Source organism: Chiloscyllium plagiosum, chromosome 25 (genome assembly GCF_004010195.1).
Source record: "Chiloscyllium plagiosum isolate BGI_BamShark_2017 chromosome 25, ASM401019v2, whole genome shotgun sequence".
Lineage (NCBI taxonomy): Eukaryota > Metazoa > Chordata > Chondrichthyes > Orectolobiformes > Hemiscylliidae > Chiloscyllium > Chiloscyllium plagiosum.
Window position 1 is genome coordinate 44753001 of NC_057734.1, and position 136110 is coordinate 44889110.

At 41.5% G+C, this 136110-nt stretch overlaps 3 protein-coding genes across 6 annotated transcripts; 2 read left to right on the forward strand and 1 right to left on the reverse strand.

Moving 5' to 3' along the window:
• The first annotated feature begins 1710 nt into the window (after window positions 1-1710).
• Window positions 1711-2663, forward strand: cldn5a (claudin 5a). Its single transcript, XM_043716055.1, has one exon. It carries the CDS (start codon window positions 1848-1850, stop codon window positions 2496-2498), a length of 651 nt encoding a protein of 216 aa, XP_043571990.1. The 5' UTR covers window positions 1711-1847; the 3' UTR covers window positions 2499-2663.
• A 29998-nt stretch (window positions 2664-32661) lies between these two features.
• On the reverse strand, window positions 32662-79429 carry cdc45 (CDC45 cell division cycle 45 homolog (S. cerevisiae)). 4 transcript variants are annotated; one of them, XM_043716057.1, is made up of 20 exons: window positions 79299-79429; window positions 75235-75294; window positions 72554-72646; window positions 68744-68881; window positions 65130-65276; window positions 64377-64435; window positions 62796-62844; window positions 59072-59133; window positions 58867-58917; window positions 55430-55549; window positions 51977-52108; window positions 48415-48513; window positions 46933-47091; window positions 41391-41529; window positions 39100-39183; window positions 38386-38505; window positions 36820-36938; window positions 35025-35101; window positions 34216-34282; window positions 32662-32889 (listed from the first exon to the last, which is right to left on the reverse strand). In XM_043716057.1, the coding sequence occupies exons 1-19, from the start codon at window positions 79347-79349 to the stop codon at window positions 34218-34220; spliced, it is 1824 nt and encodes a 607-aa protein (XP_043571992.1). In that variant the 5' UTR covers window positions 79350-79429; the 3' UTR covers window positions 32662-32889; window positions 34216-34217. The 4 variants fall into 4 exon arrangements, with proteins under 4 accessions (XP_043571992.1, XP_043571991.1, XP_043571993.1 ...); XM_043716056.1 differs by having other exon boundaries at window positions 32662-34282; XM_043716058.1 differs by lacking the exon at window positions 38386-38505 and having other exon boundaries at window positions 32662-34282.
• A 9203-nt stretch (window positions 79430-88632) lies between these two features.
• Window positions 88633-121695, forward strand: ufd1l (ubiquitin recognition factor in ER associated degradation 1). Its single transcript, XM_043716060.1, has 12 exons — window positions 88633-88755; window positions 96370-96499; window positions 99816-99848; window positions 100415-100536; window positions 103308-103438; window positions 107570-107642; window positions 108240-108308; window positions 110578-110643; window positions 112396-112446; window positions 115613-115701; window positions 118392-118473; window positions 121311-121695. The coding sequence occupies exons 1-12, from the start codon at window positions 88753-88755 to the stop codon at window positions 121383-121385; spliced, it is 924 nt and encodes a 307-aa protein (XP_043571995.1). The 5' UTR covers window positions 88633-88752; the 3' UTR covers window positions 121386-121695.
• Window positions 121696-136110: the final 14415 nt, after the last annotated feature.

The following is a 136110-nucleotide window of genomic DNA, read 5'->3' on the forward strand; positions in this document are numbered from 1 at the left end:
CCGCGTGAAGTAATTACCGCTCCCTGGGCCCTGAAAGTATTGGCATGGCCTCGAAATAGCCCGAGCAAGAATTTGTCTAATCCTCTTAGATCCAGTGCTGAAGACAGCGCACACCAATGTCTGGACCTTGACTGTAAGGCTTCTGGTATTTGTGATAAATTTATAGTGAACATTTCCAAAGGCTTCTTTTCCTTCAGTTCTCTACATAACGACATACCCTCGTCGCCCCTTTCCCGATATCCATATTCTCATCATTGATTCTTCTTAGAAGTTGCACAGTCTCAACTCTCAAACCCGCGGCGTCAGTACACGTTCTACTTTGTCACCCCGTCTCAGTAAAGTGTGAATTCACATCATTGACCCCTTTGTGTGAGTGTGTGTGAATGAATGGGTGTGATTGTGTGTGTGAGTGAATGAACGTGATCGAGTGTGTGTGCCAATGACTGGGCAGGATGAGTGTGTGAGGTAGCGAGCGTAAAGGATTGTGTGCGTGTCTCTGGGTGTGTAATAATGAATGAGTGCTTGGGTGTGCGTGAGGAATAGTGGGTGAATGTGTGTATATGAAGGAGTTTGTGTAAAGGACTGTGTGTAATCGAGTGTATGAATGAAGGAGCGTGTATGTGAGAATGTGGATGTATGTGATTGTGTGTTCAATCTCACCGTTAATCCACTTCGATAGACACTTATTTCCTTCTGTGACTACTTTCTGACTGATCTGAACTTGCTCCCCTATTGATCCGCTTCTCGTCATTCCACCCCGCTTTATCATTGTGCGTTAGTAAGTAAACACACGAGATTGTATGAGTATTGAAAAATTAAAGCAAAACTACATCCTGGAAATGATGAGCGGATCAGGCAACGTTCGCGCCTTCTTTCCCTCTCCTCCTTTAAGACGCATCTTGTAACCCAACACTTTGATCATTAGCCGCCCCTCCAGTGGCTCGGTCAGCACTACTCCTCTGTGAAGAGCCGTGAAACTTTTATCCGAGCGTTCTCTCCGTGTTAGATACATGTTGGCAGTTCCGCCTTCGGATCCTCTCCCACTCTATGTTCACACTCAAACGAGACAGCTATACTTTATATAACCGAGAATGGGGTTAACCCACTGCCCATATGGGGCTGTAGATAACCGAGAACGGGGTTTAAGTGCTCATTTGGAGCTGTAGATAACCGAGAATAGAGTTTTAGTGCCCATACGGGACTGTCGATAACCGAAAATGGGGTTTAGGTGCCCATTTGGGGTTGTATATAACCGAGAATGGGGTTTAATCCAATTCCCAATGGGGCCGTATATAACCGAGAATGGAGTTTAACCCAATTCCCATTGGAGTTGTGCATAACCGAGAATGGGATTTATCCCAGTGCCCACTGGGGCAAAATCATCACTCTCATGACACCATCTCATTGTCCTGTCTGAGTGTTACATAGTCATATATTCTTCCTACATGCCTTTGAAGATTTTTTTTTAAATTTCACTCGGAGTTTGGGTTGGGTGGGGTGAGAGGAGTGTGAATTCTGACTTCTCTCCGGGTTTTGGTGCTGCACTAGCGCCTTTTCTAACCGCCCGCGTGCAGTGGTCAGCAGCGCTCCGTGTCTTCTGGTCATGGATTGGTTACTCGGGCTCAGGGCTTGGCTGCGATTGGTGGGCTGAGTCCGCCCTCTTGGCTTTTCTTGTCCAGTTGCCGAGGCCCGCGGGGTCTCAGTGTGAAGCCGAGAGAGACAGAGGGAGGGGAGGTTGCTGAGGAGCGCGGGAGCGATGCCCATCATTCGCCAGGAGCGGAGGGGAGGCGCGGAGAGCCGCCGACACTGAGCAGCCTTCGCCTGGAATCTGTCAGTCGCCCGCGGGGATGCCATCGGCCGGATTGGAGATTGTGGGCCTGGGACTGTGCGTCCTGGGCTGGCTCGGGGTGATGCTGGCGTGCGGGCTGCCCATGTGGAAAGTCACAGCGTTCATCGAGAGCAATATCGTAGTCGCTCAGACCGTCTGGGAAGGGCTGTGGATGAACTGCGTGGTGCAGAGCACCGGCCAGATGCAGTGCAAAGTCTACAACTCGCTGCTCGCCCTGGGGCGGGACCAACAGGCCGCCCGGGCGCTGACCGTCATCGCCTCCATCCTGGGGCTCATTGGCTTACTGGTCACCATCCTGGGCGCCCAGTGCACCAACTGCACCGAGGGGGTCACCACCAAAGCCCGGATTGTCATCAGTGGCGGGGCTATCTTCATCGTGGCCGGCTTGCTCGCTCTCATCCCGGTCTGCTGGATGGCCAACACCATCGTCCGAGATTTCTACGATCCGGTGGTGCCGGTCTCCAAGAAGCGGGAGATGGGGGCCGCCCTGTATGTCGGCTGGACGGCCAGCGCTCTCCTCTTCATCGGGGGCTCGCTGCTCTGTTGCTCCTGTCCCCCGAAGCAAGACCAGTCATCGTTCGCCGTCAAGTACACGGCCCCGAGGAGAGCATCGGCGAACGGGGACTATGACAAGAGGAATTATGTGTGAAACCGCAGAGAGCCTGGGGAGACCAGCATTGGACAACCAGGGGAAACCCGTGCTCCCAACCTGATTCCTTTACTCCTGCTGATTTCAGGCAGTTTTTTTTTTATTTAATGAATTTGTATTGTAAACGAGAGAGAGAACAAAACACAACTGGTGTCCTTTATCCATCTACAGCTTTGGTTTAACTTTTGGAGACGCGCGCCCCCGAGAGACTTTGCAACAAGCTAGATGTTCGTGAAAACAAAATAACTCTTGGAGCAGTCGTTCGGACTTTGTGCGGTTTGATTTGCAAATGGAGCTTTCCGTCAGCAGGTCATGAGTGAAACGTGCGAGCGAGCCTCAGCCTTCCCTGGGTTCCAGACCGGTTTCTGGAGGGGTTGGGGATCAGGGTGCGGGGTTTCGGTGAGATTCACCCGCACGTTTCGATGTGGAAGGGGGTAGAGTGTGTCTCCGTCACCGCCTTTAGCTATCGGTCATCACAGCTTCAACCCAAACCTGGCATCAGTTCATAGATGTAGGTCTCCCATTTGACACTTTAACCAAACTGTGTGTCGAGTTCTGTCTCTTAACGGTAGAGCTAACTGCAGTCAGTTTTTCGTGTCCGCTCGGTGCTGAGTGCAGTTAGGCTTATCATTTCGAGACAAATCTCGGCGGAGAGTGAGCTCGCCGTCTGGTTTATGCGGCTGCCTGTTGTCCCAGTTCGACTTCGCAATCCAATCTGCAGGCGATCGATCCCACAACCGCTTCCCTTTGCCGTCTTGGAGCAAGCGGTTGGCCGCTGTTTATTTTCACAGATTTACCTCCCACCCCAAGTGTGATTCCTTTATTCAGACACCCATCTGTCGGCTGGTCAATCCGGCAGTGAGCAGCTCTCTGCAGATGGCGAGCTCAATATTAACGAAAGACGCAGAGAGAATGGGAGACAGAACTTGAGATGTAGCCTGTAAGTAGTGCCTGTGATCAGTATTAATGTAGACAGTATTATTCAGTGAGCGCGCTGTGCACATGCAGTAAATGTTGGGATGTGAGAAATTCACTCGACAGTGAATGTGATGGAGACAGTCATTTCGCTGGCGGCGTGCATATTGGGACTGTATCATCACTGAGTGAGAGATGACAAGAAATGCATGTTGATGGTTGGAAGAGTATGAATGTCGCGATTAATATTTTTTTCCCTAATCAACCTGTTCAAAGATGTTATTACCCGCTTCTGGAGCAGATGAGACTTGTAAATGGACCTCGCGGTACAGGGGAAGGGACACTACCACTGCGCCACGTCCAGTTTTTTTAAAATTTAATCTCAATTTTCTGAAGGTTTCTGCCACTTGATCTACGCAATTTCTGTGAGCTGGAGGCAGAGAATCAGCCACCATCTCCCCCCCCGCCTCACTCTGCTCCATAGCCTCCCTACATCTACACTCCCCAGCCCCCGGCAGCTTCTGTCTTTGATTCAGAATCAGACAATGGCCAGCAGAAATACCCATGTGAGTGGCTGGCGAGCGGCTTCTCACCATGGTTACCGGCAATGCCACTTCTCACTAGGAAACCGAATCCCCCCCCCCCCCCCCCTCCCCCCAGAACCGGCTCAGTCCAGCCCAACCCAACAAAGCAGCTTCACAATCAAACCCCGAGCTCCAGCAGCACTTGAGTAAACCGCCTGGGATGCTGCCTGACCGGCTGTGCTTTTCCAGCACCACTCTAATCTAGACTTCGTTTCAACGTCGGGGCCGAACGGGACATGCAGAACCGGCAACCTAATACAGGCAGAGTCCAATTGTTGACACTGAATAGGAAGGAAAGTACGCAAGAGGAGCCAATTCCTTTTCGCCCGTTGGTACACCGCCACTCCAAAATTAAAGACAGCCAATTAAATGGTTTAGCATTCTGGACGACATAAGACATCCCGACGTGTCCCGGCAAAACCACTTTCCCAAGTGCAGTTGCAATCTGCCTGCCCCCCAATTCGATTAAATTATACTAACAAAAGCCGAAAGAACTGCGGATGCTGGAAGTCAGAAACCAAAACAGAAATTGCTGGAAAAGCTCAACAGGTCTGATAGCATTTATGGAGAGAGATCAGAGTTAACGTTTCGGCTCCAGTGACCTTTCCTCAGCACATTGTTGGAATCAATTATTCCAATCAAGTCCTACGTTGTCCACCATTGAAGACGTTAACAAAAGCCATCCAACAAGGTTTTTTTTAAAAAAATCAAATCTGTCTTACATTACCCCACACTCCCAACTCAGCTGCCCTTATTTCAGTCATAGGATGAGGGGCTCAAGGAGCCATTAAATTATTGATGTCTCTCCACCGTAAGGCGTGTCCAGCCGAGTGATGCAATCTCCCTCAGGGAAACCGGAGGCGAAAAACTCAACGAAAAATTAAGTGAATCCACGCCGTCCTGACCCATGAGATCTTGTGGCGCCTTGATACTCTTCCTACCTCTGCGCCCTCAAGTCCCACCTGCCCCGCAACTTTATCACCCCACGGTCGGTTCAAAATAATGTTCCTACCCGCTAAGATTCTATTGCACAACGTGTTTCTGGATTGCGCTCCTAGGCTGGTTGTAGATTCCATCCCAAAAACCAAAATGCTGTTGCTGCAGGTCGTCTGTCCCGTGTGGGCGTGTTCCCCGGACTGGAAAGAACCAAGCCTAACGGGTTGGTTCCTTTGATTTATTTTATATATATAAATCAAATAAACCTTTGATTTATTTTATACATAGATGGAGTATTTGCGCTTCTACATTCTTCATCATCAGCATGTGGGATAGGGGATTATTAAACATATATTCGCCCTCCAGGTTTTCTTTCCTAATTCAGTGACAGAATTGATCCTGGGCCAACGAGACAAGGTTCCAACATTGAGCAGGACTTGTCATACTGAGCCGTCAACGGTTAAAAAGACCTGCGTGCACCTGGATGTTGTCCGGTCAGATTGATCTCGAAACCCATCGATAACAACTTTTAGCAACATGGCTAATAATTAATTGCAACCCTCTGCCTTCACCGTTTGCACTTTTGCTAATGGACGCTGACCGACTAATGTACAGGTTCGATGATTTCTATGCCATTGTATACCATTTCACAATATACACATTAAAACAAATCATTGTTATTCCTTCGCCTGTCTGCTGAGTTTGTTGAGAAACCGCTGAACGCCTTTCATCTCCCCGCCCCCGGACCCGTCAACTTCTCCCTGCTAATAGCTCTGAAATGTGGAAAGGTTGAGACTGAAGCAATTTTGATAATAACGTTCAGAGACAGGAGATTGTTGCACTTTCTGTTTAGTGACATAAGAGTCTTGCAGCACGGAAACAGACTCTTCCGTCCAAATAGACCATGTCCACCATGTTCCCAAACTAAACTAGTCCTATTTGCCTGCGTTTGCCCCATATCCCTACAAACCTTTCCGATTCATGTATTTCTCCAACTGTCTTTTAAATGTTGTAACTATATCGATATCCTTCACTTCCTCTGGCAGTTCATTCCACACATGAACGATTCTCTGTGTAAAAAAAAACCCTCGTGTCCTTTTTAAAACTTTCTCATCTTAACTTAAAAATATGCTCCTTAATTTTGAACTCCGCTACCGCAGGGAAACGACTCGTGCGATTCACTTTATCTATGCCCCTCGGGATTTTATAAACCTCTGTAAGCTCTACCCCTCTCAACCTCGTAGGCTCCAGAGAAAAAAGAACTCCTAGCCCACCTTTTATAACTCAAACCTTCCATTCCCGGCATCATCCTGGTTAAGTCTTTTCTGAACCCTTCCCAGTTTACTAATTCCCTTCCTAGGGGGAGAAAGTGAGGTCTGCAGATGCTGGAGATCAAAGTTGAAACTTTATTGCTGGAACAGCACAGCAGGTCAGGCAGCATCCAGGGAACAGGAGATTCGACGTTTTGGGCACAGGCCCTTCTTCAGGAATGCTGTGCTGTTCCAGCAATAAAGTTTCAACTAATTCTCTTCCTATAACAGGGCGAACAGAACTGCACACAGTCCTCCACAAGAGACCTCACCAGCGTCCTGTGTAACTTCAGCAGGACTTCCCAACTCCGAAACTCAATGGTCCGACCAATGAAGGCAAGGGTGCCCAACCCCTTCTTAACCGTCCCCCAACCCCCGGCTACCTGTGACGCAATTTCCAAAGACTTATGTATCTGAACGCCTAAGATTCTCTGTTGGATAACACCAACCAGGACCCTACCATTAATTGTGTAAGTCCTGCCCTTGTTTGTTTTACCTCACATTTATCCGAACTAAACTCCATCTGCCCCACCTCAGCCCATTGACCCAATTGTTCAGCATCTCCTTGTAATCTTAGATAACCTTCTGCACTGCCCACTATACCACCAATTTTGGTGGCATCTGCAAACTTCCGGCCTTTCCCCCGTACTCTCATCCGAATCGTTTACATAAACGACAAACACAAGTGGACCCAGCACAGCGATCCTTCCTGTGATGTGAAAACAGGAAGGACATCAATATGGTTAGCTTTCTGGCGTACTTGGTTATTACTGTGCGGAAGGGAGCTTGCCAAATGGGTTAATATGTTTCATTCAGTTAATTGTTTTGGCGGAGATGAATAATTTCTATTTCTCCTAAACTTGCAGATTATTTCTGCCTTAGTTCACATCAGCGCATTAAAGGAATTGGGGAAATTCTGCTGGTTGGATAAAATAAGATTGATCAATTTCTAATTCTCACATTCAAAAGCGTCCTACATTCTAACGAATTAGTCTTCTCCAGCTACATACCCATCATTTTGCTAAGATTAATGCTTGCTTCCCTTTCTCTCAATTGCCGATATGGCCCAGTGGTTGCAACATGATGTCCTTAAAACGCACCCAATGAGTGCGAACACATACTCTAACACGAACCTTCAATGGATTACTGACCTGGTGAATGCAATTTTGTGAAGGGAATGTCTGATGAAACAGCAAGTTGAGGTCCCTCGTTTTGTCAGCTCTGTGGATCTATTCATCCATTACAGCATTGGAAGAACTGAAATTGATTTAACTTTCAACCACCACCGCCAAAAAACAGATCAAGTTGTAATTCCTCTCATCTCTGTAGGGCCTTTCTGTGGGCAAGCTGGCTGCACCTTACCCACTATAACAACGATGACAACGTGATTACTTAATTTTGACTGGTATGTATGCAGTAGGTTATTGATCTAAGTGTTAAAATACCCTCTAGCCGTACCACAGCCAATGGAGAAGTTACAAACTGATTACATTAGTCTGTCTGAAATGTTAAAAACCACACAACGCCAGGGTATAGTTCAACGGGTATATTTGGAAGTACATCAGGTAGCTAGTGGGGCAGGACGAAGGAGCAGCGCGTCCAACGCTTGAACCTCCAAATAAACCTGTTGGACTATAACCTGAAGTTGTGTGATTTTTAACTTTGTCCACCCCAGTCCAACACCGGCACCTCCTTACCATGTTTGAAAGGTAACTCCGTAAGTCTTGATTGCAACTAATGGTTTTCCAAATGTGGTTTAGTCGTAGTTGGTTGTAAGTTGGCTTTAAGTGCGAAAGCACTAAACAGAATTAACGATAAGTGTAAGATTCAGTTCCTTCCCTGTGATCACAAGCTGCAGGATAATGTTTTTAAAGAGTCTACTTTTAGAGGAGAAAACATCAGTGTGAGAATATTGTAAGGACTCAGTTTGTGTTTTCTATTAGTTATACTCCTGATGAAAGAAAGGAGCAAAACAAAGAACACAAAGAAAATTGCCATCGATTGCCAGAGTTTTTATAAGGATGTGCTACTTTGATCGGTTCATCTGTGTCTAGTTATTAAAAATGCTTTTAATTAATTTGGAAATATTGTGGTTAACTAACCCATTAAATTGTGATAAGCCACCTTTCATTGTGTCCACAATGAAATTCTAATGACTGGAAACCATGTCTCTAATTGCAGACACACAATTTTACACCTGAGAATGGAGCACCACGGTGGCCCCGGTTTGCTTCCACAGTCCAACGATGTGTAGGTGAGGTGGACTGTCCGTGCTATACTATATAGTGTGCTATAGCGTGCAGGTCAGATGGACTGGCCGTGCTATACTGTAGTGTGCTATAGCGTGCAGGTCAGATAGACTGGCCGTGCTTAACTGTAGTGTGCTATAGTGTGCAGATCAGGTGTACCGGCCGTGCTATAGTGTGCAGGATAGGTGGACTGGCCGTGCTATAGTGTGCAGGTTAGGTGGACTGGCCGTGCTATAGGGTGCAGGTTAGGTGGACTGGCCGTGCTATAGGGTGCAGGTCAGGTGGACTGGCCGTGCTGTAGGGTGCAGGTCAGGTGGACTGGCCGTGCTATAGTGTGCAGGTCAGGTGGACCGGCCGTGCTATAGGGTGCAGGTCAGGTGGACTGGCCGTGCTATAGTGTGCAGGTTAGGTGGACTGGCCGTGCTATAGGGTGCAGGTTAGGTGGACTGGCCGTGCTATAGGGTGCAGGTCAGGTGGACTGGCCGTGCTATAGTGTGCAGGTTAGGTGGACTGGCCGTGCTATAGGGTGCAGGTCAGGTGGACTGGCCGTGCTATAGTGTGCAGGTTAGGTGGACTGGCCGTGCTATAGGGTGCAGGTCAGGTGGACTGGCCGTGCTATAGTGTGCAGGTTAGGTGGACTGGCCGTGCTATAGGGTGCAGGTCAGGTGGACTGGCCGTGCTATAGTGTGCAGGTTAGGTGGACTGGCCGTGCTATAGGGTGCAGGTCAGGTGGACTGGCCGTGCTATAGTGTGCAGGTTAGGTGGACTGGCCGAGTGTGCAGATCAGGTGGACCGGCCGTGCTATAGTGTGCAGGTCAGGTGGACTGGCTGTACTATAGTGTGCAGGTCAGGCGGACTGGCCGTGCTGTAGTGTGCAGGTCAGGTGGACTGGCCGTATTGTAGTGTGCAGGTCAGGTGGAATGGCCGTACTATAGTGTGCAGGTTAGTTGGACTGGCCGTACTATAGTGTGCAGGTCAGGTGGACTGGCCGTGCTATAGTGTGTAGGTTAGTTGGACTGGCCGTGCTATTGTGTGCAGATCAGGTGGACTGGCCCAACTATGGTGTGCAGGTCAGGAGGACTGTCCTTGCTATAGTGTGCAGGTTAGGTGGACTGGCCGTGCTATAGTGTGCACGTCAGGTGGACTGGCCGTGCTATAGTGTGCAGGTTAGGTGGACTGGCCGTACTATAGTGTGCAGGTCAGGTGGACTGGCCGTGCTATAGTGTGCAGGTTAGGTGGACTGGCCGTACTATGGTGTGCAGGATAGGTTGACTGGCCGTGCAATAGTGTGCAGGATAGGTGGATTAGCTATAGAAAATGTAGGGTTACAGCGATGGGGTGGGTCTGCTTGGGATGGTCTTTGGCGAGTCGGTGTGGACACGGTGACTGAATGGCCTACTTCCATACTTCGGGATTCCATGAATTTGCAGTTTTCAATTTCTTAGATTTAGAATAAAAATTGCGCTCATTTTATTCGATCACAGTCCACACTCTATATACAGTTAACAACTCCACCTCTTGGTGGTAGATGTCCTGGTTAATAGTAAGCATCACCCACCAAGCCCTTGGAACTGTCCTGAGTGATGCTATCCGACGTTTCAACTCTCCAGGGATAATCAGGGCAAGTTTCAACCATTTCACAACAGACCAGAGAAGAAATGACCACGTGCTGCATGAGTGGAACACGAGGAACTATCCAAATTGTGCCCACAGTTAGACCATCACCCACATCCTAAGCATTGGGTCGGGAGTTCCATTCTCGTCGTATCACAACCGGTTACTCAGCATCAGCGGAAGCAATTGAGAAGGTTATTACCTTCACCATCAAACTATAACGCATAATGGAATCAAAACTAATTCTTTGATACAAAAGAATGCTTCACCGAATTACAAAATTATCTTTTAAAAATGCTGGTGAACATGAGTCGAGAAGCTTTACAAATTCAAAGAAATGTCTAAAACATCAACAAGAAGGCAATGATTTGGATTTGAGATGTTGTCTTTTAAAGATTTTGTAAATCCGTTAAGGAATATTTGTTAATCTTCAAGACAAAATACACAATTAGAGCTACTGTACACCTAAGAATGGCCTCCTAATTAATTATAAACACTTTTATCCCAGATATCAAACTCCGTGAGCCTATCCTCTGGCAAGGGGAAATTGGGAATGGTAAGATACATTGGGAAAAGTTACTGTCTCGGGGATAATTTACCTTAAGATTCCAAGAAAATAAGTTTTTCTTGGAATCTTGGTTCACGTGTGGAATGAATTTCCTGAGTAAGTGGTGTAGGTGGGTACAATTACAATGTTTAAAACTCATTTGGATAGCTACAAGACTAGGAAAGTTTGGAAGGATATGGGCCGGGAGCAGGTAGGTGGGACTAGTTTATGTTCGGCAGGGGCCAGTTGGACCGAAGGGTCTGTGTCCGTGCTATGAATAAAAGTCATTTTATGTGGTTCCTAACCAAGGTTGTGTATCAAGGGGAAAAGGTATATTTGAGAGTATAAATAAACCTTGAGAAGCCCCATAAGTCCATCACTGTTTTTTTCCGGAGTTGGGATAACGTTGAAGAAATGATGTGAACTCAGACGCAGTACAATATATTTTGGAAGAAAGTACAAATTCCAAGAGTTTCCGTTCGACGAAATGAGTTGACAACTTAAGGAAAATTTGGAAGATCAACATATTTTGTAAGTGTTAGTCATAACATTTTGTTTGACAGTATTAGTAAAGATTCCCCCTTCGACTTCAAACGTCAACTGTTTTCTCTCTCCACGATTGTGTCAAATCTGTTGGACATTTCCAGCATTTTCTGTTTTTACTTCACATTTCCGCATCTGCCATATCTTGCTCTTCTGTTGAGCTGTTCTTGTGAATCACCAGAAAACCGAAATTTTGTGAAACGATAGGGGTGCATATCGACAGCGTAACGTTCACATTCAAAATCACACATTTTATTTGGTAAACCCTATAGTGGGAAAAGGAATGCAATCCCGGATAGCAAAACGAGTCATTTTGGACTCGAAGCGTTAACTCTGTTTCTTTGTCGAACAGTCCTGCCAAACATACTGAGTTTCCCCAACACTTTTTTTTATAATTCAGGATCCCTATGATACCGCATGCTAATAGAGTTACTGACCATCACCCAGGCAATGACATTATGAGTCTTGGTCGCCTTGGACTGTCTACTCAGGCGTATGATGCCTGACTGTGTTTGAGGTGACAGCGTTACTCCAGAGTTGAGGTATTTACTCTCTCAAGGTGACACTTACATAATTGCCCTTATTAACCTCATTATAAAGTTACAGAATTCGACAGCAAAGATAAACAAAAAAAAAATTTTATGTTATAGTTCTAATTTCTATTGCTTGCAGTCGTATTTTCCTCCTTACAAGTAACGAAAAATAAATTGAAACTCGGGCTCTTACAGTTCGAATGGTTATTATTCCCATGGTCTAGCTGATGAGTCAGTATCTTCAGTAACGTTTAGGAGCTGGACTGGGGTTTGAGGCGGTGAAAGAGAAATAAAGACATCACCAGCACGGAATGTGGTGCAGTGAGTTGGGGAGACTGGGGTTTCAGCCCCACCTGTCCCAGTGGTGTGTAGTAACATGTCTGAATAGATTGATTAGTAAGTAAATACGGGGAAAGTCCGATATATTTCGATTTCGAGATGCCAATGTTGGACTGGGCTGAACAAAGTTAAAAATCACACAACACCAGGTTATAGACCAACAGGTTTATTTGGAAGCACTAGCTTTCAAAGCCCTGCTCCTTCATCAGGTGGTTGTGGGATATAAGATCACAAGACACAGAATGTATACCAAAGGTTTACAGTGAGATGTAACTGAAATCGTATATTGAAAAAAACCTGGATTGTTTAAGTCTCTCATCTTTTAGAATGACCATGTTGGTTTCAGTTCTTTCATGTATAAGTCACAGAACTTTTCTAAAGTTACATTCTCAAGTGAACTTTAACAATTGGTGTCATGTCGGCCCAGATAATGCACTGAAGGTGTGGGGTGCCCTGTGTGAGACTGTGCAATAATGTTCAAGACTGATTCTAATCTTAAAAAAAAACAGATTAACAGAATCTTGCATGGATTTATGCAGTTTTTGAGCAAAATAAAATGTAATTCTGCAAGTACAAATTCACCCCACAAGCTTGTGTGCATGCGCGCATGTGGGTGTGTGGTGGTGAGGGGAGGTGGGTGGGGGAGGGTGCAGATGATGAGTGTCTGTGAGAGAGTGTGTATATGTGTGTGAGTGTAAAGGGGTATAAGTCTGTGAGAGGGTGTGTGTGCGTGAGAGTGTGGGAGTGCATGTGTGAGCATATGAGAGAGAGCTTGTGTATGAGAGGGTCTGCATGAGTGTATGGGTCTGTAGGAGTGTGTGTGTGTCTGTAGGTGCGTATGTCTGTAAGTGTGTGTGTGTGTAGGAGTGTCTCTGTGTCGGTGACTGAGTATATGTGTCTATGAGTGTCTATGAGTGTGCGTCTCTCTGTGTGCGTCTGTCTGTGTGTGTGTGTAGTGCAGTGGGGTTACCTGTAGTGAGACATGAACCCAATGTCCCAGTTGAGGCCATCCCCGTGGGTACCGAACTTGGCTATCAGCCTCTGCTCGGCCACTTTGAATGTCCCAGGACATTCAACCTCGGACCTTCGGCTGATCATCCTCCGAGGCGCACTTCGGGACAGGCAAGAATATAAACTGGCCAAGCAGAGGTTGATGGCCAAGTTCGGTACCCATTGGGATGGCCTCAATCGGGACCTTGGGTTTATGTCACACTACAGCTGACCCCACTGTACTACACACACACAGACACACACACACACAGATGCACACTCACAGATAGGCACACACACAGACACAGACACTCCTACACACACACACTCCTACAGACCCATATACCCATGCAGACCTTCTCTGATACACAAGCTCTCTCTCATACACACACACATGCACTCCCACATTCACGCATGCACACGCACCCTCTCACACACTTATACGCCTTTACACTCACACTCACACACATACACACGTAAGCTTGTGGGCTGAATTTGTACTTGCAGAATTTTATTTTGCTCAAAAACTGCATAAATCCATGTAAGATTCTGTAAATCCGTTTTTTAGATTAGAATCAGCCTGAACATTATTGCACAGACAGTCTCACACAGGGCACCCCACACCTTCAGTGCATTAGCTGGGCCGACATGACACCAATTGTTAAAGTTCACTTGAGAATGTAACTTTAAAAGAGTTCTGCGATTTACAAATGAAAGAACTGAAACCAAACCGGTCATTCTAAAAGATGAGAGACTTAACAAACAATATATGATTTCAGTTACATCGCACTTAAACCTTTGCTATAAATTCTGTCTTACAATCTTATACCCCACAATCACCTGATGAAGGAGCAGCGCTCCGAAAGCTAGTGCTTCCAAATAAACCTGTTGGTCTATAAAGAAGGAGACAGAGGGTGGTGGTAGAGGGTTTTTTTGGATTGGAGGTCTATGGCCAGCGGTGTTCCACAGGGGTCAGTACTGGGTCCACTTTCATTTGTCATTTATAGAAATTATTTAACTATAAGACATAGGAGCAGAAATTAGGCCATTCGGCCCATTGAGTCTGCTCTGCCGTGGTTGATAAGTTTCTCAACCTCATTCTCCCGCTTTCTCTGCATAACCCTTATCCCCTTGATACTCAAGAAACTATCTGGATGAGAACATAGGAGGCGTGGTTGTAGGTTTGTGGATAACAGCAAAACTGGTGGTGAAGTGACAGTGAAGGAGGTTATCTAAGAATACAAAAGGATCTTGATCAATTGGGTCAAAGAAGGGCAGGATCTATACAGGGGGTCTGGGTAGCGTTGTAGAACAGAGAGACCGAAGTGTTCAGGTACATAATTCTTTGAAATTTGCGTCACAGGTAGACAGGGTGGTTAAGAAGGAGTTTAGCATGCTTGCCTTCATTGCTCAGATCATCGCGTATAGGAGTTCGGAAGTCATGTTGAGGCTTTACAAGATATTGGTGAGGCCTCTTCTGCACTATCATATGCAGTTCTGGTCACCCTGTAATAAGACGGATATTATTAATTTGGAGAGGGTTCAGACTAAGATTGACCAGAATGTTGCCGGATAGGCTGGGACATGTTTCACTAGAGGGTAGGAGATTGAAAGGCGACCTTATAGAGGTTTATAAAATCATGAGGGGCACGGATAGGGTGAATAGCAAAGGTCCTTTCCCTAAGGAGAAAGAGTTCAGAACAAGGCAGCTTTTTTTTTATGGTGAGAGGAGAAAGATTTAAAAAGGACACAAGGGGTAACATTTTTACACAGAGTGTAGGTGGTGTGTGGAATGAAAATCCAGAGGAAGTGGTGGATGCAGGTAAAGTGACAACATTTAAATGATATTTAGATAAGGGCATTACTAGGAAAGGTTTGGAGGAGTAGGGGCCAAACGCAGGCAAGTGGGACTAGTTTCAGTTTGGGGACATGGTTGGAGTGGAGTACTTGGACCAGAGAATATGTTTCCATGCTGTATTTCCTTGTATATCTCCCAGTTCTGTTAAAAGATCACAGAACCGGAAGGTTAACTCTGTTACTTGCTCCACAGATGCTCCAGATGTGCTGTTTAATTTCAGGCACTGTCTTTTGTTTTTGCAATAGGATTTTTTAAAAACTGCAACTTGTTAATTACCGAGTCGATATTTGCATGCTCCAGTCGCCTGGTGACTTCTGAAATTGAATTGGTGTGAGTTCTAACCGACTGGACAAAGGAATTGACGAAATTGGGCTGGGGGTGGGACGGATAGCGCTGGGGGTTGAATGGGGGTTGGGAGTTGCTCTAAAGCGGAGGAGGCTTTAGAAAGAGAGGGATTATCCCAGGGAAAGGAGCATTGGCACTGCATCAGGTTCAGTCCAGATTCGCTGAAAGCTGCAATTTCTAAAAAAGCTTTTCAGACTCCAGCGAGATAAAGAAACACTTCATTCCAAAACGTCATTGAAATGGAGAGATGCCATGACAACCGTAGAGACTTGCCCCGTTGCCTGGAGACAGGCAGCGCTTTATAGTTTGGTCACAGATGCATTTTCCAAGTGTCAGTTCCTACATGACCTGGCGGATTGTACTCTCAAGAAAATGGGTCAGGGTTGCATGAGCCAGATTCAGAGCCTGGATTCCCAACCACCTTCCTGAAGCATTTAGATTTTAAAACATATATATGTATCGGTTAATAAGGTTTAAAGGAAGGGGGAGCTCAGTTGCAATGGTGTGAAATACCAGTTGCAGGTGACAGCTTTGTGGCAAGTGAGAAAGCCCAGAGCAAAGTTAAAAGTGGCTTCATCCGAACAAAGAGTTCACGGGTTAGTTAGTGGGCCCCGTTCGCCAATTATTTCTCTTTTAAAAAAAGTGTCAAGGGACGTGATAGAGAAAAGGAGGAAATTAAAGGACAAAACTCTGGAGGACAATAGATTCCAGGAAAGAGACAAAGGAGGAAGAAGTAAAGGCATTAAAACAATGGCAGAGGTAAAAACAATGACTGCAGATGCTGGAAACCAGATTCTGGATCAGTGGCGCTGGAAGAGCACAGCAATTCAGTCAGCATCCGCGGTGCAGCTCATTGGATGCCCCCTGAACTGCTGTGCTCTTCCAGCGCCACTAATCCAGAATTAAAACAATGGCAGACAGGAGAGAAAGGGATGCAAGGATATATATATATATAAAGGGAATGTGGGAGAACTGATGGGGAAAAAAACTCATTCGAAATCTCCCCTTGTCACCAGTCACATGGTCTTCGGGAGCACAAGGTCTTTAGGTGCGGTTTCACAAGTCGGTTCAAACACAGCCTCGCAAGTTTCCGATTGTTTTCCTGTGTCTATCCAGTCAATGATAAATCACCATTGCGAATTGCACTGCGTCAGTCAGTCATCTGCAACGGATACTTCCGCGGGAAGGGAGCGGGAAATGCGGGGGCCGCTTAATGACAGAGAAATGGCTTTATTGGAAGACACCGAGCGGGTTAACGCTCAAACACAGGCTTTCAAAGTCAAGACGTTGAGTTTGCAGAAGCATAAAGGACACCGCTAAATTGCAAATAAAAAAGATAAAAATCACACAACACTAGGTTAAAGTCTAACAGGTTTATTTGCAAGTACCAGCTTTGGAGTGCTGCTCCTTCATCAGGGAGCGTTGGAGCAGGATTATAAAACAACGAGTTTATAGCAAGAGATCACAGTGCCCACGCATGCAACTGATGCGACATGTTGAACAAACCTATATTGCTGTTGTGTGTTGTGACCATTTCACAATCTTCCATTGCATGTCTGTCTCGTGTATAGCCGTAGTCAAGGCTCACTGAGGGAGGGGATTATCTGGAACAATCCCGAATTTCAAAAGGAATCCACGGACTATTGAGGCTGAGAGAGAGTGAACTCCCTGTAGGGTTGGGGTGAGTGGGTGTAAATCTGCCACTCGCAGTGGCAGAGTGGATCACAAGTTAATGAGAAAAAAAATCCTGAACACTGCAAATAACAAAGCGACAAGGTGGTTTGAAGGTCACAACACCATTCAAATAATCCCTGTGCACATTATAACGGGAGCCAGGAGTCTGGCACAAAATCCCCCAACCTCTCCCCAGATACATTCTGTTGTGGCGAATACAAAAGCTGGCTCCCAAGGTGATTCCGTACTTCCCATGAACTGGCGAGAATTGTGTGCACAGTGAAACACCGCGGAGAAACAATAGCATTTTGTTTATGGTTAGACCGGGCATTCACGCCATACCCAGGGCATGTTAACTGCTGATTAACATAACTTGAGTTTCTAACGGACCAAAAAGCCAAGCAGGTTTATTCATGGACTGAGCCGTTTTCAGAGGAAAACGGTGGCGGTGAGGAACTGACTGTATTCCAAACAAGAAGAAGGTACCGGTGGTTGTCTGTAACGCTGTCACCTCTGGGACCGAGCGGTGGTCAGACTGCCCTAAAACGGAAGCTGACCTTTTCACTGCAGCGTTGAGGCTGCTCCTCATCTTCTTCGAACGCTGTACCAAACCATGCCTTTCCTCTCTCAGCTGTACCGAAAACATCCAGTGGTGGAGATTGCTCAACATCAACATCACCAATAATATCACAACCAAAGTAAGATGCTCTGCTCATTTTTCCACAATTTTTTGAGGGGGGAGCTTGCTGCTCATAAATTAGCAGCAGTTTCTGGAGATTACAATGGTTGTTGTTCAGGACGACTTTGGTGGCTGTGTCTGGTTTCTTCCTTAAACAGAGCAGCTTTAAACCAACTCATTGCAGAATAACTCTCAGAATGATACACTCGTGAAGCGCAACGCACAGGAACATTGAGCGTAAGGAGCAGGAGTAGGCCATCTGCCCCCCCCCAGCCTGCTCTGCCATTCAATAACATCACGATGTGGAGGTGGCAGTGATTGATGGTCACGTGTACCGATCGTCACCTAAGTATAATGAAAAGCTTTGATTACGAGCAATACAGACAGATTATAGCAAGCAAGGATGTACAGATCAAAGAGACTTGGACAGAGGCATACAGGTTACATTGCTTAGAGTGTCCATTCATCAGCCTAATAACCTGCAAACCAATCTGTTGTGATTCATGCAGGACACCCAGCTCCCTCTGTGCATCAGCATGCTGACATTTTTCACCATTTAAATAATAGTCCATTTTGCTGTTATTCCAAACAAAATGGATGACCTCACATTTTACCAACATTGTATTCCAATCGCTAGACACATGCACACACATAATCTATCTATGTCCCTCTGCAGATTTTCAGTGTCCTCTGCACACTTTGCTCTACCACTCACGTTAGTGTCATCTTTGAATTTTGACACACTACACTTGGTCACCAACATTAAATCATCGATGTATATTGTGAACAATTGAGGTCCTAATATTGATCCTTGAGGCCCACCACGAGCCACTGATCGCCAAGCAAAACAAAAAAATCTGTTTATCCCCACTCTCTGCTTTCTGTTGGTTAACCAATTTAGGATTCATGCTAATACATTACGCGTAATGCCATGCACCTTTATCTCAGGAAAAGGAGCCATGACAAACACATACTCATTTTAGAGTCAAGCACATTCTTCAGCCCTATGCCAACTTGGTTTGGGGAATTCAATTCACATCATCACGTGAAACTTTCAGGTTGCACATTCAACTGGTTTCATGGAACTCCGGTTCAGAAAGAGGCCATTTGGCCCATCCTGTTCATTTTGCATTTGCCACTCTCCCAGTCACCTGCCCTTTCCCCATAACTCTAAATTTCTTTTCTTTTGATGTTTGATCCAATCCTCTTTAGAGGGCTCTGTTGAGTTGGTCTTTACCACTTTCTTACTACATTCCAGATCCTAACCACTCACTGTATGAAGAAATCTCCTTCCATTAGCTGTTATTTCTTTTGCAAATCACCTTAAATTGGAGTGCACTGGTTACATAGGAAGGCAGGATCTAAGAGCAGCAAGCCATTAGCTCTTGAAGGTTGCTCTGCTGTTCAATTATTATCTTGGCTGATCTGAGAGTGGTCTCAGCTCCACCTAACTGTCTATCCCTGACCAAAAAAAATCCTTCTAGGTCAGGTTTGAATTAATTCAATGGTTCAGCTTTCACTATTTTCTGGGGATCAAAGATGCACAAATTTACGATCCTGTAAGAGAAAATAAAGAAATTATCACCTCTTGTTTAGGAGAAGACCTTTTCATCTTAAACTGAACCTCCTAGTTCTGGTTTCTTCTACAAGGTGAAACATCCTCTCAGAACCCATCAAGTTCCCTCAGGTTTCAGTAAGATCACCTCTCATTCTTCTCCAGTCCAATGGCCCAGCCTTTTACAATTTTCTTCATCCCAAGAGTGAGTTTTTCACACAATTATATCTGTTTTCAAATCAGGAGACCAAAATTGCACACAGTACTCCAGACACAGTCTCACCAAACCCTGTACAACTGCTAAAGGAATTACCGACTATTTTATATTGCATCACACCTTGCAATAAAAAACAAGATTACATTTGTCTTCATTATCACTTGCTGTATGTGTAAACGAACGTTTTGACCTTCATATATCAGTAAACTCAGATTTCTATGTGCCTCTGAGTTCTGCAAATCTCTCTCCATTTAAATAGCGTTCTGCTTTTCCTGTCAAAGCAGAAATGTCTACATTTTTTCACACTACACTAAAAACGCAAATTTGTGTCCTCTCACCTAATCCTTCTTAATCCCTTTCCAGATGAAAAGGTCTTCTCCTAAACAAGGGGTGATAATTTCTTTATTTTCTTCCCCATCTTGATATCAGCAAGTCATTGATGTAGATTATAAGTGGTTGATTGACCCAGCAATGATCCCTATGGCCCTCCACTGATTACAGATGCAATCTGGAAAAAGACCTATTTGTCCCTGCTTATGTTTCCTGTTGGTGAACCAATCCTTTGTCTATCCTAATGTGTTATCCCACACGAAAAGCATTCATTTAGTATTGTCATAGCTGATGTGGCAGTTTACAAAACAAGTTTTGGAAATCTCAGTACAGCAAACCCACAGGTAACATTTTTATCTGCTCTGCTTATCAGTTTCTCAAGAAAAAAAACTCATACTTTACTTAAACACAATTTCCCTTTCACAAAACCACATTGACTCTGTTCGATCACATTTTGATTTTAGAAATATCCTGTTATAACTTCCCTAATAATAGAGGTTAACAATTTCCCTATAACAGATGTTGGGCCAAAAGGCCTACAGTTTCCCATGTTCTGCCTTCTTGAATAATCCTGTTAAATTAGCTATTTTGTTATCAACTGAGTCATTTTGAGGATCTCAGGAACTTGGGAAAATTATAATCAAGCCCCCACTATCTTTGCATCTGCTTCTTAATAATCATAGCATGCATGCTCTTTAATCCTGGGATTTGTAAGATTTTAGGGTTAATGGTTTTCCTAGCACATTTTCTCCAGTGATAATGATTGTTTTAAGTGCCTCCTTTTCCTTCATTTCTTGATGTTCAATTGTCTTTAGAAGGGGTTCTATGTCTTCTATAGAGAAAACAGACAGAAAATACTTGTTAATGGTTCTGCATTTTCCTGATTTTCTATTCACAATTCCCCAGACTTCACACACTGGAAGCCTAACATTTAGTTACTCTTTCCCTTTTTAAATATTCAATACCTATTTTCATATTATTTGTTATCTGTCTCTCAAACTCATTTTTTAAAAGTTATTCTTTGCTGGTCATAAACATCTGTCCAATCCATTTCTACCCCTCACAAAATTGTACAGATTGATGCTATCCTTAATTTCATTATTTAGCCATAGTTGATGCATCCCTCTCAAAGATTCATTTATTTCTCACTGGGATAAATCTTTGCAGAAAGTTAAATATGTCCTTAAACGCCTGCTACTGCATATTTACTATCCTGTCTTTTAGCCGAGATACCCTTTTCATTTTAACCAGTTTTGCTTTCCTGCCATTATAATTGCATTTAAAATGCTAGTCTTAAATCAAATTTCTGTCCTTTGAACTCAGTGTGGGTTTCTAACATATTATGATTATTGTTACCTGTGGGCTTCATTACCATGAAGTTATTAATCCTGTCTCATTGCTTGTTATCATGTCTAAAATAGTCTATTCTCTGGTTGCCTCGACAATGCTCTAAAAAATTCTCTCAAACACATTCTATGAACTTATTTTCTAGACTATATTCACTGGTCTGGTTTACCTCATCTACATATAGATCAAAGTTGTGTATGATTATTACAGTGTCCTTCTTATATGGCCCATTTATTTCTTCCTGTAAATGTCTCCTGCCCTGTAAATACTGTTTAAGCCCCTATAACTATTCCTACACATGGCCTCTTAACTTTCCTATTCCTTATTTCTACCAAACTGATTCTACTCCTCGCTCCTTTGAACAAAATTTATCACTCACTGCTGTACTAATAGCATAATTAATTAACAGGGCTATCTCATCGACTTTTCCTAGCTTTCTGTAATTTCGTAATGTCAGACACCCCTCATCCTATCCCTGGTCACCTTGCAACCATATCTCCTGTAATGGCTATCATTCACATTTAATTGTATCTGTTCTAACAAATCACCTATTTTGTCATAAATGTTTCATTCTATATTCTGTACCTCGATTTCTTCCTAAATATTCTATCCAAATCTTACAATGATTTTGATAATTCCGCTTAGTCAATTGACAAAGCCTCTTGACAACCATATCTCAAGACCACCATTGTCAAACTTAATAAGACCATGCACAACTATGTATTTTAAAGTCAATACATCAGGTGAGAATAGATATTTTTTCAGTTACCCAGTCACTTGGTTCATGGAAACATAGGTCTCAGGAAAATCATTCTGCCTTTAATGACCATTGCAATTGAATCCTTATGCTTGAGGTGACCAGGGCTCACAGTACTTATTTTGAATGCTTTACCAACATCCTGTGCACTGACCATGTACATATTCATAATCATATATAAAGGTGTACATATATTTAGCATTGATGTGTCTGAAGTGTAATTAAACAAAAAGAACTATTCAGTCCAGCCTCAGCCTGCTACTATACAATGCTACTGTTGCTCCAATGAAATAAAACTCTGGAAAGCTGTATAACAGGCAGCTGACCCTCTTGCACTAGTTTTAATTATTCCTATTATCTCCCATGCAACTAAGATGATATGCCTTGCACCTTCCAAACCTGTGGGTCTGTTATGGAAAAGTTAAATGCCAAAGACACTTGGGAACAAAGCCACCTACAGATTTTCCACCAAGGTACACACCATCTTAATTTGGAAATTTATTCCCATTTCTTCATCATCATTCTATCAAACACGTGAAACTCTCCCTGAATGGCAACGTGGGTGTTCATAGCTGCACTCCTAGCCAAACTGTTGCAGTGTAGCTATAGCATTGGTGTCAACCCAGTGGGCAATTGTCCAGCTACGTCCTGTCTGGAGACAGGAAGATAAACCAATTACCACCCCTTCAGTCTCTTCCTAATCATTAGCAAAATGGTGGCAAATGTCAATAGGAATGCTATCAAGTAGCACCGACTCCGAAAAAAAATTCTGTTCACTGGTGGTGTTTTGATTCTAGAAGGGACACTTAGCTTTTGATCTCATTACAGCCTAGAACCAAATGTGAACAAACTAGCTGAATTCAAGAAGTGAGGGGCAGTGACTGCTTTAGGTATTAAAACAGCATATGAATGAGTGTGGCACCAAAACGTCATTGCAAAATTGAAATCAATGAGAATCAGAGGAAAACGCTCCATTGGTTAGAGTCACACCAAGCATAAAGGAAGATAATTGGTCATCAGTCATCTCAATTCCAGGACATTTCTTCAGGAGGTCATCACAGTGGTGTCTTATGTTGAACTATCTTCAGTTGCTTCATCAAAGACCTTCGCTCCCTCATAAGGTCAGAAGTGGGGAAAGTTCGCTGGTGATTGCACAATGTTCAGCACCATTCATAATTCCTCGGACACTGAAATAATCTGCATCTACATGCAATAAATTCTGGATGACAGTCAATCTTGGGCCGATGGTTGCAAGTAAAATTCATATCACACAAATGACCATCTCCAATGACAGAGAATGAAGCCACCTACCTTTAATGTTCAACATCATTGTCATCAATGAATTCTTCTATGGGTGACATCTCGAAGGTAACCATTGAGCAGAAGTGCAACTGGAGTAGTTATATAACCAGAGCGGCTACACGATTAGATCAGAAGCTTAGAATTCTCCAGCATGTAACTTCCCTCCTGACTCACAAAAGCATATCCACCACCTACAAGGCAAGAAGGGGATGCAATACTCTCCCCTTGACTGGATTAGTGCAGCAACGATGACACTCAAAAAGCTCAACACCAGGAAAGACATGCTAACCTGTTTGATTGACATTCCACTCAGGACATTAAATATTCACTTCCTCTCCTGCTACCACACTGTGTCTACTATCCTCAAGGTGCACTGTAGCAACTTACTCAGGCTTCCTTGACTGCATATTTCAAATCAGTGACCTCTGTCCCCACCCAAGAAAAACAAAGGCAGCAGCACAGGAACATTTACCACAGAGCTACAAACCATACTGCCTTGGAACTGTTTGCATGTTCCTTTGGTATTACTAAACCAGAAATCTGGAACTTCAGCAATTCCTAACAGCAACCTAGGTGTCTACATAACACAGCACTGGAACAGCAATGGTATTATACAGAAAGCAGTTAATGTTCTGGGACCTGCGTTCAAATCCTCCATGCCAGATGGTGAACTTTGAATTCAATAATGAATCTGGAAGTCAGGGTTTAACGATGGCCATGAAACCATTGTCAGAGGAGGAACCTATGTGGTTCACTAATGTCCTTTAGGGAAGGAAATTGCCATCCTTACCTGATCTAGTGCCTACATGTGACTCCACAGCCACAACAATGTGGTTGACTCTTAAGTGCCCTCTGGGAAATTAGGGGTGAGCAATAAATGGGAAAGCCAGAGACACTGACATCCTGCAAGTGAATTAACAAAAGGCTACTTACCACCACCTTCTCAAAGGTAATTATGATGGGCAATAAATGTTGAACTTGCCAGTGATGCTTACATTCCCATGAATGAATAAATTTAAAAAGAATATAGGTTTAGCTGGGTAGTCTTGTGGATGGAACTTCTTGCAATATATTTTGCAGGATATCTGTGTAGAAGTCAGTCTATAGGACCCAGTGTGAACCTTTGCTGATGGGAAGAATCTTCATTTTCCACACCAGAGTACTTCAATCTCCTCCTCCCCCCCACCCCCAACCCCAGAGTGTTGAATTCCAGCCCATGGCAGAATTTCTTAGATTTCTTTCTTTTCTGCTGACCTGCTGTAAATGTTTTAATAAACAAGAGGGGAATTCCAAAGATTCAGAGAGTGGAAAGTAAAGTTTAACAGGGGCCCTGAAAGGAAACGTGGGTTACTGAGCAGGCAAAAAATAATCGAAGAGAATTTGGTAAAGCAAACAAGATGGAATAAAAGCACAACACAATAATCTGCCTCAAACCAGCCTGTAGCCACACAAATACTGATGCAAAACGCCAAAGAACTGGCAGTAAATATAATGATTGCTTCACCTTTTCTTTATCTCTGTGACAGTGAAGTGACATGTTTTCAATAAAAACAGAAATTGCTGCAGAAACGCAGCAGATCTGGCAACATCTGTGGAGAGAAAGCAGAGTTAATATTTCAGATCTGCTCACCCTTCTTTAGAACGGGATACAAAACATTAACTTTGCTTTCTCTTCACAGATGATGCCAGACCTGTTGAGTTTTTCCAGCAATTTCTGATTTTGTTTGAGATCTTTTCCATCCACAGTTTCATTACACCTTTTCCAAGTTACCATTGGATTTGAGATATCATGTCCCAAAATATACATTGAACTGTAACCCAGGAATTCATACCCAATGACATCTCCAATACAAACAATTCTAAAAGGTCTCTGTTCTAAAAGGTCGTCCCTTCACTCTGAGGCTAAGCCCTAAGGTCCTTCTCTCTCTTACTAGAAAAGCATCTTCTCCATGTCTACTCTATCCAGGCATCCCAGTTTCAATCAGATCCCCCTTCATCCTTCTAAACTCCATTGAGTACACACTCAACTCTTAATTGCTCCTCATATGACAAGTCCTTCATCTCCTGGAGCCAACTTGCAAATCTCTTCTGAACCCCTTCTAATGCGAGCACATTCTTCCTTAGATATGGAACACAAAATTGCTCACAATATTCCAAACGTGGTCTAACCAGAGGCTTTTACAGCATCAGCAGTCATATCTGCTCTTGTAATTGCATTCTGAACTGACCACTGAACCTACATGTTAACCGTAGTAACCTGAAGTAAAATTCCCAAGTCCCTTTGTGCATCAGATTTCCAGAAGCTTTCCCCACTTCAAAAATAATCTACGTCTCCGTTCTTCCTACCAAAGTGCATAACCTCCCACTTTCTCACATTGTGTTCCATCTTTCACTCTTTGCTCACTCTCTTGGCCTTTCTAAGTCTTTCCGCTCAATATTTTGTCCCTCCACCTATCTTTGTGTCATCCACAATCTTAGCAACAATGTCTTCAGTTCCTTAGTCCAGATCATTAATGTATAACATGAATAGTGCTGGTCCCAATACTGATCCCTGTGGAACTCCCCTAGTCACCAGCTGCCATCCTGGAAAAGACTTCTTTATCCCCACTCTTTGCCTTCTGCTCGTCAGCTAATCCTCTATCCATGCCAGTACATTTCCCCTAACATTGTAGGCTCTTACCTTATTTAGCAGCTTCCCACGTGGTACCTTGTCAAAGGCCTCTGGAAATCCAATAGATCACACCCACTGGCTCTCCTTGGTCCACCTTGCTCATTACTTCCTCAAAGAATTCAAACAGGTTTGCCAGGTATGACCTCCTCTTGATGAAGCAGTGCTGACTCAGCCCTATTTTTCCATGCATTTCCAAGTACACGCAATCTCATTCTTTATAATGGACTCTAAAATCTTACCATTAATCAAGGTCAGGCTAACCAGCCTATAGTTTCCTCTCTACTGTCTCCCTTCCTCTCTTCTTAAATAGGGGTGTTACATTTTCCATTTTCCAGTCTTCTGGGACCCTCCCTGACTCCAGTGATTCCTGACAGATCCACCACCAATGCCTGTACAATCTCCTCAGCTCCTTCAGAAGTGCGGTCCATCTAGTCCAGGTGATTTTTTAACCTGCAGACCTTTCAGCTTCCCCAGCACCTTCTCCTCAAGTGATGTCTACACTGACCTCCGCCCACAACTCCCTTGAAGATTTGGTATGTTACTGTTGTCTTCCACTGTGAAAACTGATGCAAAGTACCTATTCAGTTCCTCCACCATTTCTTTGATGTCCCTTACTACTTCTCCAACCTCATTTTCCTGTGATCCAATATCCACTCTTGTCTCTTACCGTTTACATGTCTAAAAAAACTCTTGCTATCTTTTTGATTAGAGTAGATCCCCTACAGTGTGGAAACAGGCCCTTCGGCCCACACCGACCCTCCGAAGAGTAACCCACGCAGACCCAATTCCCTCTGACTAATGCACCTAACATTATGAGCAATTTAGCATTGCCAATTCACCTGACCTGCACATCTTTGTGACTGTGGGAGGAAACCAGAGCACCCGGAGGAAACCCACGCAGACACGGGGAGAATGTGCAAACTCCATACAGACAGACGCCCGAGGCTGGAATTGAACCTGGGACCCTGATGCTGTGGGGCAGCAGGGCTAACTACTGGGCCACATGCCACCCCACTGAGCCACCTTCTTTGACATTACTACCTAGCTTCCCCTCATGTTTCATCTTCACCCCCATATGGCTTTAATAGTTGTCATCTGTTGGTTTTTAAAGTGTTCCCAATCTTTTGACTTCCCACTGATTGTATGCTTTTTCTTTTGCTTGTATGCTGTCCCTGACTTCCCTTGGCAGCGACAGTGACCTTGTCTTCCGCTTCATATAGTGTTGCTTCCTTGGGTGCATTTCTATGGTGCCTCCTGACATTTCTGGCCATGCTCACATTACACAAACAATTTATGTTTTTAAAAAGTAAAACTGTTCAAATATGGCAGGTTCCATTAGCAAACTCATCATTGTCCTCACTCACCATTTACTGGTGTCTTTTCTAACAGAATTTACTGGAAAATAGTAGCAGACAATCTTGCTCAGTTCCCATCATATTGACTTCTAAGCCATATTGTAGTTATGAGATATTGTAGTCTCTATTATAGTCCTAGTAAATTCACCAGATTTTTAGTGATTATATTCTGTGTTCTGCTGGACTACAAATCTACCAATACAGTTTAACAAAAATATGTTGATTAATATTAAACACTATTACAAAAAACTAAGATTACCCTGAATTGTATAAAATCTGCTGTGGTCAACCTCCTTTATTGAAGCATTTGGAATTACGCTGGATCTCAATGGTGGGCAGTAATATTTATTTTTTACACCCTTGAGTCTGAACATTCTAACATCCTGACCTAAGTTTGCAATAGTCTGCATCTTAAGCTCATGTAAAATGATGACTGGTTCAGCTTCATATCTTCCATTCTCCCTCAACTAGAAAAAACAAAATAATTCATAAAAATGATGCTCGCTGCAGAAACCATTATTCTGATTCCCTATTGTTGAGCTTCATCTTGTTTGGCTATTACCCTGAACTATGTTCTTTCCAGGTGCCATCCACCCATTAGCTTCTCATTCGTGTTGGAAATAACACACTCCTTATCGAAGCATTGGACAGGTTAAGTCATATGCCTTCACAGCACCATTAAGACAATTTTTCTCAGTGCAGCATGTTCTATTATTGTTATTTTGTTATTATATCTAAGGGGCTCACAACACGGCCCCTTGAAGTTAATGAGACTTTGCCTGCTTTATCCATGACCATTCACATGGCATCTACAAATGCACAGTGATGGCAGTGTGTATGATCCACATAAAGTTCCTTCAATAGCACATTTCAAGCCCATGGCCTCACCAAACGAGAAGAACAAGGTCAGCAGATCTATAAAATACATTACCACCTCTCTGAGCCTTCTCATTTGGAATTATATCATAATGCCTTCGCCGAATCAAAAACCTAGGACTCTCTTCCTAACAACACTGTGGAAATTCCAAATGCACGGACTACATTAGCAAAACGTGGCTTAACCATCACCTTCTTAATGGCAATTTGTGATGGGCAACCTAGACAGCAACACATATATCCACCAACTGAATTAAAAAGAACTCATTCAGCAAATAGGAAAGGTGAAGGACCACAGCCAGATGACTCACGTCAGAAGCTCTAAATCATGAAGAATCTCCCAGTGATTTCTTGCTGAATATTGTGGGTTCAGAGTCCCAATATAAAGTCATGGTGGTCAATGTTCCTACTTCAAGCAATATGGGGTATATCACAGCACGAGTAAGGAGACTGGAATTTGGGAAGCTAAATGCAGGCAAATGGGACTAGTTTATTTTGGGAAACTTGGTCAGCATGGATGAGTTGGACCGAAGGGTCAGTTTCTGTTCAGTAGACTACTTCACATCAGATCCAGGTAAGAAATTTCAGTGAATCACCAGAGTGGCATTTTCAATAAAATAATTGGGAAGAGGGAAACAGAATGGAATGACAAGCTTATACCTCATACATGTTGGTATCTGCTGAAATAAATTTGCAATTGGTCTAACTATTAATGTTGCACATATGTCAATAATTGTGTTAAGGAGAAAGTGAGGACAGCTCACAGTGATCTTCCAGCTCCAGGAACTCATCAAAACTCTGAGTCAACACAGTTTGGAAGCATTGCTTCATTAGTGGTGTTGCCATGTTTCAGATGAGAATCTAAATCAAAACCCTGTGTTCCCTCTCAGGTGGATGCAGAAGATCCCACAACACTGTTTCAAAGAGAAGTTGGGGAGCTTGGCAAGGTAATGATTCCTCAATCATCACCAAAACAAATTACTATCACATTGCTGTTTGTCTTTGGACGGTCAGTGTGGAATTGTTGGGCCGAAGGGCCTGTTTCCACACTAGGGATTCTATTTAAAAAAAAAATTGGCTCCTAAAATTGTGATTACATTTCAAGAATATGTCATTGACTGCAAAAAGGTTTTGGGCCATCCTGGTATTGTCAAAAATGCAAGTCATTTTTGTTATCTGCACTAATATTTCTTTTGACAAAAGTGTTTATGAAGCACATTTCAACAGTTTATTGCATAAAAGTAATTATATAAACATATTGTCTTGATCTTTTGTGGCTCAATGTCAAATTTTGTTCCATCGTTGTCCTCAGATGTACTTTGGGAGGTTTGATTATATTAAAGCTCCTGTATAAATACACATTACTGTTGTCGTATTGAGAATGGCAACAGAGATGAAGATAATGTATAAGACTAATGTATTAATGTGCTGAGCAGCAACATTGTGTATTTGCACGTGGTCCTTGAAAGGTAAAGGTTTGGCAAAGGGTCGGGATGGGGTGAATGACCCTTTTTGTCACATGTTCCTTCTGTTCCTGGACCAATAGTAACAAATGCCATAAGAAATGATTTCCCTCCTCTTCCTTGCTGAAGGTGTTGACTTTGGCTGGACTATAATTCTTTGAGTGCTGATCACACTCCAGGTCGGCCATTCTTGTGAAAAATCTCTCTGTGAGCCTTTAACACTGACGCTTCACAACCAAGTCTGACCCTGGTCTTGACTCATCCAAGACAGCCATTAGATCACATTTTTCCAAAGGGTGCTGAGGCCAATTGGCATGTCAAACACCACACATGCCAACAACAACTAACTCAACACAGATCAGAAATCCACTGAGTAGAATTCAAACTTGTACATCAATAAAAACAAGTTTACAAAACCATATTTCTATCACCACAGTAAAATATTAAGAAAGAGTCTAATTTGATGTGGATTCAAACTGCCTGAAGAGGTCAGACTATAATCTCTTAAGTTTTCTGTAGAAAGAGTTAAGTTTCTTCTGTTGAACAGTGGAGACTTTTCTGGGCACCAAGTCAAGTGACTGTGCGGAGGCCTAATGCAATTGAAATATCTTTTCTCAACATTCAATTAACACTGAATGTGGATTGTAAGGCACAAATGAATATTAGTTTGCCATACTGCCAGTTATCAGGAAGTCAGGAAACAGCTGCACAACTTGATGTAGTTTGAAGTCATTAAATGTCCTCCCACCTCTTTGAAGTTCTTAAGAAAATGTTGGCACATTTAGATTGCATCAAACAAGGAAGACTGCTTCCCTTCTGGATAAATAGGTGAAGAATTAAATGTTTTGAGAAAAATTACTTTGTTATATAAAATAATTTATTTATATTAATCCATGGGTATGGAAGCACCGCTGGCAAGAGGTAGCATTTATTGTTGAATACAAAACAGGGATATTGGTCAAACAGGCTATTTTATCCCAGATGGCGTGGAGCTTGAGTCCTGTTGGAGCTACCCTCATTCAGGCAAGTAAGAGTATGATGACATGCTGCCCTTATAGTCAGTGGGCAGGCTTTGGGGAATCAAGGGGAAGAGTTATTCTTCACCATACACTCTGCCTTTGTCACCTGCTCCTGTATACCCAAACACTTCATCTGCTGTGTCAGTTGATCTCAAACGTGGTTTCCTCTACACTGGAGAGACAGGACGCCAACTTGCTGAACATTTCAGAGAACATCTTTGGGGGGGACACACTAAACAACCCCACCATCCTGGACGAAGAATGCCTCATCTTCTACCTTGGGACCCTCCAACCACGTGGCATCAGCGTCGACTTCACCAGTTCCCTCATTGCCCCTCCCCTCACCTCATCCCAGATGCAACCTTTAACTCAGCACCACACTCTTGAACTGTCACACCAGTCTATCTCCTTCCCATCTATCTGCTCCACCTTCCGCTCCAACCTATCACATCAACCCCAACCTGCATCTACTTATTGCCTTCCAAGCTACCTTTCCTCCAGCCCCAATTCCTCCCTCCTACTCAACTCTCAACCCACTTCCCCTCCACATTCCTGATGAAGGGCTTATGCCCGACATGTCGACTCTCCTGCTCCTCAGATGCTGCCTGACCTGCTGTGCTTTTCCAGCACCACACTTTTCATTTCTGATCTCCACCATCTGCAGTCCTCACTTTCACCATAGTGACAGTATTACCTATAAAAAGGGTTTACAGGATATGGAAGAATCATGCCCTAAAATCTGCCTAAATTGGATATTAGAATTCCTTTCAGATTCTAGAAAATTACACCATGTCTAAACAAATAAATGGAAAACGGTTCCACTGGTGAAGAACAGCTCGATGGTTTTAAAAAGAAAACATGAAAGGTCAAGCTCCATTATACAGTGGATAAACCGCTTTGAAAAGAATGGGGCAGAGAATTAAATGTCTGGAATTTTCTACTTCTGCACTCAGCAACCAGTGATATTTTGCACAATTACTTTACGTGCCAGAAACATGCAGGACTACAAGCTTAGAAGTGGAAAGCCTGGGTGGATAGATGAAGTGGGATCAAGCAGTGCCAAAATTCTCTTTGGAAAGAAAAACCTTTCCTCACTAAAGACAAGTCTTCTGAACAGGTTGGGGTTGGGGGGGGGTATGATTGGTGCACAGACAGATATAATTGACACTGCTTTTTTGTTGTGGAGCCTCTTGCTGTGTTAAAAAATGGCACTGTTTGTTGTCATAGGAACAGGAGCATGCCTTTCTCACAGTCACCAGGTTCCTTAATAGTGTTTCAAAATTCCCAGCGATATTCACTACCAGTGATGCAAAAGGAATTGCAGCTTTGTTCTTGTTCTTTAAATCAGATATTGAGAATTTATATCAAACTGTTGAAAGACTATACTGGCATATTCAGGGAAACTATTCTTGTAAAGAACTGGTGGAGACTTGATGGGCTTAACTGTACTGTAAACACTCGACAATTTGAAATAGCAATCAGTTAAAGTGCAGGGATCAAGATGTAGGAGAGAGTGATCAGTAATTATAAATCAAGCCACAAGTTGCTCCGAGCTGCCACATTTGCTCATAGTTTTCACTTTTTATTGTCTTTTGGTTTTGGATTTTTTTAAAAAGTGTAGGAGCTTCAGAAATAGATGCAAAAGGTGATACTGTGTGCTTTGGGACCCCAACACGGAGTCCAAGTAGAGGTCCTGAGCCTGCACTTGCCAGTAACAGAGTGCTTCAGCAATTTGACTGGATGTAGCCTCCTAATGAATACATTGATGACAACTCTGTGGAGTGAGAGCTCAATCCCAATTTTGTTTTGTACTCTAAGTGTTACATTTATTGAAATGGATCCTGCTAGGCTGCACTGTTACTAGCAAGAAGCCAGCTACTCTGGTTCATGGCCCCATCTGAGCTTTCATTAAGTAATTAGCTGCCCACTTCTGTGGAATGAGTAGTCAGTCTACACACTGGTCTGCCTCCTGTGAGATTCCCAGGCAATGGGACAATGGTGTGGAGTCGTTTGGCTGTGCCCCCGGCCCTACTTTGCCCACAGCTTCTTCACTTCCGCCTCTAAAATTTAGTGTTCTAAAGAATTAGGCAAAAATTAGGCACTTCCACATCAGATGAAAGTGTACAAGGTAAAATTATGCAACAATTCAATCATGTAAAATTAGTACTGATTTTATTTAAAATATACGGCAGTAAAATTTGGGTAAATAGCATGCCTACAATAATACACAATTTACAATAAAATACTCAATATAAAAACCAGTAAATGACAACATGGCAACATGACAGGGAGGTAATTTACACACCTTTTACACAATACAGAACCAAGTACGTAAGAACAATCTTGCATCTTTCTACAAAGTGAAAAATCACGAGGCATGTTTCTGAAGAACGAGAAACAAAATATTAGTTGAACATCATAAGATTAAAGGAATTAATGTACAGTAAAAATTACAAGATACTTGTTTGGGCAATGAGAATTCAGAATGACATACCAGTTTAAAGAAATATCAAGCCTCTCAAACACATTGTCTTAAAGTTCATTGCTTTTACAAAACAGCATGCCTCTCCAGGAATGGGGGGGGGGGGCAAGAAAATCAGTTTTAGGTGCAACTTTGTTTGACTTTCCATTCCATTACCAGGATATTAAACCAAACCATTGATGGGAATGGTTCCCAAACAGAATCATAAAAATGCTCATGGATAAACAAGTAGCTGCAAGTGATAAGCATAAAAAACTCTCAATCTTTCAGTATGGGTTTGAAATAAAGAGCACTGTAAAAAGATCTATTAAAAACTGCAATAAAAATGTCAGAACACTAGCAGTCATTTCAACCTCACATTGCTTGCCTGTGCAGTGTCGGGGCAAGACAAAATACTGCAAAAACATTCTGAAGCTCCTCCTTGAAGTGGAGCAACATTGCTTTAAATGACTAAGAGGAGTTTGTTACCAATCATTCAAATGGTGACAAATGTGTCCATCAAAATTGCATCATGCTAATGTGTGTCCAACTCATGTTCAAGCACCATAACGATGAGGCAGAGCAGCAACAAAGGAAGAAAGGAAAGGAAACAAATTGTGCACTCAGGATCCCACTTTCCCAGGGATATCCTGCCGCAGGTGGCCAAAGATTTATCAGAGGGTTGAGAATCAGCCTGCTCAGTCACATGAAGACCGTAGTAGACGCCACTCTCAAATCAAGGGATGGCTTCCAACAATTATTTAACTGACTAATTAATTAATCAGTATTAGGGAAGCATCTACATTATAACCATCAGCTTGTTGTCTATTCACAATCACTTGATCATGCTTACAGCATACAATAGGTACAGCACAATTTTTCACTGTTTGCTTTCCCATACCCCTCTAAATTCTGCATTGTTCCTAAACAATAAAACTTACAAGTGCATATGATTTAATCTGTCATAAATTTACTGGATCTGTTTAAAATTAGCCTTGATTTCAGCTGCCATTTATGTGGTGCCGTCGCGATAGGGAGACAGGATGGTTGACAGGTCTACAACCAGTAACTTGTCCCCAGTTTCACAAGATGTTCCACTTCAAAAATGTATTGGTAAGTTCATTGGGCACAGTATGAACACCTGAGTCATAAAATGGAGTCAGACTTTCCAAGTATGGTTTTCAGAGGTGTCATTGCCACGCAAGACCAGAAACACTGGGTACTCCTGCTTCGGCAAGTTGCACTCACATTTATGTCAGCAGAGAGATCAGTGCATCCAGAAATTTACTACGATCCTCAGTTTTCAGTTCAATTACTGTAATGAAAAGATTAATTAGTTAATTGAAATCTAGTCACTCAGCATGTATACAGAGCTGGCCAACACCTTAAACTATACCTTTACCAATGTGACTGGAAATCAGTCTCTGTGCTCAAACCAGCACCAAACAGATATTTAGCGGAAGGGATGCTCTGAATGTGGGAGGATGGAATATGTCTATATACACAAGATGCAAGTGGGTAAAGATATTACCACTGATACATAGCTGTTGTGAAATGTTTTTTCAGCGAATGCTGTTCTGAAGGTCATAAACATTATATCCAATGGATAGTGATGTTATTTCAAAAGGACACAACATCAGGCATAAAGTTAGACACTATGAGATCAAAAACTCATCAGGATGTGTTCTTTATTTATTGCACAACACCAGCTACCGAGAATATTCTTTATATACTAGTTTTGACCTTTCTAAAATTACTTCAGCTCTTTTCCCCCCGAGTTAGCCCACAAACTCCATCCTGTAATACTTGTGAATGGAATGATTTCCCGTACTGTATTATAAGGAAGTCCTAAAACAATCGGCTGAAGCTATGCACAAAATCTTTGACACGTATTCCTCACATACACACTTCAAAGGGCTACCTCCCTGCAATCAATCACAATTATACAGAGAAATGAAGAAAGATTCTTCCTCAAACTGGCCCTGAGGGAGAGTCACTAGCAGCATTATTGCTGAACTTAAACTCACAGCACCATAATTATCTTAAAGGTTACTTACTGGAAGTATCAAAGTGGTCATGCAGAGTCCGTGAGCTTGTACTTTCTGCTGCCTTCTCAAATGCTTTACCAAAGAAACTGAAAGAGAGTAATTATTGTTTACAGAACTTCAAGCAATTTTATATACTCCTTCTGAATGTGAACTAATAGCACTCTATTTGGAGTTACAGAAATGATCAAGACAAGCTTGCAAACCAGCTGCTTCTGGTTATACAGTAGCTGCACTGGAACCACACTTAAACATTTCTTTTGTATGAATTCTGTGCTTATTTAAAGGATAATGTGTTAATACTAAACTCTTGCCATTTTGTCACTCAGTAGCAGCAATGAACATTCAGATGATATTGCAACTAGATGAATAATGTATATTCAATTCTGTACTAACTTCAGAGTTACACAACTATTTTCACAATTAGTTTAATTTTGGCTTCCTACAGCTTATTGGTATAAGATTGAATATTGTCACTGGCTGCTCAATATTTACATTCATATCATGTATAAGACATACAGTGAGGAAAAGCTCTCATTTCATGAATCTTGGGTGAAGTTGAATTCACATTTCAAAGGTCAATGTGTAATTACTCGCTGTACATTATTTACATTGTATGTACAAAAAGATTAAATTTTACAAAGGAATCAAGCCAAATTCTTTTTAGTTTATGTTTCATTTTTTATGGAGCTCTTCAATTAATAAAAATGGAGCAACACAGAAGGCAGTCACTCAGTCCTAGTTCTCATACTGGTTCTTCGCGATCTTCCAAGTCTACATTCCTGGAAATCTCTCTCATTCCAGTATTTGTCTTTTTTGAACATTAATTAATCTGCTTCATTCACCAAATATGTATAGTTCTATAGATCATAAATTATTGGATAAAAACAAAATTACTTCATAATTATTTTAAAACTGTGTCCTCTGATTAACGACATTTAAGATCTTGGAAAAAGATTCCCCAATTTACTATATTTTGAAAACCTCTAAAATTTTCTCAAATCTTGTTCTGCTGCAAAGACAGGAACTCAAACTTCTATATGTAAATTTTAAAACAATTAGTCTTTCATGGGACTGTATTTGTTGGCCATTCTTAAAGGCTCTTAAATTAAGTTGCATTTCAGAGGACAGTTAAGAGCCAACCATATTACTGGAATTACATGTAGTTTAGATCAGATTTCCTTTCCTAAAGGGGAATACAGAAACAAATTGTTTTTCTGACAATTAATATTGGTATAGTCACTGTAAATGAGCATTCAATTCCAGATTTTATTTATCAAATTAAAATTCTAATGATTGCCCAGGTGAGATTTGAACCAGTGCCCCACAGCATGAACCTGGGCCTCAGGATTACTAAACTAGTGATAGTTCAAAAGTACCACCGCCTTCCTCATGAAATGCTTTGTTCCTGGTACCACTACAAAATCTCCTTTGCACTTTCTTCTAGCTAAATGCAATGATAAGTTTTAAAAAAATATATGAAGATGGAAACATTAATTCAGTTTTCTATTTGACATTTCAAAAAAAAACCTCATTCATTGGAAACACTGCTCCATCAGCAAATTTAGCACAACTGAAGATCAGACTTGGAACTTGCTGACTGAAGAAGGGTTTATGCCCGAAACATCAATTCCTTGTTCCTTGGATGCTACCTGACCTGCTGTGCCGTGCTTTTCCAGCGCCACTCTTTTCAGATCTGCTGACCCTGCCTGGCTGAGAACAACAGCAGTGGTTGCTTTCATCATGGAGGGAAACAATAGAGCTTTCATTTTTTCACCATAAACATGGAGCTTAGCTATGGACTCACTTTTTTTTGTCTGAGCTTTCAGTTTCTGGTGGGATTCCAATAACGATCACTGTTCCTTTCTCCAGGTCCATTGGTGCTGCTATGACCAGTGGGAGCACCTTACATCGTTTGTTTTTGGTCTGTAGAGAAGAACAGATGTAATTTGAAGACACTGCTTATTACTCTCCGACAACACCATTTCCAGCAACATGTCCAAAATGGCAAGTCAATGACCTGTGGCACTGCATGCAGGATGTCAATATCAAGGACAGTGCTTAGATCAAATTTGCTAGAGAGGATTTTGGAAAGGCAGGATGAGAATGAGCAGTGAGAGGTAGAGCGAGAGAGAGCAAGAGAGTGAGCAAGAAAGCAAAAGGAGGGGGAAGTGTGTTTAAGAGAGTGCCGAGAAGAGGAAAGAGAAAGAACACAGAAAAAGAAGAGGCCTGAGGCAGGAGGAAGAGGAGGAAGGGATGGGCTGGGAAAAGGAGAGTAGGACAAGATGAAAGCATAAAACTTATCGGGGCAGGCAATAGCCGACATTAGTGTTTGACTATTAATCCAGAAACTCAGGTATCGTTCTAGGTAGCTGGATTCAAATTTGGGTTTGAATTCAATAACAAAATCTGGAAATAAGAGTCAACTGATGACCATGAAACCATTGCCAAGAAAAAATTCATGAATGAGGCTTTAGGGAAGGAAACTGTCATCCTTACCTAGTCTGGCCAAGACATGTGACTCCAGACCCACAGCAATGTGGCTGACTATTAACTGTCCTCTGGCAATTAGGAATGGGCAATAAATGCTAGTCCAGCTTATGACGCCCTTATCCCATGAATGAATTTTTTAAAAATGCAAATAAAACAGTAATTAATTAATCCACATTAACAGTGGGCAGAATTTTACAGTCCCTACAGGCACATTGAAGATGCTATGGAATGCAGTGCATGGCTTCATCTGCCTGTCCCAACCTGCACCCCAGACAGCCCAATCATCTTTGAGCCTATTGAATTCCTTAAATGGCTAATAAATAGTCACTTAAGTACCTTATCCAGCTCCTATTTTGGGCATGTTGCAATAGGCCATTTGGCCTATCAAGTCTGTATTGCCAAAAATATACTACACTGGTCTCAGTTTCCTGCACTAGACGCACAGCTTTGAATGTTAGACACTTCAAGCCCTCATCCAAGTACTTCCAGTCAGTGCATTCCAGGCACCCACTATATGGGTGAGAAAGGTTTTCCTCAAATCCCTTTTAAACCTCCTGCTTTTCACTCTAAAATTATGGTCCCTTTTATTGACACTTCAACTTAGGGAACAACTGCTTTCTATTCACGCTGTTGCTTGTCTATGTCATTACACACCACTGGACATGTGGGATTTGAACCTGGGCATCTCGGCTCAGAGTAGGGACATTCCAACTACCTGCCTGGAGAGGTAGAGCTTTAGCTGTACAGATGAACCTCGATTATCCGAATATCAGATTATCTGAAGAAGATCGAGGTCCCAATAGAAACATTACATCAAAGAAGAGTTTCCAACACCGATCGCGTCTTTTGTTTACAGTGATTAAAAGTGAACTCGGCTTACTGAAATGCTGCCGAGAACAGTCCTGGACATTGGTGGGAGCCCAGGCACCATCTCCAGATGAATGACCTCCCGCCCACACTCTCTCAGGATTTCTACACAGGTACAGGGCAAAGGTGGAACCTGTCAAACAGTTGCAGTAAAAAGTTGTGTGTGTGGCTGTGTGCGCGCTATTTGGAGACTCCCCCCCCGCCAAAAGGTGGCAGCAGTCTCGTTGTTGGCGTCCAGTCTGGCTGCCCTGGAGAAGGGGTGGGGAGCGAACGGGGGCACACAGGGGACTGGGACTGGACAGCTGACTGGAGGTGGAGGTGGGGATGGGGGGTTTGCTCACACGCGTTGTGCTGCTGCATAGTCTCCTCAACAGGGAGCAGACTTAACAGAAAATTCCCAACCCCAGAGGAAAGGCATTGAATGAATTAACCAAATAATCAATTATCCAAACGAAAGAGTGCCCGCCCATCTCGTTCGGATAATTGAGGTTCCTCTGTATTGGTTAGTGTTGGGTAAGAGGGAGAGAGATAGCTCCTTTGAGGGTATCGTGCACCCATCAGAGCCCACCCTTAACACGATCATATTCTACTTTAACTCTGCCCCGGTCCTCTCAAACCCATCACCCATCCTAGGTGGGCCCGGACGTGTGTGTGTGTGTGTGTGTGTGCGTGCGTGCGTGCGTGCGTGCGTGTGTGTGTTCCCCCTTTAACGAGGATACATACATACCGAACGGACAAAGCACTTCAGCAAGTGTTTACACAGAAGTTTCAAACAAATGGGCTTTGAATAGATCTTTACATCGGGGGTCCCCTGTAAATGAAAAAAAATGAATTACTTAAAAGAACACAATTACCGAATCGTATAAGTCAGCTAAATCACAATCTTGGTTAAGTGTGTTTTAAAGTGAAGGAAATTAAACAGGTGCAACTTTGTGTGCCAAATCTATATGTTCTGGAAAAGGGGTCACAGCTGGAAGCAAAATGTTTCTTTCCTCCACGGATACTGCTTGACCTTGTTGAGTACTTACAACCTCTTCAATTTCTGTTTTATGTAATATTTGGTTAGGATACATTGTGAAATCGGATATCTGTTTTGCTCTTAGCTTTTAAAATATTATTCTTCAGAGTGACCATGACAAGATTTGCACTTTTTGTCCATCTTTCGTTGCCCTAAAGTCGTGGTAGATCTTTCCCTTGAATTGCTGAACTACCTGTAGCCTAGTGTTTCCATAGCCATGCAAAATTGTGAAATCCAATCAGTAGGGATTGCCAGAGTAGACCCTTGTTTTGTGAGCTGTACGTACTTGGACTCTGGGTATTAGTCATCAACCAGCCTTTTCCTACCTACTGTTCTCAGCATCAATTAATGGACATACATCTGCGACAGTGGGGTTTTCAGAAAGATGTAAAAAATCCAAGATGTTGCACTTTTGGCTGAGGGCAGTTACTTCAGCCTTAGCTCTTGCATTCGCATGTCAATTACAATCACACCATAGTTGAAGACGGAAATGTATATAGAGATAGCACTTCCTATTACTTTTGCACTAGCATTCCTGACTAGATGTAACTTGCTTGGATTCATTTATTGTGAGACTAGTTAGCACCATCTGTAGCCTGCTGCATTTAGTGTTTGGTCTCACTATAGCAGTTATGTGACTACATTTATAGTTTATTCTAAGGCATCCCTGTTGCTGCTCCTAGCAAAGCCTTGTGATTGAAGCAGTTTTGATCTGCTAATTTGATACTGATCAAGGTGTAAGCAATATGTAAACTGACACTAATCCTTTGGTTTTAAAATGGTGGCAACAAATTGCTGAGTAATTCTTCTATAACTTGTGCCGTGTAACTTTGACAATTAAAAGTGTCAGATGTCATTTTCCCAGGCTTGTAGTCAGTGTCAAAATTCCACAAATCATCTTGATCTTTTTGCATATTAAGCCGAGGAGAAATAATTCACTTTTAAAAAGGCTGTGCTACTGTCACAGAACTAAATAGCAGCACAATCTCCTATTTTCCATTTGTTTGTTTAAGTGATTGTCTCAACTTGCAAGGGAAACAGGGGAAACAAAGCCATTTGATAAACCAGATTTTATCTTTTGATCTTTAGACTGATCCTTTTGAAGGTGGCGTGTGCAAAAGGATGTCTGGGGGAAATTATTGTATAAATCTGAATAAAGCATATTATAGCAATATTTGAAAAAGGCAAAGCTAATATTTCTACCAGAAAAATGTAACTCTCTTTTAATTATTTGATATAGTTGCATATATTTTTATAAATATACAGTCTTGTAATTACAGGGGAATTCAGCTTAGTTACTGAGTTTTTGTTCATTCTTTCCACATAAATCATCGATTTATAATTCACTATTGGAGTGATGAAAGATATTGCGGGATCTGACACAAATTGCACGTATAATAACTTATTTGTATATATTTTTATATGCATTTAAATTGTGGAACTATTTCAATGTTCTGCAAATGGATCTTTGGAATCTCAGGTGATTGTTACTGTGGTACATGGGACAAGAAACTACAGCAAAGCAAAGTACTAACTAGATGAGAAAGCAATAAGATCCAGTGGTTGGGAATAAACACAAGGAAATACAGAAAATGAATTAACATTAGGGAAAGAAATGTACTGAGACAGACACTCACAGCATCTGGCGATGGGCAATAAATATAGTCTTGTCGGTGCTGCCTTTTATTCCTGAATAAATAAGGTTAAAAACCCTTCAAATTTAACAGGCTTTAATTTATTGTCTGGTCTGTTTATGGGTGTTCATTTCACAGGAAGTGCCCTCGATATATTATGTTATGGTCTGTGGGAAACCCTGGCTTCTCATGATACCTTTCATGTAGAAATAGCATAATCCTGTTTCAGACGCTGTACTCATTCTAAGATATGTTTATCCAAGTCTGATTTTACTTCCCTGGTGATTTAGCTCACATTCCAGTCAGTCTGCATTACAAGATCAAATTCCCTAAAAATGTATAAGTTTGTCCCGGGTTGATCCTTACCTCTTGTAAATAACAGTAGAGGAAGGGTCCTTGTGAGATGATGAGGTTAGTGCAAATGCAGCTAGCAACTGTTTGGTGAATGGCTCGGAGCTGCTGCTTGGCCAGTTCCAAACCTTGTTGTAGCTTCTCTGGGTTACTCCTAAACAGCCAGAAGAGGCAACACAAAGTTAACACTTTCATTATAAATTATTTTCAAGGTATAGACACTCATTTTTGTGTCGACTGGGATGGAGAGTTGGGGGAGGTTCTCTCACTCAACACCTCTACCAACAATTTACAGTTATATAGTCCTGTACTGGAGTAAAAACACTTCACAAGTGGAATATTAGATAAACAAAGCTTTAGGGCAGACAGAGACACAAGTTCTCAGACAACAACTCACCAAAACGAAGGACCCGATACCCAACATGAGCAAAACTAATGTAGTGTACAAAGTCCCATGCAAGGACTGCACAAAACACTATATAGGACAAACAGGAAGACAGCTAACGATCCGCATCCACGAACATCAACAGGGACAGGCCACTATAAATGCCAGAGGAAACACCACAGAAGCGCTTCACAGGAGGCTCACAAGCACTGAGGATGTCACCTAGACAGGGGACGAAATGTTTGCAACAAAAACTTCCAGCTCGGCGAACAGAACCACAGCAACGAGCACCCGAGCTACAAATCTTCTCACAAACTTTGAACACAAGTTCAAAACAGTGTCTGAAAGGGCAGAGTGGTAAAGAAGCAGAGTTTTCAGGAAGGAATTTCAGAGCTTACGCACCAGACAGTTGAAGGCATGACAAGCAATTGTGCAGCAGTTTTAAAATGAAGGATGTGCAAGAGCACACAGTCGTGTGGAGCAGAGATCTCAAAGATGGTAGGGCTGGAGGGAGTTCAAGAGAAAGTGAGTGATACACTCACGGATATGAAAACAAGTTTGAGAATGTTAAAAATCTAGATGTAATTGGAAATCCAGGGCTCTTTCACTCAAGTTACAGCAGATGACTGGAAAAACCATTTCGCAATATCACCCGATTACTCTTTATAAAGGCAGTCTGAAATGTTAATTTAATTTACAGCCCTACTGTCAATTTGTGACAACAAGTGAAATCAGAGAGATTTACATAAATCTATAGGCAGTGAAACCCTGCACAGTTTTCGGTCAAGTCCTGTATTATAACCTCAGGTTAAGGCCAGCAGAACATCTAGACAAACGACCAAATGATTATTTCCTAACAGTATCCCATCAAGATGAGAAATTGGAGAGAATTGCACAGAATTTCCAAGTCAATATCTGAGCAGATGAGATGGAGGTTTGGACTCGATCCATGATTTCATTATTTATAGAATCCATTCATGTTTGCACAATTAAAATGTTGCTTGAAGTACATGTAGACTCCATGCTTTTTTGGATTACAATTCTTTTTATAAGGAGAATTTGGCAGATGGACAGTCCTTCAACATAATATCACAACATCCTGCAACATGAAACCTCTCAGCTATCAGAGTAGCATGGTCACTTAGTGGTTCACACTGCTGCCTCACAGTGCTAGGGAACTGCATTAGATTCCATTCTTGGGTGACTGTGTGGAGTTTGCACTTTCTGCCCATATCTGCATGGATTTCCTCCAGGTGCTCTGGCTTCCTCCCACAGTCCAAAGATGTGCAGGTTAGGTGGAATGATCATGGGAAATGCTGGGTCACAGGGATAGGGTAGGGATCTGGGTGAGATTGTTCTTTGGAGGATCGGTATGGACTCGGTGTGCTGAATGGCCTGATTCCACACTGTAGGGATTCGATCAATGGGAATATGGGTTCACACTGTGTATCTCAATGTCTTGAGTACTGGTGAGATTGACACACATTGAGTCAGTACAGATTTCAGAACAGAATGTTTTGTGAAGAAAGCCTAAGCACAAAGATGCATAGCTGACAGAATATGTGATGGCCATGCATCTATTCTGGAGATGCTATGATGACCCCTTGCTTTATATTGATAAAGTAACTGAAAGGTTTAAGTAGACCATACAGTTAAGGTAACAGGGAGAGATTGAGATATCTCATGTTGATATAATTTGTCACATTGTGTCTTTTGATGCTGCCTGACTTAGCAGCGATATGTATGAAATGAAGAGATCAAAGGTAGAATTAGTATAATATTTTGAGCAAACCACTATTCTAATCACACTGGGTTATGAAATATGATATTGCAGATTTCTTATAGTGAATTACCTCAATAACAAAGAACTACGTAATAATAATGAATAAAATTTGCATGATTTGCCCATGTATTCACATTGGTTTATGCAATATTAGATGTCTGTATTGACCGGTGTTTAAAGCAACAAAAAACAAAATAATGGAGTAAAGGAGGTCCTCTACTGTCAATCCCTCATGTCTTGTACTGCCATTTGTAATAAATAGATAGTAAGCAAATTATACACAAATTCTGTTTTCAAGAAGTTTTTTTTTCAACCAAACCAGCTCTACATGGCAGGCAGAAGTAACAACAGACTCGAAACCAAGCAGACTCATGATCTGATCTGGAGAAACTAGAAGGCTTATTTTTGAAAGCACAAAAGATTATGGGATACAGCATCACACAACAACCTGGCTTGAGACTGATAACCTGAAAGATCACTGCACCATCTTTTAAAAAAAGGGTTCAAGTAAATGGATAGTGCTGTGTTTCTATGGTATCACTTTCATTTTAAAGGATGTTGTAGTGTGGTGGTAATATCCCTACCACAGGATCAGAAGGTCTGGGTTTAAGTTCCTCCTGCCGGGAAGGTGTACCAAAAAATGTCTCAACAGGCTGATTTTTAAAAATAATTTGCAAGTACGCGGACAGCATCTGGTGGCCAAACATGGCATTACAACACTGAACCATGTTCTCCCATTGCTAGATTTCCCATTAGACTGGATCATCCTGAGCCAAAGTACAGTGTTAAACTTTCTTGCTCATCTATGATGGAGGTGCATAAGGTATCATAAAATGGTTGTCACATCCATGAACTTATTCTGCCATCTCAAAGAATAGGTTTGCCAGAGAAAAGGTGAAATTGTTGCTGAAATACACCGCCATAGATGGGATAGTGAGTAGAGTTTGCGGCTAAAGAAAAAACCTATTTTCTATTGCTTACTGACTTGAGAGCATAACACAGATATATTTTAATTGCAGATTATACAGTTATAGGATTGAGAAACTGAGGGAGAGGTTAGGAGATTGGGGTAGCTTTGACAGACTAGTCTTTTCCAGCCCTTCAATGTTATTTTCGTTTGAGTTTTTCTGTGGAAAATGAGGAATGAGGACTTTGGAAGAAATGTTCATTAATATATTTAGAGGGGGATGTTATACAGTCGTAACGTCATAGGACAGTAATACACAGACCCCAGGCTAGTGCACTGGGGACACGGGTTCAAATCCCATCATGCCAGTTGGTGAAATTTAAATTCAATTAATAAATCTGAAATATAAAGTTGGTCACAGCAATGATGACCATGACAAATATCATCTATTGTTGTAAAAACTCACTTGGTTCAACAATGCCCTTTTAGGAAGGATGTCTGACTTTGGCACCCTAATCCAGTTTGATCTACACGTGACTTCAGACAGACAGCAAATTAGTTGACTTTGAAATGGCCTAGCAATTCAAATCAGTTTAAGGGCAATCAGGAAACGGGCAAGAAATGTTAGCATTGCCAGCGATGTCCACGTCCATGAAAGAATAAGAAAAATAATCTCACTTGCAGTCAGTTCCCACAATAAATACCACTCAAAGCCCACTTCAAATAAAACATTATTTTATTTTGTGCCTATCTCACTGTCAGACTTGCTCATGTAAATAGACGACAGAATAGTTCATAACCATTGACATCAATTGAAAAACCTGAACTCCCAAACAATCTCCACTTCTATGCTTCAGGCAGTTATATACAACTTAAGTATAAGAAAAATTACCAGAAAATAACTTTGAAAAGCATCGCAGAGTTACTGACAGTATGCTTTTAATTTCAGATTTCTCCGAGAAAGCAGTTTTCTCAAATGCCTTCAATTTAAAATAATGACATTTGTGTGGAGCTTCCCAAACATTTTCTCACTGGTACAGCATTTCAAGCCTTGCAATTCTGTGGCCCCACAGTGCGGGCTGTGCGAGACTGAGCGGAGGGGACACAGAGCTGTAAAATTAGGAGAGGCTGGGGAATGGGGGTGTTTAATCTTCAGGACCTCGCAGCTTAAAATCTCTCAACTTGAGAAGCCCGGTCTACATAGTGCAATTGCCTCAAGGCATTTAATCTCCTTCAACCTTTGAACTCCTGGAACTCTACATTTCATTAACTCTAGCTTCTTGTGCACGATTCTCTCCTTGCACGTCACCATTTGCAGCCAGATCTACAACTGTGTTGGATTCACACCCTGTAATTTTCTCTCTAACATTCTCCATCTATCCTCCTTTCAGAAACTTCTTAATACCCTATTCTTTGACCAACTACCTGGTTGCCCCTCAAACTCCCCTTAATCAGCTAAAAATGCAACTTTTGTTTGATTCATTGGAAAAGTTTCCTAGGACATGCTAGGAAAAGACATTATAGTCTCATTTTGTTTTGGGATGGACCTAAACCAGAGTAATTTCACCTCAGAATATTTTTCCTGATGCTAAACATGTTCTGGTTGGCTCAGCTATACAACAGTATGAATTCAATTTCTGCAACGGCTAAGGTTACCTGAAGGATTGTCAGCTTTTCCTTTGCCTGATGCATAGTGTCCAGCAAGTTAAGCCATCACCAGTCTAATGAGAGAGCAGCCTAATGGTTTGGCAATTTATTTTTATTTTGCTCCAGACTATATGGTATTAAAAAACTATCATCGTAACCACAGGTGAGTGTAATGTTTACTTGCTAAGACCAAACTTTTCTACCTTTACTGGAAGCACTAGACACCAAGTCTTCGTCTGCTAGTTGCAAGTGGAATCAGTGCTGTTTCTAAATTTATCAGATGTCTGCTACAATAGAACTTGATTCACACTGGGGGTGGGGGGAAGAGACGCAGGTAAAACCAATTTTACCTGTTTCTGTGCCTGGATCCATTGGATTTTCTGAGCACAGCAAAGGCAGGAAACAATCAGGCTGGAAGAACTGCATAACCCAAAGAGAACTTATTCGATATTCAGTCCATCAATTCAAATACAACCAATGTCAGGTGAGTCCCTTTATTGTTGTGAACTCTACTTCAGCAAAATTTCCCCATTTTCTCAGTGCTCAGACAAAATAATAGCTGCTGGAAGAGAACAGAAAAATCTGCCATAGAAACAATGGTGCTGGAAATACTCAGCAGATCTGTAAAGAGATAAAAAGAATTAATGCTTCAAGTTCAACATGACTCTACTTCAGAACAGAAAACTTTGCTCATGTATTCTAGACAAGCAATTACATTGAAGACAAAATGCTGAAAATGATTTCATGTGTGTTTTGACCATAAATCAATCTACTCCAGTACAATGATACCTGCAGTGTACTTCAAATCCTGCCCATAAATAAAGAGAATCAATACCTGGAAAGACTGTCTAAGGCTTCGATGAAGTTTTCATTCCCTTTGTCTTTCTCTAAATTCTCGAGTAGAGAAGCTGCTGAATAAACAACATCACTGGCAAGGAACTTGTTTTTAAACCCAAAATGCACACTGAAAGTCTGCATTCGAATATCCTTCATACTGAAAATAAAAACAATGTCTGCATCAACAGTGTTACAATTACAAGTTGCTCTTATCAACAGCTAATGACGAGGACAGAGAACAGTTACTCCAAACCATTGAATGTTGCTTTCGCTATCAATTCTAACATGATCTCTACTGGACAAACCAGGGAAAATTAGTTTACAGTCATGGCAGGAGTCTGTCTGAAAGGGAAGCACTCTTTACATGGTTACAATAACTTGTGCTGGTGCAGAAAGAGTTTACTTGTGTTGCACCATCCCATCGACAGCACTTTTAACAATTTAGCACCTATCACTCCCAACTCTGTACTCAAGTCTGTTGTGAGGCTACAGTCTACAATCTTTTATATTAGTAAGGTGAATAGCAACGGTCTTTTTCCTAGGGTGGGATGAGGAGGCTCCAAGCTAGAGGGCATAATTTTAAGGTGAGAGGAGAAATATTTAAAAGGGACCGGAGGGGCAACCTTTCACACAGACGGTAGTTTGTATGTGGAGCGTACTGCCAGAGGAAGTGGTAAATGCAAGTACAGTTACAACATTTGAAAGATATTTGGACAGGTAAATGAATAGGAAAGACTTAGGGTCATATGGATGAAACACAGGCAACTGGAACTAGCTTAGTCTGGGAAACCTGGTCGGCATGGTTGTCCAGGAGGGTCTGTTTTCATGCTGAATGATTCTATGACTAAGCGCTGTGAATTAAACCAAGTTGACAATTAAGTAACCGACCCTTCGAAAGGCACCTCACAAAAATTTCAAACACATCATTCTAAAAAGGTAGAAATCAACGACAGCAACTGCATGGCAACACTGTCAATTCTATGCAATACACCATTCCCACTTAAAATATATATTAATTCCTTCATTGTCATAGGGACTCCAATAATTTAAGAAAAAAGGCCACCCACCTTCTTATTAGCATTGGGGATAGGTGATAAATACTGCCCTTGCTAATGATCCATATGCCAAAAAAAAATTAAAAAGCAGTAATATACTACACGAGGAACAATGAGGATAAGATCAAGAACAGTAGCTGCGACAATAATTCTACAATTATCAACTCAAAGTTTTTGATTGTCTAATTATTTTCACCCTTCTCCCAAAAGGTACTCTTCAAACTGGTCATCAAAATCTTAATCCTCCTTGACTTTTATTCCAAATATACCGCAGATACACACTTATGCTTTCTGAAACTACCTGCCCGTAGCAAGCCATGGAGATAATTCCTGTTCTTCTGAGCAATTTGCTGTCACTTTGATTTCTGTAAAATTGGGCGAGGGGAATCTGATAACTATAAATTTAAGATTGTTCTGGTTCATACCCAAACTTAGTAGCTGATTCTTCAATCATTTCCTGCAAATTCTCCTTCAGCGAAATGTCCATGGAGTTAAACTTCTGCCTGACTTCTTTCAGAGGCAGTCTGAAACATAAATGAGAAAACAAAGTCAGAATTAATTAGATAAGCCCAGCATCTAATATAATGTGGTCTTTACAGCATAAACAGGGTAATGACCACAAAAGCACCGGCTCTCTTAGCAAAGGCAGACCCAAGAATAATCTGAGAATTCAACCAATCAAAACTGTAACCTTTGCAATAGCTCAATCAACCACAGAAAAACCCCCAAAGAACTACAGATGCTGGAAATCAGAAACAAGAATCAGGAAAAATCTCAGTAGCTCTGGCAGCATCTGTAGAGAGAAAGTGGAGTTGAAGTTTCGGGTCCAATCAGCCTTCTTCAGAACCCGGGGACTTACAAAGTGCTGTAAGTTTGCAATCAATTTCCTTGAAATTGGTTAATCAGGAATTACGCAGTTTTCAAAGCAAGTTATACAAGCACTTTTATATTCCAATATCATGAGTAATAACAATTGTAATTATGAAGCGAGATCTTTCTTGGCTCAATGTTCTATTGTAGTAACATTGTAACCAAGAAATTGAGAAGTAGCAGTTCATTTAGTTTTGAATAGGTTAATATCATAATATCCTATATAGCAGGAACAGGTCATTTGGCCTCTTGACCTTGCTCCACCATTCAATAAGAACATGGTTGACCTCACTGTGACCATAATTCCACTTTCCTGCCCTCCCTACATAATCTGGCTGCCTCAAGGCCAAAAGACATAGGAACAGAAAGTAGCACATTAGTACATCAAGTCTTCTCTGCCATTCAACAAGATCATGGCTGATCTGATATTCCTCAATTCCACTATTCCCCCATAATACTTTATTCCTCTACGACTTAAAAATCTGTATCTCAGTCTTGAACATAATTAACAATCCAGTCTTTTGCTGTAAAGAATTCCACAATTTTTAGGCAGCACGGTTGCACAGTGGTTAGCACTGCTGCCTCACAGTGCCAGAGACCCGGGTTCAATTCCCGCCTCAGGCGACTGACTGTGTGGAGTTTGCACGGTCTCCCTGTGTCTGCGTGGGTTTCCTCCGGGTGCTCTGATTTCCTCCCACAGTCCAAAAATGTGCAGGTTAGGTGAATTGGCCATGCTAAATTGCCGTAGTGTTAGTTGAAGGGGTAAATGTAAGGGAATGGATCTAGGTGGGTTGCGCTTTGGCGGGTCGGTGTTGACTTGTTGGGCCGAAGGGCCTGTTTCCACACTAAAGTAATCTAATCTAAATTCACTGCTTTTGAGGAAGAAATTCCTCCTCATCTGTGTCTTAAACGGACCACTCCTAGTCTATTCGACAAGGGGAAACAACTTTTCTATATCTAGTCTATCAAGCCCTCCAAGAATCTTATGTTTCAATAAGGTCACCTCTTATTCCTCTGAACACCAATGAGTACAAGCCCAATCTACCTAACCTCTCCTCATAATAAAATCCCTCCAAACCTGGTGAACCTTCTCTGGACTGCCTCTAATGTTAGTATCTTTGTAAATCAAAAATCTGTCCAATTCAGTCTTAAATATATTCAATGAGCCAATCTCCACTGCATGCTGGAGAAGAGAATTCTATAGGCTAACAACTCTCAATGAAAATGTACTCTTCATCTCAGTCTTAGCTGCAAGATCCCTTATTTTCCAACTCTGTCCCCGAATTCAAATTGCCCCAACAGGGGCAAGCATCCATTCTACCAATCTCCTCAATAATATCGTGGTTCATCTACCTAAACTCCAACCTTTTCTCCTTCATCCAAGGAATCAGCTTACTCACCAAATCAAAACGGCTTCCGGTACACTTAAATGCCTCCTTAAGTGATTCATTTCTTAGTTAATCACACAATTCTACAGGTGTGGTCTCATTACTGATTACTGGCATTACTGATATGGCAACAATTCCCTACTTTCATATTCCATTTCTTTTCCTTTAAAGGCAACTAAAAGTTGTTATAACAACATGTTAGCTTACCTGGTATCAGAACACTCAGATCTTTCTGCACCACGATTTCTACAATATATCTTTGTTGTGTATTTTCATTAGCATGATGGATTGTCACTCGAGTCTGATCAAATGATATAATGATGATGTCATTTGCAATTCTGGGCAGGAAACAGCTTAGTCTAACCTTGCTGCCTGTAGAATACACATCTCCATGTTGTCAATAATACCCTGATTTTCTGCAAGGTTTGTAGCTCAGGTTGAGGTTTAGGGTGTAGGTTTGCTCGCTGAGCTGTAGGTTTGATTTCCAGACGTTTCATTACCTGGCTAGGTAACATCATCAGTGGCGACCTCCAAGTGAAGCGAAGCTGTTATCCCCTGCTTACTATTTATATGTTTGTCCTGGATGGGGTTCCTGGGTTTGTGGTGATGTCATTTCCTGTTCATTTTCTGAGGGGTTGATAGATGGTATCTAGATCTATGTGTTTGTTTATGACGTTGTGGTTGGAGGGCCAGGCCTCTAGGAATTCTCTGGCATGTCTTTGCTTAGCCTGTCCCAGGATACATGTGTTGTCCCAGTCGAAATGGTGGTTTTTTCATCCGTGTGTAGGGCTACGAGGGAGAGAGGGTCGTGTCTTTTTGTGGCTAGCTGGTGTTCGTGTATCCTAACTTTCTTCCTGTTTGTCCTTCGTAGTATTTGTGGCAGTCCTTGCATGGAATTTTGTAGACGACATTGGTTTTGTCCATGGGTTGTACTGATTTTCTATTTTTCGTGCCAGAATTCAAGATCACGATTTTTCTACATTATACTCCTGCCAAAATTCTGTGATCTATTTAACCTACCTTTACCCTTGTCGACTCTCAACCATCAACTAATGAGTTGGAAAGAAGTCCATTTTGCTACTGTTGAATAATGAGCCAATTAAGTAATTATTAGGCTATAGGTAGACCTTCCAGAGGATCAGAAACCTGAGAAGGTGGTGAGAGTGTGTTTGCATCCTGTCTGCTGTGACAAAGTCAATTTGAGGTTGGTAGCTCTTTTGCTTGCAGTGCCATCAAGCAGGTGGTGGGCATCACCGCAAGTACACCCTTTGAAGGTCTAGGATCACTGCACAATTCAGCCAGAGGTAAGATGGTGGGATGGGTTTCACTAGGTGGCAGTCATTGAGAGCTCCAGTGATCTGACTCAAAAATGTTAACTTTCTTTCCATAGGTGCTACCAAACCTGTTGAATTTCTCCAGCATTTTGTTTTTCTTTCATACCTGTAGTTCTTCGTTTTATTATAGATAGAAAAGCAAGCTGTGAACAGGACATAAGGAAAACTACCATAGGATATAAGTAGTTTTGATCAGTGGGTAAAGATCAGGCAATTGGTAATGCGGTAAAATGTTTTTTTTAAAGCATATGGTCCATTTTGTTAGGAAGAAGAATAAACATATTATCTAAACGATGAGAAACGGCCAAGAAATGCAGAGGTTTCTGGATGTTTTATGCATGAATTACAAAAGGATCGTAAGCAAGTGCATAACGAAATTTGATAGATGCACATACCCCATATCTGCAAGAAATTCCTGCAACCTCTTCAGGCCTTGAATGGACCACAGCTTGAGATTGGAATAGGTATAGCTGGAGTTGCACATACTTTCATAAAGTGACCAATGCTGATACAGAGCCAGGCGTAGGCTTCAACAAGCTTAAAGTTAAAGAAAAAAAAAAATCCTAATCTTTAGAAACACAAAGAGTTTGCAATGAAAGGATTACAAAATGAGCTCTCAAAATCTCCCAAGGAATCAGAATCAGAGCGCAGGTCAGGTCATAGAGATGTACAGCATGGAAACGGACTCTTTGGTCCAACCCGCCTATGCCGACCAGATATCCCAACCCAATCTAGTCCCACCTACCTGCCAGCACCTGGCCCATATCCCTCCAAACCCTTCCTATTTATATACCCATCCAAATGCATTTTAAATGTTGCAATTGAACCAGCCTCCACCACTTCCTCTGGCAGCTCATTCCATACATGTACCACCCTCTGTGTTAAAAAGTTGCCCCTTGGGTCTCTTTCATATCTTTCCCCTCTCACCCTAAACCTATGCCCTCTAGTTCTGGACTCCCCGACCCCAGGGAAAGGACTTTGTCTATTTATCCTATCCATGCCCCTCAATTTTGTAAACCTGTATAAGGTCACTCCTCAGCCTCTGACAATCCAGGGAAAAAAACTCCAGCCTTTTGAGCCTCTCCCCATAGCTCAGATCCTCTAAATCTGGCAACATCCTTGTAAATCTTTTCTGAACACTTTAAAGTTTCACAACATCTTTCCGATAGGAAGGAGACAAGAATTGCACGCAATATTCCAACAGTGGCCTAACTAATGTCCTGTACAGCCGAAACATGACTTCCCAACCCCTGTACTCAATACTCTGACCAATAAACGAAAGCATACCAAACGCCTTCTTCAGTATCCCATCTACCTGTGACTCCACTTTCAAGGAGCTATGAACCTGCACTCCAAGGTCTCTTTGTTCAGCAACACTCCCTAGGACCTTAACATTAAGTGTACAATTCCTGCTAAGATTTGCTTTCCCAAACTGCAGCACCTCGCATTTATCTGAACTAAATTCCATCTGCCACTTCTCGGCCCATTGGTCCATCTGATCAAGATCCTGTTGTGATCAGAGGTAACCTTCTTCGCTGTCCACTACACCTCCAATTTTGGTGTAATCTGCAAACTTACTAACTGTACCCCTTATGCTTGCATCCACATCATTTATGTAAATGACAATAAGTAGAGCACCCAACACCGATCCTTGTGGCACTCCACTGGTCACAAGCCTTCAGTCTGAAAAACAACCCTTCACCACCACCCTCTGTCTTCTACCTTTGAGCCAGTTCTGTATCCAAATGGCTCGTTCTCCAAGTATTCTGTGAGATCTAACCTTGCTAATCAGTCTCCCATAGGGAACCTTGTCGAACACCTTACTGAAGCCCACATGGATCACATCTGCCGCTCTGCCCACATCAATCCTCTTTGTTACTTCTTCAAAATATTCAATCAAGTTTGTGAGACATGATTTCCCACACACAAAGCCATGTTGACTATCCCGAATCAGTCCTTGCCTTTCCAAATACATGTACATCCTGTCCCTCAGGATTCCCTCCAACAGCTTGCCCACCACTGGTGTCAGGCTCACTGGTCTATCGTTCCCTGGCTTGTCCTTACCACCCTTCTTAAACAGTGGCACCATGTCAGCCAATCTCCAGTCTTCCGGCACCTCACCTGTGACTATCGATGATACAAATATCTCAGCAAGAGGCCCAGCAATCACTTCTCTAGCTTCCCACAGAGTTCTCGGGCACACCTGATCAGGTCCTGGGGATTTATCCACCTTTATGCGTTTAAAGACATCCAGCACTTCCTCCTCTGTAATATGGACATTTTGCAAGGTGTCACCATCTATTTCCCTACATTCTATATCTTCCATATCTTTTTCCACAGTAAATAGTGATGCAAAATATCTCAGCGAGATGAAGGCTGCATTCATGCTATAGTTGCAGTGCGAACGCAAAGCAGTTTTGCTCTGACCAAAGCTTTGTAATTCAAACCCAGAATTAATAAATTATCTGACGAGTGTCAATAGAACACTCTTTCATGCTCTAAACATGCAAACTCAGAAAACGAGCCATAGATAATCACAGCATCTACCAACAAATGGTCACTAGCATTACATGTCATTCATTGGTGTTATCTATATTACATTGTGTTGTAGCCAACGGGGAAAAGCTTCTTTTCGTTACTTTTCTCAGTTAGCTAGGTTCTTTTTTTTTGCTGAAATTCTAACTTACAATACATTTTCTATGTAAACATGTAGTCATTTCATTGTTTAATTGTATCCAAGTGATGGGCATTAACTTTGGGTTGATCCCATAAACATACAAACTACAGCTGTTGGTTTGGGTGGTTATGCTTGGAAGTGTAAATCTGTAAATAAACATAAACAAGTGCTCCACGACTGATTCTACTTCATCATTCACCAACTGACTTCCTGTAAAGGAACAATTTGGTACAAAGAAGCCAGACAACTTAGCTCATGAGCCCCTATTAATCCTTGCGATAAGAAAATCTTTATTAAAAAAAAAAGACCAATCCTGCTTGGTACAGTCCTATAGAACATAGAACATAGAAGAATACAGCGCAGTACAGGCCCTTCGGCCCTCGATGTTGCGCCGATCCAAGCCCACCTAACCTACACTAGCCCACTAACCACCATAAGCCTATCCAATGCCCGGATAGGGAGGGACAGACCACTGTAAACACCGGAGGACATACGTGGAAAAAGATTCTCACTGTCGACCCTATCTAAACCCCTAATCATCTTGTACACCTCACCTATGTACGAGTTGAGATGCTAAGGACAACTTACGTAAAGAATGGAAGGATAGCATCTCTTTGAATGAAAACTACTAAATAGTTAAAGATATATTAAACTTCATAACTTGAGCATCAGCTCACATTATGGCATAAACCTTTTGTTGCAACCCAAGAGAAGTTGCATATGTTTCTTGACTATCCTAAAAACCATCAAAATTATTTGTTTTTCAGTCCTATTCAAGTAATAATATTTAACTTAGCAACAAAATGAATCTATTTTAAGAAAGCAGTTACTGAATTAGGGATACATTTCTCATGCTGACTGCACAATAGCTTATGATATAAATTTTGATTTGGAGATGCCAGTGTTGGACTGGGGTGTACAAAGTTAAAAATCACACAATCCCAGGTTATAGTCCAACAGGTTTAATTGGAAGCACGCTAGTTTTCGGAGCGACCCTCCATCAGGACGATCGAGCCCTCCACTATCGCCTGATGAAGGAGCTTTGCTCCAAAAGCTAGTGTGCTTCCAATTAAACCTGTTGGACTATAACCTGGTGTTTTGTGATTTTTAACGATATAAATTTTGTTATCTTCATTTAATTGCTTTGTTCTATTCTGCGATTAAAGGATACTCATAGTCAAAGGAGATCCTCATGCAGTCAATAGAAAGCGTGTTCTCCTCATCCTCATTGCGATGGTTGTGTCGGGATACGTGACGCTGCACAATGCCAACATCAGTCACATACTTTATGCTGCAATGAAAGGTATGCTGAATACTTTGTGATCAACAGAAACAAAAAAAGTCAATTTCACCTTTATCTAGAAACTTAACATAGCAAAGCATCTCAATGCACTTTAAGCAAACATAATTGTAAGAGAGGGATAGAGAGGTATAGGGGAAAAAAAAGAGAGAAAATTTCAGATATCAGAGCCTTGACATTGAAAGGCATGGCACTAATAGTGGAGCGAAGCAAATTGGAATGCACAAAGAGGTCAAAGTTAGAAGAATGTGACGTGGGGGCATCACAGCACAATCAGCAGTTGTGGGGGTAGAAAGATAAAAGCAATACATTGTCCTGGTGATCTTCTGTTGTCTCTTTCTCTACCTATGGTATTTTCAAAATAATGGACTTTTTGTGACTATCCCATTTTGAAATTGAACTAAATGATCAGACTTAAAGACGCATCCTTTAAAAATCCAGAAAGAAATGTGCTGGCAACTTCATATCTTCTGGAACATTAATCCAATATTATCATAATTTCTTTAGTTAACTTTCATGAATACACGAAAGTAGATTGAGAGACACTTTTTATTTGTTGCAAAGTTCAAACATAAGACGGTAAGGAAGTTCAAATTGAGGAATCGAAGTTCAAAGAAATTTGATCATCAATAGAGGATACAGTTAGCCTATTGCCAACATCTGGGTTATAATTCTACCCAGTCTGGTGGGTTGAAAGATTTTGCATACGACTTGTCAAACTTTGTAAGGAGATTTCAGTTATCTTTAAGTACAATAGGGTGGTTATGGTAAGGGATTTTAACTTTCCAAACATAGACTGGGACTGCCATAGTATTAAGGGTTTAGATGGAGAGGAATTTAAGTGTGTACAAGAAAATTTTCTGATTCAGTATATGGATAAACCGACTAGAGAAGGTGCAAATCTTGACCTACTTTTGGGAAATAAGGCAGGGCAGGTGACTGAAGTGTCAGTGGGGGAGCATTTTGAGGCCAGCGACCATAATTCTATTAGTTTTAAAATAGTGATGGAAAAGGATAGACCAGTTCTAAAAGTTGAAGTTCTCAATTGGAGGAAGGCTAATTTTGATGGTATTCGGATCGAATATTCAAAAGCTGATTGGGGGCAGGTGTTCACAGGTAAAGGGATTACTGGAAAATGGGAAGCCTTCAGAAATGAGATAATGTGAGTCCAGAGACAGTATATTCCTATTAGGGTGAAAGGAAAGGCTGATAGATATAGGGAATGCTGGATGACTAAAGAAATTGAGGGTTTGGTTAAGAAAAAGAAGAAAGCATATGTCAGGTATAGACAGGATAAATCATGTGAACCCTTAAAGGCAGTAGGAGTATACTTAAGAAGGAAACCAGGAGAGCAAAAAAGGGACATGAGATAGCTTTGGCAAATAGAGTTAAGGAGAATCCAAAGGTTTTTACAAATACATTAGGGACAAAAGGGTAACTAGGGAGAGAATAGGGCCCCTCAAATATCAGCAAGGCGGCCCTTGTGTGGAGCCACAGGAGATGAGGGAGATACTAAACTAGTATTTTGCATCAGCGTTTACTGTGGAAAAAACATGAAAGATAGAGAATGTAGAGAAACAGATGGTGACATCTTGAAAAATGTCCAAATTACAGAGGAGCAAGTGCTGGATGTCTTGAAATGCATAAAAGTGTATAAATCCCCAGGACCTGATCAGGTGTACACTAGAATACTGTGGGAAGCTAGGGAAGTGACTGCTGGGCCTCTTGCTGAGATATTTGTATCATTGATAGTCACAGGTGAGGTGCCAGAAGACTGGAGGTTGGCTAATATGGCACCACTATTTAAGAATGGTGATAAGGATAAGCCAGGGAACTGTAAACTAGTGAGCTTGACGTCTGTGGTGGGCAAGTTGATGGGAATCGTGAGTGACAGGACTTACACATATTTGGAAAGGCAAGGACAGATTAGGAATAGTCAACATGGCTTTGTGCGTGGGAAATCATGTCTCACAAACTTGATGGAGTTTTTTGTAGTAGTAACAAAAAGGATTGATGATGGGGAGCAGTGGATGTGATTCATATGGACTTCATTAAGGTGTTCGACATGGGAGACTGGATGGAATAAAGGGAGAACTAGCCATTTGGTTACAGAACTGGCTTGAACATAGAAGACAGAGGGTGGTGGTGGAGGAGGACTGTTTTTCAACTGGAAGGCTGTGACCAGGGGAGTGCCAAAAGGATCGGTGCTGACTCTACTACTTTTTATCATTTATATAAATTATTTGGATGTGAACATAGGAGATATAGTTAGTAAGTTTGCAGCTGACACCAAAATTGATGGTGTAGTGGACAGAGAAGGTTCCCTCAGGTTACAACAGGATCTTGATCAAATGGGCCAATGGGCTGAAGAGTTCAGATGGAGTTTAATTTAGATAAATGTGAGGTACTATATTACGGGAAGGAAATCTTAGCAGGACTTATACACTTAATGGTAAGGTCCGAGGGAGTGTTACTGAACAAATAGACCTTGAAGTGCAGGTTCATAGCTCCTTGAAAGTGGAGTCGTAGGTAGATAAGATAATGAAGGCGGCATTTGGTATGCTTTCCTTTATTGGTCAGAGCATTGGGTATAGAGTTGGGAGGTCATGATGTGGCTGTTCAGGACATTGGTTGGGCCACGTTTGGAATGTTGCGTGCAATTCTTATCTCCTTCCTATCAGAAGGATGTTGTGAAACTTGAAAGGGTTCAGAAAAGATTTACAAGGATGTTGCCTGAGTTTCAGGATTTGAGCTATAGGGAGAGGTTGTTTGGGACTGTTTTCCCTGGAGCGTCGGAGGCAGAGGAGTGACCTTATAGAGGTTTATAAAATCACAAAGGGCATGGATAGGGAAAATAGACAAGGTCTTTTTCCACAGAGGGTAATGTGTTTATGGAATGAGCTGCCAGAGAAGTGGTGGAGGCTGGTACAATTGCAATATTTAAAAGGCATCTGGATAGGTATAATAATAGTAAGGGTTTGGAGGGATATGGGCCAGGTGCTGACAAGTGGGACTAGGTTGGGATATCTGGTTAGCATGGACAAGTTGGACTGAAGAGTCTGTTTCCATGTTGTACATCTCCATGACTCTACAAAGGCCTGAGTAATGTAGGATAGCAATCTGGCTCAAATGTAGAGAAAGACTGTTTAAATGAATGAAATAGAAATTCACTGAAGTTGGAAATTCTTTTTTCAGCTTACAGTTACAACATGTTGAACTTGATAATTACTATATTTAATGTATGAGCACTCCCTATTGACAGTAAGCTGATAAAGTATGGTAGTATAGTAGTCATCAAGAACACTTACTGTGTGATTTTGTCATGAACCCACTGATCCGTCAAACCGACAATAGCCCACCTAGAAGTTAAGAAACATGCACATATTTATAAGCACAGAATTACAGTAGAAAGCAGCGCAAGTGGCTTCTTTTCTAATGCCTAGCACTGGAAATGTGGAAACTGAACAAAAATGGTGCTCTATTAAATAAATCTTATGTGGAGGAATGTCTCACCACAACATGTCATTTGAATCCTTAGACATGATCCAGGCCAACTCAAATATCACCATGGCAGACTGCAGGAAAGAGACAGAATTACTAGTTTATCAGTATTTGATATTCAGGGTCTGCAAAGAGCTCAGCATTGCATCATTTCAAATATAACATACACCAGAAAGCTATTTAACCCATGCTGTAATTTTCCAAATCATCTTAGATTAAGCAACTTAAGGTAGTCCACAATACTACAAGGAAATATAAAAGAATTGATGGTACTTCCAAACACATTTCAGAACAAGTGAAATTTCGTAGTCATACAGCATGTTACACAATAATATCACAAAAGTGCTTCACAGAAATAATTATGTTAAAATATATTGATGACTACACAAGCAAACATGGCAGCGATTCTGCACTCCACAAACAGCAATGAGAGATGAACAATTGCTGGAATTAGAGCAATGCTCGAAATCTCTTGCTCTTTCTCGAATAGATCACAGGGTTACTTTCATACAAATTATTGAGCACTTGGGTTGAATGTCTCTGCCAAAGAATGGCACTTCTAACAACACAGCACTCTCTGGAATATCACCTTGGTGCCCTTATACAGCCCACATTGTAACTCAGGTTTGTGGATTTGAACTCCATTTCGAATGCAGGACATTTCATTGCTATTTGAAGGTAGTGCTGCACTGTCAGGTAAGATATTAAATCAAGAGCTTATCTGTGTGGGGAAAGGAAATCATACTCAACTAATCTCCTGGAGTTTTTTTTGAGGACGTAACTTGTAAAATAGATAAGGAAGAACTGTTGATGTGGTGGATTTGGGTATCAAGAAAGCTTTTGACATGGTCCCAGAGAACAGGCCATAAAATTAAAGTAACCGGGATTGGGTATAATATGATGGCACAGATTGAGAATTGATTGACAGAATGAAAAGAGAGTGGGAATAAATGGGTCTTTTTCTGGGTGGCAGGCAGTGACTAGTGATTTAAAGCAGGGATCAGTGTTTCACAGTTATTTCACAATATATATAGATGACATAAACGAGGGGACCAAAAATGAAATATTTCCAAGTTTGCTGATGAAAATTAGGTGGGATTATGAGGAGGATGCAAGGAGGCTTCAGGGCGATCTAGACATATTGAGCGTGTGGGCAAACACATGCTCAAGTTTAGAAAGTAATCTGCTAGAAATCAGCTCCACAACAAAAATCAATCTCTCCTCTGTATGTATCGATCATCACAGTGTTTCCATTTATTGCGACCATTAGTGACCATTCAAGGTGGTTTTTAAAAGTTATACAGTCCTTATTTGGGCAAAAGGGCACCAATAGAATGATTCCCATTTCTTTTCTAGATGGTGCCCCAAACTTTCAAATTTCTTATAAAGATTACATCCCAAAACACTGTAACATTGCACTGGTCCACAGAAGATTTTATATTCATTGGTACGCAAATATATTTCAGCAGAAAACTCAGCATCAAGACGAATCCTAACAAAAAAGGTTCACTATGTCTGAATCACTGACCTCAAGTGGAAATTCTTGACTACAATGGTATCAGCTGTGGCTGAGTTAATAGCACTCACACCTTGGGAGTTAGAAGGTTGTGGGTTCAAGTCAATTCTAGAGACTTGAGAACACAAAGCTGGGTTGACACCCCTGAGCAACACTGAGTTACAGTGTTGAAGGTGCTGGCTTTTGGATGAGACGTTGAGACATTAAATCGAGGACCGTTTCCATGCTGTACATCTCTATGACCCATCTGCTTTAAACAAAAACAGAAATTGTTGGAGAAACTCAGCAGGCCTGGCAGTATCTCTGGAGAGAAAGCGGGATTAACATTTTGAGTCCGGTGACCCCCATCTGCATTCACAGGAGGACATAAAGGTCTTATAACCTTATTTTCAAGAGGGAGTTATCCCACATCCTGGCTAATAATTAACCCTCAAAGAAAAATAAATTATCTGGACATTATTGCATTGCAGCTTTTAGGAGCTTGCTGTGCATAAATTTAAAAAGAGTCCAATCACTGCCTTGGTGGCTTTTACATAATTTGATGTTAATGGGCTATGATTTAAAGAAAAGCATCAGCAAATGTTCGTATACATCATTTTCTAGATGTCTAAAGTAGCAAAACTGCAGTTTCACCATGGGCTAACCACAGAGAACTAAGAATTTACAAACTGTTGACCAAGGCTGACAGACCCAGGTGACAGGGTTTTTGGCTATTCAAAAACATTTTATTTAAGACTGATCTGACAGTAAATCATTTCCAAAGCAATGTGTTGAAAATTTCTTGCAAACAACAAAACACAAAAGTTAAAGAACTGTGGATATTAGAAAATGTGAAAGAGTTTGAACCAAGTCTTTTAGCTGATTCAGTAAAGAAATTCATAAGCTACCCAAATAATTTTTAAAGTTTGGGATACAATGCCTACTCCATGCATGTTCCAGGACAGACAATGGTGTTAGTGGAAATTTCAACTGATACAGTGCTAGTTCAAATTCCCTTTACCTTTCAATAGAGTGCATCTGCTTGCTCTCAGGTTATCTTGCTGATATTTGAAATTCAACAATTATGATTAAATACATTAAAATGCCACCATTGTAAAAAAAAAATTCTGATTAGAACTACTAACGCATAGGAGACAAAGTTGGGGCACACCATAAACTACAAGGAACAGATTTTATTAATGAATAGTACAATGAAACAAAGTTAATAATTGCTGCTGGTCTAGCAGCTAATACCCTTCTCAGAGAAGATGTGAAACTCGGAATCATAGAATTCCTACTCTGTGGAATCAGGCCATTTGGTTCATCGTGCCCACACTGCTCTTGCAATGAGCATCGCACCCAGACCCACCCTGCTACCCTATCCCTGTATTTCCCAGACTAACCCACTTAGCCTGCACATCCCCGGGCACTACTGGGCAGTTTAGTATGGCCAATCCACTGAACCACCACATCTTTGAAACTGGAGCACCCGGAGGAAACACACACAGACACAGGGAGAACATGCAAACTTCACAGAAGCAGTCTCCTGAAGGTGGAATCGAACTCAGGTCGCTGGCACTGAGGCAGCAGTGCTAACCACTGAGCACCGTGCCACCCTGTTGATAATCAATTCTGCAACTAAGAAACAGCAGTTCAGAGATGATTTACCAAGTCAATCAAGGTTAGAAAAATAATTAACTCTTGAAAAAGGTTTAGCTGGTAAGCATTTACTTCCTTCTGTGAGTGTTTACTCACTGAGCTATGCTTTAGGACAGCAATGAAGGGTAAAGCACAATATATTCCAGTACTTAGTTATCTGACAACTGGTCATAACCGGTTTCCAGGCAGTAGCTGGATGAAGTGTACCAGCACTGAGGATGAAAGATAAAGGAAGTCTGAGATTAAAATGTTTATCACCTTCTTTGACTGACTTTGGAAAAGTGACATACCGCTAAGCCTCAGTTGCCTTTCTTTGAAAAGGACTAATTTCACTAAATATTGCCAAAATATAACATGAATCTGTGATCTTAAGTTAAGTAAGCAATCTTACCTCCAACTTCAGATCTTATTAATTCAAATTGTTGTTGAATCAGTGAGACAAAAAAGCACCCTTTTGAATTCTACCCAATATATCAGCTTCAGATGGAAAAGGTTAGATTGTGACATGCATGTATGAAAGAAGATTCCTGTTTCATAGCAATAAACATTAAAATATTTTCCAGACTAGCTATAGATACATACTGAAGTTCCATGGTATTCATATTGTTCATATTCAAACAAAATCTCCCTCCTGAAAAAGAACAAGCAAATAGGTCATTGGTAATCTGTACAACTCTATTCCCCACTTAAAATCTCTCTCTCTCTTTCCCTCTCTCACACATGTGCTTTCATTTTTGCCACTCCAAATCTGTATGCTCACCCCACCATTACAACTTACTATCATAACCACAGCCCCATTTTTGACCAGACTGGACTTCAATATGACAAGTTGAAAGCTTAAATAAAGTACTTAGTCATTTGAAATTCCAAAGAGAAGCGTTAAATCAAGACAGTTTCTGCTTGAATTAACCTACAAATGATCCTTATGTTGACCAACATAATTGAACAAATGTGTGAGATTTCTGAGTATATGTCCAGTGCGGTGAAGAAGGCATATGGCGTACTGGCTTTTATTGGTAGAGGAATTGAGTTCCGGAGTCCTGAGGTCATGTTGCAGTTGTATAAGACTCTGGTGCGGCCGCATCTGGAGCATTGTGTGCAGTTTTGGTCGCCATACCATAGGAAGGATGTGGAGGCACTGGAACAGGTGCAGAGGAGGTTTACCAGGATGTTGCCTGATATGGTCATGGAATGCCCTGCCAGTAGCAGTGGTGGACTCTCCCTCATTATGGGCATTTAAGCGGGCATTGGATAGGCATATGGAGGATAGTGGGCTAGTGTAGGTTAGGTGGGCTTGGATTGGCGCAACATCGAGGGCCAAAGGGCGTGTACTGTGCTGTATTCTTCTATGTTCTATATGGGTTAGAAAGCTCAGCCATACATCTAAAGGAATGCTGTATGTCCTATATCGCCACCACCTCAAATCCACTGTTCCATAAATGTTGTGTATTCTACACATGAAAGGAAGTATTTATTAACCACTTAAGCTCATCATTTCTCTGAAGTCCTTTATTACCATTACAATTGCAAATTCTCCTGAATGTCTCTAACACCACACCACTTGGCTAATGTTGGGAGTGGTTTAGTATCAAGAAAGCCCTTTGAAGGATTCCTTTTCCTTTTTAATAAATAAAGGATTTGTTTGTTAGCAGAGACCAAGTCACCTGTCTACTGAGTCAGGCAATGTAAGGGAACTACAAAGTAGTGGTGAGAAGTCCTTAGTACAGCTGAGAACTCCTTAAAACAGCTGAACCAATAGATAATTACCAAAGATACAACAATGAGAATTAGAGAATCATTTCAAAAGTTGATTTCAGAAGGTACTGTATCTCTGTTACACTGGACAATAAGATTTGTGTAATACTAGCTTTCAACATGGAGTGGGTGATGCAGATCCAAACTTGGAAAGGAAAGCCTAGTGAGGAGAAAGGCAGTTGAGAAATTCATCAATTTAATTCCTCAAAACGTAATGTCTCGATTCCCAAGAACCCTATCAGTATTTACTGTGACTTCACATCAACTCAATTATCTCCATCTTTGCCATGTTTTGGGGACAGCAAAGAATAAGCTGTTTCATGCTTAACTTCTTGACTTCGATATGCACAGAACAAACTATCGAACATTTCCAAAGAGATACATGAAACCAAATATAATAACCAATACCTGCGCTCTTCCCATTCCCGGCGCTGACGTCTTCGATCTATTCTCCTCTCCAGGGCTGCCTAGAAGACAGTATAATCTTCTGAAATGCAACACACTCACCAGCACAAATTAATCGGGAGACATCTTGAAAGGCTCAACTCCTTTTGATTTAGAGGGATTTCATAAATATATAGAATCTAATTGCTTATAGAAGTGGAATAAACCAAATGTTCTCCAACTTCAGTGTGCAGGACATGATCAAACTGTGCAGAAGAGTTTTCTCATTTATATCATCATACATGAATGCTTATGAACCCAAATTTCTATTTCAGTTAGTAATTTTTCTATGTGCTTTTCTCATTGAGTCTTGGTGAGTTTAAATTTGTTAAAAGGAAATTGGGAGTATTCTAAAACTGACTCAAACGATTACTCTTTGTGCAATACCAGAATTAAAATGCTCTTGCACTGTTTAGGAAATAACATAACTAATCTGATTGATCCTGATCTTTAATATGTCCTGTGCCTATGAGTCAACACTGACAATTTATGCGCATGTTGATGTGTCCCAACTGGGAGTAGTAAACCGTGCTAATAAGCACTAACAAAAAGGCATAGCAATGTGTGATCCCTCAGATTTTGTTTTGACACCTACCCCTCAGAACAACTCCAATTTCAGTCTGTTTGTAAACATTTCATTTGCCCTAGCAATTAAAGTCAGTACAACATATTCTCACAACTTCTGCAGTAAACACACCATTGTCATCATCCACTCACCTCATCAAATCGCCTGCGCTTTTCAGAAGGTTCTGACCCTTCACTTTCATTTCCTGAATCCTCTGAATTCTTATCTTCTTCATCCCTGAAGAGGTCATCATAGGCAGGAATACCAAGATCATCATCCTGTTTTATTAGCAGTTTAACCTAAAGGACATATGACACAATAACCATGCTAACTGCTGTACAATTCATAAGTCAGGCAATATTGAATTCCATCCCAAAACTATAGGTGCACAGGCCATGTTCTGAAAGCAAACGGTGTCCAGTTTGTTATCTTGAATTTTTCCTAATTTGGAAGACTCAACAGGAGGATATCCTGGTGTCAAAAATTATTTTGCTTGTTTTCATTTGTCCCATATTGGTCACTATCCCATTCCACTATTATCAATGGGATTATAAAGTAAGCCTTGCCTGTAAAATGAGTGCCACTGCCCAAGACAACAAGCTGTCAGTAGAATATTAGGATAAACCTAAGTCTGTACTAATAATGCTGTAGGAATGAATAGGTGGGGGACTGGAATCTGTGAAAGCTATTAATATTGAGTTTCCTTTGGCTGTGTGCAAAACTCTGAGGAAGAAGCCAAGCTATTTTTGAACAGTGTTCTTTTTTTCCAGTTATATGTATGGCAGCCAGTAATTTCAAATGTAAATCAAGTTATTCAAAAGCCAGGAAGTCTCAGCAACCGTTTCAAAAATATTTATGAATTTGTAGCTATTGCAAATTTGTTCAATGTCCCCAAGGGAATAGGGTACGTCATCATCAAGAAGAAAAGAAATATATTGTATATAAAATGATTCTATAAAGGGTGAGAGAGTCATATGCAGAAAGTAACAGAGATGTAGAGCAGCAGGAAGGTGTGACAGTGAGCAGTGATGGAAGAAGTTGAGGGCAATACAGTGAGGGGAGACAAGGTGGCCAGAAGGTCAACATGCATGGCTGGGGGCGCAAGTGAAGGAGAATTGCGATTGTTCTTGAAAAGGAGAGAACTCATGCAGATATTTCAGCTGCTAAAAGCAATTAACAGAAAAGTTGTTCTGTCTGTTATCCTGGATGCCTTACTGAATACTGACACTGTACCCGAGCTGCAAATTTTAAAGGTAAAGGTAATATTCAACAATGAAAATGATGCCATGATATATTCAGTTAGATGGTCATTATACGACAGTAAAGTGCTTACATTCCAAAACTAGGCTCCTAGCTAGAACCTATTGAACACAATCAAAAACAAGTGAGTGTACAAGATTTCCCGAGCAACAACCAGCAAACATGTGTTTAGTGTTTGGCATGTCTAGATTTCAGATTTAGAGCAGTTGTTTCAGTTATTCTGAATAATGTAGCAAACGCAGAGCAGTTTACATTATCAAAGACAAAATTTTACAAACCACATTTAGACGACGATCATTTTTAAGTAATAATGCTGGCCACAGTATTGCATTTACAATGTCACTGACAGGTATTAGTGCAGACATTGACCCAATTCATAAGGAGTTGGTTTCGACTGATGCTGGAAATACCCTTGATAAGTGAATGCAGATGGATGTACTACATTTTTGGCCACATTCCCTTTGCGGAGTGCATAATTCCAATTTATACTTCTTTCCTGGTTTCTCTGAACACATCAAACTATATAAATTCCTACAGCTGCGTAGGAAAGAACATAGTAATTTTGTAATACACAATTCGAGTACGGCTTAAAAAAAAAGATATTTTAAATCAAGGCTTTTCACCTGGCACTCATCAGGACAATTTACAAGAATAGCAGTGCAAGGGGGAAAAAAAACAACATTTATACCACGAGTGCGGAGATTTACTGGCCACTGATTAGTAAAGCATTGTCATGAAGAATGTGAGGAGAAGGTGAGGTCTGCAGATGCTGGAGATCAGAGATGGAAATGTGTTGCTGGAAAAGCGCAGCAGGTCAGGCAGCATCTAGGGAACAGGAGAATCGACGTTTCGGGCATTAGCCCTTCTTCAGGAATGAGGAAAGTTGGTCCAGCCGGCTAAGATAAAAGATAGGGAGGAGGGACTTGGGGGAGGGGCGTCGGAAATGTGATAGTGGAAAGAGGTCAAGGTGAGGGTGATAGGTCAGACTGGGGTGGGGGCGGAGAGGTCAGGAAGAAGATTGCAGGTTAGGAAGGCGGTGCTGAATTTGATGGATTTGACTGAGACAGGCTGGGGGGAGGGGAAATGAGGAAACTGGTGAAATCCGAGTTCATCCCTTGTGGTTGGAGGGTTCCTAGCCGGAAGATGAGGCGTTCTTCCTCCAACCGTCGTTTCGCTGTGGTCTGACGATGGAGGAGTCCAAAGACCTGCATATCCTTGGTGGAGTGGGAGGGGGAATTGAAATGTTGAGCTACAGGGTAGTTGGGTTGGTTGGTCCGGGTGTCCCATGAAGAATGTACCTATTAATGATCGATAGTTAACTGTCAGACTTGGTAAAATTTTAAATCAAACAGATTGATTCTGACTGGTCAGGGCAATGCCCTGTGCAACAAACCAGCGAATTTCTTCTCTCAGACAATTGAGGGTCATTGGAACTCTTTACCCAGAAAGCTGTGGTTCAACCCTTGCGTGCATTTAAGGCTGAGAAAGATAGATTCTTGATCATAGGAGAATCAAGAATTATGGGGAAAATGCAGGAAAGTGGACTTGAGAAAAGTCGCATCAGCCACAATCCTATTGAATGGTGAAGCAGGCTCAAGAGGTCAATTGCCCATTCCTCTTCCTATTTCTTATGGTCTTCTTACCTTAGCTTCCAGGGTAAACTGAGACAGATGGGACACTGGGTTGTTTCCTTTTAAATTTGCATTTGTGGGTCTTGCTTTGATGAGTGCAAGGTAAAGGTTTGGAGGGATATGGGCCAGGAGTAGGCAGATGGGACAAGTTTAGCTTGGGATAATGTTTGGCATAGACCATTTGGACTGAAGGATCTGTTTCCGTGCTGCCTGACTATGAAAAGCTTTGACAAAACGTGTCTTTTTCAACAATACAAGAATTGAAAATTGTAGTGGATTGGTCAGTGCATAAGACATCAATTAAATTGATATGTTCATCCAAGGTTTCAAGGGATTTAAGGTATGGGGCAGATGGTTTAGACGAGATGGGAGGAATAACATTTTCACCCAAAGGATGGTAGAAATCTGGAACATATTGCCTTTACAGGTTATACAGGCAGAAATTCAATAACATTTAAGAAATATTTAGATGTGCACTTGCAATGCTAAGGCATACGAGGATATGGGCCAAGTGCTGAAAGACAGGATTAGAATAGTTAGGTGGCTGTTTTGGACTGGTGCAGACACGCTGGGCTCAAGGGCCTTTTCTGTGCTGCAGATCTCCATGACTATTATTGGGGTCAAAAGACATTTCTATGGGTCAACAGAGAAAGGGTTCACATTGTATCTGAGCCAAACTATTCCTCACTTGCAATTTCTTGCGTAGAAGGTGGAAACAAAATAACATTCTTAACTTTGATAAAAACCCAAACGACTAATAGAAAACACTAAACAGAGGTAGGGCTGAGAATAAAATTCAATTCTAAGTCCAATGACTTACACATAGAAATCAGTTTATGGCATGCTTAGGGTTAGAATTTAATTGACAGACATACCTGTGTATCATTATAGACATTAACAATATCAATAGGTCTATGGGTATCACAGACATAGAAGACAGTATCCTCATCAGGTTGCAGCGTCTCCAGTAAATCCAGATTAGCACCACAATTAATTAACACCAGGTACTTGAACTGCAAACAGGAAAATTACAGATTCAATGGGCTGTATCCTGAGGTAAAGATAGATTTGGTGCCAGAAGCACAGCACAACAACATTTGCACACAACGAAATCCAGAAGTAAACTACTTTTTTTGAGGAACTTCTTATTCCATATTCTTACTTACCCATAACACAAAACATACTCCACTTTGGATGTAGGTTTGCTCGCTGAGCTGTAAGGTTCATTTTCAGATGTTTCGTCACCATACTAGGGAACAGCTTCAATGAGCCTCTGAACAAAGCTCGTCCGGAGGCTCACTGAAGATATTACCTAGCATGGCGATGAAACATCTGAAAACGAACCACCCAGCTCAGCACGCAAACCTACATCTAGAAGCTCAACCTGAGCCACAAATCTTCTCAAATGCTCAACTTTGTTAAAATCACAACAAACAACCAAAAGCAAATGCACACAGTAGGAGAGGAAGCAAAGTGCTATTCCAAGTCCAATGACTTATACATAGAAATCAGTTTATACATTTTTTTAGCTTGAAACAATCCAAACAAAACTAACAGCATTTCCAGCTCTATAGGAACCTGCAATTCCTTAAGGAATGTAGATTCTCTCCCTAAAACTCTTCTCCTCACTATCCACTCTTAAATACATTCCCAAAAATGTTTCTCTTCCAACAAGCCATTGTCCTAGTGTTTTGTTTTTAGTTTGGGGTCAGTCTTTGTCCAATTACATTCCTGTTACGTTAGAAGTCAGATGACACCAGATTACAGTCCAACAGGGGTTTATTTAAAATCAGAAGCTTTTAGAGTGCTGCGCCTGACTAATTTGTTCACCCCAGTCCAACACCGGCATCTCCACATCAATCCTGTTAAGTGCCTTGGAAAGGTTTATCGAAGTCAAAGGTATTAAATAAATACAAGCTATTATTTACTTTGTTACATACACCAATTATCAAAATCGATTCTGCATTCCCCTGTACAAAGAAACCATTCAGAACACAGACATATACAGGTGCACATGCATACAAGAAGAAAAAAGGAAAGTTGACAATTATGAATTTTAAAAAAAATCTAAAAGGTGTGGATATCAAGTCACGTGATTTTTAAAGTGTAGAAAGTTAGCATTCAGTGAAGGTTCTTTTCTCTAACAGCTCATATTCAAAGGAGCTCAGTTTGCTAAGATAGGAATTGCAGAACAACGGAAGAGAATAGTCAGGAGAATAATCTAAGTTCTGTTCTTTAATCTTAACTTTCACCTCTTTCTTGTTGACTGCAGTTCACAGAATAGTATCCTCCTGTTCTGCTTGCATGATCTGTAATCATGATATGTCCTGCACCATTCTCACACATCCACTTTGTCAAGTCTACCCCTCTTTCTGACCTCTACCCTCAATTTTGACCTCTGGGAGGGATCTCTGTAGTTTCTCAGCTCTTATCAAATGGTTGAAATGCTGACTTTTCCTTTGAGCACCTTTTAATTTGTCTTATGGTTTATACATGAAATTTTAAGCATACTTCTTCATAGCCACATTTCATAACCTTCTGTTTTCTCCCACAGACTTTTATTTATTATTCAGGTTTCTAAGGCTCACAGCAAAGAGAAAAGAATGTTGTACTTTAAGAGTTCTTATTCCTTTTTGAGGTTGTGTTTCCTTACATCTTTCATTTCCATGATGTCACTTTGACTATCTCTATCCTTCTGACACCAACATCACACCTCCGATTTTTTATTATTATTTATCCTATGTAGAGAAAGCTGACTACTTGATCCAGTGTATCAACTTGTATTTTTCGTTTAGTTTCTTCTAATATGTTCCTTTAGACTACAATCATTTTTGTCCATTTGGCGTTCATACTCAAAATTTTTATTCTTAGCTTCTAGATTTTGTTTGACCTATGAAAATGTTTAAAGGTCTTTTATGATTCTGCAAGAATTGCTGTATCATCAGCATACTGCATATTCTTGCTTCTTATCTTACCTGTGAAGGCACACCTAACTCACTGAATATTTATTCTGTGTACAGACTGATTAATTTAGGCGGGAATACACTGATTTATCATATTCCTCTCTTCACTCAAAAAATCCCTGTTTGTCCACCTTCTAGCCTGGAGCTCATTGTTTGGTCCAATGTAGATAATGGGTAAATCTCACATCTCTGCTGACAAAGTCACATTTTAACAGCACATCTATTAGCTTTTGGTGATAAAAAACAAATTGAAGATTGGTTCATAGCTTACAAAGTATGTATTAACATATGTTTACAGATAATAGAAAGGGGAGAGAAAGGAAGCAAACATTGAGCATAGTGAAATTGAAAAGAAAACTAAGAATGCATGTGAGGAGTTTTAAAATAAATGCTTTGAAATGATAAATACAGGAAAATTTCCAGGCATTGGTAAAGTAACACTGGGCTTTCTAAAAGCCCCTAAAGAAATAGGAAATAGAAGCAGTAACAGAAATTGGAGATCAAAGGTACATACCAAGTGATAAGATTTCCAAGCAATGGAATGTAGTTATTTTAGAACTATAGGTTTGAGACATCTCATTAAAGTGATCTTGAAAATCATAATATAAAGAAATAATAACATATTTGAAGCTCAAATAAAAGCTAAAACAATTTCAGTTTAGACCATGATTAGGAGTAGAAGTGTTCTACAAATGCTTATTGCCCTTAAGGTAGTGATTAGTCTTGAGTTACTAATATATACAGCCACAGTGGTATTGGGGAGAGCACCAGAATATTGAATCAGCAACAGTGCAGAAGTGGAAATATAATTCCATGATGTCTTGTGACTTGGAGGGGTCCTTGAACGTAATGATATTTCAATGTGCTCACTGTTATTCTTCGTTTAAGTGGCAGAGGTCACTGTGCTGGCCAGTAGCTATTCTGCATTTTTTTGGATCGTACACACTTGTCACTATTTGTTGGTGATGGAGGAATTGATTGTTTAAAGTAGTGTGTGGAAGGTCGATCAACAGGGTGTTTTGTTTTGAGTACTGAGCTTCCCAAACACTGACATTGTCATCCAGTAAGTTGATAGCATTCCATTAAACTACTGACTTGTGATCATTTAAGCATTGGTGGACAGGCCTTGCAGAAATAGAAGCTAGGCGACTCACTACAGCATTCCCAGCAACTGAAATGCTCTTGTAACCAGTGTTTATGTGTCTGATCAGATTCAGGTTCTGGTCAACAAAAACCGCCCGAATGGTGATGATTGGGAATTTAACAATGTGATTTTGTGGCAGATCAAAGGGACACAGTCAGATTTTCTCTTATTGAAGATGGTCAGTAGTTGACATTTTTATGGTACAGATCTGATTTGCCTCTTATTAGCCTTCAATGAAAAACCCAATGTAAGACAAATAATGTCCTGTAGCACTTCATATTTATTCCCTGCTAACTTAGAACATAAACTTTTAATACACCCCAGTGTATGTAGGACTATAAAGTCTTTCACATTAAAAAAAATGACAATATTCTTGAGAAATTATTCCAATAAAACTATCTTCACACTATAAGAGAACTACAACATTAAGATACCTTCATTTTCTATCACATTATATTGCCTAAGGGGCTTCTAAAAGGTAGTTATTAACTGTTCCTTCCAAGAGAAATAATCCCAAATATTTCTGAATTAAAAATGTACATAGTCTTTCTTATCATACTTCCATAAAATTTACATACCTGTTCTTTGTGCTCAAGGAATGCAGTCTCCAAGTCCTGCCATCCAGCCACTGGAACCAATGTGTACTGAACATGGTCACACTGGAAAAGGGCCTGGACAGAATTATACAAATATGCAGTCTGATTACATTATTCCAACATCCATTCTTTCTTCACCATGAGGTCATGGTCATAGACACTAATTTAAGTTTGAGTACCCTCTGCAGCTTTCCCCAATTTACCTGTGGCACAGTAGTAGAGTTCCTACCTCTGGATATGAGGCCAGGTTCAAGCCCTCCCAGAGACTTGTAATTGCATCTCTGAACAGGTTGATTAGAAAATAAAGCAAACTTTTGTTTTAGCCAGCACCCTATGAGCTGGCGCTCTTGATAAAGCGACAAAACTACCGAAGTTTACTGTATTATTCTGTCCAATTAGTATAGTTTATTTTTATTTTATTTACCTCAATGGAAATATGCTTGTTCAATCTAACGGTAATACAAAATGTCAATAATTAATTCAATTTTGAGTCAAACTCTCCGCAAATATTGCGAAGTCCGAATAGTCAGTTGAGGATGTGAGTGAGAAGGCTCTCGGCCAATAAGTTTTATTCAAGGCAAAGTTACATTATTATTTAAGTGATTTACGCTATAAGAAAAGTATAACAAGTGTATACCATCTGCTTTACCTTTCTATCATTTAACCAATGTAATAACATACTATGTGGACCTTTTGATTATTCGGAATATTTGATCAATCAGCACATTCCTGGTCCCATTGATGTTGGATAATAAAATGTTTATTGTATCTATAAAAGGGAGAATAAGTGGGATTGGTGCATGGAAGGAGCTGTAGGGCATTTTACAGAACAGTTTTAAACAGCTGAATGACCTCTTCCTCATCCTACTTTCTATGTTTTGTTGCCTAATTTTCTTTCTTTTAGGCTTGTAGATCAGTTGATATTCTATGATTTTGGATGGGAACAGACAAAATTCATCATGTTCCCCACCTCACCATACTGTACAGAGTCAAAGGGATTCCATGCAAAACAAATTACATCTGTATGAAACAGATCAATCATCAAGTCTGAAGGCACCAAGGCAGGTCAACCCAATAGCCACAAGTTCTTGCCAGGAGAAAGAATACAGAAAATACTACTCTAAATAATCCTGTTATATGCACATTATGATCACACTGAATTTCTCACAATGATGGGAAGTGACAAAGCTATTCCCTTTACAATTATAACCATACAAAAGCAAATAAATAAAACTGCTTCAATCTCTTGTCCCTATGAAAACCTATAATGTATCACAGCCCTAATAAGCATCCAGCACATCATGTCAAGTTTTGTGATCACTTTATATGATACAATGTCACTTGTGAATTCTCTGGAATTCATAGGGAGCTTTCAAAGTTAGGCCAATTACCATGCGTATTACCAATTCAGTTGTTATTTCAAATGCACAATAAAGTTTTGTCCTCAGATTCAACAGAATATATAGGCCTTCTGTGCTCAATTGCATGACATTTCAACAGTTCAAACCCTTTGGTGAAGAGAACAGGGAAGAATTGTTCTCAGATAACCTTTCTCCAATTTTATGTCCCAATTTAGGAGTTCTGCTGAACGAGACAAAGACAGTGAAAAAATATGACATTGCAGTTATTGTAATGAGGTCAACCAGCTAGACATCAAAGAATTTCCGTTCCTTAATTGAGGCTGTTCCTCTGGTGCAATCAAGGAGCCCTGGCTGACAGATAAAAATAAGAGTGTCAGACATTCCAGAAATTCTGGATGCTGACTCTGATCATGTTTAAATAATGGGATACTGACATTATTTCAGACATAACTACTTCCAATTTTCCCTCAGAAGAACAAAAAAAGAGTATAGCAACAAATGCTTTGGTTTGGTACCCCATCAAATGGTCCATCGAATACCTTTGGCTTGAGATTACTATACTCAACGGAATGAGGATATGCCACAACCCAAAGGACTAGCCACACTACCATGCATCAAAAACATTTCTGAACTAATAGCCAGACTACTGCGACCACTAGGACTCATAACAGCACACAACCAACAGCCACTCTCAGACAACAACTCACCAGGACGAAGGACCCGATACCCAGCATGAGCAAAACCAATGTAGTGTACAAAATCCCATGCAAGGACTGCACAAAACATTACATAGGACAAACAGGAAGACAGCTAACAGTCCACATCCATGAACACCAACTAGCCATGAAACGACATGGCCAGCTATCCTTCGTAGCCACACACTCAGATGACAAGCAACATGAGTTCGACTGGGACAACACTACTATTATAGGACAAGCAAACAGAGATCAGTTAGGGAATTCCTAGAGGCATGGCACTCATCCACAGATTCAATCAATAAGCACATCGACCTGGACACAATATACCGGCCATTGCAGCGGACAGCTGGAACTGACAACTGGAAGCGGCAGATTCAAACCACTACAAATGCCGAAAGAAAGATCACAGAAGCGCTTCACAGGAGGCTCCCAAGCACTGAGGATGTCACCTAGACAGGGGACGAAATGTCTGCAACACAAATTCCCAGCTCGGCGAACAGAACCACAATAATGAGCACGCGAGCTACAAATCTTCGCCCAAACTTTGAATTACTATATAAATTCAACATGGAGATTAGTGAATATGATAGTCAACACTACCCACCTGAAGAATTTTGCAGGCACACAGGGCATCAACATCTGAGGCAACAAGTAATAATACCCTCTGGAAAACAAAACAGAAGCTTAAAGTAAGCCTTTTCACAGGCTGTGGGAATGCCATTTCAACATGATTCAGAATGAATACCAAGAATTTGCACTTTGTAAACTCACCTTTTTGCATCCATATGTCTAACATCATTGCATTGCAGAATAAAGATGAAGGGAGCAAATGTGAACTTGTTTCTGGCTTTAAAAAGGTCTAATTTATAGAATCCCTACAGTGTGGAAACAGGCCCTTCAGCCCAACAAGTCGACACCAACCCTCCAAAGAGTACCCCACCCAATCCCACACATTACTCTACGTTGGCCCCTAATGCACCTAACCTCCACACCCTTGAACACGATGAACAATTTAGCATGGCCAATTCATCTGACCTGCACATCTTTGGATTGTGGGAGGAAACCGGAGGCACCCAGAGGAAACCTATGCAGACACGGGGAGAATGTGCAAATTCCACACTCAGTCTCTCGAAGTTAGAATCAAACTCGGATCGACAGTGCTGTGTGGCAGCAGTGCTAACCACTGAGACACCATGCCGCCATTGTTGGATGTCAACAGTTTCTAAAGGAGATTTAAGCCTCTGTTACCTAAAAATAACAGCATCAACTTTTGGGCAGCCATCAGCCTTTCTTATCATTGAATCGAACTCAGGTTATATGTTTGCCCACTGAGCTGGAAAGTTTGTTTTCAAACGTTTCATCACCATACCAGGTAACATTACCAGTGAGACTCTGGTGAAGCACTGGTGTTATGTCCCAATAGAAACCGCACTTCACCTGAGGCTCACTGATGACAAATCTTCCAGCTCAGCGAGAAAACTTACAACTGAATCTCAACCTGAGCTACAAATCTTCTCAAAAACCTCAAACACCTATGTGCGCAATATGCTAATACTAGCCCGAAGATGAATCAAATTGACTGACGTCTGACATTGTGATGCTGGGGCACTCAAAAGGAGATTGAGATGCATCATTCACTTTGCACTTCTGGCTAAAAAAAGTTGAAAATATTTTACCCTTACCTTTTACCCTGATATGCTGGGCTCCCCTATCATTGAGGATGCGAATATTTGTAGATATGGTTACAAGCAGGAGGTTTCCTTGCCCATACTTAACCCAATGCTATGAGACTTCATGGAGTATGCAGTTGATGTTGAAGACTCTCAGGGCATCTGCCTCCTAGCTGTATACTATTAAGCTATTATCTCTGCTTATTTGCCCTGCTGATAGAACAGGGTGTACCCAGGGTTAATGGTGTTGTCTGGGACAGTGTGTGCAATGCATGATTTAATTAGTAAGACTATGTCAGGCTGTCTCTTGACTGGTCTGGAAACAGCTGTTCAATTTTGGCACTGGCCCAAAGATGTTGGCAATGAGGATTCCTTCTTGTACAGATGTACTATGTTCAAACTTCTGTATTCAATAGCAACAATTAAAGATGATTTGCTTGAAGATTTTGAAAGGAATTAATGGGGTAGACGAAGAGGAACTTTTTCCACCAGATAGGAAATATATGCAAGATTTTCCAGAGATGTGCACATCCAGAAAAAGCATTATAAAAGTGAACCTTTGATCTTCAATGACTGCTGTCAAGTAAAAACAATATGTAATGGTTGAGGATTCAGTAATGGTAATGCTATTGAACATGACAAAGAGAGGTGATTAAAATCTCTCTTATTGGAGATGATCATTCTCTGGTACTTGTGCAGCTGGACTGTTACTTGATCAGCTCAAGCCTGAATTCTATCCCTATCTTGCTACATATTCCATTTGAACTCATCATTATATGGAGTAGAGGGTGAAAATTTGCCACTCAGTGCAAATTGGTGGTTGGCCAACTAAACAGAAGTGACACTAGTGACATGAATGGAATGTACCAATCTTTACATCGGTGATAAACCCAAGAGAAAAAGTACATAAGTAATTGAATATGAAAGGCAGCAAAGCATAGCGTTTCACTTATCCGGAATTTCAACTGCTGAGTCTTTGTTACATCTTGTTTATTCTATGTTACTATTACCGTTATACTAATCTAGATTAGGTGTCAAAAAAGTTCTAAATAGAAGGCAAGCAAAGGAAGTCCAACTAGTCTTTCATGAAAACAGGGACACCAAGCCCCTAAAACCTTTTCTATCATTCAATCAGTTCAAGCATACTGTGCTTCAAAACCTATTTTGCTTTCCTTGTTTATGTTATTTCTTCCCACATTTCAATCATTTCCTTTCAGGTATTGAATGATGCTGAAGCATCAAATCACCTTGAATAATAATGCAATCATACAAATGACAGACAATTAAGACAAAGTCCAGCTATTTATTGCCAACTTTCAATATCACCAAAGCAGTACTATGGGCACAGATTAGATTTAAGAGGATGTTGCCATGAATGAAATATTGTTATCTGAGTAAAGCCTGGAGAGTCTTATTTCTTTGGAACAGAGGGTTGAAGGGAGACTTAAGTGAAGTATGCAACATTATGAGATACATTGATAAAGTTGATCAGAACAACCCCACTTTCCTTAGAAAAGGAAAATAACAGTGTCAAAGATTTGAAGTAATTGACATGATTAGAGGGGAATTGACAGGATTAGACGGCAAATCACATTCACTGCAATAAAATGCAAGGCTCTTTCAATACCACCTAAACCCACAACCTAGAATGACAAGGGCAATAAAATATGGCAACACCAGTACCTGCAAACTCTTTTCCAAGGCACACACATCTTGACCTGAAAATATATTGCTGCTCCTTCACTGTCACTGGGACTTTTCACGAGTGCTAGAAATGTATGTCCCTTTAATGGCAAGCCAGAACAGCTCCAGAATTGATTCAGAGTAGGTGACAATCATCAGACTTTGCCTTTTTAGTGGTGGGAAGTTCAGGAGTGCATAAAAGCATATTTAAATATAAAAACAAAACGGGGCTTTTGTGCTGCTGTGCACACTATCTCTTAGCCAGGAGATACAGCTTCAAGTCCCAACTGCTCCAGCGCTGTGAGATAACATGTCCATACTGGTTGATTAGAAAATTAAAAAATGTTCTGGGTTCTGAGACCTTAAGTAGGCTTCTGAACAGAGAAAGATGGAAATTTGTGTTGGTGTTAAACTAAGATTTACAATGAAGCCCCTTGTAAATCTCTGAAAGCTTTTTGCTGCATAATTCAATGGGTGGCCTGTTAAACAATACCCTTCCTAACACTGTTTGCCTGGCAGAGATTTTTTTTAAAAATGGCATTTTCAAAGGCAACAAGGATTGGTCGATAAATGCTGGTAGCCTTGGTTCTCAGATATGATAAACAGTAAAATACAAGATCACATACGAACAAAGACCTAAAACTAACTATTAACAAACATTCCAGTTTGCCTACTTACAAAGTGATCTAATTTGAATGTTGCCATTCCTATTATTAAGAGCTTATGGATTTAAGTGCCCTGACTCTATGTCTTTTCCTAAGCCTATTTCTCTTAAAAGTGACAGCACATTGATGCATATTAAATTTCAAATGCTACCATGTCACTTTAATCAAAAGGAGGCTGTCCAGAGAAGGAGGCTAATTCCCAGTGGCAGTGATTGCAGGTTAAGGTCAGTTTTGTTTTATTCATTCATGATGACGGCCTTGCTGGTTAAACTAACATTTATTACCCATCCAGAGGGTGGTTAATAGTCAATTAGACAACTGTGTGTCTCGAGTCACATATCGTCACCAGACCAGGTAAGGATGGCAGTTTCCGGAAAGGACATTATATTGAACCAGATTTTTATTTCCCCTGAGAATCGACGGCGGTTTCATGGTCACCATTAGACTCTAAACTCCAGCTTTCTTTTGAATTCAAATTCTTGCATCTGCCGTAGCGAGATCCGAACCTGGAACATTACCAGAGTCTCGGGATTAACAGTCCGGCGATAATATCACCCAGGCCTTGCCCTCCCCGCCTTGAGTTTTGCTGCCTGGGCTTGTGCAGCGTCCGGGCCTTGTACATCTGCCGCCTCACCTTCCCGTTTCCTCACCTGATTTACAATCACATCGTAAAATTCCTTCCGGAAATCCGACAGGAACATGGTGTGCTAATACACCCCGGTACCGGTTTCCACCCCCTCAATCTGCAGCCGCCACCACCGACACTGAAGAAGAAGAAGAACAACAAGCCACCACCGACACTGAAGAAGAAGAAGAACAACAACAACAACCCGTTTCTGGAGCCTGCCGACTGCAAACTTGGCGCCAAACGGCCCGTCAGCTGCAGCAACTGATTAGTGATTGGGTGGAGGCTCGGGATCTCCTCGCCGATTGGATTGTCGCGTTGCTTCCCTCACTGATTGGATGGCGGCTGTCCGCTGTTGATTGGACAGTGGAGTAGCATCTCCTCACTGATTGGAATGAATCCTGTCTCTTGATTGGTTAGGCGGATCGCATGCTGCATATGGACTGGATGGGAAATGGGTGTCTGCTCTTGATTGGTCCACATCCTACCCCCTGATTGGATGGAAAGCACAAAATTACAAAGATTTGATTGAACTCAATCGAGGAGTCTTCATACGCTCAGCAAATGTGGCAACTTTTGTTGGGAAGAGTTCATGGTTCGCAATATTTGAGGAAGATAATGGAATACTGATCTTTATATGTGGAGTATAAGGATGCAGAAGTTACTCTGTAGTTATACCCCACAAGATAAAGATAATCTATTTCCATTGGTTGGAAGAACTAGCTTTCGGAGGGCTGCTCATTCATAAGGTGGTTGTGGGTGACTGTCAATGTTAACTGTTTTCTCTCCACCTGCAACAGTTTATGCTTTTCTTAAAGCTAATTTAAAAATCACACAACACCAGGTTATAGTCCAACAGGTGTTGTGTGACTTTTAACTTTATACACCCCAGTCCAACACTTGCATCTCCAAATCTCAAAAGTAATGTGTGTCTGGGTGAAGGAGTTAGCCTGCCTTGGTATTTTTTCCTCTCTGAACCTATGTCACTAGCAACAATGTGAAAGGAGAACCAAAGTACATATCTCCATGTCACTACACAGCCTTTCCATTGGCAGGTCCTCAACTGTACCTCCTACCCATGACAAAGATTCACAGGAATTTCACCCTCTTATCAATGTCAGTAATACTGCCTACCAAATAACAACCAACAGGACCTCATCTCAAATAAACAAGGAGTCATATTGGACTTGAAGTTTTAACTCTACTTGCCTCTCCCTGCATGCTGCCAGATCAGCTGAGATTATCCAGCACTTCTGATTTTCTTTCAGATTTCCAGGATCTTCAGTATTTTGGCTTTATTTGAATTGTTAAATATTCCTATTTTGAACTCTGCTGAGAACATTTAGTCGAGGACAGGAGAACAAATAATGTAAACTGGAGACTAAATACTCAAGACTGAGGTGCACAGGCAGGTTGCTTGTAGTTAATTACCAACTTTATGACCAAAGTTCTTGAGCAGCAGAATATAACATCATCAAATTGGGTGCTTTTCTTCACCATTTTGTTTCGATTTCTCCAAATTTGATGCTTGATTTACTTTTCATTGTGTTTTAAAATAACCTTGAATAAAACAACACTCTCCTCCCCTCCCCCTCCTTTGGTGGTGTAATTTCAAATGAGATACTTACTTGTAATCGGATAAACCTAACTAATCAACTATTTAGACGTTGTTTCAATTGTAACATTCAGTAATTCAGGCAGATTTTACTGGTTTCATCACAGAACCTTGGGATTCTTATCTTTGAAAAATAAAAGTTAAGGGCTCTTGTGGCCCATTAGTAATACCCCTACTTCAAGACTGAGAGCCCCTAGTTTCAAGTTCTGCCTGTTTCGGAATTGCAGAATAATATCTCTGAATAGGTGATCTTGCATTTATTGGCAAACTCGATAATATGATACACTTACATAAAATGTTTAGCAATTATTGTAATTGAGGGGAGTGCAGCAGTCAATTGACACAGAGCATGTCTTCACATTCAACAGTAAGAATGAGCAGATAATCTGTTGAAGAATACATAATACCCAGTAGTTGAACTTTCCACTCATCTTCAAAAATCGCCTTAGGATCTCTTATATCCACCTGAGATGGAAAAGGAGCCATAATGTCTCAGGTGAAACGCAGTGCATCCAACAATACCATGTTCCCTCAGTAGTGCACCAAACTGCCTTGATGTGCTCAAGTCTCTTGAGTAAGACTTAAAAAGAATTCTGGGGTGTCATGGACGAGGCCAGAGCACTCAACACATTCTTAAGCAGGCAGCTCAGACCATAACTTTGCAATTTGTTTCAGTAAGTGCACAGTGAAAACTACCCAGATTAAGTTAGCTAGGTTGACTACCAGATTGTAAAACAGACAAAATTTATTCACAAAATTACACAATGAAACACCTTATATGGATCTGTACGTCTCTTTGACAAGTCAGAGAAGGCAAGAGACTTTGTGGACAAATTAACTTAATCTGAACAATTTAGTATGTACAAATAGTAGTGTTGTTTGGATATTTGCTGAAAATGCGTTGCTGGAAAAGCGCAACAGGTCAGGCAGCATCCAAGGAGCAGGAGAATCAACGTTTCGGGCATGAGCCCTTCTTCAGGAATGAGGAAAGTGTGTCCAAGATAAAAGGTAGGGAGGATGGACTTGGGGGAGGGGCGTTGGAAATGCGATAGGTGGAAGGAGGTTAAGGTGAGGGTGATAGGCCGGAGTGGGGGCGGAGAGGTCAGGAAGAAGATTGCTTTGGATATGTTTCAACATTCCTTTAAAAAAAAGAGGAAGTCTGGTCGGGGTTTTTTTTTCCTTTTTTATTGGTAATAATCTGGTCTAAACTATGCCCGGGAGTGGTTGGTATGCATGCTTTCAATTTCTATATTAAGTTATACCAAAGGATGGGTGGGATACTTAACTTTTTTTCAAAATTTCTTTGTTGATATTGTTATTCCATGGTGTATTTTCTTTTTTTGCTGCTTGTGTTTGTGGTGCAGCTCTTGCTACAAGGAGAGAAAATTGTTGGGATGGCTAGATGCCTACTTAATGGTGGTTTATGCCCAGTTTAGGTATTTAAATGCCCTGTGCAGTATTGGCAGCAGGATGGGAAATTGGATTATGGGATGTATAGATGTCCCCTTTAGGCAAGGAGTGAGTTGCCCTATTCAGCGCCATTGGTGCTTTATATGTTGGGTTTTTTTTAGTTTTTGTTGTGTATAGTCTTAGATAGCTCTGTAGGTTTGTTAACTGTAGAGGTTCTAATTTATGTAGTTTTTATGTTCAGTAGATCGTGCGACATTCTTGGCGATTCCTCCTCTCTGGACTCTAAATGTTACTACAGGAGGTTATGGCTAATGACTTGATTAAATGATGTACCTGGAACATCAAGGGGAGTCACTCACCAATTAAGAGGAAAAAGGTACTTTTGCATCTTAGAAAGGAATAGGTGGATATTGTTTAATTACAGGTGACACACTTGGATAATAGGGAGAATTTGAACTACAGCAGATTGGCTTTGATTGGGTTTACTTTTCATCATTCAATACTAGAAGTAGGGGAGTGGCTATATTGGTTCAGAGGACTCTCCCATTTAAGTTACGGGAATGTGTTAAAGACATACACAGGAGGTTGGTAATCCTCAAAGCCCTGAAAAACGGGCAAGAATATGGTGTTTTAAATGTTTCCTGCCCGTTGGCCCATCCCCTCAAATTTCTGGTAGATGCATTCTCTAAATTTGGTGGCTCAGTGGTTAGCACTGCTGCCTCACAGTACCAGGGTCTCAGGTTCGATTCCAGGCTCAGGCAACTGTCAGTGTGGAGTTTGCACATTCTCCCTGTGTCTGTGTAGGTTTCCTCCAGATGCTCCGGTTTCCTCCGACAGTCACAAAGATGTGCAGGTCAGGTGAATTAGCCATGCTAAATTGCCCATAGTGTTAGGTGCATTAGTCAGAGGGAAATGGGTCTGGATGGGTTACTCTTCAGAGGGTTGGTGTGGACTGGTTGGGCCGAAGGGCCTGTTTCAACACTGTAGGGAATCTAATCTAAATTGATCAGTCTCGGGTCCTGGCATATCATTATAGGGGGAGATTTTAATTGTTTTATGGATCCTACAGTAGACAGGTACCCTCTGTACAAACTAAATAATCAGTGGATCCATGCTTTACAGTTGAAAATTCTCCGCAGGGTCCACTTGGCTCTGGATTGTTTGTCAAAATTTAAACCAGGGGTATCTTTAACATGCCCCAAGTGTGGGGATAGTACGGGCACTCTTACCCATTGTCTCTGGTCCTGTGGTAGGCTTCAAACGTACTGGAGCATTGTGGAGGGGATTTGGGATGTAAGGATGGAGAAGGACCTGATCTCTCTTCTGCTTGGCCTGCCCAGTGTACTCCCTGTAGATGCGCATAAGAAAAAAGCTTTTCAACATCCTCACTTTATGTGCAAGAATGAATATCTTGTTTGGTTGGGTGTCCGAAAATCCCATGTGTCTGTTGGATTGGCGGAAGATTATTATGGAGCACATTCTCTTGGATTTTCTGACAAGTATGGTATACCACAAAACTGAGAATTTCTATAAGACATGGCAGCCCTTTTTCAACTGCCTGAACACAGATTTGTCTGCCACACGATAAGGGCTTTTATATAGCCATAACGATTGTGCTTTATGGGTCCAATATCCAGAGACGGGGAACTGTGAATGTATGAATATGTGAAAATTAATGCTCTCGATATTTGAGACTTAATGCTTTGTTTTGCTGAGCTGTATTATTATTATTTATTAGTTTGTTGTTAGTTATTATTTATTTAGTTAAGTAGTTGGGGTTTTTTAAAAGTATATTTTATATATATTTATACATTTGTACATGAGAGCGATCTGGGTTTTTAATTTTTTTGTGTTCTTCCTTTGTATTGTTTTGTTTTGTATTTGTAATATAAAAAATCTATTTTTCAATAAAAACATATTTTCAAAAAATTTCTGACTGAGTACTATTATTGAACTATGGGTGAAAAGTCAATTGTTTAAAAACAATTTAGGCCATTCTAGCCTTCCCTGTGGACATTTTATATCCTAGTCATCAGCTGCCTTCAGAGCCTAATACTGTATCAAAACGCCAGCATGATGACATCTCAAAGATATTAAATATATTGCCAAGATAATTTGAGTGTTTTTAAGGAGTGATTTTTATGGAAGCATTTAAGATTGGTGGCACAGTGGTTCAGTGGTTAGCACTGATTCCTCACAATGCCAGGGATCTGGTATTGATCCCTTCTTCAGGAATGAAGAAAACCCTTCCTGAAGAAGGGCTCATGCCCGAAACGTCGATTCTCCTGCTCCTTGGATGCTGCCTGACCTGCTGCGCTTTTCCAGCAACACACCTTCAGCTCTGATCTCCAGCATCTGGAGTCTTCACTTTCTCCTATCTGGTATTGATCCCAGCTTCAGGCAACTATCTGTTTGGAGTTCGCACATTCTCCCTGTGAGTGCATGGGTTTCCTTCCACGATCCAAAGATGTGCAGTTTAGGTGAATTGGCCATGCTAAATTGCACCTAGTGTTCAAGGATGTATAGGTTACGTGCATTAGTCAGGGGTAAATGTAGAGCAATGGGGTGGGTTGCTCCTTGGAGGGTCGGAGTGGACTTGTTGGGCCAACTGGCCTGTTCCCACACTCTAGGGATTCTATGATTATGTAGATTTATTTTCATTGCTCAGTGACATGGTAAAAGAGTGCTCAAAAATTAAAGGAGCATTAGGCAATTAGAAAAACTCCTTTCATAGCACTTGAAATTGCCACAAATTCAGGCTGAAGCCAACTCCATTCATTTTTATAAAAAATTAATTTATGGTTATTTTCCAAAGAGAATATTGAGGAGTTCAAATTTCATAAGTTGGTTGGAGAATAGATTGACAACAATATTGCATTCTATATCTTTAGTCTAAGTTGTAAGAGTTCCATTGTAGTATCAGAGAAAGTTGCATAGTCATATAGAAAACAAACGTTTGCTGCTGGAAAACTGTTGCCAAGTCATTTTGTGTGTATTGTACCACATTTGGGCTACACAACTGGAAACTGAATTCATTATTATTTGTGTGGCAGGAAGAATTATAAAATCATGCCTTCCTTCATGAGCAACCTTCAACATGAGGTTGATGCTATACGAGTCAGTATGTATCAAAAATGGGCAGCTTTGGGAAACATATTAATCCCATAGGTACAGATTATATTAATATATTATCAATTTGCTTTGATTTTAATTTGTTTGGTATTCAGTCATGAGGTGGAGTTTAATTTAGATAAATGCGAGGTGCTGCATTTTGGGAAAGCAAATCTTAGCAGGACTCATACACTTAATGATAAGGTCCTCAGGAGTGTTGCTGAACAAAAAGACCTTGAAAGTAAGGCACAGGTAGATAGGATAGTGAAGAAGGCATTTGTTATGCTTTCCTTTATTGGTCAGAGTATTGAATACAGGAGTTGGGAGGTCATGTTGCAGCTGTACAGGACATTGGTTAGGCCACTTTTGGAATATTGCGTGCAAATCTGGTCTCCTTCCTTTGGGAAGGATTTGTGAAACTTGAAAGGGTTCAGAAAAGATTTACAAGGATGTTGCCAGTGTTGGAGGATTTGAGCTATCATGAGGGACTGAATAGGCTGGGGCTGTTTTCCCTGGAGTGTCAGAGGCTGAGGGATGACCTCATAGAGGTTTATAAAATCATGAGGGGCATGGATAGGATAAATAGACAAAATCTTTTCCCTGGGGTGAGGGAATCCAGAACTAGAGGGCATAGGTTTAAGATGAGAGGGGAAGGATATAGAAGAGACTTAAGGAGCAACTTTTTAAAGCAGAGGGTGGTACGTATATGGAATGAGCTGCCAGAGGAAGTGGTGGAGGCTAGTACAATTGCAACATTTAAAAGGCATCTGGATGGGTATATGAAAAGGAAGGGTTTGAGAGATTTGGGCCAGATGCTGGCAGGTGGGATGGATTGGATTGGGATATCTGGTGTTCTGGACTAGGCCAGACCACTCAAAACATTCTTAAGCAGGCAGCTCTAGACCATAACTTTGCAATTTTTTTCGGTTAGTTTACAATGAAAATTATCCGGAGTAAGATAGCTAGCTTGACTCCTAGGTTTAAAACAGACAAAAAATGTATTCACAAATTTACACAATGAAACACGAAGAACAAAATAAAGAACCCCTACAGAACTCAATCTACCCAGCTAGACTTAATGATGCTGTTCCGAATACACACAACAGTCCCAATAAGCAAACTCCCTTTAAAAACCATGCTTACAGGTTGAAGTTGAAGGACAGAAAAAAGAGTTTCCACACAGCTCCTTGTTCAACTTCGCAGTTCAAGACTGAACTAAAACTGCTCAGCTCAGGTCAGCTAAAGAGCTGACTACTGCCCTTTCATTATACAGGTCACTTCTAAAGCATAACCACTTTGGCCTGAACTTTCATCTGTTTACATATAAACAAAAGGCCTCCCAAAATCCTTTTCATCTCTGTACCAAACCAGACTGATCAGAGTCCAGCCCAGTTTATTGCCCCTCTGAAAAAATCAAGGACAGAGTCTCCTTGAGTCAGGGAACAGCTTTTAGGAAAAATGGGACTAGCTTTGTGACACTGGTTGGCATGGACGAGTTGGACTGAAGGGTCTGTTTCCATGCTGTACATTTCTATGACTCTATGTGGGTGTTACTGGCTTGGACAGCATTTATTACTCTAGTTACCCTTGAGGAGATGGTGGTGATCTGCCTTCTTGAACTGCTGTAGACCATGTTCTGTAGGTGGACTCACAATGTTATGAGAGAGGGAATTCCAGGATTTTGACCCAATGACTTTGAAGGAATGGCAATATATTTCTGAGTCAGCATAGTGAGTGGCTTGGGGTGAATTTGCAGGTGGCAGTGTTCCCATAAATCTGTTACTTTTGTCCTTCGAGATGGAAATGGTTGTGGGTTTGGAAGGATCGTTGGTGGATTTCTTGTGGATAGTGCACACTGCCACTACTGAGTATCGGTGGTGGATGGAGTAGATGTTTGTGGATATGGTATCAAATAGGCAACCTGTTTTGTCCTGGAAAGCGTCAAGCTTCTTGAGTGTTGAAGCTGCACCCATTCGGGCAAATTTGGAGTATTCCATCACACTCCTGACTTGTGTCTTGTAGATTATAGACAGGCTTTGGGAAATCAGGAGGTGAATTACTCACCGTAGTATTTTTGAGTTGAGTCTAGTTGAGTTTCTGGTCAATGGTAACCCCCAGGATGTTGATAGTGGGGGATTTAGTAATGGTAATACCATTGAATGTCAAGGGATGGCAGGCATATTGTCTTTTATTGAAGATAGTCATTGTTTGGCATTTGTGTGGCATGAACATTACTTCGAGGAGAAAGTGAGGACTGCAGATGCTGGAGATCAGAGCTGAAAATGTGTTGCTGGAAAAGCATGAGCATTACTTGCCAAGTCTGGATATTGTCCAGATCTTGTCGCAATATTATCTCAACATGAATACATTTTAAAACTCAAATCACATTTTTCAAAACATTCCAGTTTCCACCTCTTAGTGATTGGGATTTATATAATTGTAATGAAAATGACTTTTGCCTTCAATTCCAGTCTCCCTGCTACAGGAAGATGTTAAACTTGAAAGGGTGCAGAAAAGATATACAAGAATGTTGCCAGCGTTGGAGGGCTTGAGCTATAGGGAGTGGCTGAATAGGCTGAGGCTATTTTCCCTGGAGCATTGGGCAAGGATAGGGTGAACAGCCAAGGTCTTTTCCCCAGGGCAGGGGAGTCCAAAACTGGACAGCATACGTTTAGGGTGAGAGGGGAAAGATATAAAAGGGATCGAACGGACAATTTTTTCATGCAGAGGGTGGTGCATGTACGCAATGAGTTGTCAAAGGAGATGATGGAGGTGGGTATAATTACAACATTGAAGAGGCATCTTGATGGGTATATGAATAGGCAGCGTTTAGCAGGATATGGACCAAATGCTGGCAAATGGGACGAGATTAATTTAGGATATGTGGTCAGTATGGACGAGTTCAGCAAAAGGGTCTGCTTCCCTGCTGTATGACTCTTTAACCTGCTCTCCACTCTGTTCACTCCTGATGCCGTTGTGTTGAGCCCGGTTGCTAAGGCCCATTCTCCTACCCCTTGACCAGCTGCACCAATAGCGTGTGTGAATTGACAGAGCTGTCCCGAAACACCCAACCACAAGCAGACAGGAAGGAGGGGCTTGTTGATGCCTGCATTGATTGGCCTGTGAGCGCACCGGCCTGCCGAGTGCGAGCGTTGATTGGTCCAATGCCGGACCGCTCTATTAGTGATTGGCTGTCTCGATGAGGCTGAGGCCCGCTCCTGGCCCGATTGCTTGTCAGCGGAGCGGCTTCCGGCGGAAATGGCGATGCGGAGACAGTGAGTTGATAAAGAGCAAAAGCTAACCGGCAACTTATTGTGGCGACGCAGCCAGAATACAGTCAAACATGGTAAAGTATCTGGAGTGAGCGTGGGAGGTATTGTCATTGTGGGGTGGGGGGAGGCGGGACAGAACGGACGGCGCAATCATGGGCGGGGATTCTGGCCTCGGTCAGACTCGAGGGCCCCTCTCCTCGGATTGAGGCTCTGTGCTCAGTCACTGTCATTAAATATCAACAGTGACGGATTAAGAGAAATGTCCTGTCGGAACGCGTTTGTAATTTTGATTTCTGACTCCCAGAAGACTGTAGGAGCAGGTTACTGCAGCTGCTGGAATCTGCACTGAAAATAACAGCGGGTCGGGCAGCGTCCGTGGGGAGAAAGCAAGCTAACGGGCGGCATTTGTGGCACGGTCCCATTTGTGGGCGGCACGGTGGCACAGTGGTTAGCACTGCTGCCTCACAGCGCCAGAGACCCGGGTTCAATTCCCGACTCAGGCGACTGACTGTGTGGAGTTTACACATTCTCCCCGTGTCTGCGGGGGTTTCCTCCGGGTGCTCCGGTTTCCTCCCACAATCCAAAGATGTGCAGGTCAGGTGAATTGGCCATGCTAAATTGTCCATAGTGTTAGGTAAGGGATAAATGTAGGGGTATGGGTGGGTTGTGCTTCGGCGGGTCGGTGTGGACTTGTTGGGCCGAAGGGCCTGTTTCCACACTGTAAGTAATCTAACATCTCCAGCCGAGATGGTTCTTGATGAGAGCTGACGTGAAGTGGGGCGGGCGTGGGTGGTGATGTAGGAGTGCGGGAGTGGAGATGGTGACGAAGAGATGTTGACAATTCCAGATTAAGTAATCAGAACGTGAGAATGGTGGAACGGTGGTGGTTCCAACTGCCAGACTTGAAAGAGCAAGGGTTGGACCCAAAACACCGACTTCTCCACCTCCTCCTGATGCTGCCTGGCTTGCTGTGTTCTTTCAACCTCCTGCTTGTGCGGGGAGGGGAGAGAAGACATGGTGATAGAGAAAGCGAGGGCTGCAGATGCTGGAGATGAGAGTGGAGAGTGTGATGCTGGAGAAGCACAGCCGGTCAGGCAGCACCCCAGGAGGAGGAGAATCTATGTTTTGGGCATAAGCCCTTCATCAGGAATGAGACTTGTGGGGTGGAACTGGGGCTGGGGTAAATGTAGCTGAGAGTGTGAGGAGGGTGGGGTTGAAGGTGATAGGTCGGAGAGGGGGATGGAGTGGATGGGTGGGCAGGAATATGGACTGATAGGATAGTTCAAGAGGGTGGTGCTACGTTGAAAGGTTGGACCTAGCATAAGGTGGGGGGAGGGGAATTGAGGAAACTGGTGAAATTGATCCCATGAGGTTGGAGAGTCTCAGGGTGTTCTTCCTCCAGGTGGAGGTGATAGGGGTTTGGTGATGGTGACAGAGAATGTAACAAATGAACGGAAGAAATGGGAGTTGGTTCATAATTTGAAGGTGTTGAACACAATATTAAATCCAGAAGGATGTAAAGTGCCTAGTCTGAAGATCAGATGTTGTTCCTCCAGTTTGTGCTGTAATGCACTGGAGCATTGCAGCATGCTGAGGACAGGCAAGTGGGCATGTAAGCAGGATGCTGTGTTAAAAAGACTGGTTACAGGAAGGTTGGAGTCGTGCTAGCGCACAGACAGGAGATGTTCTGCAAAGTGGTCACCCAGTGTGTGTTTGGTTTCTCCAGTGTAGAGCAGGCCATGTTGGGTGCAGCAAATGCAATACACAAGGAGGTGCAGGTGAAATGCTGCTTCACTTGGAAAGACTGTTTAGGACCTTGGATGATGAGCAGGGAGTTGAAGGGGCAGGTGTTGCACCTGCTGCAGTTACATGGGAAGGGATGGTGGTGTTGGTGGGCATGGAATGGACAAGGATGCTCTGGAGGGGGAATGATCCCTTTTGAAATATAGGTGGGGGAGTGAGGGAAGATGTGTTCGGTGGTGGCATTGTAGTTGTCTGTAATGGGGGAGAATGACCCTTTGATTGTGGAGGCTGGTGGCATGAAAAGTGAGGACAAGATTGACCTGGCTATGCTGTAGTGAATGATGGGAAAGGCCAAGGGCGGAAGCGGAAGTGATCGGTTGGTTAGGGTTGAGGGCCCTGTCAAATACAGTGGGTGAGAAACCATGGTTATGGAAGATGGAAACCATGTCAGTAGTGCTATTTTGGAAGGTGGCGTTATCCGAACAGATATGACGTAGGTGAAGGAACTGGGAGAATGGGATGGAGTCCTTGCAGAACGCAGGCTATAGTGAAAGGAGCTATAGGAGACGGTAGGTTTTTAATGGATAGTAGTAGACAGCTTATTTCCATTTATTGCCTTAAATGAATGGTGTTTTTTTTTGTAATTGTTAGAATTTGACAATTCTTGCTTTTTGGGAGGTGGGGGGGGAGGGGGGAATGTAGTGCTGGAAAAGCACAGCAGGTCGAGGAGCAGGAGAATTGAAGTTTCGGGCATAAGCCCTTCATCAGCATCTGCAGTCCTCACTTTCTCCCAATTCCTGCTGAAGCCATATAAAATCCATCTCAAAAACCCTTCTTCGCCAACCACATACTGGATAGTCATGATAAGGTGGTGAATTGGGGAAATTAAATTATAAATGATGAATCTATTACTGAACAGCTTTTCGAAGTGTTATTTGATCACTTGTAATGAACCACAATTTTGATCATCCCTGTGTGGAAATCGTTCAGCTGGAGAGTAGCATTTAATGAGATTACTGCAACTTTAGGTTTACAAATAGTGTCTGAGGACTGCTAATTTGTCTCCTTTCTTGTGTACCTCTCAAAAAGTTTGTGTTTCCTGCTATATCTCTTTTGTTGGTTTAAACTGAAGGCAGTTGCTATGGTTTGAAAATTAGGGCAGATGTGTTTTTTCAAAGAGATGTAAAATATCTAACATGAATGATATATTTTATAGAATTTACAATGTGCAAAAAGGTCATTTGATTTGAGCAGTGTATTTCAGTGTGTACTATGCATATAAGGCAACAGTTGTAATTGCATTTATTTATGGTAATCCTATATATCTTCAAAGGTGATTGTTTCTCTGTCAATATTGACCCTGGAAATAAATTCAATCACCTCATGAGAAACTGCTCATTTTGCTTTCTGCTTTAAATCTCTTGTTTTTAATCTCTGTCAATGGCTCATCATTTTTCACACCTCTGTTATTAGAAGCCATATGCTTTTAAGTTCTTCCATTCTTCCACAAAAGTGAACTAGGTTTATGCTACATGTGATTAGGGAACGGAATTGTGGCGGGGTCAAAGATGATAACTTCACTCTTTATAAAATTTAGGTTGGAAGAAATTTCTTCTTAATCGGTACTGGATGTTGCACAAGTTAATGTAAAAATAGTGAAGGGTCATGAGTGTGAGACAGAGCTTTGTGTCATCAACATAAATGTAGAAACTGCCTTTGTATTTGTGTGTGTCATTGCTAAGATGGTGCATGTAGGTTAGAAGTAGAAGATAGCCAAGAATATACCGCTATGAGATACCACGAATAATGTATGATTTGGAAATGAGAAGATACACATTGTGGGTGATTCTATTAGTATATAGATGAGAATGGAACCAGATGAGCACAGACTCACCCAGCTGGTCAGTGGTAGAGACAATGTGGTCAGCCGTGTCAGAGACTAGATGATGAGAAAAGCAACGAGGGACTCTTTGCGACTGTTACACTCGTATTGGATGTCATTTTGACTTTGACAGCCACTTCATCACTATGGTGGGCAGAAAACTACTTGGAGAAATCCACATTTTCAGTGTTGACTCATAGAAGCTGTGTAGGTAGCAAGAGTACATTTAGTATATGTTTCAACAAAACATTTGCTTATTAGGTAATCTCGTTGTCTTTGATGTTACATGGGTCAGAAAGCTACAAGTCTGTAGTTTGCTTCTATTTTTTCTTTTTTTACTAAGTTCTTTAATGGTGGTAGTGCCCCCAAATCAAAGCTTTGAGCTTTGGTACAGTATGGTGCTGAAGACTTGAGGTTTTTTTTCCCCTTCTGAACTGCAGTTGGACCTGCAAAATTTCAAATCTGTTAATCACCGTCTTGGAAAATTACAGCGGATGCAGTATTCATCGCAGTTTTAGGCTGATAATTCTGGATTACTACTGCCATTTGCATGAAAGTGATTTCAAGCTCTAACATTAAGAATCAGTGCTCTTATTCAAAAATCTCCCAAGCAAGGAAATTCATCCTTTATGAAATCATTGTTTTAAGTACCTTAGTTGGATTATCTCAAAATCGCTAAACTAAAAGAAATTCAAGCCAATGTCATGCAATCTGTCCTCATTACGTGAGAAAAACGTTATTTTGGAGTAGGTTGAGAATTATTTTTTAAGGGAGCATGGAGCATTGCAGTCACTGTCCAATCATGCAGGGATTCATTAGTTGTGTATTCATTTTCAATCCTTCTCCCCTGTATTTTACACTGCTAAAGGTTGATCTTAATGTGAAGATTGACTCATGAATTTTGGCTGAAAAAGTCACAATTTTACACATGCCTCATGTAAAATCAAATTTGCTCCTGTTCTTAGCCATGGACTCCAGCTATGCCTGCCTCTTCGTCGGATATGTGGAACAGTGCATATTCAGTAGTTACGCTGCCACTATTCCTCACCTTTTCTTCCGCTACATTGATGACTGTATCAGTGCCACCTCATGCTCCCACGAGGAGGTTGAACAGTTCATCAACTTCACTAACACCTTCCACCCTGACCTCAAATGCATGTGGACCATCTCGGACACTTCACTTCTGTTCCTACACCACTCCGACTCCATTTCCGGCGACCAAATCAACACTGACATCTACGTCAAACCACTGACTCCCACAGCGACCTGCACTCCACTTCCTCCCACACCTTCCTGTAAAAATGCATCCCCTTACTCCCAATTCCTCCGCCTCTGCAGTATCTGCGTGTAGGTGGAGCAATTCCACTTCGGAACATCCCTGATGACCTTCTACTCCAAGGACTGCAATTTCAGCTCCCATGTAGCCAACAATGCCCTTCAGCACAGCTCATCCACTTCCCGCACCTCTGCTCTTGAATCCTACCCTTCCAACTCCAACATGGAAAGAACCCCCCAAGTCCTCACCTTCCAACCCACCAATTTCTGGATACAATGCATCATCCTCTGCCATTTCTGCCACCTACAGTCAGACCTCACCACCAAAGATATATTTCCCTTCCTATCCCTATCAGCATTCTGCAAGGACCATTCCCTCTGCAACTCCCTCCATTAAGTCCATGCCCCCAACCCATCCACCTCCACTCCTAACCCCTTCCCTTGCCACCATGGTGTACAAACTGCACCCATACCTCCCCTCTCCCCTCCAACCAAGGTCCCAAAGGATCCTTCCACATTTAGCAGAGATTTCCCTGCACGTCCAAACATGTCATCTCTGTATCTGTTGCTCACGATGTGGTCTCCTCTACATTGGGAAGACAGGGCACCAACTCATAAACGTTTAAGGGAACATATCTGGAATACACATACCAAACAACCCCACTGCCCTGTGGCCGATCACATCAATGCCCCTCCCACTCTGCCAAGGTCGTGCAAGTAGGGCCTCCTCCTCTGCCAAATCCAAGCCACCTGGCGCCTGGAACAAGAATGCCTCATCTTCTGCCTTGGGACCCTCCAACCACAGGCATCAAATTCGATTTCACCATTTTCCTCATCTCCCCTACATCTCTTCCCAGATCCAGTCCTCCAACTCCGCACCGCCCTCTTGAACTGTCCCACCTATCTGCTCCACCCTCTGCTTTGACCTATCACCATTGCCCCACACCTGCATCTACCTGTCACCTTCCAAGCTACCCCCGCCTCCCTCCTATTTATCTCTCCTACCCCTTTCCCCTTACATTCATGATGAAGGGTTTAATCCCGGGTCGTTGACTGTTCTGCTTCTCGGATGCTGCCTGACCTGCTGTGCTTTTCCAGCGCCACACTTTTCGGCTCCTGTTCTTCCTTTACCCACCGCACTATCCCTGTACTGCTTCATACACTTGCTGAAAAAAAGACAGCAGGTAGGAGACATAGAACGGCAGCCTTAATTAACCAGTTTTTGTCGGTCCATCTTAATAACTTCAGAGGTTTCCACCCGGCTTCGTGGCATCCAACAGTGTTGGATGTGGCTTTGCCTTGCCTACCCGAAATAGATGCACAGGAAAAGTCAGTTGTCGCTCGGTGAGCAATTGTTCGAAAAGTGATATGATGTTTTGCTTCAGTCTTTTTGGCAAGCTGACATGACGTCACAAGATACCATTATCACCCTTTGCAGCTCACCTATTTACCTGACTTGACTCAGAGGAAGTCCCACACTCCTGAAATTCCTGTTGGGAGACTACCTGCTGCATCAGGAATTCCAGATATATGACCGCAACAAGCATCCTTGTTAAACCAAGACAAATGGTTAATCAAGCTTCTCTGTCAGTGAATTTGTTCTGGTCATGTTCCTAGTACAGAATGCTATGTGGGGCCCAAATCAAACAGTTGTGTCAATGCCTCAAACACAATCTCTGTAAAGGTTGACCCATAACTTTGCAACAATGTATATATATTGGTGTTCTAACTGTGACTCTTAAACGCCAATTAAAAAAGACTCTTAAACACCAATTAAAGAAAATTCTTAGCAACTTGAAAAATCAAATTTTGAGGGAAAATTATGCCCATTGTCTGAGAATACAGTACTGAAAATGGATTTTTGTGTTATTGTATTAAGTGACGTGATGAGCTTTTACAATTTGAGAAAAATGCAAAGAGGTGTTCTCGAATGCTGGAGTCGTTGTACTAGGTTGTATGGTTCAAGATGCTCAGTGGATTTGAGCTTATTCTCACTTTTTTAAATTCAATTTGAAGTAGCAACAAGGTTGCAAAACGTATTTTCAAATTGGTCCTGATTTAAAAATTTGAATTTCTTTATTGACTGTTAGATTACATGCGTGTTAAAATACGCAAATATGTTCTTAGCTTATAAGCAATAGACAGCATTGTGTCTTCACTGCAGCAGCTTCAGGTTGCAGGGACGAGTTGGACCAAAGGGTACGTTTACCTTTTAAGATGCTTTTTTTAAAAAAAATCTATCCCTTATCTGCTTTTTGGTCACCTGTCTTAACGTGTCCTGATGTGGCCTAGTGACAAATTTTGCTCTGAGATTAGTCTGCAGATGCTGGAGATCAGAACTGGTGTATTACTGGAAAAGCACAGCAGGTCATGCAGAATCTGAGGAGCAGGAAAATCAATGTTTTGGGCCGGAGCCCTTCATCAGGAAACAAATTTTGCTCATAATGCTCCTGTGAAGTGCTTTGAGACATTATACTAAATAGTGGTCATTATGTAAATGGAAGTTGATACTTTCTCTGAATTAATTTTATTTCTGATGATTAGTCAGTCTAATGTCTAGAATTCCTCTGACACATTGGCCCCTGAGGAAAGACCAGGAGTGTTCAGACAAGAAAGAAAGGCAAGGCTACTTGAAACCTTCCAGCATATTCTATGACTTCCTTCAGTAAACCCTAGAAGATACAGCAAATATATTTTTTCTGCCTTTTTTGATGCAATGTATTTTGATTTTTTTCTTTGACATTTTCTCATTCTCTTTCTTTCTTTTTCTTTCCTCTTTTTGTTGTAGTTTGCCTTCAATATGTTTGACCAGGCAATTCCACATGCCTTTCGGAATCGTTTCTCAACACAATACCGATGCTACTCAGTCTCAATGTTCGCGGGCAGTGATCGGTCAGATGTAGAGAAAGGAGGCAAAAGTAAGTGGATGGGGAAATGGGGCAGTGGGTGTGATTGAACATATCTGTTGGCAAGCTAGTGGCAAATGAATTTGCTCCATGAATGAGAAGGCTGAATAGCGAGTTTTATAGAGGTGGAAGAGGTTTGGTATTCTGTGTCCTGTTGATGAATATTATTATTTTTGATAAGAGTGCTAGGTATTGATATGAAATATATTTCTAAATACCTATATGAAAAATTCAGGAGAATCACTAATTGAGACCATGTGGAATAGTATCATAAAGGGGGAGTTTCTGGGGAAGACTGGTTTGTGAGATAAGTGCAGCTTTGCTAAGTCAGTGGTGCTATATCTCTGAAGATCTGGATTCGAGCCATCACTCAAGGACCTGAACATATAATTTAGTCTGAAATTTCAGTGCACCATTGAGAGCCAGCTGCACCATTCAGATGAAATATTAATTTTATGCCCCCATTGGCATTTTTTGGGAATTACAAAGAATCCCTGGTCATTGGTCAAAGAATAACAGGGAAATTCCTCATGTATTCCTTCAACTAGTACCCAGTATTACAGGACCTATTTGTGGCCTGCTTGTTAGAAAAGCAGAGGCACTGCAGTAAAAATTTCTAAAGATAAAATCAGAACTGAGGTTACAAGAAAGACTGAACAGGTTGGGGTTCTTTCCTGTGGAAAAGAGGGCCAAAGATGACCTAATAGTGGTCTCCAAAATTATGAACTCTGATAGAATTCATAAGTGGTAATGTCCTGGGGAAAGCCCAAAAGTAGCACTTATAAGATGGTCACTAATAAATCCAAAATGGAGTTAAGAAAAAAACGTCTTTGCAACTAAATTTTTTTCACTGCTGTCTTCAAGGCAACTTGATTCAGAACTTAGAAATCAGTTTTGTGAGGGTGGAGGAGAGAATCGTTTTGTAATACAAAACTAATCCCCAGCTTCATTTTCTACTCGAAACTATTGTCTTAAACAACACTTTCCTGTTGTCTTCATCCTTGCATTCAACAAGTTAGTGTGAAGAGCTAATGGTTTTTGTTCTTATAGTCATGTCCATCTGTCTCTGATCAGCTGCATCCCTCTGTTCCTCTGGCCTCAGAGCGCACTCTAGCTTTGAACTCTGCCTTATGCTAATTTCTCTTTAACCTCCCTTTGCTCCTTCTCCAAATGCTTCTGGTCTAACCAGTGCACTTGCTCTCTCAACCCAATTCCCACTAAACCGTTCACCACCCAACCTCCCCTCCTGATCACCATTTAGCGCTCTCTCGCGCTCTTTCATGCACTCTCCATTAAATCCGTCACCACTCCTCCTAAACAAAACCTTGCTCTGTATAGACTATTAGCTCATCTCAGACCTTCCTTTTTTAAGTTCCCAAATCAGTGCCCAATTCTCTCAGAACTATTATGAAAATCTCTTATTATGCTTCTGCCCCTTCCACAGTTATGAAACTTCCTGCCAAGGTCACAAATTATGCCTGTGTCTGTCTTAACCTGTCTGTATTCTTCAACATGTCCTCCAAAGACTCTTCACTGCCAACCAGATGTCTGGGACTGTCCTTGCAGGGTTCCATACTTACCTATCATGGCTATGATTCACTTCCTGCTGCAGGCCATTAACTCTGATGTCCCCTAAGAATTTGTCCTTCTCCCTTCCTTTTTACTAGGGCCTAGCATCAGTTTTCACATGTAAGCTGATGGCATCCATCTTTATCTCAGCATCACACCTGTGGGCTCTTCCATTATTGCTAAATAGCAGACTGTGTATCCGACAGCCAGTGTTGGATAAGCAGGAATGTCTTCAAGTTAAATATTGAGAGGCTTAAGCCATTGTTTCGATCCCTGTACCAAAGTCCACACCGTAGCTTTCAACTCTCTTGCTTCCGGTGAAATCCAGTCTATCCAACCTTTCTTTGTAGCTAAACTCGCGCCCCCCCCCCCCCCCCTGCGACACAGTCTCCAAAGCATCCACGTCTTTGTAGTGTGGTGACCAGAACTGTACACAATATTCCAAGTGTGGCCTAACTAAAGTTCCATAAATGCAGCATAACTTGTCTCTCCTTGTAGTTAACGCCCCTTCCAATGACAGCAAGTGTGCCATAAGCCTCATCTACTGTTATCTACCTGCACTGCCACCTTCAGTGGTCTGTGGACCTGCAACCAGATCCCACTGCATATCAATACTCCTTAGGGTTCTGCCATTTGCTGTATAACTTCCACTGTACTTGACCTGATCTTGTCCCAGATAGAAGTTTATAAGATTGTGAATGGCATGGATAGAGTGGAAAGTATGAGGCTTTTCCCTGGATGGAGGGGTCAATTACTAGGGGACACAGGTTCAAGGTGCAATGGGGGGGGTGGGAGGAGTTTGTCAGAGAATGTGAGAGGCACGTTTTTCACATGAAGGGTGGTGAGTAACTGGAATATGCTGCCAGAGCAGGTAGTGGAAGCAGACACAGCAGCATTCAAGAAGCACCTGGATGAATACATAAATAGTTTGGGTCTAGAGGGATGCGGATCCTCTCAGTGAAGCCAATTTTAATATGGAAGGGCAACATGTGCTGATCCAGGCTTGATGAATTGAAGGGCCTCTTCCTGTGCTGTATTGTTCTTTGTTCATTGCTTGCTCTTTCTCCCTGGTGATACTTTGAGATTGATCCTTTCTGTTTGCGATCTTTGAAATATTTGATTTTTGATGCAAGCTTTCAACGTGTGCCATAGTGATGACTGAACTGCTGCTGAAACCCTCATTTGTTCCTTTGTTATCTGTACACCGTCCTCCAGAATCCACTTCTGTCCGGTCAAGTTTATCCAAAATGCTGCTGTCTGTGTCTTTATTTACACCACATCCTTTCACCTCTCACCACGGTGTCCGTTGGGTCCTGATCATGCATCATCATCATTTTAAATTTTCATCTTGCTCATTTTATCATACCCCACATTTAACCGACTGCTTTCTACCTTAGTAATCTTCTCCTGCCACAGAACCCTTTTGACATAACTTCAGTCGACTAATTCTGTCCTCTTGTGCATCTCCAATTCCTATCACCACCATTAGTGACTGAGCCTTCACTTGCCAAGTCCCCAAGTCCCCCTCTACGTCCCTCTTGTCCTTTTTAAGGTGCTCCTTTAAAGCCTGGTTCTTTACGGGAACATTTGATCATTTAACCTGAAGTCTTTTTGTGGTCTAGTGTCATATTTTGTTTTGGATCTTCTTATTAGGCATTGGGATGGATTATTTTGTTAAAGAGTAATATACTGTATTTGATATTAGAGGAGCTTGTACTTTATTATGCTTATCTGCTTTGTGTTCAACTTCTCTCTGCAGTAATAATGCCACCATCTGCTCTGGATCAACTGAGTAAGTACCTGAATCCCTGAGAACAGTTTTTTATCATTGCTTAACATATATTAAGGATACTTTTAAAAGTGAATTTAGCAACAGTTTGCAAAAACAATTCGTTCCTTTTATGCCTGGTTCATGTGTGTCTCTATGTACGTCCTGTCAATTTTCTTGACTGAGAACTGGAGAGGGTTTCAGTCGTAAAGCATTAACCCCATCCAAGTTTTCTTTTTGCTTTTAAGAAATGTGCAGTGTTCTGATCATGAGTTTACCTTTGAAATTAAGGTTTTAACCTAAATACTTGACTACAGTAACACGTTGTAAATGAGGAATTCAGGAGCAAGAAGGGAAGTTGTGCGGATCTTTTTACACCCAAAGGATGATCGATCTGTGGCGTATGTTGCATGTGAGGCTGTTGCTGAGAGTAGAAGTTGAATTGAAGAATAAGTACAAATGGGGAAGTGGGATAAGGACAATTGGAAAGGGATGGACCTGCTAAAGTTTTTCTTTGCCTCAAATATTTCATGTGCTTCTGCCTTTTGTAGCTATACTAGGACAAATTTATCTGTTTTATTTTCCATCAGGTCGTCTGAATATTACATACCCAATGCTTTTCAAACTTACAAACAGAAAAACTGACCGAATGACACACTGTGGTGTCCTGGAATTTGTGGCAGAAGAAGGTATCTGTTACCTGCCTCACTGGGTGAGTGGTGACTGGTGGGGAATGTGACCACAATACTGTATTTCGAGAAGCAGTGCTGCAAAAATAAAACCCTGTGAATGTTTTACCAAGGTTTTACTGATTTTTGGCACTTGAGCTGATGCTGAAAGGTACGATAGAACAATAGTATCTGCTGATTCTGTGGATTTACCGCAGTCCGAAAATATGATTTGGAACATTCCAGAAATAATTCCAGGGGGCTGCCAGGGAGACAAATTTCCCATTTAAATGATAGAATTCGCTACTACCTGCGGTTTTGGGCATCCGCAGTGGATCTTGGAACGTATCACCCATGGATATGGGGGACTGCTGTATATGTTTTATCACCGAGAGCCAGGATTCCCTGAAGATAACTGTTGTAGTCAGGAGGCTAGCTACTTGGATTTTCTTTCTTTATTTTTGCAGAGATGTCTTTCGATACTTGAGGATATTCTTTTGGTTTTATTTTTGAGTATAGATTTAATGATTTCTATAATAAACATTTAATGGAAATGAATGTTCAGATAATTTCAATTTCAGCATTGTACATAATTCAGCATAGTCAGAATTTAATGCGACAGTTTTTTTTTTAAATGAAACAACTTCCAATTAAGCAAAGTGTTGATTTCCTTTAGATTAGGAATTCAAGTTAATTTCCTTCTCCGAGCTGAAGATGCAATGAAAGAAATTTGTTTGGTATTTCAGTCAAAAATACTCCAACCATTGTCATAAAAAAGCAAGCTAAATGCACTCTCAGCATGCTGTTATTGGTGACAACTTCTGTGCATAAAATGATTGCTGCATTTGTTTCAGTGATTATCTAAAATACAAATTGCCCTGGCAACTAAGCTCCTTTTATGTTTCTTGGGATGACAGGAAGGCTGGAGTTTGAAGATTGGGAGGCCACAGAGGAAGTGAGAGAAGGAGGGAAGAAAGGGATGCTGCAAAAAAAAACAGATCAACTTCAAACTAAAATAAACTTGTCTTTTTATTCAGTTTTGTTGAGCAGGGTCCTATATTTTACATCTTGGTGTGCCAACTTCTGGCAGGCAGCTGAGTCACTTGAGAATTAGATCAACTTTCTTTCTGCTCTTTGCACCATCTAAAAGTGGTGTCCCAGGATACTGTGCCTCATATTGTTACAATGAGCAATGCAGTTCAGAGTAATTCATTGCAATTTATTATATGCCTCAAACTAAACTTTTTTATTGAAAGAATAGTCTTAAACTGAAAAGTCTGGGCGGCACGGTGGCTCAGTGGTTAGCACTGCTGCCTCACAGCACCCCAGATCCAGATTCAATTCTAGCCTCGGTCGACTGTGTGGAGTTTGCACATTCTCCCTGTGTGCTGCGTGGGTTTCCTCCAGGTGCTCTGGTTTCCTCCAATCCAAAGATATGCAGATTAGGTGAATTAGCCATGCTAAATTGCCCATAGTGTTCAGGGATGTGTAGGTTAGGTGCATTAGTCAGGGGTAAATATAGAGTAATAGGGTCGGGGAATGGGTCTGGGTGGGTTACTCTTTGGAGGGTTGGTGTGAACTTATTGGGCCAACTGGCCTGTTTCCACACTGTAGGTGTTCTATGATTCTGTCTGCGGAGGCCCAGAAATGCTGAAAGAAATTGCAGTGCTCAAGCCCTCTGTCTTGTTTGAGAGAGAACTGAGGGGCTGGACTGGTTATATTTTACTTCTGAATTCCCAGCACTGTCTGTCCTCCATAGGAAAGATGTTGCGAAACTTGAAAGGGTAATGTTTTGAAACTTGAAAGGGTTCAGAAAAGGTTTACAAGGATGTTGCCAGGGTTGGAGGATCTGAGCTATAGGGAGAGGCTGAATGGGTAGGCCTGTTTTCCCTGGAACGTTCGAGGCAGAGGGGGTGACCTTATTGAAGTTATAAAATCATGAGCAGTCTGATGTGGGAGTCTTGGCCTGGCTGCATTTCAGAGTATTCCATCACTTCTAAATCAGCTTTCCCTGAATCCAGGAGGCAGTAACTGAACTGATGAATTTTGTCTTCATGTTACCTTTTTTCATTAAGTATGAGTCCTGTCACTGATGTAGGTGCCAGGTGTGGTGACCTATAAAATTTTTCACTGTACCTTATGTAAAGGTACACATGACAATAAATTTCTAATTTTTTTATGAAAGTTCTGACAACTACACAGGGTAAATGCTGGAAGGATGTTCTCAATGACTGACAGGAGTCTGGAACCAGGGGTCATAGACTAAGAATACAGGGTAGTCCATGTAGGACAGAGATGAGAATCAATTTCTTCATGTTGAACCTGTGGAATCCACTGTCAGTGAAAGCGGTTGAGATTGTGGCATGCTTTCAAGATAAAGTTCTTCATGATAAAGGGATCAGAGTGTGGGGGTAAAGTAGGAAGAAAGTACTGAATTGGATGAATAGCTCCGATAATTTTGAACGGGGCAGCAGGCTTGAAGGGCCAAATGGCCGCCTACTGTTCTGATTCTTTGCTCTTAATTCCATATAGAGAAGTAAGTGTCTGCAGTTTGCTTGCAATGCCTATTTAGTAGCACAACCAGGATTAACTAAACCAGTTTAGGAGAGGTCACTTGTCTGGCAAATTTTTGTCTGTCTAATGGTAGAGGCACTCCATATGCTTAGTGTAATGTTGCAACTTGAATGGATATGCCGTATGTGTGATGGTAAGGTTGATGTCTAGTTCACGATGCAAAATACATTTGTTTGTTTATTTGCTTTCATTGTGGTTTATCCTCCTATGTGTGCTCTAATGAACAAATCTTTGTCTCTAGATGATGCAGAACCTGCTGCTGGAGGAAGGGGGCCTCGTTCAGGTAGAGAGTGTGAACCTTATGGTTGCCACTTACTCCAAATTTCAGCCACAAGCTCCGGACTTCTTGGATATCACAAACCCAAAAGCTGTGTATCCTTCAGTCGCTCAACTGCAGCGTGACTACATAGCTTTTATTTCATTGGCTGTAGTTTTAAACTGGATTTTGCCTCTCACCGATCATACGTATTTGACATCATGTATGTATTATGGCACACAAAATGGCATGCTTACGTTACAAGTTGAATGGGCCAACAGGTCCTTTTTGCTGTCTGTCATGTAGGTGTCCACCTCATTACACTAAATCAGTATAATTCAAAGAAATTATTTATTCTCAAGATTTATAATGGAAGCAAATTTCAACATTACAGTAATGGCTGAAGACAAGTGACAGAATATGTGATTGAATTCCAAAACAATCAATCCTTTTTCACATCATGCAGCAGACATAAAACAGCATTGTAAAGCTTGAGGGCAGCAACTCCTGTAATATAAATTTACAAATCCCTAATAGGAGTCCACAGTTTATATAATTTCAACAGTGCCCATGAACAATAAGTATCTAATAAATGTTGAATCTGTCCTATTCTTGATAATCTGGAGTCAGTATTTGAATTCATTTTGGAAATTTCAATAATATATTTTATGGACGGTTTGTTCATAATGTAAATATTTTGTTCCTGTCCTCCTGCTATGTTTCATTGCATGCCATCAACATACTCTTCTATTGTTTTTTGTTCAGCTATTCTCTATCTCATCATATTAAGGAAGTTCCTCCTGGGTTCCTTAGTGGACTTACTAATGACAATCTTTCAACTTATGGGCCATAGTTTTGAATTAGCTATGAGTGAAAATGACTTCATGATACCGCCACTTTCAGATCCTGATTTATACATGCCATTCTGCAATATATTAAAAAAAATCCAGGTCCAAATTCTAACAAGAAAATAGAAGCAAATAGAAGATCATGATTTGCATATGGAAAGTTATTAAAAGAGAAATAAAGTATGAGAAAGAAAATTGGGCAGATAAAACGGAAACTTTGTTTTAAAAACGTTCTTAAAATCTTCAGTTGCTGTTTGAAGGAATTAAATTTCTATTGAAAGAATGTGACTTAACACTTGTAGTATCCAGAATCTGGTTTCCAGCATCTGCAGTCATTGTTTTTAACTTGTAGTAGTTCACTTTCAGTGTCAGAGGTTGGTTGGCAGTACTTACCCATCCAATTACATTATAATTGTTATTTATACTTGAAGTGACAAAGCGTTGTGGCATGCTTAGTGTATATACCATGTAAATACAACATCCTGCTACTAAATGCACTTTACAGGTGAGGCAGACAATAAGTATTTTCAGTGCTAATAGCAAAAGGTTGTGCAACTTGAACAACAACTTTGTTCTTATATTTGTTTTTTATCTCTAATTTAACTGTCCCATTCTCTCTGATTGTGCCTCAATTGAAGATTTATTTAAATATACAATCAGTTAGCCCTAGAATTGTACAGGACTATTAAACCATTTATGAAGATTCTTTAATTGTGTTATGACCCCAGTTGAAGACATGCATGGAAAAGTCAGATCCCAGAATTAAATCACAATTTTATCTGTGATTTATTCACAGACTAATCACTGATTAGTAACAGTCATAGTCACTTTCACGCAATGCAGCATATTTCTTGAACAGCATGACAGAAGTTTATTACGCAACAGTGGGGGATAAAAATATATCAAGCTATCTCAATATGTATGACAGTTGGGAAGGTATCAAAACACACAGCAAAACAAAGCATCATCCTGTTTCCTGACAGTACTGGTACCCAACCCATATCCCTCCAAACCCATCCTATTCATATACCCATCATATTGCCTCTTAAATGTTGCAATTGTACCAGCCTCCACCACTTCTTCTGGCAGCTCGTTCCATATATGTACCACCCTCTGCGTGAAAAAGTTGCCCCTTAGGTCTCTTTTATATCTTTCTCCTCTCACCCTAAACCTATGCCCTCTAGTTCTGGACTCCCTGACCCCAGGGAAAAGACTTTGTCTATTTATCCTATCCATGCCCCTTCATAATTTTATAAACCTCTATAAGGTTACCCCCTCAGCCTCCGACGCTCCAGGGAAAACAGCCTCTCCCTATAGCTCAAATCTTCGAACCCTGGCAACATTCTTGTAAATCTTTTCTGAACCCTTTCATGTTTCACAACATTTTCCGATAGGAAAGAGACCAGAATTGCATGCAATATTCCAACAGTGGCTTAACTAATGTCCTGTACAGCCGCAACATGACCTCCCAACTCCTGTACTCAATGGTCTGACCAATAAAGAAAAGCATACTAAATGCCGCCTTCACTATCCTATCTATCTGCGACTCCACTTTCAAAGAGCTATGAACCTGCACTCCCAAGATCTTTGTTCAGCAACACTCCTTCGGACCTTACCATTAAGTGTATAAGTCCTGCTAAGATTTGCTTTCCCAAAATGCAGCACCTTGCATTTATCTGAATTAAACTCCATCTGCCACTTCTCAGCCCATTGGCCCATCTGGTCCAGATCCTGTTGTAATCTGAGGTAACCCTCGTACAGTGATCACTGTCTCAGAGAAACACTGACCCGCTCCGTACAGTGATCACTGTCTCAGGTACACAGTGACCCTCTCTGTACAGTGATCACTGTCTCAGGGTCATACTGACCCTCTCTGCACAGTGATCACTGTCTCAGGGACACACTGACCCTCTCTGCACAGTGATCACTGTCTCAGGGACACACTGACCCTCTCCGTACTGTGATCACTGTCTCAGGGACACACTGACCCTCTCTGTACAGTGATCACTGTCTCAGGGACACACTGACCCTCTCTGGGTAGTGATCACTGTCTCAGGGACACACTGACCCTCTCTGCACAGTGATCACTGTCTCAGGGACATACTGACCCTCTCTGCACAGTGATCACTGTCTCAGGGACACACTGAGCCTCTCTGTACAGTGATCACTGTCTCAGGGACATACTGACCCTCTCTGCACAGTGTTCACTGTCTCAGGGACACACTGACCCTCTCTGTACAGTGATCACTGTCTCAGGGACACACTGACCCTCTCTGTACAGTGATCACTGTCTCAGGGACACACTGACCCTCTCTGTGCAGTGATCATCGTCTCAGGGACACACTGACCCTCTCTGTGCAGTGATCACCGTCTCAGGGACATACTGACCCTCTCTGCGCAGTGATCACTGTCTCAGGGATACACTGACCCTCTCTGTACAGTGATCACTGTCTCAGGGACACACTGACCCTCTCTGCACAGTGATCACTGTCTCAGGGACACACTGACCCTCTTTGCACAGTGATCACTGTCTCAGGGACACACTGACCCTCTCCGCACAGTGATCACCGTCTCAGGGACACACTGACCCGCTCCGTGCTCCACACAAAGGCCGCCTTGCTGATCTTTGAGGGGCTCTATTCTCTCCCTAGTTACCCTTTTGTCCTTAATGTATTTGTACAAACCCTTTGGATTCTCCTTAATTCTATTTGCCAAAGCTATCTCATGTCCTGTTTTGCTCTCCTGATTTCCCTCTTAAGTATACTCCTAATTCCTTTATACTCTTCTAAGGATTCACTCGAGCAATCTTGTCTATACCTTACATAAGCTTTCTTCTTTTTCTTAACCAAACCCTCAATTTCTTTTGTCATCCAGCATTCCCTTTACCTACCAGCCTTTCCTTTCACCCTGACAGGAATATACTTTTTCTGGATTCTCGTTGGTACCATTTGCTGTACTAAAAGCACCTGTAAACTAGATTCATTTTTTTTGTATGAGTATTCAAAAGTAAAATAAACATATTAACAGCATTTGTTCTATGTGAAATAACCTCTACATCCTGTGCCTCTACATCCGGGTGCTCTGGTTTCCTCCCACAGTCCAAAGATGTGCAGGTTCGGTGAATTGGCCATGCTAACTTGCCCATAGTCTTAAGGGATGTGTAGGTTAGGTGCATTAGTCAGGGGTAAATATAGGGTAGGGGAATGGGTCTGAATGGGTTACTCTTCAGAGGGTCAGTGTTGACTTTTGGGCTGAAGGGCCTGTTTCCACACTGTAGGAATTGTGATTCTACAGAACTGAGTACGGTACCTTACTTCATTGGTGAAATTGGTCATTGAATTTCCTGGTACTTTGTCTAATGCCTGTGTTCTGAGTGATTTCTTAACATTCTCCTCTCAGATTGGAAAATGCCTTGAGGAACTTTGCCTGCTTAACTACAGGTGATGTCATTGCTATCAACTATAATGAGAAGGTGAGTAGTCAGTGCTGAATGGGTAGGACTTGACTGTTTCTAAGGTGTGAATATTGCACTAGGGATACCTGGATATAAGTTCAAATTTATAACTTGCTTAATTTTTAGCACTAGAAATATAAAGGGTTGTGTGCAGTAAGCATGCTGTGATTTCAGTCAGTTTGGAGAGTTAAAAGCTCCATCTCTCGCTCTCTCTTCCCACTCCACTGGGTGCTCCAGTTTCTTCCCACAATCCAAAGATGTGCAGGTTGGGTGAATTGGCCATGCTCAACTGCCCATTGTGTTCAGGGACGTGTCGGTTAGGTGCATTAGTTAGGGGTAAATGTTGGATAATAGGGGAGGGGAATGGATCTGAGTGAGTTACTCTTTTTGGAGGGTTGGTGTGGACTTGTTGGACCAAAGGGCCTGTTTCCACACTGTCGGAGTTCTTTAATTCTGTAGGGACTCTAATGCTACTGTCTGTGTATTGGGATACATAATGCATCTACTTCTACAAGCTCAATGTAATATTTCACATGTAGTAAGGAGATGTTAATGCATTGTGTCAATTTGATCTGTAAATATAGGAAAGGCTTTTGAAGAATTTGTGTGTTTCAGATCTATGAGCTTCGAGTCATGGAAACAAAACCAGATAAAGCTGTTTCCATCATCGAGTGTGATATGAATGTAAGTTTAATCATTTAGCTCCAAGTTTTTTGTTTCCTGGTATAACTAATTTTGAAATTCCAAAATGTGCTCATGCGATGGTGCCTGCCTTATCTGCTGATGTGTTTGCCACCCTACTAGGTGATCTATAAGGTTATTAAATTTGTTGCGAAGAGTCAAGGGACTCTTGCCCTACTGAAACAATCAAGCATAGAATCTCAACTGGTATTTGAGTGTTATTGAGGAGGTGCTGTACTATTGAAGATCTCACTTTTCAGTTGAGATTTCATATGCTGTCTTGGATATACAGAAGATCCTATGGGCAAATGTAAGAGCTAGGAAATTCTCCCAAAATTTCTTCTAACGTTACCAGTAAAATTGTTTACTTAGTGATTTATCTCATTGCTAGTTGTAGGGCCTCACTGTGTTAATTTGGCTGTGAAGTTAGCCTATGTCACAACAGTGACTGTGTATGAAAAGTAATTTGTTGGTTATGAAGTACCTTTGGATATCCAGGGGACATAGCTGCGACAGAAATATTAGTATTTGCACATTTTTCCGCTTAGAGAGGATAGAATAAACCAAATTTTTTGTGAGGCAACGTCTGCCATCAGAGTTAATGTTGTGTAAAAGCAATTAAACCCACAATATCAGAATTGTTACGGCACAGAAGGCCATTTGGCCCGGCATGACTGCACCAGTTCTCCAGGTAAAAAGCCTTCCACATCCATCAAAGTTTAACCTGCACATCCACCAATATTGTTTATTGTATCCGTTGCTCCTGATGTGGTCTCCTCTACATTGGGCGGCACAGTTGCACAGTGGTTAGCACTGTTGCCTCACAGCGCCAGAGACCCTGGTTCAATTCCCGCCTCAGGTGACTGACTGTGTGGAGTTTGCACATTCTCCCAGTGTCTGCGTGGGTTTCCTCCGGGTGCTCCGGTTTCCTCCCACAGTCCAAAGATGTGCAGGTCAGGTGAATTGGCCATGCTAAATTGCCCGTAGTGTTAGGTATAGGGGTAAATGTAGGGGTATGGGTGTGTTGCGCTTCAGCGGGTCGGTGTTGACTTGTTGGGCCGAAGGGCCTGTTTCCACACTGTAATGTAATCTAGAATAGTAATCTAATCTAATCTGGACGCCTCCTAGAAGAGCACTTCAGGGAACATCTCCGGGACACCCCTTGAAGATTAACCCCCACCGCCCTGTGGCCCAACATTTCAACTCTTTCCCCCCCCCCCCCCCAACTCTGCTGAAGACATGCAGGTCCTGGGCCGCCTCCACCACTGCTCCCTCACCACCCGACGCCTGGAGGAAGAACGCCTCATCTTACGCCTCCGGAATACTTCAACCCCATGGCATCAATGTGGATTTCACCATGTTCCTCATTTCCCCCTTCCCCCGCCTCACCCCAGCCTTCTAGCTCAGCACCGCCCTCACGACCTGTCCTGCTTGCCTATCTTCCTTTCCACCTATCCACTCTACCCTCCTCTGTGACCTATCACCTTCATCCCCACCACCATTCACCCATTGTATTCTTTGCTACCTTCCCCCACCCCCACCCCCCTCTCATTTATCTCTCCACTCTGCAGGCACCCTGCCTCCCTCCTGATGAGGGGCTTTTGCCCGAAACGTCGATTTTCCTGCTCCTCTGATGCTGCCTGACCTGCTGTGCTTTTCCAGCACCATTCTAATCTAGCCTCTGCACCAGTTCTCCAGCAAGCTGTATGACTTTAAGCCATTTCTCAGTCTTTTTACCATATCCATGTACATTGTTTCTATTCAAATAATAATCTTCTGCCCTCTTTAAGATCTCAATTGACTCTGCTTCCACCAAACTTCCACACAGTGCATTCCAGGCCCGAGCTATTCATATTTTTCCACCGATAGTGTTTGTGTCAAACTGTCCACTTTTGAATTGTTTCTGATTTAATGTGTGTGTGCGCTTGTGGTTTTAAGAGTACAGTGTAAAGTTACAAAGTAGTAAATTCGTTATGCATCTTTTTTTTACCATTCTGTAAAGAATAGTTTGTTTTCAATCAATAATAACTTACCTATTAATGTCAAAACCTGATCTGAATAACTTTTTTGTCCTGAACAGCAATGTGTTGGGCAAATTAATATCTTAGTATTTTAATTGGATCATTATGCATTTGTCAGAGCTTGTGGAATAGTGGGGCTTGATTATTGGTGCACTTTCCCCAATTGAGTTGTAACACTTTTTTAATGTATTAATCTCTCTTTGTCTCGTATCAGAAGTCATCACTTTTCATCTTCTTTGTTTCATGCGTAGGTAGATTTTGATGCTCCGTTGGGGTATAAAGAGCCCGAGAGACATTATCAGCCTGAAGACTCCTCGGTATGAAATTACTGTAGCTAAATATTTTCCATCATTCAGGTTTAGTCAGAAATTCAACCAGTCGTTATCTATGCTGAAACTTTCATTTTCTCTGATTACATAGTATGTGTCATGCATTTTGAGTCACATTCCAGTTTAAAACAAAGTATTCACAGAGAATATGCAAAGAGTTACTTAATTTGAAACTTGGCATTGACACACTTGGCCACTAGTTACTCCATTGCTGGTTCTGTTAGTGAATATTAGTGGAATGAATTTCTGGATGTGTATCTCAATGGTATCCAAATGTGATTTGGAGCTTTGTGCAATTCAGCATCCAAGAAAGAAGTTCTTTCTTTATTAGCCATAGATTATGTATGCCTGCTTATCCTCATTTTATTTCCCTTCCCACGTGTTCAACAATGCCCTCCAGCACATCACCTCCACTTCCCTCACCTCTGCCCTCAAGTCTGACCTCTCCAACCAGAATAAGGATAGAACCCCCTGGTCCTCACCTTTCACCCCACTAATCTCCAGAGAAAGCGCATTATCTTCCACCATTTCCACCACCTACAGTCAGGCCCCACCACTAAAGATATATTTCCCTCCCACCACTATCTGCATTCCATAGAGACCATTTCTGGGACACAAGCACCAAACATTCCCACTGTCCTGTGGCCAACCACTTTACCTGCCCCCTCCCACTCCGCCAAGGACACACAAGTTCTGGGCTGCCTCCACTGCCAAATGAAAGCCATCTGTCAACTTGAGGAAGAATGCCTCATCTTTCACCTGGGTACCCTTCAACCACACAGCATCAACATCGACTTCAGTAGTTTCCAAATCTTCCCCATACCACCCCACACCCCCACCACCTCATCCCAGAATCAACCCTTCAACTCTGCACTGTCCACTTTGACCTGTCCATCTTCGTCCATTTTCCTTCACATCTATCCACTCCACCCTCTGTACGGATGTATCACAATTACTCCCCTCCTGCATCCACCAATCGCCCTCCCACCTATTTCCCTCCGCCCCACCCCACCCCCATCAGCCCTTCTTTATCTCTCATGTACCTTCCCCTTCCACATTCCTGATGAAGGGCTTATGCCCAAAACATTAACTCTCCTGATCCTCGGATGCTGCCTGACCTACTGTGCTTTCCCAGTACCATCCTTTTCGACTCTGACGTCTGTTGCATCTGCAGTCCTTCCTTTCTCCCTGTTATTCTAGTTTTCCCAATGTTGACTTCCAAGTGTGTTGTTGACTTGCCAGGTTTGAATTTAATAAAAGTATGGTAGTTAACTGTTCACTGGTAAGTTCACCATGGCAATACCTCTACCAATCAGAGTCCACTTGCCAACCAAACATCACTTTCTTCTCATGCATTATAAATTATTGTTCACTTTGTCCTGATGAATACAAGACAAAAAGCTTCAACAGATTTTTTTCAAAGATACTCTACTCAGGTTCTGTATTACCAAGTTAATTTTACATTAAGCAATTTGTTCAGATTACTTTGCATAAAGTCACTTTATGATATACTGTAGTAATATATATGATGCTAAAGAGTTGGAATTACTTTGACTATGTACAAATTACAGGTAGGTATAGTAATTTAGCCAATTTTACACTATAGGGAGCAAGGTCAATTTGAGTAAGGGTAGACTGGGCCATTGTGCAGATTTCCAATCCATGGTCAACCCATCCCATACCAATTTTAACGTCATTTATATTTACTGTTTTATGTGATCATCTTTGTTTTGTTTCTAGGATATAGAGTCTGACCACACTGCCTTTGTTCCAATTGATTTAGGTTTCAGGGTAAGTAGAAAACAAAATACATCCATGTCTTGCATTAGAAACTGAGGATTCAATTTTAGTTATGGTGCATTTATTAAACTGGCTGACTTTCCATTTTACAGTACCTATTCAGTCTGGCTCCAGATTGTTCAGGATGTTCTGTTGTAACCCCTTTATCCCGGGTTATCATGAAAATTTGGTATTTTAGATTTGTTTTAAGAATCCCACTTCCCCAAATTTGAAGATTGTCTCTATCTGTTCTTGCCTTGAGGTTAAGCAAGTATTTTTTAACCTAGTCAGGCCAAAAATTGGCAAACACTATTTAGGAAGTACTTTAGAGTATAACGTTTGCCCCCCCATTTAGTTTCTTTTACAGTGTTTGAAAACGATAGTATGCCTCAAGAATCCTTGTTCAAAGCTGATATGAAATGCACTTTTTTGTATTTATTTTTAAAGTCAGCTTAGTTCAATATTTGGCCGTAGAATGTGTTTCTCTGTCTCATGTCAAGAACATTGCAATTCTTAACCTACACTCTCAGAATTGACTTTCAGATGCATTTAGTAATTCAGCACTTGTTACAGTATCAACCTCAGTTCTTTTATAACAGCTTCTTGCCTATTGTTAAGATTTGCAAGCTGCCTACTTAGATTCTTCAGTTTGTCCAGAATCAAACAAAAATTTTGACTCCTACGTGCCAGAAAAAATTTTATATTGTTAATTATTGACTATTTCAGTTTAAAAGAAGTATTGCAAAAATTGGATAAATTTCATCCAGCCACCTAATGTCTCATCATATATTGGCGTTCTGTTGGGGCTGGTACTTCACCCAGTCTGACACTTTGGCCCCAGTATGAGGCCAGTGCATCACATTGAGTGATGAGTCATACCATTAAGTGATTCTTACTTTCTGGTCCGAACTCCATCACAGGTTTGATCAACTATGGTGCATGAGTTGAATGCTGCCAGAAATGGCGAATGTACCCCTCTCTCTCAAACTCTTTGGCTGAGTCTAACACATTGACCTAATTCTTGCTGCGGTTCCAAGAGAATTTTTATGTTCAGCAAGATTTCAACAGGTTGTAAAGGAGAATGGTTGCATTTGTCAGACAACAGTCACCACAGCCCAAGGATCTGCTAGGTTTCTTGGACTGGATTCTTAGTCCAGTCACCTTTTACTAATTGCCATCCCTAAATCAGCAAAGCAACGGGCCATTGCACTGACAATTCCACCGTTCTGCTAAATATGTAACCCTTGTGACTGAAGCAGTGTGTATCCCCTAACAACAGAACTGAATAACAATCTCAAAAGAGAGAAAGCCCATTGCTATTGCCCATTTCCCTGCCATTGATATTTATGGATATGCAGATGATGAACTAAAGTAGCTGTATCGATGCAGTGACTGCTAGAGTAAAGATTGGGTGTCTTTAAAATGCTCAAGTCAGATGTTTGATGGAATATTTGCCAGTCTTCAAGATTGATGACATTCCTCCTTAATTATGGGGGTCAATGCCCCTGGCTAGCGCCAGCACTACCACCTTGGGGGCTTCTAGAGAATAGTAGGAAACGTAACATTCCCAATGTTTTCCATATATTTAGAACACAATGTCATTTCAACCAGTCTCAAAGTCTAAACATGCTAAAGGACCTTCGGTGTCTCAGTACTTAGCACTGCTGTCTCACAGCACCAGGGACCTGGGTTCAATTCGACCCTTGGGTGACTCTGTTAGGAGTTTGCACATTCTCCTTGTATCTGTGTGGGTTTCTTCCCACAGTCCAAAGATGTGCAGGTTAGGTGGATTGGCCATGCTAAATTGCCCATCATGTTGGATGCATTAGTCATGGGAAACACGGTTACAGGAATAGGGTTGGCTGTGGGTGGGCTGCTCTTTGGAGCGTCATGGTGAACTCAATTGGCTGAATGGCCTGCTTTCAGACAGTAAGGACTGCAGATGCTGGAGATCAGAGTTGTGTGGTGCTGCAAAAGCTCAGCAGGTCAGGCAGCATCCGAGGATCAGGAAAATCAATGTTTTGGGCTGAAGCTCTTCATCAGGAATGAGGCTGGAAACCTCTGGGATGGAGAGCTGAATGGGAGGGGTGTGGGGCTGGGGAGAAGGTAGCTGAGTATGCAGTAGGTGGATGAAGGTGGAGATAAAGGTAATAGGTCGGAGAGGAGGGTAGAGAGGGTAGGTGTGAAGGAAGATTGACCGGTCATGAGGGCTGTGCTGAGCTGGAAAGTTTAAGGTGGGAGGAGGAGAAATGAGGAAACTGGTGAAGTCCACATTGATGCCCTGGGGTTGAAGGGTCCTGAGGCGAAAGATAAGGTGTTCTTAATTCAGGCGTGGTGTGGTGATGGAGGAGTCCCAGGACCTGCATGTCCTTTGCAGAGTGGGAGGGGTAGTTGAAATGTTCAGCCACGGGGCGGTGTGGGGTTGATTGGTGCAGGTGTCCCAAGGATGTTCTGTAAAGCCTTCTGCGAGAAGCCATCCAGTCTCCCCAACATAGAGGAGACCGCATCTGGAGCAATGGATATAATAAATGACATGTGGAAGTGCAGGTGAAACTTTGAGGGATGTGGAAGGCTCCTTTGAGATCTTGGATGGAGGTAAGGGGGGAGGTGTGGGCACAGGTTTTGCAATTCCTGTGATGGCAGGGGAAGGTGCCAGGAAGGGGAGGGTCTGGCCAGGTGGTCGCAGAGGGAATGGTCTTTGCGGAAAGCGGATGGGGAGGGAAATATATCCCTGATGGTGGGGTCCTTTTGTTGGTGGTGGAAATGTTGGTGGATAATGCGATTGATGCGGAGGCTGGTAGGGTGGAAGGTGAGGACTGGGGGGTTCTGTCCTTGTGCTCCCATACTGTAGGGATTATATGATTCTATAAAATGAGGGAGAGTCAAACAACAAACTTTGCAATACTAATTAGAATAAGCTATAGCTGACTGTTCAACCAATTCTGCACATTGTGTTCTTTTGTGATAGCTGCCGGTCAATGGATTAAAATACATAAACTTTGAATCACCCACATAGGAACAACCAAGCCCCTCTTCAACTTTCTTCTCTCCAAATTTCCGACTTTTGAATCAACAATGCATGGAGATCAGTATTCTCAAAGCCAGTGCGTTATATTGGGTGATTGAGATCCTATAATTAAGATAGTTATGTGTTATCATGATTTGTTGTACTCTCAAGGCATTCACTGGTGCTGGGAATCGGCTAGATGGGAAGAAGAAAGGAGTTGATCCCAGTCCAGCACAAATCAACCCAGAAGATATTAAAAGGTTCGTGTCAGATTGTGTATCCAGTGTTCAGAAAGTTACCTCCTGCTGCTGATATATATTCAGCAACGTTGCTGTTCTTGTTGACTATTCTAGAGTTTTTGTGCTCTCTAGCTTTAACTTTTTGGTAGTTGTTTATGGGATGTAGATGTCACTGGTATGCCAGCATTTATTGCCCATCTGTAATTGCTCTGGAGTTACCAATGATTCTAAAGGAATCTAATAATTGGAGCCTTATGTATCTCTCTGTCTCTGTTAACGTAATGGATGGTACCATAGCTGCAATCTATAATCAGAGACCTGACAAAATGTTCCAGAAACAGAAGTTCAAATCCTGCCATGGTAACTATGGAGAAATTAATTAATAAATCGGTAATAAAATGCTAGTCTTGTTAAGAATTGTGTTGAAATTTCGGAGGAAGGAGTGTGCTTTAATGACTGAGTGAGTAGTGGATTGTTGTTAAAATTGGCTTACTGATGTTTGAGAAGAAATCAGCCGCTCTTAGATGAGCAGGCCTACATAATGTGGTTCACTCATAACTGCCCTCTGAAATGGCAAAGCAAGCAACACCACTATTGGTGTATATGCACTATATTGTCTGCAGCAGTTCAAGAAGGCAGCTGACCACCATCAGCTCAAGGGTAGTTAGGAATGGGCAATAATCAAGTCCCAAGAGCAAAAATGCTGTTACAGATACATGACTACGGGCTTGAAGAAGGAAAGTGTTTCTTCTGAGAAAAGGGAGTTAACATGTACAGAATTGTTCTATTCATTCATACAAACTCTATCACTCTCACTGGACTAAAAAGTGACTTAAATCTTGTTGTGAGACCAGATATATTTTGACTATATTTGACAACATTTCTCTGAAAAATGAATATTAATATAAATGGTTATATTAATTGCCTTGAACATTATGTGGATATTCAAAAGCCTCGCATTGACTTTAAGCGAGACCTCCTGAAATGTATATCTGTGGAGTCATTCACTTTTTAGAAAAGATAATTTTAATCTTGACAAACAGTTTAAATCACATTTGGAACAATACACAATTGTTTTGTACATACTGTCAAAAAAAATTGACAAAATTGAAAGTGTACAAAGTGAGCAGTGAGAATGACTAAAAAATTTGAAATGTTTTTAGGATGAACTGGAAAAAGTCAATCTAATTTCTCATCAGAATAAGGAAAATAGGGATGTGATGCAGATCCCCTCCTTTATTACCACCTTGTGTATCACCTAGGAATGAGAATTCAGGTGATTTATTCCCAAGTATCTAAGCACTGATAAAGTTGGTAAATTGCATGTAGAATAGACTAATTTGGTATTTTTTGTTTTGCTTTGTTTTATTTCAACACTATCTGCAACCTGATCCAAACTTGCCAATGCTCAAAGGTGTGGATAACGATTATACAGAGAACTGAATCTTGCATTTATGTAGCATGTTTCATAATCTATAATATATTATATTGTAAAGATCTTAGTCAATGGGTTACTTTTAAAGTGTGAATGGCAGTAACCACTAGTGCATGGCAAGGTCCCATAATACAAATGAATTACCTACTAAACTGCTTTAGTAACACTGTAAATTTTATATTGATTGTATTTAATTATGCGTAGATGGAGGGCATTATTCGGGGATTCACTCAAGCAGATATAACGAGACACTCCGGCTTTTGTGGTGTACTGGTTGTGACCCTACATCTGGATCAGAAAGTCTGGTTCAAGTTGTACCTCACCTCAGGATGTGATGGCTACCTATATACCCGAATAAGTTGATTTTAGAATGTTGTTAAACTGGAAAGAGTGCAGAAAAGATTAACAAGGCATTGCCAGGACTGGGAGGTTTGAGTTATAGGGAGAGGCTGAATAGGCTGGGGCTTTTTTCCCTGGAGTGTCCGAGGCTGATGGGTGACCTTATACAGGATCGTAAGATCATGGGCATGAATAGGGTCAGTAGCCAAGGTCTTTTCCCTAGGGTGGGAGGTCCCAAAACTAGATGGTATAGGTTTAAGGTAAGAAGGGAAAGATTTTAAAAAGGACCCGAGGGGTAACCTTTTCACAAAGAGGTTGATGCATGTATGGAACAAGCTGCCAGAGGAAGTGGGTACAATTACAACAATTAAAAGGCATCTGGATGGGTACGTCAAAAGGAAGAGTTTAGAGGGATATGGACCAAATGCTGGTAGATGGGACTTGGTTAGATTGGGATGGCTGGTTGGCGCATGACTCTATACAAAGAGATACTAATGGAAATTGGTTATATAGTTGGGTTAAGCATCTGCTGACCAAGAAAGCTCTCTGTACTTTATACTGTTTTTGTCTGTGAATACTTTTATGTCCTCCTAAGAGAAGATAGGACTTTGCTTTAACACATCACCCCAGAAAGTGGCAATTTCAGTAGTGCAGAATTCCTCAGTACAGCATTAAAGTATCAGTCAAAGTTTCACTTCAGTCTCTGGAGTAGGGTTGACCTGTGCCTTGCTCTTCGATGGAGGGACACATGGTTGGCTACTATTAGGCCAAGGCTGAATTTGGGATGTTTGTTTAAATGGTGACTAAATGACTCGAGGACAGTGTAAATTTACAATCATGTGAAAAATGCTTAAGACCAGTACATGTTCAGAATTCTGAACAGTGTTAGTTAATGGTAACTGCAGACCAACATTTTATTTAAACCATTTTCTCACAGAGGAATCCCAAACTACGAATTCAAAATAGGAAAAATCACCTTTATCAGGAACTCCCGACCACAGCCTAAGCGAATAGAGGAGGTGAGTGAATAACACTGGGATAAATATATTTCAAATGTTAAATTGAAAGTGGCACCTAAGAACATGTTCATGTGTAGTAAATAATTATATAATGGAGCTGATCTTACTATCCTATTTGGTGCCAAATGTGCTGCTCTCCTCTAATCTGACATGTCTTCTAATTGATAGTCAAATCAATCATACTTTGCAAGGTGTCACCTTGACTGAACAGCATCGATGTATTCGATTTGAAGCTGCACTTCTCCATAGGTTTTAGCTCAGTCAATCATAATCAGCTCTTTCTCTACTAAATTTTGTATTCAGGCTGATAAATGAGCTTGTGCATTCAGTATTCCAAGTCCGATATTACTAAGCCACCACAACTGGGTCAGATGCATTTTAGGATACTTGGTGAATCAAGGGTGGTAGATACCACGAATCATTTCTTTGTCAAATGAAACTGAACAGTCATTTGATAATAAACTACTAGTGTGTACACAGACAGAATAATATATTAGACTAATTTATAAATTCACTGATTTTTACCATACTAAACTAATAATGAAAAATCAATCTCCTACACAATGGGGAATGTTGCAATGGAATTCACTGCATCTAATCATTATGTTTTGGTAGGAAGAATAAGGAGCAATGTAAAATAGAAAATTAAAATGACATTATAAAGAACAGACTGACCTGGCAGTGTATGTGCACAAATCATTTAGCTGACAGGACAGGTCAAGAAAGCAGTTAATAAGGCATCTAGGATGCGAGACTGTATAAAGAAAGATGCAGAAGACACATGCAAGGAGGTTATGGTTACACCTCAACTAGAATACTATCCAGTTCTGGCCACAACATATTAGAAAGGAAATTAAGACATTAGAGTGGCTGAAGTAATGATTTAACAGAATAATTCCAGCGATAAGCATAAATTAGAGAAGTTAGGATTTGAATTAGGTAAGTTTGAAAAGAGAATCGATGAAGGTTTTTAGATTCATGGCAGAGTTGCAAACCAGAGGACTCCAATTTAATGTAGATTTTAAAAATTAGCATTGGCAGCATTAAGCAAAAATGTTTCATGCAGCAAATGATTATGGTCTGGAATGCACTCCCTGAGACTACGGTGAAAGCTGATGCAATTGCTTTCAAAAGAATACTATTTAATTACCCTGAAGTAAGAATTTTGCAGGGCTTTGGAGAAAAGGGAGAGGAGTGGTACAGGTTGTGTTGCTCTTAGAGAGCCAGCATGGACCAGATGGATAGAATAGCCTAATTCTGTGCTGTAACCTAAAATTTTGCATTATGGCAAGATGTGAAAAAATGGTTCCCTTTCCTCATGGCCTGCCTGATGTCTTTGGCCATTCATCTCATGAAATTGAAAGGGTCACCAACCATTTGACTGACTTGATATTTCAATCCCTGATCTTTGGTATACCACAATGGGAGTCTGTTGTGATCAATCATGAATCCAACTCCATGAATGATACCTGGTTGCAACAAGGAAAAGAGTCTGTGAATAAGAGTTGGAACCTCTTCACCATTTTGGTGCAGATCTGAGTTTGGATTCTGCCTTGCTATAACGTAGTTGGTAGTCCTTCATATTTGCACGTTACCTGATAAGTACTGTCCCACTGCATGGCTTCTAATTGATAGTCACTGCAGTTCTATGTTTTGAGCATGATACTTGTATAAAAACAAATTGATTGCACAAAGAGGTCTTGGCCTAAATGAAAACAATGGGAAGGGACAGTGGTAATTTTGTGGTGCGAAATTTGGAAGTGCAAATATCCAAGAAGTCCTACCGAGTTTAACAGCAACTTTTTTATTTTAAAGAAAAATCTGTTTCCCAGCTGCAGGCAGCTGGCTATTGGAAAAAATAGGGCTTGTAGCTCCAGGCAACAGCTGGAGATTCACAGAAGTCCCAGGAAGGTTTTGATCTGACTGTGGGGTGATAAGACATCAGACAAATTCCAGATGTTTGCAAGCTCCTCTTGGCCCATAAGTAGTGCTATAAAAGGGACAATGATTTCCGATCCAGTATTTCAAGTCTGCCTTCAGATACTAGGTTTCCAAAGTCTGGGAAAGCCCTGTCTGGAGGTGCTACAAATAAAAGCAATCTTAAAACACAGAGGGTGCTGGACCATAAAATATTTGAAGGAATCTGCTTCTGAGAACAATGGCCATCTGCTCCACTGCCCACTACTGTTAAAATTGCAAATGGGAAGTGAAGTACAAGCCGCCTTTTTTTAAAAAGAAATGTAACCAAGCTGAATTGAGTTTAAAATTAGCTGTTATCTTTACAAAGAATAGCTTTGATGTCTAATGCAGCTACATTGAACTTTAATAGCACTAAACTACAAATAAATGTCATAGGTTGGTTTAAAACCCTCAGCTAATCATCCATCAAGCATGTGTCAACATTCATTGTTGTAGCCTTTGTTAGTCAAGTTTGCTATTTAAGTCATCTATAAATGACCACCATGTCAAAGTAGCATCAAATCTAGCAAACAAAATGACTTTTTCAGATTGTGATGTTCCTTTCTATATGAGCTAGTTTATGGAAACAACTTATTTACTGCTGTGAACTTGCTTCCAATTTCTTCATATTCTGTAAAGTGTGTATTTTGTAACTTTGTTTATTAAACCTTTTATTTCAGGCAGGTTAATATGGTTGTCTTTTTTGTCTTCACTTAAGTTGCAGCATGTATTGGTTGAAATGTTCAAAATTCACACTCCAACATGGCAATATTTCCAGTGCAGTGTGTGTGTTTCATTAGGTTCATAAAATTCTCAGCTCTGATTTTGTGTTGGGGAAAAATCACTTGGTGCACTCATGATCTTTTCTGTTGGTACAGGATTCTGGGACCAGCAGGTTTATCGCATTCTCTGGAGAAGGACAGTCTTTACGCAAGAAAGGAAGGAAGCCCTAGAATACCTGGTGGAAGAGTGGTCTTCTCTGTTTGTGTGAGGATGAAAACTTGAGCTGGAAAGGACTGGCTGACCCATCTCTTCAAAGAAATCTTTGCGTGTCTCAAATGGAATTCTTTACATTCTGTCCCACGAACTGGAGTGAACCTGGTGGTTTTACATGAAAGAATGATTTTGACTGAAGTGACTGGTTTGAGAATGTAGTTCAACACAGCAGGTCAACTGAAAACGTTGCTTAAAAACTATTAGGTGTTTACAAATGCAACTTTTGATCTGGATACACTTTCCTACAGTAAACCACTTTTCTGACAATTGGCTTTAATTTGCTTTTTTTTTTAAAGATAGCTTCTTGCTCTGAGTTAATACTATAAAATCAAGAGTTCCACAAATTATATGATGTGAGTAGTCATTTTTACTTTGGGAATGTGCGTGATATAAATCTAGGTCATTGTTCACTGTTGGTTGATGTCAATTTGTAATCCGATAAATATAAGGTTATAGAAGGAACATTAATCATGTATATTGAACTCTCAGTCCAGTCCCATGCTGAAACCCTGAAGAGGAATGGGTAATAAAGATCTCCAAAGATCAGGGAACTCCTGAGAAGAAATGAGACATGGAGCTGGCTGAGGAATTTAAAATGTGCTAGTTATTGTGTCATTTGATTGAACTGCCTTATTGAAAGATTTGGAGCATTGATGCAAAGTACAGTTGAGTTAAAAAAAAAACTTGGAGTTCAAAATGTTGTAGTTCACGCTGTTAGTCACAGAGATGTACAGCATGGAAAAACACCCTTCAGTCAACTCATCCATGCCAAACAGATATCCTAAATTAATCTAGTCCCCCTTGCCAGCATTTGGCCCATATCCCTCAACCCATAATTTTTGTTTACCTGTCCAGAATCCTTTTAAATGTTGTAATTGTACCAGCCTCCTCCATTTCCCCTTACACGTGTGGGAAAAGTTGTCCCTTAGGTCCCTTTTAACTCTTTCTCCTCTCACCCTAAACCTATGCCTTTTAATTTTGGCCCCCCATCCCCCATCTCAGGGAAAAGACCTCGATGTATCCTATCCATGCCCCTCATGATTATATAAACCTCAATAAAGTCACCTGTCAACCTCCGCTCCAGGGAAAACAGCCCCAGCCTATTCAGCCTCTCCCTGTAGCTGAAATCCTCCAACCCTGGCAACATCCTTGTAAATCTTTTCGAAACCTTTCAGGTTTCACAACATCCTTGCTATAGAGGGGGAGACCAGAGTTACGCAAAAGATTCCAAAAGTGGCCTTACCAATGTTCTCTACAGCCGCAACATGACCTCCCAACTCCTATACTAAATTCTCTGACCAATAAAGGAAAGCATACCAAATGCCTTCTTCACTATCCTATCTACCTGAGACTCTACTTTCAAGGAACCATGAACCTGCACTCCAAGGTCCCTTTGTTCAGCAACACTCCTCAGGACCTTACCATTAAGTCTATCAGCCCTGCCCTGATTTGCCTTTCCAAAATACAGCACCCCACATTTATCTAAATTAAACTCCATCTGCCATTCCTCGGCCCATTGGCCCATCCCGTTGTACTGAGGTAACCTCCTTTCTCTGTCCACTATGCCTCCATTTTTGGTGCCATCTACAAACTTACTAACTATACGTCTATCTTCACATTCAAATCATGTACATAAATGATGATGAAAAACAGTGGACCCAGCTCCAATCCTTGTGGCACTCCACTGGTCACAGGCCTCCTGTCTGAAAAGCAACCCTCCACTTCTACCTTTGAGTCAGTTCTGTATCCAAATGGCTAGTTCTCTCTGTATTCCATGAGATCTAACCTTGCTAACCAGTCTCCTATGGGGAACCTTGTCGAATGCCTTACTAAAATCCATGCAGGTCATGTCCACTTCCCTGCCCTCATCAATCCTCTTTGTTACTTCTTCAATGAAACATGATTTCCCACGCATAAAGCCATCAGTCCTTGCCTATCCAAGTACATGTAAATCTTGTCCCTCAGGATTGCCATATTATATAGTTCTCTGGCTTTTCCTTACTCCTTTCTTAAATAGTGGAACCACATTAGCCAGCCTCCTAGTTTTCCAGCACCTCACCTGTGACTATCTCAGCAAGGGGCCCAGCAATCACTTCCCTAGCTTCGCACAGAGTTCTAGGGTACATTTGACCAGGTTCTGGGGATTTATCCATCTTTATGCGTTTTCAGATATCCAGCACCACTACCTCTACTATGGACATTTTTCAAGATGTCACCATCTATTTCCCCACATTCTACATCTTCAGTGCCCTTCTCCATAGTAAACACTGATATGAAATGAGTATTTTGTATCTCCTCAATCTCCTACGGTTCCACACACAGGCTGCCCTTCTGGTGTTTGAAGTTCCCTATTCTCTCCCTAGTTATCCTTTTGTTCTTAATGTATTTATAAAATCCCTTTGGATTCTCTTTAACACTATTTGCCAAAGCTATCTCATGTCCCCTTTATGCCCTCTTGATTTCCCTCAAGTATACTCCTGCTGTCTTTATACTCTTCTATGGATTCACTCGATCTCTGCTGTCTATACTTGGAATATGCTTCTTCCATTTTGTTCACCAAAGCTTCAATTTCTCTTGTCATCCACCATTCCCTACACCTACCAGCTTTGTTCTTGGAGTCTCATGATCTCATTTGTGAAGGCTTCCCATTTTCCAGCCATCGCTTTACCTGCAAATGTCTGCCCTCAATCAACTTTTGAAAGTTTTTGCCTAATACTGTCAAAATTGGCCTTCCTTCAATTTAGAACTTTAACCTTTAGAACCTGTCTATCCTTTTCCATCACAGTTTTAAAAGTAATAGAACTATGGTCACTGGCCCCAAAGTGCTCCCCACTGACACCTCATTCACCTGCCCTGCCTTATTTCCCAAGAGTAGGTCAAGATTTGCAGCTTCTCTAGTAGGTCCATTCACATAATGAATCAGAAAACTTTCTAGTATACACTTAACAAATTCATCTCCATCTAAACCCTTTACACTATGGCAGTCCCAGTCTACATTTGGAAAGTTAAAATCCCCTACCATTACCACCCTATTATTCTTTCAGATAAATGAGATCTCCTTAAAAATTTGTTTCTCAACTTCCCGCTGATTATTGAGGTCTATAGTACAATCCCAATAAGGTAATCATCCCTTTCTTATTTCTCAGTTCCACCCAAATAACTTCCCTGGATGTATTCTCAGAAATATCCTCCTTATGTGTAGCTGTAATACTTTCCCTTATCGAAAATGCCACTCTCCTTCCTGTTTTTTTCCCCCCCTCCTTTCAATTCTTCCTATAGCATTTGTATCCTGGAACATGAAGCTGCCAGTCCTGTCCAACCTGAGCCACATCGCTAATTTCTGTGATATCCCAGTCCTATGTTCCTAACCGTGCCCTGACTTCATCTACCTTCCCTGTTAGATCGTTTACAGTGAAATAAATGCAGTTAAATTTATCAGTCCTACCTTGTTCCCTGCTTTGTTCCTGGCTGCCTTGACTGTTTCACTTGCTCCTTTTCCCAACTGTACCAGTCTCTTTCCTCACTATCTCCCTTCCTCCAGCCCACTACTTTTACTAGTTTAAACCTCTGGAGCAGCTCCAGTACTGGCAGGGAGTTTTGCTACAGTTCCCTTCCAATTTGGTGCAATCCATCCTTCTACCACAGAAGAGATTCCAATGATCCAAAAATGTGAATCCTTCTCCCCTGCACCAGCTCCTCAGCCATGCATTCATCTGCTCTATCCTCTTATTCCTACCCTCACTAGCTCGTAGCACTAGGAGTAATCCAGATATTACTACTCTTGAAGATCTCCCTTTTAAATTCCTGCCTAACTACTTTTATTCTCCCTTCAGAACCTCATCCTTTTTCCTTCCTATGTCCTTAATTCCCATGTGTACAATAGCCTCCTGCTGGTCCCACTCCCATTTTGAGAATATTCTGCACTCTCTCTGAGGTATCCTTGATCTGGCATCAGGGAGGCAACATACCATTCTGATTTCTCACAGTCAGCTACAGAACAGTCTGCCTGTGCCTCTGACGAGAGAGTCCCCTATTACAATGGATTGCTTGGAACCTGAGATGGTCTCCTCGTTACATTAGAGTCAGTCTTGGCACGATCAGCCAAGTTCCTGGTACCATGTTACTCAGAGTACATCACTCCCTACATTTTCCAAAACAGTACACTTGTTTGAGATGGGGATAGTCACAGGAGACTCCTGCTCTACCTGCTTCCTCCTCTGACCTTTCCTGGAGGTAACCCATCTACCGGACTGTATCTGGGGCTTTTCTCCCTTCCCTTCCTATAAATGGCACACATCACCCCCTCCTAGCTCCTGTAAATTCCTCATTGTCTCTAACTGCTGATCCATTAGGATCTGCAACCATGCATATTTATTGCAGATGTAATTATCAGTAACATGGACACACTCCCACATCCGACAGGAAGAACACGTGGCTCTATTGATGGCAATCTTTGCACCTTAACAGTCTACAGACCCAGAAAATAGCAGTCTTACTGCTGTTTTAAAAAAAAACACTGCCCCAGGTTAACATAGTACCTATGTTTTATATTTTTAAATTTTAATCAAGACAGGTCTTAAAAAAACATATGTCCAAGAGAACCCACTTTACTCCCTTTTGTAGATTTACAAAAACAATAGCAAGGTTACAGTTAAAAACTATACACTTATCTGCTCTCTTGCTGTGATCTCTCCCACACAGGTTTCTGAGGTCAGCTGTGAATTTCGCTGTTTGTTAATTTTTCTTAGACTCACTCTGATGTCCAGAAATATTTGAACACAAACAGCAAAGGGAGTAGCTGGGCAGATTCACTGCTGTGTCAGACAGCAGTGTAGGTTTCTCTCTTGCGTGCCATCTCTCTGACCATGTGGTCTCTGCCTTTGTCCCTCTTCCTCCTTTTGAAGTGCCGTTGTTTTGATTTTCTGTGAAGTTCCAAAACAATTGAAGAACTTATAAAGCAGTAATTACTGTTCCTGGAATTCAAGGAAATTGGCTTCAGCATCTAAAATACCACAAAGGAGTGGCTCTTACAGCCGCAATATTTTCTGTCATCCATTTTGGATTATCCAGCAGTACACCTTTTGGCAAGTTCCCCTTGGAACCCCCCCCCCACCCTCAGACAATACCACGTTGAATGGCAGGATTTCAACAACCACTGCTCGTGTGGTCCTTGCTAAACAAGTTTAGGACAAGCGAGGGCCTCTACCCTGTCCAACTGACCTCCACTCCTGGGGTCTCAATACAAACACCCAGAAATTGTGGTGAGGTATAAACAATGCTGCACTTCTAGAATAATAGTCATAGAGTCAGGCAGCACAAAAACAGACCCATAATCCCAAACTAAACTAGTCCCACCTGTCTGTGCTCTGCCCATATCCCTCTAAATATTTCTTGTTCGTTTGCGATTTTTGAGAAGCTTTGTAGCTCAAGTTGAGGTTCAGGTTGTAAGTTTGCTCGCTGAGCTAGTAGCTTTGTTCTCCGACGTTTCACCACCATACTAGGTAACATCATCAGTGAGCCTCTGAAGTGCTGGTGAACTGTCCCACTTTCAATTTGTGTCTTAGTCTGTTACAGTGGGGGATATCATTTCTCAAGGGTTGGTAAATGGGGTCCAAATTGGTGTGTTTATTGGTGGAGTTCCGGTTTCAATCAGGTTTAGACTGTTTGGAAGTGAGAGCAGACACAATACAAACTTTTCAAAAAGAAATTGATTGTGTATAAAAAAAAGTTAAAGGACTGGAGAAAGAGCAGGATAATGGGGCAGTTGAATTACTATTGCTGGCACGGGTACAATAAGCCAAATAGGCTCCAATGCTGTGAGATACTGTCAAACTATAAACTTATGTAGTTTCTTTCTCCAACATCAAAACCAGTTGTTTCCAAGTACAACTTAATGAATGCCACTTTCTTATTACTCCCTCAAAGAACAGGTTAGTCAAACATGATTTCCCTTTCACAAAATCATGTTAATTCTGCCTATTTGCATTAAGATTTAAGTGGCCTGGTATAACTTTTAATCGTCGATTTCTAGTATTTTCCGTTTAAATATTATTAAGTTGACGAGTGTGTGGTTACCTGCTTTCTATTTCCTTCCTGCCTTGAATAAGGGTTTTACATTTGTTTGCACTGTTGATGACCCCACCCATCACATAACATATGGGCGGCACGGTGGCACAGTGGTTAGCACTGCTGCCTTACAACGCCAGAGACCCGGGTTCAATTCCCGACTCAGGCGACTGACTGTGTGGAGTTTGCACGTTCTCCCCGTGTCTGCGTGGGTTTCCTCCGGGTGCTCCGGTTTCCTCCCACAGTCCAAAGATGTGCAGGTCAGGTGAATTGGCCATGCTAAATTGCCCGTAGTGTTAGGTAAGGGGTAAATGTAGGGGTATGGGTGGGTTGCGCTTCGGCGGGGTGGTGTGGACTTGTTGGGCCGAAGGGCCTGTTTCCACACTGTAAGTAATCTAATCTAATAACCGATGATTTGAGATAATGCTGACGGGTTGCTAATTGGCCAAGTGGGATTTGTCCTGCTTTTTGTGACCAAGACAATCTAGGCAATTTGCCACCTTGTTGGGCAGATCCCAGTGTTTGTAGTAGTTCTAGAATAGCTTGGCTATGGTCACAGCAAGTTCTTGAGCGCAAGTCTTCAGTTCAATTGCTGAAATGTTGTCAGGATTTGCAGCCTTTGCAGTATCCAATCCATTCAACTATTTCTTCATTTCATATATGGAGTGAATTTAAGTGACTGAAGAGTGTGATCAATGCTATCAGAGACCTCTGGCTGAAGACTGTTGCAAATTCTTCACCCTTATCTTTTACAATGATTTGCTGGCTTCGCACATCATTGAGGATTAGGATATTTGTGGAACCAACACCTCCAGTTGGTTTGTCCACTACTATTCATGACTGGATATAGTAGGACAGCAGAGCTTAGATCTGATCCATTGCTTGTAGAATTGTTCATTTAAAGCTGTCTTTCATTTGCTGCTAATGCTGTTTGGCATGCACCTAGTCCTGTGTTTTAGGTTTACTAGGAATGCCACTCACTTTTGAGTATGCCTTGTGCTGCTCCCGGCATGCCTCCTGCAGTCTCGATTGAATCAGCGCTGATGGCAGAGTGGGAATCTATCAAGCTAAGTTTCCAGACAATTCTGCTTCTGATGAACCAAAGCACCTCATAGATGCCCAGACTTGAGTTGCTAGGTCTATTTAGCATGGTGAATGTGCTACACAACATAATGTAAGGTACTCTCGATGTGAAGGTGGGACTTCATTTCCATAAAGACTGTGTGGTGGCCACTTCTACTGACACTGTCATAAACAAATGCATCTGTAGCTGAGAGATTGGCTATTGGCGAGTCTGTGAGACAACTTTCCCATTTTTTGCACTAGCCCCAATATGTTGTTAAAGAAATCTTAGCAGGGTTGGCAGTTTGCCAATGTTATTTCTGGTGCTGAGAATGATACCAAATGGTCTGATAATTTTTTTTAAAGACTTTTAGCCATTTCTTACAACTGATTAGCTTGTTAGGGCAGTTAAGAGTCAACCACACTGCTGTAAGTCTGGAGTCACATTTGGCCAGATGGGATAAGGATTGCAGTTTTCCTTCTCCGGAAGCCATTCGTGAATTAGATGGATTTTACAGTAATGGACGTTTAATACCAGATAGTTTGTTTTTACTTTTTGAATTCTGATTCTGCCATAGTGGGATTCGTGCTTGTATTCTCCAGAGCATTACCTGAGTCTCTGATTATTTGTCCAATGACATTATGATTATGATGTGTTTAGCTGCTCCCTAGACATTTCTTGAAGCTGAATTAGATCTTGCCCACTGTGGATCTGCCTGCTGTGAAACCGTATTGTGTCTGAGTATTTCCTTGGCTCATTGTCAGTCTTGTCAGAATGACTGAGAAATGCTTTCCCAATGATACTGAGGGATGAGATGACAACCTCCTAATCCCCGCTGCTACTTGGATGACTGTTGACTATAAAAACTGGAAGGCTAATAGCTGGCTCTCCAGCCCTACAGGAGCTGCAGTCTTCCAGCACAGGCAAGGGAATGTAAGGCTACCTCCATCTTGAGCACTCTTTTAAAGAAAAAGACCACGAATGCCAGGCTGCTGTTGTGGACAGAAGCGTCTCCACAAAGCTGATTGTGGCTAGAGAGATGGTGCATGCATTGTGGCGTTGGGGTTCTCAGAGTGATCCTGGAAAGCTGCCCTCTCCCTGCACTGCAGCTGGGCGGTCACTTCTAGGTGTTTGTCATGCTCCCCAGTGCCATGGTTGGCCCAAAGCTTCATTGGGAAATTCTAGTTCACTGCCAAGCAGTGGTTTTCATTATTCTTTTTTTGAATTGAAATAACAAGTTACCAGAACCTGTATCACGTCTGATCTATCATCCAGGAAAATGGTGAGGAAGTTGGAATATGGCACAAACCAACCGCAACTGAGTAATTCCATATCTGCCTGCTTGCATTCCTGTTCTTCCTCCGATCAGTACCAGAGCCCTGTCCTGTCCTTTAACATTCTGGCAAAAAGCTGGCATCTTTGACAGTGAAGTGTGCCAGAAGAAGTGAGATTGAACCCACAGTCTTCACAGAGCCATATGTTTTCACAGTGACATAGCAGTTTAATCTTGGCTGCAAACTAATTAGAAACTAGAACTGAAGGGTATTTAAGTCATAGATTCATAGAGCCATACAGCATGGAAACGGGCCCTTGGTTCCAACTCGTCCATGCTGACCAAGTTTCTCAAACTAAACCAGTCCCACTTGCCTGCATTTGGCCCACGTCCCTCTAAACCTTTCCTATTCGTGAACCTGTCTAAATGTCTTTTAAATGTTGTACCTGTACCTGCATCTACCACTTTTTAAATCAGCCCACTATCAGTTCTGAAGATGTCATATCAGACTCAACGTCACATCTATTTCTCACTCCAAAGATGCTGCCAGCTACATGAATTTCTCAGCATTTTCGGTTTTTATTTCAGATTTCCAGCATCGACTGTATTCTGAGCATATGAACAGATAACAAGTGTAGGCCACTTAGTACTTTGTGCCTGCTTTACCATTTAATAAAATCATAACTGATCTAATTTTAACCTTAACTGTATATCCTCAAATATTTTTCATATCTTTGGTAATCAAGAGTCTATCTACCTCTGCCTTGAAAAATACTTAAAGATTCTGCATTCATTGCCTTTTGAGGAAGGAAACTCCAAAGAGACTCAACTCTCAGAGAAAATAAGTTTTCTTCAAATTTGTTTTAAATGGGACCCCCTTATTTTTAAACTATCACCACTCGTTCTAGTTTCACCCACAAGAGGAAACATGCTTTCAACATCTACCTAGCCAAGTCCCCTCAGGATCTTTATATGTTTCAAATGCCCGAGGCCTTGTGATATTTCAGGGGATACAGGGCTAAACTTTCCCTCATAAGGGAAACTGCTTATTTCAGGAATGATTTCAGTAAAACTTCTCTGTGCTGTTTCCAATGCATTAACATCCTTCTGTAAGCACGGTCACCAGTACTGTAACAGTACTCCAGATACAGTCTCACAAATGCCCCGTATAATTGAAACATAACTTCTCTCAAGTACTGGGACACCCTGATCCATCTGCATCCTCTCACCACTTAGACAATATGCAGCTATCTCTGCAAAAATGAACAATTTCACTTTCCCACAGTTATACTCCATTTGCTGGATCTTTGCCCACCCACTTAATCTATCTATCATCCTTAGTATGCTCCTTATCTTCCCTTTGCAACTCACAATCCTTCCTATCTTTTTGCCATGATCAAATTTAGGTTCCATACCTTCGATGCCTTCATCCAAATCATTTTTAATAATCTTAAAGCATTGAGGCCTCAGCACTGACCCCTGTAGCACACCACTTGTGGCATCCTTCCAGCCCATGAAAGACCCATTTATTCCGACACAAAAATAGAAATTTCTGGAAAAACTCAGCAGGGCTGGCAGCATCTGTGCAGAGAAATCAATTAATGTTTCTGGTCTGGTGACCCTTCCTCACATCCTTCCTCATCGGACCCTAAATGTTAACTTTGATTTCTTATCACAGATGCTGCCAGACCTGTTGAGCTTTTCCAGGAACTTCTGTTTTTGTGTAGGAATGACAGTGTCCGCAGTTCTTTCATTTCCCACTTATTCCTCCTCTCTGCTGCCTGTTGGCTAGCTAATCTTCTCTCCATTTGAAGACCATGAGATCTGCAGATGCTGGAGATCAGAGTTGAGAGTGTGTTACTAAAAAAGCACAGTAGGTCAGGCAGCATCCGAGGAGCAGTAAAATCAACGTTTCGGGCTAGAGCCCTTCATCAAGAAACTAACTTCTTCAAGGTAGGCATCCTTGGAAGATGAAGGGCTCCGTCCCGAAACATCGATTTTCCTGCTCCTCGGATACTGCCTGACCTGCTGTGCTTTTCTAGCAATCTTCTCTCCTTATGTCAACTCTGACACTATTTGCTTTTATTTTCCACAATAATCTTTGATGTGGCACCTTATGAAATAAATCCCTTTTGAAAATCTAGGAAAAAATTGTGGCTGGAAGAGCTTCTCCTTTTTTGAGGTATTTTAGGTGTTGGAGGTGGTCTCCTTGAATTCCAGGAGCAGCAATTACTGTTTTATATGCTGTTGCATTGCATTGTTTTGGAACTTTGCAGAAAAAAAAAGTCAAAGCAATGGCACTTTTAAAAGGGAGGAAGACAGACAAAATGCAGCAAACACATGGTCAGTGAGGGAGAGAGAGAAAGAAACCTATGACAATACATCCACTATGTCTTTTATCTACAGCACAAGTTACTACTCAAAGAACTCTCATGAATTAGTGATTTTACCTTGACAAAACTCAGTTGATTCTGCTTGGTTACTGTGAAATTATTAAAGTCTCCCTGTTATAACATCCTTCACAATAGCTTCTAATGTTACCTCTTTGCTTTTATATCAGTATTTAATGGTTAGACTGTGTTGACTGCCTGTGACACAACTGTCACTGTTGTGTATGGTATTGTTCCAGACTGCAGGACCACTGCATGCGCGTGAGCGCGCACACACACACACACACACACACACACACACACACTCCCAACCACCCACCCTGTATCTGAAATTCTTTCCTTAGAAGCTGTTTAGAATTAAACTTTCTAATTGATGTTTTGTATCGAGTATGTATCCGCAGTAACAGGAAAACATTCTGTGATGCAACAATCTGTGTTTAAAAAGTGTTCTAAACAGTAATTTGACATTAAGACATTTAAGTCTTGAAATGCTTTTGTAATCAAATGCTGATGCATTGTAGACATAAGAGTACCTGTTTGTCTGTAAATTATGTCCTGATTGTGACAGACCATAATGGCTTTTTCATGAGATTATCTGTTTACCTTGTGATTCAATATTTTTGAATGCTAAAATCTGACAAGTTAACAATATTTGAATGTACCTCTTTGCTGCTGTTGGAGCTTTGAATGAGCACCCTGTGGGGCATGGACACAACACAAGATGCTGCTAGTGATGTAGCACATAATTCGAAAGACTGGATTGATGTGCGAGGTATGTGCAATTAATGGTGTAGCTACTAGTGACAACACACATGACATAAACTGATGCAAATAATTCACTGTGCAGGCAATGGACTGTTGAAGAAAAAGATTCTAAAATGTGGCAATGCTAAACTGGAGAGACCCGGAAATGGACAGAATGTGAAAATCTGGATGAAGGTAATGCATGAAAATGGAGATGTCATCCTGGGCCGCCAAAGGATCTCATTCACTATTAATGAAAAAGATGTCATTAAGGTGAGTGAACAGAATACCACTAAATACGATATACAATCAGTATGCCATTGCACACAAACAATAAAGCATTAGAACTCCCAATCGTGGATATCAAACGTGCAAGCTAAATCAAACACTCTGATCAGTGAATAGCCAATCTTATCTGGTTAGGATTTATACCACTGGGTAATTTTTAGTTGCATAGCCTTAATAACTGGTTGTAATTAGTAGATTAAGTTATTGAACTGAATTAGGCAGCAAGGTGGCTCAGTGGTTAGTATTGCCAGCTCACTGTACCAGGAATCTGAGTTTGATTCTAGCCTTGGATGACTGTCCATGTGGAGTCTGTACATTCTCTCTCTGTCAGTGTGGGTTTCCTTCCATAGACCAAAGATGTGCAGGTTAGGTGAATTGGCTTAATGCAGTGTTACAGAGATAGAGTAGGGTAGCAGGGTGGATGCTCTTCAGAGGAGCAATATAGACTCAATGGGCTGCATGACCTGCTTCCACACTGTAGGGATTCTATGATTCTATGAAATTATTCTTATCTGGAATCTGTAAAACTTAATGGCACATAATTCAAACCTCGAAAGTTTCAACTTGTATGGAATTCACAGCCATACCATAATTCATACCTGTTTATAAAATAAACGCCTGCAATTTAGAGAAATGCATTTTCCAGCACCTTTAATTCATATCTGCCTTTAACTCTCACCTATGCATCCTTTACCTGATGCTATAAATCATATGATGGGCAGACATTTCACCTGAATATTATTATGACACTTGGTTATAATTTATCTACCTGCCCGTAATTGACATCAATGTGTAATTCAACACTGTCTATGTATATTTGTGCATTATTCATGTGCATACATGGTTGTGAATTAGTGATAATTCATGGCTGTCTGTAACTAATACCTGTGTTACTTCAGGCCTATAATAACACACAAACTGTATTAGATTACTAAGAACGGTATAGAAATTGCACTTCAGTCTCACAGCACTAGAGACCCAGATTCAATTCCACCCTTGGGCGACTGTGTGTATGGAGTTTGTGTATTCTCTCCATGTCTGCATGGGTTTCCTCCAGGTGCTATAGTTTCCTGACACAGTCCAAAGATGTGCAGGTTAAGTGGACTGGCCATGTCAAATTGTCCATAGTGTCCGGGGATGTGTAGATGGGTTAGTCATAGGAAGTGCAGGGTTATAGGATAGGAGCATGCTCTTTGGAGAGTTGGTTTTGGCATGATGGTCCGAATGGTCTGCTTCCACACTGTAGGGATTCTTTGAAGTGTACTCTCCTTACGACATTACAGGTAGAGCTTAATAAGGGCAGCAGAAGGCTCAATGCCTGGTACCAAAGCGAGTGGCACCTACTCTCAACCAATTTTTGGAATCCCCAAGGGAATGAAGTCTCTAATTGGCAGCGTGAACCCTGTTGTTATGGCTCCTAGGTGCAAAATTGGGCAGAAATCCTGTTCGGACAAGACAATTAGACGCCAACAGTTCTCCATTACTATCTGTGGCTGGAAATATAAAGTACTTTTTTAGTCAACTTGTGCATGTGTTATGAGACTGAAACCTGGACCTTCTTCTCAAAGCTAGGGGCAATACCACTGCTACCATAAGTCGTGACAATAAACAACTTCTTCAAACATGTTATGATACACCTCCATGGCAAGTTGGAATTCTGGTATGGAGGTAGGAACACTACCATTGTACCACTGAGCCTTCAAAGGAGTTGTGGCTTGTGCCACATCGCTGAAAACTTGGGCAGGTATGCAAGTGTGGCCGGGTTTCTTTATTATGATGTGAGACATGGCTTGGGTGGCATTCAATGCCCATTCCTGATTGTATCAATCCAGGGGCTTGGGCAAGGCCCATCAGCTGCTTTGGCGTGTTCAGGGAGAGGGGTGTGTGGGTCCATGGTCAGCCTGGGAGTCCAGTGCAAAATTCCAGGGAATCGCAGAAATTCAGCTGGGGACATGGGTCAGTCAGGGGCCTGGTCAGGCAACAGGATAAGGTTGTGCCAGAGGGCAGAGTGAAGGTATGAAAAGGCTTGGGATTCCTTGGGTCATGGAAATTCTACTCCATTATTTAGCACAAAATCTTCTGAGCAAAGAATAGTCTTGGTCAGAAAGATGAACAGTGTGACCTTCATGAGGTAGAGAGCAAAAATTTCCTTTTTCCAAACCGGAGTTGAGTGGAGGTTTCTTGTAGTGAGCTGAAATTGGCCAATTTGAACACATTGGGATCTTATAATTAGTTAACTATTCCTCATTACTATGTAGTTTCCTGATCTCCAGGAAGGAAGCTGGGGAACTCCATGGTGGGGCTGGGAGGCAGCATGTAGGGCACAGATGGGATAATGATTATTGAAGAGGGCAACTCAATAGGTAGGAGAGGGAAATAATACAGCATGAAAGAGCTGGGGTCATGAGAAGAAGGATATGTCAACAGTTTCACCACCACTCCGGCTTTGAGTGGAGTAGGGTGCAGGGTGCATGGGAACAGGACAAAACTATTGATTTCTTGGCTTGATATACTTGGGGCTGAGGGGTCAAATAGGGAAATGAATGGTTAGGGATACAGATCATGGGAAAGTAGGAAAGATCAAAGCAGATGGGGTTGATGTGGAAAGTTACCAAGTAGGGACTGTGTTAATTTGGGTGTTCACCCAAGTTAAGATGCTGAGCCTGAGACACTGAAATGTAACCCTGGTTTTCTTCCATCATGCTGAAAAGTGGAATGGAGGTGAAAATTGCTGCCACTGTCCCCACGATGGGCAGGGTAAGCATTTCATTCTGAGAGGGAGTCTTCACTTTAATGTGATGAGAGGCCCTTCAAAGGACAACAGCATCAAACAGAATGCCCTCCCAAACCACCCAACA

Excerpts from the sequence above, each read along its gene's own strand:
- cldn5a (XM_043716055.1), top strand. The coding sequence starts at position 1,848 with ATGCCATCGGCCGGATTGGAGATTGTGGGCCTGGGACTGTGCGTCCTG.
- ufd1l (XM_043716060.1), top strand. Across the intron at positions 103,439-107,569 it reads ATCACAAACCCAAAAGCTGT|ATTGGAAAATGCCTTGAGGA; the intron begins GTATCCTTCAGT and ends TTCTCCTCTCAG. Across the intron at positions 107,643-108,239 it reads CTATCAACTATAATGAGAAG|ATCTATGAGCTTCGAGTCAT; the intron begins GTGAGTAGTCAG and ends TGTGTGTTTCAG.
- cdc45 (XM_043716057.1), bottom strand. The coding sequence starts at position 79,349 with ATGTTCCTGTCGGATTTCCGGAAGGAATTTTACGATGTGATTGTAAAT. Across the intron at positions 64,436-65,129 it reads AGCGCAGGCGATTTGATGAG|GCAGCCCTGGAGAGGAGAAT; the intron begins GTGAGTGGATGA and ends ACTGTCTTCTAG. Across the intron at positions 35,102-36,819 it reads GAAAGCTCAGACAAAAAAAA|TTTCTTTGGTAAAGCATTTG; the intron begins GTGAGTCCATAG and ends ACTCTCTTTCAG.